This window comes from Rhea pennata, chromosome 13 (assembly GCF_028389875.1).
Source record: "Rhea pennata isolate bPtePen1 chromosome 13, bPtePen1.pri, whole genome shotgun sequence".
Taxonomy (NCBI): Eukaryota; Metazoa; Chordata; class Aves; order Rheiformes; family Rheidae; genus Rhea; species Rhea pennata.
In genome coordinates, this window is record NC_084675.1 from 7559074 (window position 1) to 7703252 (window position 144179).

A 144179-nucleotide genomic window follows, 5' to 3' on the forward strand; every position below is an offset into this window, starting at 1 on the left:
GAAGCTTGATTTTGGTGTGTCAAGGACAAGGGAACTCCTTTTGTGGAAAACTGAATTTAATATACACATGCAAAATGAATATATTCTATATGTAAAAATTAACAAAGCACCAGGGAGCTTAAAAAGTTGTCATTAGAATTAGAAGATGCTAGAGTACAACAAGTATACTGTTTTAAAGGTACTGACTTTCAGTTTTGGAAGTTAAATTTATAGTAGTAGAATAAGAATGTAAGGAAAAAGCAAATATGTAGTACTAGGTGGCAAAAAGGTCTTGAATATATATGAAATCAGAATTTGTTAATCACTAGAATCTGCAGGAGAAAGATAAGTAATTTAAATGTCAAAATATTCACTATAAAGATTTTTCTTCAATTTTATTTGTATTTTAGCATAGTTACATAAGTTTGTATCTTCACACACACACACACAAAAAATGACGAGAAGGCTCCAAAGAGAATGCATTTAATAAGAATGAGATGAATTCAAAAACAGATCTGTATCTATATGTAATCAAATGATTATTTAAGTGTTAGTTATCAAAGTTTAATTAGACAGCGCATAATAAAGTTGAGAATTTGAAAGATGTACACAGATCTTAAAATGCCCCTTCCATTAAGACTGACGCTTGGTAAGCCAGGCTTGACTGTACCGAGCACTTGGGGACCAGTTTTATTTTACCTTAAGCTGAACAGAGTCCCATGGCATATTTTTCTACAAAATATTTTCTTGTGCTTCTCTCTAATGCTTCCTTTAAAGGCTTACAAGCATTGATTGAAGAAAACCAGCTTGAATGTCTGCCCCCCATGCTCAACTCAATAATATTGTGTGAAACTCCTATATCAATATATTAGCTGATGCACAAATAGAAAAAATTCCTATATCTTAATTTTACTGTGCCATGTGTTAAACCTGATTTAAAGGGAAGAGCAATATTCTGCTTGCAAGTGTTGCAGTAAGTATACAAGTTTCAGGAAATTTTGATCAAAATAGGCAATGTTTTCTACTTCGCATAATTGCACTCTGTCTCTGAGACTGCTTATGCTGGTGGTGCTGCTGCTCCCGTGACATGAACGTACGACTTTATTCGTGTCATCATCATATCCATATGATATATTAAATCACAGAGCAGCTTCCATGTGCTCCCAAGAGATATGTTCGCTTTGGAGGTGGGGAAAGGATTCCACCACGGTCTCCAGAAAACCTTGTGAGTGCCTTTGAGTAGAAGCAGTTTGGATACCACCTCTGCTAAATCATACTTTCTTCGTTGTGATTTTTTTTTCTTTTCCTTTTTTGCCAGATAGATAATGCTAAACTCTTTGAGGCATCTTTTCAATTAAGAAGAGTTGCTTGGAAGATTGAGCTCTGTGTGGTATTGTGGAAGCAGCTGGAAATGACAAGAACCATTTCTTTATACAACAGAGCGGCAATGAACTTCTAGTAAAGTGTTTGTGAACAATAATGATTTTGTTTGCTCTAAAACTTTCAGTTCTTTCCATCCTAAATGTGACATTTAAAACCTATATCCTGTATGCCAATACCATCCTCCTTCTGTACCTGAGGATGGATTTTTTGTTTGTTTTTTATATATGCATTTTTTGCACTTTTCCATATATCTTTTGAGAAGTAGTTTGATCAGACTGCATCAAACTGTGTTTCAGTTCCTTTTTCTAGTCCTAAATTTGAATTTACCTATACCTGACTAGGTGTTTTCAGTGCCGTACAAAGATGGTAGTTCTTTTCTGTGACTTGTTCAGTATTTTGCATAAGATATTACACTTGTTTTGCAGTGATTATATAGTCTTTTATCCAAAATGACTTTATTGTAGAGGGCAGTCAGTCACTTATGCTTGTGGTCTTTCTTATTGAAGACCTATAAAGCCCATTTTTGAAAAGAAAGGGAGCAAGTTAACAGGTCTTTGCATTAACAGGTTAACAGTTAATTGAGTTAACAGTTAATTGAGTTAACAGGTCCTGGAATCTGTGGAGGTGAAGTTTCTAGTACTTGAAGTTTTTCCTAAAAAGTGTCGTGGTAAAGCCTTTGCATTGGCAGGATAGTCACATGGGCTATATGGTAAAGCAGATGAAAATGAACTCAGGATGTTGGTGAGAAGAGATTTTAGTACTGAAGCATTTGACAGATCAAGAAATATGGAAATGGAACAGCGTAGATAAACTTGATCAGGCTGAGGCTCTCATGACCTGGACTTTAGCAGGAGAGGAGGATGACTGGCTGGTGGACGTCAGATACTGTGGGGGGAAGCTCAGTGAAAGCCCTGGATGAAATAAGCCTAGCGGAGTGACAAAGGACAAAGTCGAACTGGAAGGTAGACACTGCTATAGGAACGCCTGTTATAAGATTAAGATGAGAAGAAACAGCTGAAAAATCTGTGAATTTTCAAGCCAGTGAGTTAGTAAAAAGTGAAATAACCAGCTTCCCCCCCCCCCCCCCAAATGATAGGAACAGGCATGGGTGGTGGGAGCGGAGGGTATGAAATGAGAAACTTTCAGGGCACCTGAATGAGAGATTTACCCTGGATATGGGAATTCTGAAATGTCTTTGGTAAAATCTCTCGCATCTACTAGTAAAGATACTCTTGAGAGCAGTCTTGGGCTCCCCTGACTGGTTCAGAACTGCAGGCTGGAAGCTTCTGCCGAGTCTTGAACGCGAGCGTGCGGAGCTGGCGGGGTCGCGGGCGCTCGGGCGCGAGCAGTGCGGCCTCCTCGGCTGGGCTCGCGCGTAGTTGGCTTTCTCCACCTCTCAGGCTGGGCCGTATCGGCTTTACCGCTTCTGAGTCCCCTGCTTTTAGGGCCGAGCCTCCGCCCAAGGAAACAAGGCCAAACGGCGGGGGCCCGCTGGGGTAGAGCGAGATGGAGATGCTCTGGAGGCGCTGCGTTGCCGTAGCCGTCAGAAGCGTGCCGAGGGCCTGGCGCAGAACCGCTGACTGCTTCGGGGCAGACCTGGAGCGCTCTTTTGGACATGAACAGTTTGGTTACTCAAAGTATTACGGACACTATTCCTATGATTATTTGGGGGATTCAAGCTTTTCAGAGATGTGTCGTACCTTAGCGTGTTTTCCTCTGAATGATATTATTATTTTGATAATTCATTTAGGATAGAAAATACCATCTAAATTTAATGATTACGTCCACAGTTGCATTTTTCTGATAGCATCAGCTGCCCTAGAGCAGTGGATACATTAGGTGACCCCACTGTTACATATATTTCAAAGGAGAGAGCATTTGTATGGACCTAAATAAAGAATGTATTTAGGATTTTGTCGTGGAAGGCAATCTCAGTTGTCAGTTACTCACAATAGCTTGTTTATGACAGTTTTCCTGGTGTTAATTATCGTCTCTACAGTAGTCCTGGGAGAGGGTACTGTGCTTTTTATCATTGCTGAGAGTGCTCGAAATAATTACGCTCAATGGAACAGTGTTTTGAAAGCAATCTTGATAGGCTTCGACCCTTGCATGTACGCTTCCGGGGGCATGCCAGTATTTCAGGATGTCTGTGATGCCCTAAGACTGGCTGAAATCTGATATTTATGTTAATGAAAGTATTCATGTACTCAAATTTGAAAGACTCCAAGTATTTTGCTGAATTGAAATGAGGGGGAGGGAGAGGGCAGACATCACATCTACAATGTCCATGCTATTCAGTGCACTAAAGTAATCTGCTTGTTAAAAAAAAAAAAAAAAAAAAAAAAAAAAAAACTTAAAAATTGCATGAAATATTTTGGCACATAAAATTGTGCAGGTGTCTTTAAAGACCTCTTTTTTTTTTTTTAAAAAAAAAAGCCACCTGTATCCTGTATGCAACACATAACTGACAATTGAAATAGATATTATGCAGTGTCTTTGGATGCAATTTATGTATGGATGGTAAAACAAGGACGTGTGTTTGATCACACACAATATTAGGAAAATGGGCAAAAGTTATGATATAGATGAGAGAATTTGAAAAATCTAAATTTAAGATGAACCTGCATCAGTTAAGTATTTATTAGGCAAATTAAGATCTAAATGTAATAATTTCTATTTTAAGACCTTTTAAGCAATCTTTCCTTAATGAAGCTATTTAAATTCCAATGTGAAAGCATCCCAAATGCCTCGGATTAAATGGAGGAAACAGAGCCAGTTCCCCTAAAATACAGGATTCCTGCCTTCTATTTTAGGGTATTAGTACTAAATTTCATTTTACATCTCATTCAATTTCTGCTAACATTAATGGAGGGAGATTTCCAGTGACTTCAGAGTCTGACCGGTGCTGAGGATTCCTCCAAATTCCAAGGTTTAGGTAAGACTTCCTAGAAAGAATCTCATAAAGAAACAATTCGTTAGTGGCAATTTGAAGGAGAATACTATTTTCTTTAATAAAATCAAGTAAGTGACAAACATGTTTGAAGGACAAAAAGTTATACCGGAGAAACTAACTTTTTCTGTTAAATTTCTGCATGTGTAATTTTTTTGTTGTTTTTTAATAGCTGATAGTGATCCCTGCAAACTGAAGTGAGGCATCTGCATTGTGCTCAGAAAAACTGCAATTTGATCTAATCGGGGCCTGGCCTAAGAATGTAATAAATTGTCAATGTTGGACTTTTGCATTCATTTACACTAATATAGAGTGTCTCATTTCTGAGAAGTAAATCACAGTGGCTTCAGTACTTTATTTTCCATCTTGTATGTAAGTAAACTGCAGGATCAACTGGAAGGTTGAATCAATCTGCTATTTATTACCTCGAAATGTGACACCCTATTTTAAGTGCCTTATTCCCTTATGATTTAGTCTGAGTAGTGCATTATGTTCAAACAATATAGAAACCAGCTTTACTGTTAGTGGATTTTTCACTTCAGACTTGATGGATTTACATTTGTAGAAAACTTTGAGTGCATTGATATGTTATTACATAAAATAGAGTTTGAAACGGAATGATATAGAGAGAACAAGGAAAATAATTTCAATCATTTTTTCCTGGCATTTAATAAGAATTAATAATTTCAGAGTTTTCTTTTCTAGGATTTTACTTAAATATGCTTTGAAAATATACTGTTTCATTTTTATTTTTTCTCTAGAACAGTTTGATATTTCTTAGGGGATTGCTTCTTAGTAAAGCTGTTTCTTCTTGCAGAGCGGAGGACGTTTCAATCACTTTTCCCTATCAGCTTTTGTATTTTAATGTAACTTTTCTCCTTTCTTTTAAGCAAGGACAAAACTTAAGTTTTTTTTTTTCTCTCTTTCTTTTCCATGCAGAGCACATGATGAGAATTAACACTTTCCTCTTTGTTCAATAGCATATTCTGGGCCAAACACCATACTGTAGCCTTGGCTTTTGTTACATATTTAAACTGAATTTTCATGTATTAACATACTGTTTAAGGTATGGATGACAGCAGACAGGTGACTTTTATTCTTGCATAAAATTCTTACAGATGTAGTTAAACAGAATAATATTAAGACGCATAGTAAAGAAAATGTTTCAGGAACATTGACTTCCTGGTCCCATTGCGTATGTCTTATTTGGGGTTAAAAGTAGGGGCTTCTATTCATTTTATGTCTTTCCTCTAATTTTCCACTTTTAAATTTTAGTTAAGTTCCGTCAGCTCAGCAATATTAACTCTTACTGACAACATATGTTTTACACTTTGAAAATATTTTTATTGAACTGATCAAATCAAAGACATCGAGATTGGCCCATGCAGATGCAAAATTAACTTTGCTGAAACAATGTTTTGTTATTTATCTTGACATCTAATTTAGAAGAGGTTTTTTATTTGACTTTTTCAAAGCTTATTTTAAAGGCATAGATATCCTGTACAGTCATGAATCTTTAAAAACTCTAAAACTTAAATCAATTAAATGTTATGAAACGCTAGTGAAACTTCGTCAATTTTTTTTTTTTTTTTTTACTTTTTTACTTTCTGCTACTTAAAAAAAAGTGAAAGAAATGGAAAGCAAGAGAACAAATGATATTTTATTTCCTTTGGTTATTTCCTTCAGTTATTCAGCAGTTGAGAGATACCTACTGTTTGGGAGTAGTGGATTTATTCTATAGATGACAACATGTGATTAAAATACTAGTATAGAGGATGAATGATGAGATAAATTATGCAATATTCAGACATAAAAAAAATCATAAAGATATCCTGAATGTTTACCTGGTACTTGAATCATTGCTTGCTTTGACTAGCACACAATTCTTTACCTCCCTGTTTTATTACACGCATACTGTATACTCAACAGTAAAGAGAGGGGAAAGCATATGGCCTCCTGTTTGAACTTGTGTAATTAATCCTTCCAAATACTATTTCCTTGGAAAGTTATTTTTAATTTTATTACAGTCTGTTCTTGTATTCTCCCACACAATCACTTGGGCAACATTTGTATTGATGAAAACGACATAAAGCAGCTCTTAACTAAAAGGAGACTGCTGTTTTACACAACATGTAAATGATTAAGTGATAGATTTTTATTACTGTTTGTGTGCAGAGTGCACTACAGCATTTGAGCATTAACCCTCTACCCCCTCCCTAAATGTATGCAGTCCTACAGGGTGTGTTTAGGATTGTTTGCTTTTAAATTCTTATGTCTTATTATTCAAAAAGCTTTTTTTAAAAGCTAACTATTTCTTTAGAGGAGTATTGATATTTCTGCATATATTGTGTGGGCTCTTGAAGTTTTGCAAAATAAATTCCTGCACTGAAGAACTGGCAAGAGAGACTAAATTCTGTTTATAGGTGTACTTGATGAAGGTGTATTTGGAAAGGTCGTAATGAAAGGTAGCCAGGTTGGTCCCATCCCAAAGCCTGTCAGTGGCTTGTATTTAAAAGCAAGAGCATTGTCTGTGTGTTCTTAAAGATTTCTTTGTGGCTTGCCTACTTACAGAATTCCAGATGTGTGCACTGAGCATGGCTTGCCATTTATTGGCGAGATACTGGATACTGCAACCTTTTGAGGCAATGTATGAATAAGTTACCAGCAAGGGAGTAGCAATGCAAATGAGATGGTGTGAAGATAATGACAGCAGCAAGAATTATGCTTTCGAGTTTACTAAAAATATTTTTCAGAAGTCTATGCCGCTTAAGTAAGGTGACTCCTTTGATTCTTAAAATGCATTAGAGAGCTTTCATAATCCTGATTCCAAAAGCCTACAAAGCATGCCATGATCACAAATGAATAGTTTGCTTCAAAATTCTTTGCAGATATTTTCAGAGATTGTCTTTATTTGCCATTCAAGATTAAGAAACCTTTTCCCAATGTAGTCTTTTAAAAAACAGAATTATTTTAAATTCCATGCTTTTGGCAAGTTTACAATAGGCTCTGTGCCTTTAAGATGCCACTGTACATTTGTTTTGTCTCTTCTCTCCTCATCCCTATCCACTTCTCACAAGATTAAGTACCTGGGGCTTTCTACTGCAATATTTACCTGAATGCTGTTCCTTACACAGGATATAATTGGGAGCGTAATTTCAGTTAAGAGCTCTACTAGCAAGAAATCAGACTGAGGAGAAACAGCAGACATAGAATGTGGTTTTATTCAAATAAACAAGGGGTGAAGGAGAGGTTTGAAAGATCTCTTAGCAACTTAATTCCTATTCGAGGATCGTAAGATCACATTTCCACAAGTGTGATCAAGGTCTGCCTCGTATGAATGTCTAGTTACTTTTTTTTTTCCCCCCATGAAACTGAAATTACTGCACTGCACAAGGAAGACAACACAGGTTTGATTTTACATAGGCACAGTTCTCAATAATTCAGGTGGACTATTAGGTCAGCAGCTCTGAAAATCGTGGTTAGATAGTGCCATGCCTGCAAATTCTGTTTTTTTTCTTAGAAGACATGCTTTTCAATTTTGTCATGTATGAATGCCCAGTTAAAATAGAGCACTTTGTGGTCATATGAACTTGTCCTTTTACTGAATACTAACGCTTTCTGTTGGCCTATACATGTGAAATGGAGCTGTCTGAAGGCCAGCTTTAAACTAAGATGGTTATTTAATATCACTTATCAAGACTAGTTAATATAGAAAGATTTAAATATTTCAAAGCAATATTCTGTTTATCTAGGATCGCTATCTAATTGTCATACTTAATGAAGGCCTTATGTACTTCAGCGTAATTCATCCAAAAGCACGCGATCTTGTCATGGCCTGTGCTCTAACCAGAAGCATATAGCTTGTGGGTTAATTTCTAGAATAATCAAGCTATGATAACTTTGGTACATTCCAAGCTGTCTAAAACGTTTTAATTTTCATTAGACATTATTTCTGTCCCTTTAAAATGAGATTCATTAGTTATAAATGACAGACACTTAATAGGGGTTTTGCTTGTTGAAGAGTAAGCTAGATCTTGTTGCTCCAAGTTAAATGATCGGAGGGTGAGGAAACGTTGCAGATCCTCTGAATGATCAATTGCTACATGTCCTAGAAGAGCAAAGCACTGCTAATTCTCTGTGCTGTTAAGTAAGTTTAAAAAGCTTAAATGTGGAATTTATTGCTGCAGGATTTTGAGGATGCTAAAAGTTTACAAAGATTCAAAAGGCCAATAGATAAACTCAGAGGAAGAAGAACGCTCCCTGCTCAGGGAGTGTTGGTGGAGTGAAACTGCTCTTGAAGATTACTGGAGTTTGGGGAATGTATCATTTTATGCTAAGAGACAACCTTCCCTGTGCATACGCTGCTGTTAACTGCTGGAGAAAGGGCCAGTCACCTTGCCCTTGGCGTGCCAAGTGCCCTTGGCATTTTGTATGTAGTGGCCAGAGTCTTTGCATGGAAGCAAGACAAAAAGGAAAAAAAAAAAAAAAAAAAAAAAAAAAAAAAAAAAAAAAAAAAAAAAAAAAAGATTCTTTAGCTTGTATAGGATTAGTGATTGGGGGTTATCTGCTTTTATTTGAGTGAAATAAGATATAGTAAATTAGAAAAGTGTTCTCTAGTGTTAGTAAGCCCATTGTTTTTGAAGTGCAGGTGAGTTAAATATTCCTCAGCTCTGAGGCCTGACCTCAAAACTGATTTAATAACTAACCATAGCTTTATTAAATTCCATCACAGTGATCTCTGCAGCCTGGTATGTCAGAAGCAAATTTTTCTTTAGTATCTGTCCTTCAGGGCAACTTTGTCAGTGCCCTCCAAGATGCTGCTTTTTCTTAAAGTCTTCCCCCCCGCCCCCGGATTCAGTTTAACTAGGAGCTAGTTTTCATGCTGCAAGAGTAAGAAAGATTATCTTTGTATATTGGTTGCCTTCTGCAGCTTATGATTTGTTACAGAAATTAGATGAAGGGTAATAAGTCTTTAGATTCAGATCTCGAGAAACTGTGTGCCCCATTCCTTACATTCATGAAGAAGTTTTTTATTTAACAGCAGGAGCGGAAGACAGCACTGCACAACTTTTCATGCATTCGCGTTTCATTTGTACACTCACAAGTCTGGTCTGCCTACAAAATAGATGATGAATCTGGCTGTAGTTACAAGCGGTGGGAGGCTTTACCTTCAGCAGGTGAGTCATTACAACACAGCATTCCTTTTTAATGCTGTTAGGCAAAATCTTTTTTGATGTTTTCTTATGATATATGGATTGTGCAAAATTTATGAAAGAGGCAATTACCTGGGTGGTACCTGTGAATCAGAGTGATATTTGAAAGCATGTTCATCTACTGGAGTAGTACTATTATTATTATTATGAGCACTCCCACCTGTAAGCCTTTAACATCTGGATAGAGGATGTTCTTTTACCCTTTAGTAGTTCTTTGCCCTTTCTGCTGGTGAATTTTCTCTTCCTAGCATAAGCTAGTGTTAGTAAAACACTGAATTCAACTGACTGTTGTAGTCTAAGACAGTTGGTGGATGAAATTTCTTGCCTCTTTATATATTCTTTAATATGCTTAGGTTGAAGCCAGCTGATTATAGGAAGCTGATGGATGCTCATCAGTGAGATATTTTAATAGCAAAACAGTTTTAGTGGCTTGTGAGCTTGTAAGGCATAAGGCTGTGTACTGAATGCAAAAACGTAATCCTATATTAAAACTTTCTGGAAAAAAAGATTCTTGAGGGGGTTTTGTTTGTTCATGTGTATGTTTTGTTAAATAGCCCTAAAACCTAATGCAGTTCTAAAGGAAGACTGCTTTTTGTAAATTGTGGGTTACACTCTACTATCCTGAAACGGTCCATCAGCCGTGTGATACAGAAACTTATTGTCAGTCAGGTCATAGCGCTTAACTTTAATGAAAAAGACTATCCATTTTTTGAAAAGCACAATGCATTTCTTGACATCGTAGGGTAAATTATAATAAATTTTAGCTCTAGTCTGCCGAGCACGAAGATTTGTATTATGAAGTAAAACATTCCAGTTAAAATAAGGTTTGCTCATAAATGATTCATTTGGCAGTTATTAAATCACCTTCTAACTCCCACCTGCCGTACGGAGTTTATCAGAGTGCTTTAATGGCATGGCAAACAGCTGGCTGTCTATTAGCCATTTAAAGTTGGAAAGCCACTGGCCAGTTTACTATGTTAGATTTGTTCTTTACAGGGAGTTATTTTACAAGCTGGATGGTGTTGGAAGGCATTTTGTTCTTAGTTTATGAATACTTTATTTCTGTGGTAAAGGAAGGATAAACGAGGTTTGCATACCAGGAAATGTTTTAGTACCACATAACTAGATGAAGTGGCAGTTAGATGGCCAAAGGCCACTTCAGAATTAGTGAGCCATTTGCTCTTGCTGTAAACGAAAACCGAATCTGCTTGCTCTTGCAAAGCTGAGAAAATTAGCTTTCTACCTGGGAGTTCTGGACGGGTTGGGAAGATGACCGTGAAGCGGTCGTACAAGAACAGCCTCATAACTACGCGTTTCTCCTCCCTTAGCCAGGTGCGTAGGCTAAATGCCGGTTCCGTTTAGCTCCAGTGGTGATCGTATGGCTAAACTCAGCTTAAGACTTCGGCTCTCAGTTGGATGATAACCGTATGCTTTTTATGTATAATGTCTTTTTTTATCATTGTGGGATCACCAGAAAGCTTGTCTGCATCCTCGTATAAACGTGGGACAAATCAGTTCACGTTGCCCCATGCTTGTAACTTCAGTGATACAGATGCTTATAATTTCATATTTAAGAAATGGCAATTTCTTGATGTAATTTGCAGTTGACTTCTACTGGTCTAGAATTCAGAATATACTGTAAATAAGAAATCTAGTCTATATATGAACTCAATTCATCAGACAGTGTCTGCAAATGTGACTGATTTGCATTGTTGGATTCTTGGGTTCAGACAGAGCCCTTGAAGAAATTGGTAGGGCTCTGCCGGGACATAGTGTTTTCTTTGGGTAGAACTAGTTTAAAAAGTAGCTTTGCAAAAGAACTGATAAAACAGATGCTCCATAATCTTAAAATAATAATGATAAGCTTAAAATAAAGTATGATAAATTTAAAGTATTGTAGAAATACATACATGTTTACATTCCAAATTCTGTAATATTGGTTACACAAGCACCCTGTCAAAACTACGTATTTGTATGTCAAAGATGTGGCTTTTCAACATGAAGTTTGCTAATAAATAGAACAAATACAATTAACAGTTGGGAATGGATGATTAGATACTGTCTTTTAAACATGATCCATTTCAGTTGCAATCCTTAGATAAGATGCACACTGATGTATCTGTGACTCGTCCGCTGATAAGGTGATGCCGAGAATTACGCTCAGAGGGCCTAGCCATGTCGCTTAAAGTCACTTGTTTTTAGCATAAGCTCTGCAGAAACAGAAGCAGAAGGACTCTTGCATAAGACTCAAAATGCTAAACATGGTATTTAGTTATATGTGAGGCTCATTCAGGGAAAATCTCAGGTGACAAGGAAAGATGCTTCAGAGCATTAATCCCAATATAGTAACACGCCATATAGTGACAAATATATCCAAGCTTAAGTAATTAAATCTTTTTTTTGAAGATGCACTATGATTAGGAGTAAGTGTCCTGAGAAGATTAAATTTTTTTTTCCATCACAAAGTACAATTCAGTAGGGATCATTCGAAAGATAGTATTTTCTTTTTGCTTCTTTGCCCCTGCCCTCCTCTTTTCTTATAAGATCCCTGGGGATTGCTTGAACACTTGGAGTGCTGTGAGTGTTTAAAAGGAAAGAAAGAAAAAAAAGTACCTCTACATTCTCTGATCTCTTAAACACAAGTTTAGCATCTTTCATTACTTGTATGCCTTACTACTGCTGATATTTAACCTTGTTATCTTATTTTCCTTTGAGTACCTTCTTTAGAATGGCAGTCTAAATACACCGTTGTTATTTAAAACAAAAATGTGTCCTGTACCTTAGCTCCAAAATCTTCACTTCAAAGAAATTATTGTATCGAATGCCTCTGTTTCACAAGTGAACTGATTTCATCAGTACTTATCTTGACTATTAAGACTAGTTTCATACTCATTACACGGTTTTGTTCCTTGGAATTCGTTTTGATTTACTCTGGCGTAAGTCAGGAGGATCAAGCCCGGGTCAGTGTCGGCGCCGCGGTGCCGCCCTGACTCTGGCTGTGTTCGTGCGTGTGCTCCAGGGCAGACTTGCTGCATCAGAGGTTTGGACTCTGCAACAACTTCTGCAAGCATCGGTGTTCGGTATTTTTAAATGCTTGTGTTCTCCCCAATCTTTAAAAGTAACAGGGAAATGGTAATATTTTAGCGCAAGCCATCCCCTTGTCCTCCAGACGGAAGTATAAATTTGACGCAGAGCTTGGTGGGCGGGTGTTCCCCTTTTCGGTGGTGTAACACGCATCCTGCCAGCTGCACCTCCTGACATCACTTCTTCGTGAGTGGGCGCCCGGCGGAGGGAGGACAGGCTATGTTTTGGGGGCTTTTGCGTGATGTAATAGGCTTTACGAAGGTACATAATCTTCTTGCTTTTTGGTTATTTCTATCATGATATGTGTGATTCTGCTATGCGATACAAGTCATATATAACACTTGCCATTATTCCTACCTGTTTGGCTATGTCAGTTCTAACACGATATTAAAATAGGGATGACCTGAGTATCTAAGGTTTTTTTCTAGACATCATGTATATGATGCTGGCTAAGGTATGACTAATAACCTTAGCTAATATGAATTAAATAATTAAATTCTACTTACTGTATTTTATGTCAAAATTGTAATTTTAGCATGTTGTTTCTGTAGCTTTCCCAGGAGACATGCTGCAGATATTTACCTTGAAATTTAGTTAGATGGTGCTAGAGTATACAACTGTGAGCTGCTGTATATATGTATCCAGCTCTTTACAGTATAGTTTTATTGTTTCTGTATTTGGAAAAAAAAAATCAGATGCACTGGGGGAAAGAAGTGTTGAGTGTTAAAAGGAAGTATATAAAAGACAGTACTGTAGTAAATACAGTTGAATGAGTTGATTTGTATTAGGAGAATGTATCACAGATGAAGACATTGATTTTTAAAGAATGGAATAGCAATGTGATTACAGCTATTCCATGCAAGAGATCAAGAACAGGCCTAGTTGAAGATCCATCACTGGATATAAGAAACAGTTTTTATTCAGTTTTAATAGCATGGAACCTAGATCATCAAAAAAGATCTTAGTCTAGACTAAAAGTAATGTATCGTCATGTTTTGAAACAGGTATGTGAGAGGACCTACTTTAAAAACCTACTGCAATTCTGATACATTAGTACTGGTTTTAAATGCATCCTTCTTTTTTTATTCTCTTCTTCCCCTAAGATCTCATGCCTCCTAGTTGTTTGCCATGCTGCAGTCCAATGGCAGAATTTATCCAAAATTATAGATGATAAATAATTTCTTAATGTGTGACAAAACAGGTACATGACTAGTGGTGAATGGAAAAAATAAAATGTTTAATTGAATTAGTGTAGGCATTGTGTCAATGATACAGCCCTTGTGATTAATGAAGATTAATTTCCTTCGCAATGAATATTTTAAATAAGGGTCTACTCTTGTCAAAGATGAAAAATATCAATGAATTTAGATTTAGTAGAGTAAAATACAGTCCGAGTAAATTACCTGGAAGTACAAGTTATCATTTGTTATTTGTGTATTTGCTGCTTTGGTTATGTTGTGTCTTTGAACGTTCTTCTGCATGGGCTGCTGAGAGCGTAGTTCTAGGTATGCAAGAAGAAATTAAGCTACTTCTCAAATTATTTCATTGTCGTCAAGCGAAATGATTGGTGAAATGGGAGGGTTTGCTAACCCAAATGTATACTGCTTGTCTGAAAACTATTCTTGCTTTTGGGAAGGCAGCCAACAGTGAGTTTCTATGCTGAAATGAGCTATTCTACCATTGTGGATTGATTTTGAAGTCTGTTATCAGTTAGGCTTAGAAAGGAGCCTTTCCCAGTTGTTGAGAAAGGAGCTTAAAAAAAAAAGAAAAAAGAAAAAGGTTCTATTTTATATATAACATAAACAGTACTAAACGGAAGATATTTGCATTCACGTATTTTGCTATGGAGGTTTTTGAATGCTTTTATCAAGTGTATTTATGACAAGTAACAAGTAGCAAAAGTTCATAAAGAAACTTTTTCTTATCTCTGTTCTTTTTATAATTTTAATGTCTCTTTCATGATGTCCTAGTGTAGTTTACCACGTAATTATATAATAACAATAATAATGTCCTCTGCGACGTTTTTACAAACCTTTTGGGTCAATGACACTAAAATTTAATTAAGAAAACCCAATAGAATATTGTACTGTTAGGTAGAAAATACCACCACTGCACATTTACTGCATTTAAATGTAATCTGTTTTATAACATTTTTGTAGATTGCTTTTTTAAGAGCCTATCACATTCCCCAAGGTGGTACGTAACATTTTTTTTAAAAAATGTTATCATTTACTACTATTAATGGATACCAAAGATTGTCTAACAAGATGACCCGCTTCTCATTCCTGCACAACAGTACTCTGTACAAATTTACAACAAAAAAACTTTCAATATATTACTGAGTTTTACTACATTGAAGAAATCATGAGCATGTTAAGAAGCTTAAAATTAAGGATCTGTATCTTGAAATCTTGTGTTTTTCACCTAAGAGTTTCTTAATCAAATATGAAACTAATGTCTACAGTTAACTAGCTGTAGAGTGGTAGTTGCTGAAGAGCCATCAAAGGAAAGCAGCTGCTGTATTAATTTTAACTTCTTGGGTTTGTGAAAGGTAATGAGGCAGTACCAGTTCTTTCCACTAGTTTCAGCAAGAATAACTAATTATTCGGTTCTGCATTAAGAATATTATTAAATCCATTGATCCTCTTAGCATTTCAATAATCTGGATAATCATTCTAAATTTAATCTTTCGTTTAATAAAGAGATGACTAGTCTTGCTATATAATATCAGCATACCAAATTTGCTCTTTGATTTACTGATGTAATGTGCAAAGGGAAATGGATGTTTATCTTATATAACTGAAAGGATTATTTTGCTGAAAAGAAACCATTCCTCTGGGAAAATAATTAGGACTTGCTGCTGGGTATCCGTAGGGTTCCTTCCCTTTTCTCTCATTCCCCTTTATACTGTTGAAAAAAAAATCTTTTGAAACTTGGAATGCAAAGAAACCAATTGGCAAAAAATAGCCACCCCTCTTATGTTATACATGACCGTGTGCAGAAATGAGGAAATGCTTCATCTTTCATAGTAAAATACTTCATGATTATGGACATGTTTTTTAAATGCTGCTAGTTACAGAAGTATTTTGAAGAAAATACTCAATACTTTGTTTTTAATGGATGAAATTTATTACTGCCATGTAAAATATGATCTTTTATCATTTTATTTTAAAAGGAATATCCATAATACCCCTACTATCTTTTATAGGTTACAGTTAGTCCAGTTTAAATTGATACAGTAATTAGAAATAACAAATAGATGAAACTTTACTCATAGCACTTTTCATTGGTGTCTTAAGATACCAGAAATTACTGATGTGTGGAAGTGGGTGGCAGAAACCTAACGAGGTCTAGAATATGGCATATTCTGTTGTCTTGGTTAATGTAGTGTTCTCTGGTTAAACATCCATAGATGAAATCATCCGATATGAATTAATGTATTTGACTGTTGTCCTGGCGACCCCAGGCATCCGATTGTGTGCATCAAACAATATATTCAGTCACAGGGTTAAAAATATACTGGGATTTCTAACCCTATTTTATTGCTTAACTGTAAGAAATACCATGATTAGCTCAGGGTTTCCCTTGAAGATTCAGCGCGGTGAAGTTTTTTTTTTTTTTTTTATTTTGGGGGGGGGGGGGGGGGGGGGGAAGTATCTTGAAAACAGTCTCCCACTTCTGCTGTGCAAAAGGCCCAGCACCAGGACAAAAGCAGTATTATGAGTCAAAGTATTGGGAAAATTGTATGAGAGTCAAGTTTATGCTGGTAAACATAATGTACCAAAGTGATAGGTGCTGGCCCAGATTTAGACTGCAGACCCCAGTCTACAGAAATGTGAAGGGTGTGCGGCAGCGTGGAGCAAGGGGGCAAGGTGAGAACCACGGTGTGGGTTGCTCTGGTAGAGGAGCTCCTCAGGACATCGAAACTATGCGTCAGCTTTCCAGTGGCATCATTCCTGAGGCATGATGGCTAGCTTACTTGGTGTAAATCTCACTTTTCGACTGTTTCCTTTGCTTCTCAGGCTGTGCTTGTCTCGTTTAAAGTATGTCTTTTTTATTAAACAGATAAAAAACTCAGATGAGATAATGGTTCATTTCATATGTAATTAGAAGAGGGATGAAATGCCTGTGCTTTTATCTTGAAAAAAGTTTGGCACATTTTGGTTTTGTAGCTCATCTGCAGATGCAACAAAATCCAGAGCTCAATTAAGCGTTCACATTACCTTATGGAGAAAAAAAAAAACACATGCCTTTTTCTCTGATGGGTTAACTAGAAATATATTTTGTTGTGCAAAATCTTTCAGCGTTCAAAGGAGACTTTTTTATTTTTTTAATCCAAAGCCAGGAGTATTTTTGTTGATATTGAAAATGCTATCCAAATTACAAAACGTGGCTCCAAAAATTTCAGTTTATTTCTAATTAAGTTGTGGGTGAAAGAGAGTAATACCATGAGAAGGTTTAGAAGGTGAGAAAAGTATGTTGACATTTTCTTAGAAGGAAGAAAAGAAAAAGTGAGAGTAAGTGAAGTTACATCAAAAAAGGCAAAAGTCCTTTCTGTACTAATTGTGTTTGGTTATTGAGAAGGAGATGGAATTTTGTGACTGTGACTTCCACTATTAGGTGAAAGGGAGCCAGAGATTTTTTCTTTTTAATAGAGACTCTCCTGTAAAGAAAGAGGGAAACAATAGCTGGCTGTCACAACAAGCTGATATATACCTTTGATCAGCCAAATGAATGTTGCAGGCATTTCTTATAGAAAGGAGATTGCTTATCGATCTATATCAAAATATGCATGCTAATCCCGGGCAGCAGAGAGTATTTTCAAGTGGAGTTAATAATCTGATTGCTGTCCTGTCTGGTGCAATTCACTGAACTCGGAGCTCTAATCAGTCTGGGGTCTTGCAGTCAAATGTATTTTGCTGTTTAAATTTGGATTTGTGACATTGATTGAGGAGTCCTTGTAAAGGTGTTGACAAATCAAATTGTTTGTTCCAGTAGTGTTTTGCTAGAGATCAAGTCCAAAGTAATAAGCAGTGAATTTGTTCATTACTAGAAGGGTGAAAGGAATGATAAAATTCACCTGCATCATTATCACAGACATAGTATCAATAAAAGGTATATTTTGAGTGAAGAAAATGTAGTAGTATTTGTGGGTGCAGGTGAGTGGTGAGAATTAAAATACAAAGCTATAATGCAAGTGTTATTAAATAATAGTTGGAAGGAAAATGATATATTTTTAAATCATAACAGCTTTACAAAGGAGGAGAAAGGATGAGGAAAAGGCCAATTTAAAAAAAAATTTTTGTTCTCATTTTAAATGGATTTAAAATACATAAGTGGACTATACTAACTTTCACAATGCAGGTGGTTGAATTCCTCACTTTAAAGTGAGGTCACTGTGGATATTCTCCATGCAAGTTGATTTTAGTTTAGTTTAAATACTATTCAAGTGAGATATGCACACCTGTGTGCATTCAGAAATTAGTTTACTCAGTATTTTTTGAAATAAGATGTTGGAACACTCAAGAACAACTTTGTCCTTTTTGCTAAATATTCAAGTGGAATTTCTGAAATAATGCACTATTCAGTTGATTTGTAGAGCATTAACTGTTCTTTGTTGTGATTTGATGATTGTCTAGAGTAGTTTTTCTTGAGGTCCTCGCAACTTGCACGCTCTGCTACAAACAGTATTCTTGTGGTTATTAGATTTTTCTATACTTTCTAAAACCTGATATCTTCCTGAAAGAAGAGAAACTTTAAATGTTTCATGCCTTCCCTGTGTATGTGGCAAATACTCTGATTCTTGTATTTGAGGTATGTGAATTGATGTTGCGTGTAGCTCTTCCACGTTGTTCTGCTTTGAGTTCCAAACCAGTGAATCTGGTCAGCATGACAGAATTGCTGATGCTGTATTGTGAACTTAAGTATCAGTCGTGAGTGCAGGACCAGCTTCACGTTTCCAATACTTGTTCCAACTACTAGTAATACCTTGTGCGTAGAAGTTCAGTTTGTGTAATATTGCAAAACACATCAGCCAAACGCTTTTCTGCTGGTGGTTGTGCACTATTGTGCATTCTCCCAAACGTCCTTTTTTCCCCAACCCAGAAATTTGGGCAGGACTGACAGTATTTGAAGTGACCAGATCTGGAGCCATCCAGAAACAGGGTTGAAGCAGTAATTCTCACTGTATTACTGGATTCTTGTCTGTCTGAAAAACCTATAAAAAAGACCACTTGCACATGTGTCGTTCAGCTCTCCATTGTGCGCGTGTCCTTGAGCCTCCTACGTTTGTTCTCTGGATTTCTTGTGTGGAGCGTGCCTGTGTCTTCATGCATTAGAATTAAAATGTAGGTTGTTTGACAGACTTACAGCTAATCAAGTATTTCATTCTAGTACAGTCCAGATTAAAAAAAAAGGGGGGGGGGGGAGAAGGGAGGTTCCCAACAGTGAAATAAAACATTTGTTTTCCTTGGTGAAATTGTTATTTTAACCAAAGGAAGAAAAAGATTAATTTTGGTGGGGGAAAAGATGTGTAAGCGTTTAAAATAGAAAGAATCGCTATTTAAATGCCTTGGTAAGTTTTGATCTTTTATACTAAGTAGCACATTGCTATAGAGATGTTAACTAAAGTAAGTTACTAAAACATTACTAAGCTTTACCGCTAATTTTTAAAATGTTGTTTTTCAATTGACTTTCAAAATTGTTTTCAAAACAATTTTGAATCTTTAATGTTTCACAGTGTTGGAACAAAACTAAATTCTAATTTTGGAGTTTTTTGAATAACCCTTTCACTTTACATATTCCCAATGCTGCTGTTTTGACAACTCTGCTATTGATTGGAGGGGAGGGGGATGTTCCATATAATATCATTGACTCTTCTAAAATTTTGGAATTGTTCAGATAGCATACCTTTTGGTAGACCTGGAAGTGTTGAGGTTTATTTATGTTCTGCATCAAAATAAATTCAAAATATTAAAACTAAACTTATGGTAATGTAAAGGATTAGTGCTTTGGAGATACGGGAAGCCAAACTCTGTTTGATTTACTATAGGAAAGGCTCTTATTACTGATTCAGATTGGGAAGGATTTAAGCCTAGGGTCTTGCTCACCTCTGGTCAGCTTCTTGGTGAGTCAATCTCTCTTTCTCTCTCTCCTATGAAACTCTTAGCTAGACATATTGTCAAAATATCTGCAAAATACTCCTGATGAAACAAATTAGTACATTTTGGCATCTCTTAATCAGAATTTTCACCCATTTTCACCCATAAATCTAATCAATGCCTCCTCTGATTTAATTCATGTTCGTTGTCTCTCTCTCTTCCACCACATGCCTCAGTAAAGAGCCTAGGTCTACAATCTCAATAATCTCCAACAACAGACTTGCTATAATCTCTCATTGGTATCAGATAGGGTGGTCAAATGGTTGACATGCAGCTGTAAAGGAGGGCTATATCATGTGCTGGCAGCAAGTTTGTGCTGGGGGAAGACTGCTCCTTTCTGCTTAAATCCAAGGCCAGGAAGTTGGGCATCCCAATCCCAGAGGCTTTCCAAGGTCTCAATGGCCTTCTCTCTAAAGACAATGTGCTGGAAATACTTTTTTTTATTAAAAAAAAAAAATGCTTCAAAGCAGGAGGTTATGACAGAAAATGGAGTGGCAAACTTCAAATTTCAAAGTACCTTTATTAGTTATATGTATTTTTGTATTTTCTAATTCTTCCCTTATTTGGGCTTTGAATCCTTTTAATATTTGGGCCTTCCTCCTACTTTGATTTTAGTGACTGCTCAAACATTATCAAACAATTTTGCTCTTTGCGTATGAATATATTCTCAGTTTGATAAACTGACCTTTTTCTTTTTTTTCTTCTTGATAGGATGAATTACATACCTATCAAATATATTTTGTGTCTAGGGCCCCCTTCTGTTTCAAAGGAAGGTAGTGAAATGCCTAAGACTGTGCAGTCTGGAAGCTCCCCCCCCCCCCCCCCCCCCCCCCCCCCCCCCCCCCCCCCCCCCCCCCCACCCCCCCCCCCCCCCCCCCCCCCCCCCGCTTGCAGTGGTAACTTTTCTTTTCCTTTTTAACTAAAATATTTCTCTTTTCTTGTGAGAAGGTCTCCCAGATTCACTGATGTGGATAATTCTGCTTTCTTTTTGTATCCTCAAGTAGTCCCTCTCTCTCTCCCACCCACATACCCCTTGGGTTTTCTGCAGGAGTTTTGTGTCTGAGAACCATGTCGCATCCCACACAGTCCTTTATGAAAAAGAAAAAATGTAAACTATATAACCCTTCCAGAACATGTTTCGAAACCACAGCAGCCATCTGGTTTTCCAGAAGGCCTGCTGTTCTTTTCATGTTTGGAGGAATAGTTTGATAACAAACTTGTCTAATAAATACAGAGCTGAAAGACAACAAATAAGTGTTCGCTGTCTCCTGACATTTTTGATGTTTTCCTAATTTATAACATTAAAAATGGTTAAAACAGATGGGATTTAATATATTCTCCTGTACAAACACATGGCTTAAGTTGTGTACAATATCAACGTGTTAGATTATGCATACTCTATCAGATTCCTCATCATCCATTTATCCTGAGTTTCTCTGCAAGAACAATGTTTAACTACTAATAAGCATGATTTTTTTGTAAAGGTAATTTGTTAACAGTCATAAACCAAGTTAAATTTGCACATAATACAGCATAATATTTAATGATCTGTGTAAACAATTGTTTTATTTTATGATTGAATTAAGCCATAGAAGATAACTTTGATAAACTGAGAAGCTTTTACTTGACCACGTTTTGTATTATCTGGACTTTAGGACCGCCTTCTTCACCCCGGCATTGTTCAAACTGATTAAATATCTAGCTGAAATTTGTCTTGAAATAAACAATAGTGTACTGATTTGAAAGTACCTGTCAGGAGCTGGGGAGGAGGGATATGTTAAAGGATGTAGCTGATTCAGTATTGATGGATTGATCTGGCACATATTCCGGATTAGCGTTCTCAACTTCAGCTCATTGAATGCATACATTTAATAATGGTTTACCAAATGTTGGAATGAGAAGAGTTGTCATTTATTTGGCTGAATGAAACCTGTTGTCAGAGATAAAGGGAAAAGAGTAGGTGTTATGAAATAAGATTCAAACAAATAACCCATCCACTCATTAAGCTAATAGCACATACCTATGTTGTTGTGGAAAGCTCCACTTGTATAATACTGTTACTCATAATGGTCCTAAACAAAGTTTGAGATCAGTAGTGGAACTCAAAAAAGTATGTCTCCCACAGCAATTTGTGTTAAGGCTGTGGGAGGCTCTCCCAATTTGAAAATGTCACCACATAGAAGCACGCTGTAGTTAATTCCATTGCTTTTATTCAGGAAAAAATCACTAAGTCTTGTATATATTCCCTTTTGAGTTTCTTTACCATTGCAGAACATCTTAAGCTGCTTCTTTGCCAAAGGAAATCTCTTAAATCTGAACTTTTCCATTGCTCTTCCCTCCTCCTCCATTTTTTGGGGGGCTTGCTCTCTAAGGTGCTGAAAATTCTGGCTCTTATCCAGCAAGACAGTTAAATAACCTGCTTAACTGCTTGTATGCCTAATTTTAATTAAGTACTGAGTAAGTTTGAGACCTGAGCAGTGAGCATCTTTCACGACTTAGTTTCAAATAAGGAGCTTTGTCTAGTCTAAATTAACAAATAATCTAGTCGGATTTTTCAGAAAGATGTGCTCTGGGTTGATTTTGCAAAAACTGGCAACATATAAAATCGCTGTTTATTCTACTTAAAATGAGGTTTTCAAACAATTTGCTATCTTCATTTTAGCAGTTTGACTCTTTTGTGTGCTAACAAAAAGAAACATGCAAATGAACTACCACTGTGCTTTGTAGCAAAATATCTTTCTGTGCAAACACTTGACTTTATAATATACTTTGCAGTTCGTTCCTGTAATTACACGTTAAAACTCCATTTTGCTTTGACTTAATTGTTGGATTGTGAGGCCATTTATACTTGCATTTCACCTTTCTCTAGTTTTCTGTCCATCTAAATATTGATTACTGTATTTTACATTAGCTTGCTTTGGTTTATGGTATAAGAAGTTTATATGTACATGCGTTTGTATGTGTGTGAGAATATATATATTTGTGTATATGTGTGTGTGTGTGTATAAATACTGCACTTCTAGTACCTTGAAACATCTTTCAGGACAGATGATCTTTTGTAGAGTACCTAGTGAGAATTTTTCCTAAATACAGCCTAAATTTTAAGGAACTTCTCTGCTTTCCAAAGTTATTCTCTGAAGGAGAATAGCTAGGACTACATTTGCTATGCGTTTCTCATCTATTTGTCTTTCTATGTGGAAGGCCTGAGTTAAAGAAAGGGCTTAAATGCGTGTAATAATCCCCAAGGACCTGCTTGGCGCTTTGTTGGACCAAAGTCCATCTGATGGACGTAATGTCACTATTCTGCTCGATTGCAGCTCGGTGGACTGAACTGAACCTGTGAAGGGAAAATGTCCCTCAGCCTGTGCCCATGCAAAATTCCAGTAAGGCTCGAAAGGAAGTTTTTTGTGAGCTGCCAGTTTTGCGATTTTAAATAACTATTTTGTTTCCTTGCTGTTATACTCTCTGAAAAAGACAAAGGCTTTTTGAAATATTGAAATTGTGGTTTCAGGTTGAAGCTGTGCGAGCTTTGAAATCTTGTGATTTGCTTTGGTTTGTAATCTTGCCTGTTGTAATGTTAAGTTTTATATGTTATACCACTGAACTTCATCTCTAGTCATATCAGGAAATCTAAATTAAGATTAAATTTTTGATTCTGGGTGTTTTGAAACAGCTTATACTTTCTTAGAATTTCATTTTAATTGGAGAGTTTTTATTTTCTTATAAGTATGTGTGTGTGTGTGAGCACACACGTGTGTGGTTTGGGGGGGGGGGTGTTTTGTTTTTGTTTTTCATTTCCTGTCAATTTGAAATACTGTCAATTGTGCAGCCCAATGTTTAAAGTTATGCTGTGGATAAAACCTTTTGTTTCCTACACTTGTACTTAATGTGACTATATTCCTGTTTGTGTGTTTTTGTGCTTTCTCACATTTCTGTGAGAAAATATGTGCAATTATCAAACCATAGCTAGCATATGTTGTTTCCTAAAAAACGTGATTTTGGTCTTTAAATAATGTTCCTAGTTTTCATAGTTTACATTGTTTCAATGTATGACTATTTCTCTCAAATACTACTTTTTAGCTGACTACAAAAATGTAACTGTTCTTGTATGTGCAACAACAAATCCATAAGCTATAGGCTGACTCAACTGAGGTTTACATTATGGACCACCAGGAAATGTAATTGTATGCTGTACACTTGATGAAAAGTGCAATATATATCCTCTCAGTAAGGGTTCTCTATTATAAAAGAGCTAGGTATTGCTTGGGTATTAACTATACTGTACTAAAACCTATAAACACCTTTTTACACATAGAGCGCACACTTCAATGCAACAATCAAATGCTTTTCTATAAATAACAAACTTATGGAAAAGGAGGCCTTTGATTGCTTTCCAAGAATTCATTGAAACCTTAGAGGGACTTTATTTGATTCCAGGAGTTGCATGCTTGTATCAATATCAGACGTCTCGTAATTATGAAGTAAGATTTCATTTTAGTATTTAAGTCTATATTACTTGCAAATGTGGGTGTACCGTGCTCTGCTATATTTCAAATATTTTCAGGTAATGCTGTGAATACTTTAACATAGCTACAGGCACAGTAGGCAGGTTTTTTGGAAAAAGTAGTATACCTGCCAAACACACAATTAGAAATAGTGTGCAGAATGAGTGGGTGGGATGGAGGGGCAAATTTCCTTTGGGGGTTGCTTGGAGTCACCTCTGTGCTGAGCTTTGGGTGAAGTGTCAGACTTTCTCTCTACAAATAATCACTGCTTAAAAAAAAAAAAAAAAAAAAAAAAAAAGTTTTGCTTTATGCTTGGAACAGGTGAAGACTAACTGCTAAATGCACATTTGGTTGAACGTTAGGTGGGGGCCGCGCATGACATCAATCATCTAATTTCTCTGTCAGTCCGTGCGTAAACAGCAGTTGTTTCGTCTGAAGGTGGGATTGAGTTATGTGTGGCCTAACTGCGTGGCAGATGGGACGTGGATGCTGCTATGTACGAACAGCATCGTCTAGCTATTAACATACATAGTACAGATGGTAATTTGTAACTTAGTACGTAAAGCTGAAGACGACGGCGGAGTAGTGTAATTCATGAAGAGCAGTTTGCTTGTCTTACAGTGCCTTATCTATCTACCTATAGAAGAAAGATGGCTTAGCAATGATATCTTTCTTTATGGGATTTCTTACTCAAACACTAAAACTGAACCAAAATGCTGTAATTATTGCTTTAAAGGAGGTGTGGAAATCTTCTCAGTAGTAAAATTTAAAGTATTTATTTGTCTGCAAGAGCTCACCTTTTTGACAGAGCATCTGTTTTTTCATGGAAAATGTCTTTTTGCTTAACTGTACATCTGGGAAGCTTGAGGCACAAGGAAGTTAGCTACTTGCACAAAAGGACAGTTGGACTTGGGTTAGGGACCTTCACCTCCGAGTCTTGGTGGTTTGCTCTGGTTAGTAAATCATATTGCTTGCTTCTACTTTTGTAAGGCATACAGTTAAGAAATTGATTATCCTTTTGTGTCCTTAACTCTGATTTTAATAAGGGTACCGCTGACTGGAAGAAGCAGTAGCTTTGCTAGCTGATTTTTGTTTTATGTGAACATACTAGTTTCCATGTACTCTTGCTTAAAAACGGGAAAACTTCAGCCTCCCAGTGGCTGGCTTGGTGGGTGAAGGAAGCATCAGCTCCTCTGCCTTTTCCCTGAGGAGTGACTTGGAGCACAATAGGTGGGATTTCTGTTTTCTGTGTTCTTTGAATTTCTCGGGTCCTTGCTGTATTGTCAATACTGGCATAGGCTTTTGGGGATCTGCAACTATATGAATGCCTGGAAATACGTAGTTTCCCAAACTGATTCAAGGTAGTAATTAGCTTCCTAACAGCTCCAATGAGCAGTCATTTTAAAGAGCTACCTCCCCAGGGGCACCAGATGTTGACAAAAATAGAATCAATTTATTTTCTTGTAAGAGTGATTTCATTTGCAAAGAGCTAACCACTTTTTTCTTTTGCTCACCAGTGCTTTGTTACAATTGGTACAGTAATCCATTCCTCAGGGAATTTTTTTCCTTAAGGTTTTTGTAGTTTCAAAACTTTGCCAGATGTATGACACTTTGGTTAAGATGTTTGATTAGATGCTTCATTTGCAGGGAGTACTACTGGCTTGTGGTGTGGCTTTGGCCAAGTCACTTTTTCTTTCTATCTCAGGTTTATACTTATAAAATTATGATAGTCTTTCCTTTCACTGTCTTTTCTTTTGCATAGTGAGATTGTAAACTCCGTAAGGGGTAATGATCTCTTACATTAACTGTTCTTGACCAGGACATTTAAATGTTCCCTCTACTTTTTTATTATAGGAAATCTTTTTAGAACCAAAGTTCTGCCCTCAGGTCCATGGACTTCCATGGAAAGATTTTCTTTCTATGGCCATGCAGGTAAGGACTTAAACCTGCAGGGTCTGGAACTTTTACTCTCAAGTTATTAGAGAGCAACCATATGGGTTATTTATAAAGGCTCAGATGAAAAAAAAACAGTTTTCTGTCAAGGGACTTGCATTCATAACCATGAGATTACCATAAGTGAAGTCTGAAAATACAATGCAAAACCAAAAATTACTACTCGATAGATACATGTCCAAAATCAGTCTTAATATCCCTGAACGAACATAAGGAGAGTGGAAAGAAATTATCTCTCAGATGTCTCACAGTCTTTGAAATGATAATAGTGTTTTTAATAAATGCAAGTGTTTTTCCAGCCCTGTTTCTTCCTTGATAACTGAGTGGAATCATGGATTTATAGACAAACGTGCACACACACGTATGCATGCCCACAGGTTAAACATGACAAAATTTTGTATGTACGTATTTGTGTTTTGTATTTGTTTCTCATAATGACAAAAAGAAATTAGTTTTTACACACTGCAATACTATTTGTTGTAAGCAGGTCAGGGAGGAGCTTGCTGATTATTTTTCAGTTTTATACTACTGTAAATATTTAATCGAGCTTTAAACATTAAAGGAGCGCTTGGGCTTTTCTTGTGCTCTTTTCCCAGTAGTGTTGTAGATCTTATTAAAAACATTCATTATGTCAGTAGGGTAGTTTTAAATGAATCAAGCTTAATACTCTGGTTCTTCACCTCTGGAGGCATGGGTTCAAAAGTCTGGCTCAGGTCACAAGTTAAATTAGCTTGGTAACCCTAGCATAGCCCCTTGTGGATGGACATACTGCTCCTTGCAATGCTCAAAAAAAAGTGTTGAGATTAATTCTAATGAGCACTGTCATCCTGTTACCTTTTACTCTATTGTCCACAGTAGTGTCCACTTGTCATCCTTGAAGTTTAAAAGCCTTCACAGGGAGGAGACTTTCTCTTTGCATGTTTGTACAGTGCTGAGTGCATGTGAGTTCTTGCCTATAGATTCTGCTGTAGTTTTATCCATTATAAATGGATATTATAAATGTTTTATCCATTTAAAGCTTTCTTTTTGTAAGTTAGCGTAAATGTGAATTAGTATTACAGATTCTTGATCTTAGTATCTAGTCATGAACTTGAGAAAAATATGGAGAAAACTTAGACACACCTGCAAAATTGTGCCAATAATAACAGACAAACTGAGAAGATTCATCTGCAGTTTTTTAAAATCTATTTTAAGTTCTTTATTTAATTGGTAGAAAGAGTAATTTTTTCCTTTTCCAAACATGCTCTTGAAAGAATGCAGAAGAAAGAATTACCTGGTGTCTATTTTGTACTAGCAAAATCACAACAGAATCTGGTAGTATTCACAACCAATAAATAATGCAAAAGCTGGCAGACTGTACAATCTTGCTTAACAATGAAAGACTTTAATGAAGGAACTTAAGATTCTATGTGCGTTCCCATTTTTGACATTGATTTGTCATTAAGAAATATATTAGTTAATTGATCTGGAACATTCATTAATATAGATGATAGATTCCATTTTTTGGTTTTATTTTGTATAACTTGCTTTATCTCAAGCTAAGCAATGCAGAAAAATCTAATTGTACAGAATATTTTCCGTGAATAAATTTGTGCTCTGAAAATAGAGTTGGTGATCTAGAGTGACAGGTGCATACCAGTTTACATTAGGGTTGCTACTAATGAGGTCAGATGTGGTTGACATCATCCATCTATAAAATGAATTCAACACTACTTGCTAACACATACCAGAACATATTCACAAGTATGTCCAGAATATTAATAACACTCAAATGCATAGAGGTATTTGGATGGGCCATTTCTTCTCACCCTTTCTGATATCTCACATAGGTTTAATCATACTGTTGCTTATCCATATAGTTTGCGCCCGCTGGAATTGCTTTGTGTTCTCCACATGGTTGGGAATCTTCAAAAATTCTTAGTTTGGGTGTGGGTTTTTTTTACAGTTGAAAGCACTTCTAGAGCTACTGCTTCCCCAGGGAGGATTTCTTTTTCTGTTCCTTCACTGAACTCCTCCTCTACTCTTCCTTCGAATAAATGATCATGCTGGATTCAGCATGGAAATCAAGGTGGGAGAAGCATTCTTACTTCAACCCCAGGCAGGTTGTGCTTGTCAGCCACATGATGGGGATGATGATATCTTTGTTGCTATTAACTGCTGTTCTTGGTAAGCAGAGCTAGTGCTAGTTTGAGTGCTATTTAAGAGCTGTGTCTTATCCATTCTCTATTATCCATATTCAGTGGCATGTTAAACACTTCATTCATTGTTTTATGGTTTTCTTAGTGTATAAATCTTCATTTAGTAGGAGGCTGCTTGAGGTATGGCCGATTATTCTACAGTAAGTCTCTTGGCAGTATTTCATATGTATATGTGTGTTTGTAAGGTGAGCATTCTGTAGAAAATATTCCTCCCTAAAACAAAATATTATATTAAAAAAGACAAAACCTGCAAATCCTACCAGGTTTCTTCTAGTGTCTACATATTGAACATTAGCTTGGTTAGAAACAACCCTTTATTTCCTGCTGTGCTTTAGCAACGAAGCACTATAACTGCAAATAACTTCTCTTAACCCATATCTTAGTGTCTCCAGGATACAGCCTTGAGTTTTGGACTGTGATCCCTCACAGGTGCTAAACCAAATATTCTGAACCATGTTCTAAGCAGTGGTAATAGGACTTCCTCACTATGGAGGATAGTCGTGCAATGTCAAAATTTGCAGATGTTTCATTGTATTTCATGACATCTGGGCCTAAAAAGCTCTCAAACTTTGTATTTCTTATTTTTCCTTATATCTCAAACTTCCTCAGATCTGGAGATGAACAAGTGTGTCTATTCAGATTCCTCGCTGTCAGCTAGGACATGGAAGGAGGAACACTCAGTAAGTCTAGGCTTCTTTCTGACATTCATCAGCTACAGTTATAGTAAGACTAGAAGCATGATATATTGTCTATAATGCATAATAACGTATCTACTTTGAAATTAATTTTGGCGCCATTAAGGCTGTTCATACATTTGGCATATGCATAAGTTCTTTCCTCAGTGAGTGCTTTTGATATTGCAAAGGTAGACAGGAAAAAAGGTTATAGAGAAATAAAAAAAAAAAAAGGCAGAGGAAGAAGCGGTCTGTCAAAACAATATAGCTGTTTAGCTGCTTATGGCAAAAATAAGCTTAATCTGTTGCATTTTCATTAATATACAAAGACGTAGAAATTTGTTTAATATTGACTAAGTAGATGTTACTGTATTTGTGTCAAAACTTGTTGCATTGTAATAGAGTTAGTAGAAACTATCACTTATACTTGGAAAGTGACCACATTTCCTAATTAAATAATTATTTTTCTATATCATGTACACAAACAGTATCCTACAGTTTTGGAATAAAATAGTTGTCAGATTTCAAGTAGATTTTTTTCAAAAAAAAAAAAGTACTAATGCCAAAATATGATTAAGCCTATATCTGAAATTTGTTTTGTCCTTAGCATCAAACTTGTAAAAATGTTGGTACTGCTTTTTAATTACTTACTATGTCCATTGTCTTTTATTCAAAGCAGTGATACGTATCTCTGCGAGGTACAAGTATAGTTTTATATCTTTCTTATTTTCAGGATAGAATTAGCTATTTTTAAGAACCAATGATGCCTAGGGAAAATACAGTATCTCCCCCATTCTCTCATCAGCTGTTATTGATGGTTCTAATTGGAGAATTATTTCTCTGGATTTATTTTATATCCGTGAGTAAAGCTGAGGTCATAAGCAACAATAAAACAATAAATTTCCAAAAAAAAAAAAAAAGAAAAGAAAAAAAAAGAAGAAGAAAAGAAAAAGACTATAGAAAAGAGGAAGCAACTCTGACCTGTGCAGCCAGCTTTGAGAAAGAACAGTAAAGGTCCATATCCTTGTCTGTGTAGGACTGATATCAGTCCAGGGTTGATGTTGCTAATGATCAAGACTACTAAAGAACACTGCGTGCACCTTAATGATAGACTTTTAGTTGTGCAGTATGTGAATAAAGAGACAGTATGGTAGAAAAGTCGGTCTGTATTCCCTAACCTGACTTCTATGGGTTTTCTGATGTGATTTTGTGTGTATGTGTGCGTTCCTTTTGACCAAAAAAAACCTATGACTATCTGAAAGGCATTTTATCTGCTTTTTGATAGTCAATATGATGCGTGTAGATAGATTGTTAAAATATTTGAAAAAAATAATAATCTATGAATTACATTGGAATTTATAAATTCTCCTCTCACTCCCAAGGTGTTTTTTGTTGCGTGTTGCCTGGAACATGCTATTTCTAGTCTGACCAGCAAAATGTCCTAGAGACTTTAAGTTTTTAATTATGAGTTAGAGGGGACACTACAAAGTACATATTTTAAATGTCAGGCCTACAAGCCAAGAAGAACAGTAATTAACTTCAGACAATCACCTGATACTGTCTGCTTCTGCATGTTTTGGAAAACAGCTATTCTTACTGAGTTTTCCAGTGAACACAATTTCACCTGTGTACAAATGCATTCCCTCGAAAAGGAGAATCTCGCAACCTACTTGATGCACAAATTATCAGGCTTTGGCCAGATGTGACATCTTTTGGCTTCTAGAACATGGGGACAGGATGTGAAAGAAGCTGAAACTTCAACTTCTTGTCTAGAGCCATGATGTGACTCAATTGGTGTGACTCAACAGCAAGAAGGAGGGAGGAAAAGGGCATGTTAAATATAAACTGCAGTTTTATGGAAGTATGTTTTATTTTTGCCTGAAACAGAAGATTGAAAGTGTTAAGAAACTACTTTTATGCATCACTAAAGAGCACTTTAATCATCCACTTGCAAAGGAAAATTCTGATATTGGTGGATAGATACCCAAACCAGTATTTTGTTTCTGTAAGATTTATGTGTCTTCAATTTGAATAAAATAATCAATATTTTATCTATCTATCTATATAACACATATATAAAAGCTGTTCAGGCAAGTGAATGAGATGGAGTAAATGTATAACCTTTCGGATGGCCTTTAAAGGAGCATGTGTATTTATTTATTTATTTATTCATGTGTATAGAGGACTTCTTGTTGTTGAAAAAAGTTCCCAGTAGGTTTTTAAGGTGTTAGGAAACACCTGTAAAGGCAGCCATTGCATAGTAAAAGCTATGGGTGACATTTCCCAACATCAAAAAGCTTTCATAAGGCAGATCTTTCATATCCTTCTGAAATGAAATAATTAAAATGCATCTCACTTCATTCTGTTACCATTTTATTTTAAATCAAAGAATGTCATATTGACACTTGATGATTTTTTTTTAATAATCTACCATATATAATGACCATGTTTAATTGCTCTAATTTAGAAAGGCGCTATCTGATTACATTTTTTGTTACATGCATGCAGGCAATTGTCTTGTGCAATCCACTGAATAGATTTGAGAATCTTCAATAACAAAATTACATTAATAGCATATGCTATTAAAGATGATTGATGGCAAAATTGGAAGCATACTGGTTTTACACCACACAAAAGCATACTGTGCTTTGAAGATGGTTCTGAGAGTGTCAACAACAGTACAGAAGAAAAACGGTGTAATACTGAAGTCCTACTTTAAAAGAAATAGGTTCAGTAATGATGTAGATCAAATTTTTTGCTTCACATAAATATTTCTTTTCTGATTTTTTTGTTATGTGTGAATATATACTTCAATATGTATTGTTTAAACCTGTTCAAAGACTTCCTTTACTTCACAGAAGAAGAACAAACGTATAGTCAGGTTTTCAGAGTGCTGTAATCGAGGATTTCCCAGATCTTTTAGCCAATGCATTTTGTTGATTGTACATGGACATAAAAATCCAAAGACAGAAGATGTTGGAAATCTCAATTCCAAATTACCTCTCAGTTAGTTTAACTCATCTTTTAACTGCATTTCCTCCTGGGAACATAAAGGAACATGAATTCAGTTAATCCACATGCAACATTCTGTGCTTTGCAAGTTTGGTTATGATTTTAGAAGAAATCAAAACTCTGCAGAAAAATGAATGAGGAAAATGGTGAGAAACAAATTTCTAATGCCCTAGTTGCTTTGAGAATAGCCTCTGTGTTTATTGGTAACATGGTTCTTATGTGAAGAGCTAAGATGCCAAGGTCTAATAGGCAAAATTTTAATACATGTATTAGTTCTGCAAAGATACGAGTATAAATTGTATCTATCCTACTGCAGTTTCACATTATACTTCTTTTTTAAAGTAGTTCCTTAAAAGTTCTCATAGGTTTCTTTGTCATTCTGTGATTTACAGTGCAAGTTTTTAAGGACATTTGATACCATCAATTCTCTAAACATTAGTATGTTTTCATTTGTATGCCTATCTAAAGTAATTTTTTGAAATGGAGGTGGATTATTTTGCCTTCTGTACCACCTTGCTTAGTAACAGTGTGTTCATACACACCACAATTTTGTGAATGAGTTTCTCTATAACCTCAGTTATTCTTATATTGTTCAGTCTTCAAGTCAACAAGTTATCGTGAAGTAGACTTGATCTGTCTTTTGTTGCTGTAAAATGAATTGTGTGTTGTACATGAATGTACTTGAATGTGTAAAGAGCGGGGAAAAAACTCATTTTAGAGAATAACAAAAATGCTCAAATATTTCATATAAAAATAGCTTAGCTTAGCTCTCATATAATACCTATGCTAGTGAAACATCCCTTTGCTAGTCACGCGTTGGTATCCGCATGAATGGTAGCAGTTATATAAAGCCAGTTTGAAAAAGAAGCATCAATCTGATACAATACTTGTGTGATAGTTTTTGAAGTTTTTATATTTTGATGCCCGCTACAAATATTTTGTGTTCACGATTACTGGAGGAAATACGTAGGGTTTCTATCTCTCACGCAACAGTTGTGGTAAGAGGGAATACAGGTTTTCAGTACGGCTAGCTCTTCAAAACGACCTCCCTGGTCCTCCTGGCAGGAGCGCATCGTCTGTCAGCCCTGCAGACACCCTTCCTGCCTGCCCACCTCTCGAGGTGTGGAGATTTGCAGGGCGCAGAAGTTGCCCAGTCCCCTTGGCGCTCTCCACTGCGGTGAAGTCCAGCCTCGGACCGCTTTCTGCTTCTGACTGCTTGAACCGCTCAGCGGCTCTCCAGATGCACACGGTTAGGCTCTCCAGGGCACGTAGCTCCCGCGCTCCCTTAGAACGTGCGTTGCGTGCCATAATGTAGTTTCAAAATCCAGACGTTTTGTTTCTTTACTACAACTTTCTTAGGTAAACAAATGCAGAAATTAGGTTTGCTGTGCTCACGTTGCTTTTTATATGATAATTCCCACAGCGTAATATTTCACATGAACTTTAAATCTGAAATGCAGTCACGGTAGTTTTTTTTGACAGCCTCAAGTTAATGCAATGTTGTGACAAACATCTGATTAAGAATGTAACTTTTCTTATATATAATGCGTAGCATTACACTATGTAAACAGACACACTATTTGGAAAATTGTTTAAACTAATAATTGATGGGGTGTTTTTTATTTTGGAGAATATTTCCAGAAGCACAAGTTTAAAGTGCACGCATATGTTGTCTCCGTGTTTGTGAGTATTTTTCTCTTCTGTTGCTTTGTTTTATTTCTTACATTTTTGGATGGTTGTCTGTGAACCATATTTTGTGTGTAACCGTTCAGAACGTTTATGAATATCATGGCTAGTTTATCAGAGGCCAAGCCAAAGCTGCCAGTGTTCTCTAGACTGCCCTTTGCCCAATTGCTTGCAAAATGAGTAAACGTTCCTCCTTCTCTCCATGTGATTTGGATTCTTTGGTTTTGTGCTTTGTTTTTTTTTTTTTCCCTCTCCTCTTACGTGACAGTATAATGAAAACAGTTTGGGGGGATTTGGTCGACATTGTAACATCGCTCATTGAATATTGTTAATATATCTTCGAGAGGATTTTCTGTCCATAGCAATTACTACTGAAAAATATTATTTTTGGTTTGATCAAAAATTTATTTAGTATTGTAAAAGATCGTTACTGGAAATATTAGACACAGAATCCTTCCAGCTTGCTTATACTGTTGTAGTTGTGCTTTTAATACCTCGTTAAAAGATTTTAAATATTTTGAAATGGAGGATTTTTCTTTTTCTGGCAGGCAGGTGGAGGGGTACTGCCTGCAGGACCCACTTTGCCAGCATGAAACCAGTCTCATAAATTTTTATTGAAATGAGCTCATTACTTTTAATTTTTACCGGCTCTTTGGTGATTGAAGGACCAGTTTTCAACTTTTGAAAAATAACCAATCAATTACTTAAATACATGCGTTATTTGGGGGCATATGTGTTCGCCTTTCCAAGGATGCTGTTGCACAAAAATGTTGTTGTTGACATTTGGGCTGTTGTCGGAATGCTGTTTCTGTGGCTAATGAGGAGCAGGAGCTCGTAGCTGTGTTTGGTGTCCCGACTGGCTCGCTGCTGCCTCCTCCAGCCTGCTTCCTGCAACCAGAAACCTTGCTCAGGCCGTTCTGAGCATCTCTTGTCTATAATTAGCATTTCGCTGAATGTAACTGCCTCAGTTATCAGCTTTGAGGAAATAGCCCTTCAGGTGGAAGTGTTCATTAAATGTGCAACTTTTCTCGTGGCTGCACGGTGTAAAGGGTTCTTTTCCAGTGATACGCTGAGAAAAGTACTTTTATAACAGTAACTCGCTGACAACATTTGAAGTGAAAATTGCCAGAGTTCTCGAATCTTTACACGTTTCCGTGACTGATCATCATTTCCTTAGAATTCCAGAGGCTTGTGTGAATCATGCCTACAGGGTACATATGTTAGATGTTAACGAGAAAATACTTCCCAGAAATCAAATGTAAGATTCTTAAGGAAAGCTTTTGATGTGTACCTACAAAGTTGAATGATTAGAGCCTTGTACAACAGAATGAAGAAATAATTCATTTGTGGGTGAAAGAAGTCAGAATGACATAAAAAGATGTTTGCTATGTGTCAAATAATATAATTTTTACGGCGTAAATGTAAATCTATTTTAGGTGCGGTAAGTGCTGTAGAAATGCTTAGACATGCTAATGTATAGAACTGATCCCTGATGATAGGTCTTTTCACTAATTTACACCGATACAGCTCTCGTATCCTTTTAAATGCAGTGTAGCATACTATATGTATGTAATGGTTACGCAACCAGAAGAGTCGCAATTTCAGGCATTCATCTGAACACATTAGTGAGATGAAGGACTAATTTTTACATTCAGTGCAGATGACTCACATCCTATTGTACGTATCATTGCGTTCCTCCCAGCTACAAGCACTCTTATAACCTCGTCAGCTGTAAATATTATTATAAATTTCTTTGTCACTATATTCTAGTCTCTTAATATTTTAATGGTTTGTCCTATGTTAATATTGGTCATAACTTTTTTGCAGTAGGATTCAGCATAAAGTCCTTCAAACTTTCAAGCAGACCACTGAAACTGAAACAAAAAAATCCCTAGTAAAGCATATGTTCATACATGTATGTGAAATTAGATTTTATTATACTACCAATTTGTGCATTATGTTAGACTTTAAAGTAGGCCTGGTCCTTACCCAGGGCTATATTGCTGCCCTTAATCATGCTATGTAGGACTTTTTTCCACAAGTGATCTAATTAAAATCAATACACAAAAGAATTTGCCTCATTAGTAAGAGTGACAGAATAGAGCACTACCTTGTTACTTCCAGCATAGGTATTTAGCAGATGTGCAAGATTTGACCCAACGCCGTGCTTACGGTGCATTCACCCTAAGTGTTACTACTAGATACGGTTAAACTGTTTTGTCACTGCTAACAATAAAAGAAGAAAATACAGTAGTAAGGACCTTGTGGTCACTTTAAAATGTACCTGTATGTTTTCAGGATCCTACCGAGTTTTTGTACAATGCACTGCTTGTTAGAGTGGTCTTGCATAAGTTTTGTGAAAACTTAAAAATATGCTAATACAAGGTGTTAAATACTAAGTGGATTTAAATATAGATGCAGTTGGAAACAGAAAGCAGAATTGTAATCTTGTTGAAATGACATGGTTGCTTAAGTTTTTCAGACTGCCTTTGGTTGTGTCGGTACTTGCCTATGGAGCTATCTTAGCCCAAATTTTGGAAGAATGCTCAGCATGCACTTAAAGTTCTGTCTTTTCAAGTGGCATTGAGAGAATCTGCAAGGCATTAAGAGATTTTTGCAGTTAGATTAATTGAAGGTTGGGGCTTAGTTTTTGATATATAAAAATAGGTAGCTGGTCAGGATATTTTTCCCTTTAACATGAATGATTAGGGAATCATATAAAGTTTTAATGGAAATCTATGACTTGGGAAAAGTGAGGCCTTCAGCTAGTCTGATTATTTTTCTTAACAGAAACACTGAAGTACTAATAATCAGGATGTATTTATCTAAAGACTGGAGTAAAACTACTATGATAATCTAATCTAGTACTCAATTTCAAATGTGTGTTTTTGATTGAGAACAGAAGAAGACTTTGTAGTAATTGTAGTCTGTGGATTGAATAGTCTCTTCTGCATTATTTTCAAAACATAGTGTTCTTATTCGTATGCATTTTAAAAAAAAAAAAATTATCTAAATCTTTTTTTTCCCACAAAGTTAATGCTGCTTTAAGAACCTCACATAGCTGAAGGATGTTCTGAATCTAGATATTCAATGTACTTGATCAGGTTATGATGTGCTGATGCCTTTTGTCCTTAAGTAGTGCTTTTAGAGTCAACCAGTTGCTTGCCAGTGAAAATATATGATGTTCTGGTTATTCTTGTTAAGGGTCCAAGATGAGTATCTTAGATGATGTCTATCTTCAGCATAGGGATTATGAATGGGTACAGAAGAGCCGGTTACAGCTGTATACTTGCTTTGTGTTCTTCATGTTTAAACCAACTCCAAAACTAGTTTTGAATCACTTCATTACCAAATTGTTTGCTTAAAAAAAAAGGGGGGGGGGGGAATAAATTCTGTAATCTTTTATCTTGGTTTTAACATTCTTGTGATGAGAAGCATCTGTATCCTGGTTGCTACTATGGATTGTTAAACTTGATTAGGTGTCATGGGCATAGTAATTGCTACTAAAATGTTGGATCAAATTTTAAGGCTGCTGGTAATATCTAGATTTTTAAAATTTCTCACCATGCTTAGCAGACTACTGAACTAAGTTAAGAACAGAGAATCCAATATTTATGTATATACAGAAAAAATAGTTTCAAATGGTCCTGATTTTCATTTCTTATAAATATTAATGCCTCGGGGTGTTTGTATATTACAGGATTATGTTACAATTAACAAAGTCATTTTTCTTTACCAGAAAATTCATAGTTTTGCTAAAACATTTTGTGAAAACCCTTTCCCCACTTTGTCTTCCTCCCTCCCTCTGCCCCCAACTTTTGCAAAATTATCTGACTAACCTCCTTGTTGCACAACTTCTTTGAATGTAGTAGAAATTTAGCTATGTGCCATATCGATTAGTTTATTTTACCACCAGAACTCAATTTAAAAATATTTCCACTGAAGATGAAAAATAGAAGTTACTTTTGTTAATTAAAAAAAAAACAGAACAAAATCCCTTAATCTATGGATAAGATAAAATTGTCAACTTTTATGAAAAGATATAAACCACTTGTCTTTAATATGAGGCAATATGGTATTAACAAGATACAGTAAAATTAATTTTATATTGTGTTGCCAGGCACTGCTATAATACAGTGTTTATGTAAGGGATAATAGCGCTTCCGGTGTGCAGTAATAAAGATCTGGAGTATGGCTTTCTCCAGTTAGGAGTTTACAGAATTTTGCTCTTTTGCCCGTAGTCTACATGAGACAGATACATGCGTCTTTATGGCCAAGCATGTTTCGCCTAAAATAAATGTTATGTTAGCGTGTCACCTTGTAGCACAGGAGGGTAGTGAAGGGCCTTTTCCAGTTACTACTTTTGCCATGCTCTTATTCTTAAGAATATTTAGTGAACAATTTTGTTTCTGCTTGGGTGAAACTTGGCAAATGTACTTTGTTCTAATGTACTGTTCTTCAGCACAGAAACTGAAAACCAAAAATCTTACTTCCTCGTTCCAGAATTTTTAATCAGGTCCAATAAATAGTTTTGAAAGCACTACTGAAAGACTTCTAAACAGATTTCTTCTGTTCCTAAACAAGCCAAAATACTCCTGTATTTACTCTTATTCTTTCCTTATGCATTTAGTAAAATAAGTTGTACTAGCTAAGAATGTCTTTGAGTGATTCATAAAGTTTGAAAACTGTTATCAGACTGATCCCTGTATCTATCATCTGGGAGAGCAACTATTTGTTTACTTATATTTTTAGACATTTTTATTATTATAGACATTAAGGAGAAAGTACATAATTGGCATTAAATCAGCGCATATCAGTATCTGAGTCACTGAAACAATGTCATGTTATACAGTCTGGCCTCTAGGCAGATTTTTGAATTTGATGTTAGCATCTATTTTTATTTCAAGACTTTGGCCTTCTATTAAATCTTCAAAGTTTGGCAGCATACCACTGGTAAATGTCCATAAATTCCCTATCAGCAATCATCCACTGCTGTAAGAGTAAATTCTTGTAAAATACTTAAACTGCCCAGCTAGTTGTAAGGTAGCAAGAGCCTCTGTAGAAGGAAGCTGTAACAGTCATTTTGGAAGATAGGGCTTGGACACTTGCCATTACCTGTTGAAGAACATCTGGGAATGGCCTTTGGAAGGGAGTAGTGTGGACTCACCTTATACAAAAAAACCCCTGTGTGTGCTATACTGAAATATGAATGTTTTTAATAGAATGAGTTTTGCAAAAATCTTTTTTCAAATGACTAAGGAGCAAGATGTCCTAGTGTTTGTGAATAAAACAATATGCTCTTTCATTATATCGTGCATAAGTTGTAAATACCAAAGAACTGTCTTGGGACTAATTTGATGATCTTTTCTACATTTTATTAGGTCTATTTGCTTAAATCCCTCTGTAAGCATGAGTAATGGTGTTGCAACTTCAAAGTCTAGTCTCTTCATCTTCGTATTTCAAGTCTGAAGTATGGGATCTTTCCTTCTCGCTGGGACTTGCGTCTTTGTGGTCTTTGAGAGCAGGGCTGCAGAGCTGCTAGCTTCTGTCCTAACGCTCTAAATCATGTAAAGCTCCATGTGGCGCAGAGGGAACTCTAGGTTATCTCAGCCTTTCTCCTTTGTGGTGGAAAGGGAAGGGAGAACGATTGATGGATTTCGATCTCACTTTTTTCAGGAAGATAAATATTTATTTTCCAGCTTCAACCATTCTGTGAGTCTGTGATATGGGTAATAGTCTGATTTCTTCCCTTCCAGGAGACTGGAACGTGAGATCAAATGACAGGGTTGACTGAATGACTTAAAAATCACCAAGGTATAATAAACTTTGTTAGGATTTACCATGAAGATTAGTTCATTAAGAAACAGTTCTACTGAAAATGCTATGTAGTGAGGTGTGGATGGTCTTCGTTATGCTTAATCAAAGTGTTCTTTCCTTCCTAAAAGTCTAAGACTCCCTATGCAAGCAGTGGAGGCTGCTCTTGCACGTTCAAAATCCACCACCATCCTTTTAGAGGGCTCGAAATCCTGTGCTGAGTGTATAAATGAAACGACTGTGATGGCTGGATGAAATATTAGAACTATCTGAAGAGTGAGATTTTCATTCTTAAAATCAGATTTAGCACTGGTTTCTACTTTTGACATGTTTCAATACCTGCTCTTTTAGGCTGCAATATGCAGAAAAGTATTACACTCCATCACTGTGTGCTTGAGTATCATTTTTATACATTTAGAACATTTTTGTGCCATTTGAGTTTTTCTTTTTTTTTTTACAACTAGAAGTAGAAGTTAAACCTGTTTTTAGATGTCAGAAATGAATATTTAGTCTTTAAATTATCTTTATTTTACAAATTATTCAGAGCTATGATAATACAAGCCATATGGTCTTAGTGTTTTGAAACTTCACCTTACAAATGCACTTCTGCTTGTTCTGTTTTTTTCATGTGTTTCCTAAACATGTGATTGCTTAGGATTATGATAGAGCAACTTAAAAGCTGTCTTCAGTTTCTATAGCTGCCACTGCTGTCAAGGGACTTTTAAAACACTCAGAAATTGTTGAGCTTATTTCAGTATTTGTATATCAACACTTGTCTGGGATTGGGATGCATCAAGAGAAAAAAACAGAAAGAAAGAAAAAAAATAGTGTTTTAGTGATTGTAAGTTTTGAACTCCTTAGTGACTGTAGAAAAAGTACCAGGCAGGGACACTTATATTTCACACCTTCTGTCAAGCATGTGCTTTGGAAAGCCACAAGATACTTGTGTGCATGATCACTGGGCTGAGAATGTAAGAAGAAAATAAATCTTAAATATATATTTTATTTTGCTCACAGATCATTTCAAAATTTTTTTTAATAGTGCAATTGTTGGTAATCTGATCAAAGCAGATTCAAAAATGTAAGGAGCTATAAGAAATATGTATATGCTTAAAGAGTCTGCAAAGTTGTTTAACTGAATAAATCCAACATTTCATTTCATTACATTTAACCAGCTGTTAGGCACAGTCAGGGTGCCAATATAAAATCAACATATGTAATTCTGGCCAAGTTGGGTTTTTTTCCCTCAAAGAGGATATTTGTGCCAACAGCATATGCTGCAAAAGGGCTAGAGTACAGTCCCATTACCACTGCAGGATACATAATTATGTGAATTTACCTAAATACGGAAAAATTGTAACAAATAGGGAAGACTTGGCAGATATTTTAGTTTTACATTTGGTATTTGGCATAATAGTGTCCTGTTTAATTCCCATTGCTGCTACTTAGTGTTTCCTTTAATTGTGGAGCACATGGCAGCTCTTGTTCTATTTAATTTTCTCAGAGCTGGTCTCACGTTTTGGCTTCGGGCACATAACATGAAAAAGCACATAAGTATAGATTATACTGCACTACACCCTGAGGGGAGAGTGTACAAAAATAGTTATTTCTGATGCATTAAAACCTTCTAACATATAGAAGCTGATCAGTGTTTTATAAAATAAAAACAAAACACGATTCATATGTACGCCTGCATTCAGAATAGTTCTAGTGTCCCGCATTGGCAAGGGGAAAGGAGGGAGGGAGAAGATCAGTTCTCAGCCTCGATTAGTAGCATTTGGACTGTTTGGCATCCTTTTGCATTCTGACTGGGGACTAATGTTGCTGCTTTTTCTCTAACAAAGCCACTATTGCTGCTTTTTACTGCATTTGAATTCATGTGTTTTACACTATTAAAGAAAATCCTTAAATGTCTTAAGATTTTCGTGGACCTGATCAGTGTAGGGTCAAGGATGTGGTTTAGATTAAGGAAGAAAATTAAATATGTAGATTAGTGCTACACTCAGTTAAAGCATGTGTGTTGTCTGTTATGAGCTGAAACTTTTGATTTAAAGAAGTACTATATAAATAAATCTATATAGAGAAATCTTGCATGTTGCATCTTTTTTTTTTTTTTTTTTTTTTACTTTTCCCAGTGATTGATACAGAAAAGGTTTTATGCCAATTCTTTGTCTCTTTTTCTAACTCTGTGCATTAGTTCCATGCAATCCTGGTAAAAACTTGTGCTGTAGCAGAGTTTTCACTTTCAGGGATGCAACACAGAAGACTTGATTCTCAGGTGTAGAGCTCTGCAGGCCCTCGTTGATAACATTACCATTATACTGGTGTAATAAGTAAAAGATTTGTTATAAAGTCATATTAAATTATTCAGAGGAAGTTCTTGCTTTGTACCTCTATAGAAACTTAGTGGAGAAGTTGTCCTGCGTTAACCTTACTATGGATGATGCTGCGATCCCCTAAGTAACCCCCTAATACAGGCTGGGAGTAATGAGAGGTTGATAGCTTGAAACAGTACCTTGCAAGCCTTCAAGTATTTGATTTTTGTAATTAAAAATTAAATATCTTGTTACAGTGCTAGCTACATTGATCATGGCACATTTAAAAAAAGATAACAGAAAGCTACAGAATTGAAAATGTGTTGTTATTTGTGAATTTCCTGTGTTAAACTGATCAGAACATTTATGCAATGGAAAGAGTTGAGAGACATCTGCAGTAGTCGCATGTATTAGACTTCTTTTACTCGCACCCGAGAAGGCCTACGGCAGGCTGTCGTGGCAGAGCATTGCGGTGCTGCTGAATTCAGCGCCCAGTGGGCCTGTCCTGTACAAAGCCTGGGCAGAACGAGTGTGAAATATGCACAATAATTGCGTAGTTATGACACCAGTTCCTCCAGCACCTCTTTGGGAAATTAACTGAAGAAATAGCAGGTTCAAAGACGTGTTAGCACTCCAGCAGCATATTTAATTGAAATATGAGGTGGAGGAAGGGTAATGGAGATGAAATGGAGCTCTCAGATAATCATTTGACACACAGGTAATTGAGCCGCTATCCAAAGCACCGGTGAGCTCTTGTAACGAAATGTGTTGGTTGCTGTGTGGGATATTTTACTCCACAAGGAAAGGGAGGGGGGGTTGTTTGTTTGCTTTTTTGTAGCTATTCAGAGTCTGTAGTCTCAAATTCATATGAGTAATTGGAAAATGAAAGGATTAAAAAAAATAGGAGAAATAATTCTCAATGTAATGCCGTACTTACTGGTAAATGGAAAGAATCTCGTATGGATTTCATCCTATCGATAGCCTAGCCTGAGTGTTACAATGTGTAAGTACTCACATTCACTCTGAGATGGCTTGTCAAGTGGAAGATCTTTTTTGTGTTAAGAAATTACCAGTCAAGTTCCATGTGTACTAACAGCAACTTAATCCAAAGGAGCCAAACTAATTTTTTATTCTTTGTTATATTTCTCTAAATAGCTTGTAAGCATATTTAGTGATTTTATTTGGAAAACGTCTGCATGTGCATCTCTTCAGCATGCAAGAATGGCTATCAGAAATATGGAAGTATATGCAACCTATGGAAAAAAACAGTCAACTTCATTAAGAAAGGTTATTGCACCTATAACAACTTCTCTCAGTGCTCATTGATTAGAGATTAAACATTATCCTTTGTGCTATTCAGATTGGGATTTTTAATTAGGATGTCATTATTACACAGATATACTAAATGCTAAATTGAGTTTTGAGACCTTTTGAAATAATGGCACTACTTCTGCAAAATGAAAATCATAATAGATTATTGACTTATGCTTGGCTTTTGGTCCAAGGGCACGTCCCCAATGTCAACATTTTCAATATTTTCAGTTTCATGCAAAGAAACACTCATAATTAGGCTTATATTAAAAGCTTGTGCCTATTGACTCATTTTTTATTAATGGCAATAGTATAGCATTGATTGTCCTTGAATTATAACAGCAAGCAATGATGTCTGTTGACGTGTAAGCACAACGTAATCGTTCTACTTGTTTAGTATATTTTATTTTATTTAAGAGTTCACTGATTACGTGAGTTGAGACAGTACATGTTGTGATGGCAGATATCCTACAACTGATAAAAGTAGAAAAGTGCAAGATGGGAAAAAATTGTATTATGAGTATCTTAACTAAAGATACGTAAACTACAGTCAATAGAATCGTATTTAGTAGAAAAAATACATATTAATAGATGTGGGTGACGGGATCGAGAGAACCAGAGGAGGATATTGGAAGACATAAGACAAAAAGGAGGGGAAAAGGTAGTTGAGAGCAGGTACTCTAAGAAACCCTGGGAGCCTGCTAATAAGTTATGAGAGATCCCAGTCCCCCCCCTTGCTGACGTACTAGAGGAAATAAGAATGTTATCACTACTAAACATAGCTAGGGTGACACTGCAGTGTTTCAAAACTTTCTTTGCAGAGATGTTTCAAACATAATCAAGAACTTGTTTTGAGAATGAAAGATCAAATTTTTCCTCTTGAAGTTAGTCTTCTATTAAATCTCTTTCAAACTTTGGTGAACAAATGTACATTCCTTGTCACACAATTACAAAGCCAAATGAAGAGATAGTGTTGACAAACTTGCGTGCTGAGTTTGGAAATACTTGGAACCTGGGTTCCCTACTAGGTTGCAGTGGTTGTTTGGTGTACTTTGAAGTTTCATGACAGGGCTCTCCAGCATCATCCTTGAAAAGGGACAAATGGTGCGTGGTGGGACATAGAAGACAGAGATGCATGTTGCCTAAACTTAACTTCTCTGTCTGTGCTTGTTCAAAGCTGTCTATTCTGACTTCCACAGCTTTTAACTGTGAAATCTTTGTCCCTCTCAGGGTATTCTTCCCCTGTCTCCAGAAGGCCTTCAAATTCAGTTTGCTAAGTATCCATTTGTCCTTTCTATTTAAACTATCCGGCGGCCTCCATTTTACACTCTGGGAATCCCTACAACCTGAATCTCTCCAGGAGAGATGAAACTTTTCTTCCTTTGAGAAAGCATGTTGCAGGAATGATAGGGGAGTTACTGCGTGTGCTTGCCTGGTTTGTACTTTTTCCCTATGATCGCTCCTAGAGACAGTGTACTGCGTGGTGGATGTCTGACCTGACCCAGCGCAAGTGTTCCCATGTAGATATATTTAACTTGTAGCTGTCAGACCTGGAAAAATAACCAGTGAAACCCTAAAAATCTTGAAACATTATGTAACACATGATATTATATATAATACCTAAAAGGTTCTTGTTGGCCTTTTTGCGTTGAAGCTGTTTTCTGTTGATGACAGCAAATAAGAAAAGTACGTCAAAATGGGTAAAAACAAATAAAAATTTATGGTTTGCTGTCAGCAGAGGGGAAATTACTGTATTCAAACCTGAAGGCATCAAATACCATTTTATAAGGTTGACTTCCTACATCAGAACAGATTTGGAAAATTATTCTCACATCTAGTGGAATTGTTGGTGGTTAAAATCCAAGTCATCTCAGACCCCGTGAACTGAGGTTGCAGAATGGTTTTACTGCTAAGTCCGTTAACTTACCCCTGTCAGTTTTATGGGTGGTAATGCTTCCTAGCAAACTGCTTGGTCAGAATCCTGAAGAATGGGTTTTTGTTTGCTACTACTATTCCATGCAGGATCACCATAAAATATGGCATCAGAAAAGTGCTAATAATTGATTCCACCTATACTTAGAAAGTAAACACAGTGAGGGAGACAAGAAGTAGGTTTTATCAACAGTTAGTAGTTAATTGCCTTCCCTCCCTCACCTTTATGTAAAATTTTAAAAGGGCTTCAAAAGATCTATTCAGACTTCTAGGGATGTAGAAATTGAGGTGAGGGGAGAAAATTACTTTTGTCAGTGTTACTATTAGTCATTGACAGAGACACAAACAATACAAATTTTACTAAGTATAACATCCAGTGAGATACCTAACAGCTCCTCTTAAAAAGTGATCTTCTTCTTCTTAAGAAGTGATAAGAACATGGGAGAACACTGATACTAATTACTTTTACTGTGCGAATTAGCTTTTTTCCCCTCCAATTCCACTGCAAATTTCTAGGTATTCCACCTTTTTTTCTTTTATTATTTTTGTCAGTGCTTAGGTGAGATTGTGTGTACTGTCAGTGTTTGACCTGGTCCAGAGCCAGGGAATATCCCTTCTATAACTAAAAATAGAACATAGTGCATTTAAAATGCATAGCAATGGTATCCTTCACGTGAAATGATGTGTGCCAGTCCTTTGCCAGTCAAAAAATACACCAGAACAAGAAGTAAAATCTGACTTGGAAACAAAACCAGAAAGAGCATTTTCATCCTGCCTGTCTTCTAGGGAAGCACTAGTCAAATTCATTTCTAACAGACATTTGAAGCTTGAATTCGCAGCCCATTGATTTCTGACATATAGTTGTCTAGAAAGTGAATTCAGATCTGTCGTCATTTGAAGGCTCATGTGGCAGTGGTTTGAAGATAATGTGAGAAAGTACATATTTCCTAATACTAGTATAGCTGCGTTCTATATTTATTTTAATTGGAGTATATTAAAGTAAAATGATGGTCTAGGAAAGAATGGAAAGTTTTCTGTTTTTTTTTTTTTTAAGCAATTAGCCAATAAGCATACGTTTTATGGGCAGTAATTTTTTTGTGTGTGTTGTCTACTCTGTGATTCAAGTAACATCAAATAGTTGACATGTATTTTAGAAATAGAAACATTTATGATAACTTATGATATTTGATATTTAATTTATGATAACTTATGATTATTATGATAATAAGCAAAGTAGGTGAGTGTTCTTGAATAATGCTGTTTCGTTTGTCAGGGATAGATTAAAACTTGCATTAGGCACAGGACTTTTAGGAGAGCTGCCTATTTACATATTCCTTTACAGTACATATTTCTTGTAGCTATTTAGACGCATTTTGTATGTTACTTATCCTGAAATAACTAAAAAAATATGCAACATTTTTTGCCTGTTTTTTTAAATGTGTCCCTACTTAGTAATGGGAGTTGATGTGACTTCATGAGACAAAAGTGGAAAAGATCCCAAAATACAAACCACAGAATCATAAACTAAAATGGGAGTATTGTGTACAGTGCTGTCGCTGTTTTCTTCGATGACTGGTAGTCATCTGGGAGAAAACTGTTGTCCTTATCGACTGTCATAATTTTGTCAGTGGGATATGTTTTATCTCCTTGGTAGATGCCTCTAACATAAGTGAAAGTATTTCATAGCAGCTGCATTTGCCTGAAATAAAAGTACGTAAAGCTGTCCATTTGAATTTATTCACTGACAAAGACATACATTACCTTTATCCAGATTAAATCCATCTTTTTTCAATAAATATACGGAATTATTTATGCATTTTATAAATATATAAGATTACACAATATGCCCATCAGCATATATCTATAAATATATACATATATTCCTCAAATTAGATGTTTGCCATGGTATTTTAATACCAACATCACCAAGGATTTAAGCAATGATCCTGTGTGCATTCTTATCTGTTACTTTTTTTGTCCTTGCATTATGCACGCATGAAATTACGAAACGGGAGAGCACTAAAAGCACAGCTGAGGCATTTTTGGCTGTATACTCAGAGGCCTCAAGGCACACAGCTAAGATATTACAACTTTTTTAGAAGGTTCTGAAGAGGAATCTCCTGTAGTATTGTACTGAGTGACAGACACCTCTTATTTTAAAGATATACACAAAAAAAAAGATTGAAAGTATCAAAATTCAAGGAATATTTGGGAAGAAGGCCTGACTAACAATAGAAATGAAGGGATGCAACAATTCTTCCCAGGCTGAGAAACCAATCGTGGATGAGTAGAATAAAAACTCCCCAAATAACAGCCTACATGGCTGCAAAACTTTCATGTCCTCTGTCAGCTGACGGTGAAGAGGGACGCAGCCAGTCCGGTGCCTGAAGTCGAGCCTTAGCAGCAGGTTCAGCAATGTAAGAAACCATTAACTGCTCCAAAACTAGTACGTGCGAAGATCAGACGTGCCAATTGGTTGATAACAGGTTAGAGGAGGTTGTGGTTAGGATGAAAGTGATGTTGGGTAAATATTCATGTTTATTTAGGACTGTTCATAAGTACTTACCTAAACCAATCCCCTTGTTTCAAATAACAAATTTATTTAAAAAAATAGGTGAATATTCATTTTTCTAGTTGGTGAACTTTGAATACGGAGGTGCAGTTTCATAAAGAATTATGAGACATTATCATTGTATGAAAAGGTTTTGTGGAAATGTTTCATTAATTCTTCTAAAGAAACCCTTTTCCTTAATTTTTTTTCATTAACTTCAGCATTTACTTGCAATTATGGTTGTTCAGTGAATACAATGGCAGAAATTAATAATTCATGGCTTTTGTCAAAGAACACAAAAAGGGATGTTTATCCTTTCAAATACAGATTTAAATGCACTATCTTCAGTTGAACAAGTGTGGAAGTATAAATGGTGAGGTCTGTTTATTTTACTTCTTGCAATGTTTTTTTTTCTTTACCACGTTGTTTGAATTTTATACATATGAATGCAAAGCCCAGGAATCAATGCGTTGCCCACCTATAAGTTTGGAGCATGTGAAAAAAAACTTCACATAGAGATTTTCTCACTCAATGTGCATGAAAGATTTCCTCAGCTCATACTGCTATCTCTAATTTCTTATTTTGATTTGAACTTTTGATTGCCAAGGGACAAAAATCCAAAAATGTATTTAGACATCTAGCCCCTGCCTATAGGTATGGCTTTTTTGTCCATTTTGTCTGCTTTTGCTGCCTTTCAACAGTTTTGTGCACACCTGTGCAGGGTAGTCTCCTCCCTTTCAGGGCTAGATTTCTCAAAATCAGCCTTAGGCGGAGTCTGTATGCACTCAGTGGGAGCTAGGAGTCAAAATACTCGTATGCCAGCTTCCCACGAGTTTGCATTCTTTAAAAGCAAGATGATAGACAAATTTTTCCAAGCTGCTGTTGATTTTATTTAGCCAATCTGACCAGCCTGAATGGGTCTAGCTCCAAAGGCACTGCCCTTCTCTACCGGATGCTTTTACTTCAGAAAACTATTTTGTGCATGTTTTTTTTTTTTTTTTCTTTTTTTTTTTTTTTTTTTTAACAAATGCAGTTATTTGTATAAAGTAATTTGAAGCCTACTTTGTGGAAAGGGTTTGCTATACTTTCAAAAGAATTAAGGCACAGTACTATAGGAACTATATATTTTATTTAATTCTAAAATATATAGCTGATTCTCACATTTTTTGTCAGAGTTAAGCTAAAAGATTAAATGTAATTCATAGGCAAAGAGCCTAGATTTGAAATTCTTGGGAAAATGCTTCTGTAAATCTCTTTGAGCTAAATTTAAAAAGTTTTTCTCAAATTTATTAGCTCTATGACTTAAAATTTTGAATGAAATTTAGTTGGAGGGAAAGAAAATCTGCGTCAGCTCTATTTTAGAGAATGTGAAGAAGGATATATCACAATTTGTTTTCCCCAGATCTTTGGTTATATGTACTCAATTTATGCTGAATTTTGAGATGCGTTTGATATCAATATAAAACCATGCATGTATAGAGAGTTACCTGCAGGACAGGACTCTTATTTGACATAAGCTTGCTTACTTAGGTGACAGTCTATGAAAAAAAAAAAAAAAAAAACATTATTTAAAAAAGTGAGAATGCAAACGTTGGAGAAGAGATAAATAAATGTTCAGGAAGTCCATTTTACTGAAACTAGTTTTAAGTACTCTGAACAGGAAACCATTTACCATGGACGTTAGATCTTTCTAATGACTGTCTAACTAGAAACAGGCTATCTTAATTCTCAGCCCGAAGCAAGCACAAATGGCTTTGCTTCCAGACTTCATTACAATATTTATTGCGATTTGGATGGAAGACTTTTGACACCGTAGTCATAAAAATTACAGGGGACCACTTATCTGTGTTTGATATGAGACAGAACGTAAACCTGAAAGTTCCAGTCTCCAGCAGGCTTTAACATTACTCTTTAATGGTTTTGAAGGCCAAAGACCTCTCCCATTCAAAAGCTAGTGGTGGTCCAGCAAATTTCCTTCAAATGTATGTCTCTTCTATTATTCTGAAGAAAACTAAATTGTGTTTTGCTCCTGTGGATAGCAAGAAACCTATTACTGAGTTTAAGCATAAATAAGCAAGCAGTGTTAGTGATACTGTTTGTAGTTCCAGTCCTAATGCATTTCTGTAATATTTGTTGCATATTTGTTATGCAATCCCATAAAATGTAGCTGAGTGTTATAACTTGTCCTAAAAAACAGGGTTACAAGTGTTCTTTCACCAGCTTTAAGAGATTCCTGGATTTGTGCTGTCTTTAGGTGTGCCCACACACCTTCTCTTGAAGGACTTGGGTATGGCGGAATCTGTTCCAAACAGTAAAAATGTTAATGATGTTCTGAGGATCACGTTAAATTTGACATCTTCCAGTCAAACTGTGTGAACTAATACAAGTTAGCATATGCAAATAGACTGAGGTGAAAAGAGAAGAATGACATTGCATTTTCTGGAAAATAGTAATTTCCAAATCTATCCTCTTTAGCAATTGTTACTGGAATACAATTTTTCACATTGTGCTCTCAGATTTAAAACTGAGCCCTTGTCGGCGATGAAGGGAAGCTGCTTCCATCCAGTGGGTTTGCAAAAGCATTTATGGGATGAGTTTCTTCTGGTCTCTTTCATAGACAAAAATCATCATCATCTTGGAGCTTGCTTTGCTCCCAGCAGGCAAATTGAATAGATTTGAACAGAACTGCAGAGATTCATCCTGTCGGCCTCACAGCTGTGGCATGTTTTCAAGGTGCCTGGGGTCGGCAGCCTGGAACCTCGCTTCGTGACTAATCAGTGCCTAATATGCAGCTTTTTGTAAAGTCAACATCTTTAAGGTACCTAATTCAGCGGAATTAAGTTTCTTTTCGTATCATTCTTTTTTATGCTGCTTAGATAAGTCTATGCTAGAAGTGTACAACAGTATTATCAAGGTCTGTTCTCCTGGGCATCTTGTAGATATGCAGTGAGAAACGTTCATTCTACACGACGCCAAGCCACGAGTTAATGTTCTGTTTTACAGATAGCATAATCGGAAGCAGTGTTACTTAATGTCACTGTACCTGGATTCTCAGAGAAACAGAAATTTAGTGTTGTCCTGGCATGAATTTTCCATCTTTGCACTTTAATGAGAACAGCCATGTGAGTGACAATACATATATACAATATCGTTCCCTAAAAGTTTTTTTTTGCTTTTTCTGGAATGTAGTGTAATGCATCTCCTGTCCTTAGTCTTCTAGTTCAAGAGGATGCACCCATCTTAGTTTAGATACGTCTGTATAGCTATATTTGTATGTTCTTTTGTATTAAAGCATGCAGTAGTAACAGTGTGGGGGCGAGGTGTTTTGGGAAGCATAGTATGTGTAGGATTTTCACTGTATCCTGTCAGATTGCTAATTTCCGAGGTTCTTGGAAATTTTTTCCCATTCTGCTGTTTTGAAGATTCTTATTGAGTTAAAGGTATCATTTACCAGGAACAAATGTTACTTTCAAAGATTTCATACACAATGTTTTAATTTTCTATATGTACTTCAAGATATGTGCTTCCTAATAACATTGTAGTCTCTTAAATACTTAAACTAATAGAATACTTAGACAAATATTTTAAAATTTTAAAAATTGCTGCTGCCATGGATCACAGAGTAAGCTAATGTAATGCTGGAACACGATATGGGACAGTTCTCAAGACAGTTTTAAGTTTCACTTCAAGTATTCTGTCTTTTTCTTTTTTTTCTTTTTTTTTCCCTTATTAGCTGCTACTTTGTTATAAGAGGAGAACTGTTTATAACAGTTTGCATGCCGTTTGGATCAGTTAAAGACATGGATGTTATTTTTCAAGACTACTTAGAATTTTCAAATTTTAGAAAAAATGAGAAGCACTTCCTTGTTTTCAAACATAAGAGTCCTAAGTGTTATCTGGGGAGTTGTTGTGGACTGGCCACTTGTTTATTACTGCCAGAATTTAGTTTTCTGTATTGAGTACTTTATTGTTTATCACTACAATATAGAAATTATTTGCATTACTCTGTTTTTTGCAGGTACAAAAATTAGTTTTCACCAATACCTTGTCTGCAGTTCCATTTGTACTATGAATTCTGATAGGATTTTGTGCAGGGAATAGTTTTGTTAAGCTTCCATGGGAATAATCTGAGTTACCTAAGCAGCTTTTCAAATTTGTAAATATATGCCAGATCTTATATGAAATATTGCATAAAGCAATACATTATTCTTATGATAAAGAACTGATCATTAGTGCAAAGGATGATTTTGTTGTTGTTAAAATTCAATTATATAAGAATTAGCATAGGCTTAAATTACTCATTTAATCCTATCTCGTGTTTTTATACCAACAAAGAATAGAGGTGGTATCTGCTCAATATCCCCCAGTTCATCAGTGTTCAAAACATTAAAAGTAGGAAGGCTACTCTAAGTCTGCTTGTCTTCTAGTTTAGGCTGTTCTAAAGGCTACTTTGATGCAATCAATATCATACTGTTTCTCAAAGCATGAACCAGTAATTCTGGTACTGTTTCTAAAAATCCCTGTTATCAGCAGCCCCCAAAGTAGTAAATCTTTAAGAAACTATAACATCAATAGAGAAAGCACAAACAAATGTTGTAAGTAGTAATGGATTTGCTTTCCTATTGTTTTCTTGTCTCAGACTTTCTTCTCTGTTACTTCATTTCTTTTAGTAAAGTGTTTGGAAGATATTGCTAATAGGAACATTAATGTAATGATAGTTTAACATGATTTAATCAGGTACTGTTGTCAAAACCAATTTTGGAGACATTCTATATGAAATCACCCAGACCCTTACAATTATTGTTCACATATAGTTCAGATTAATATTTTTTTGCTCTTCAGATGACCTAGTTTAACAGTGATTGCAAACTTGATTAAGAGCATATGTGATCAATTTCTAATTCAAGTCTGTACATCACCAGTAAATGTTCCATATGTACATAGAGTATATATTTATTTGCTTGTATTAATAGCTATTAAATGTGCTCTAAATAAAGAGTAGGCTGGGGCAGAACGTTGTGTCCACTGGCTTCCTGAAGCTGAAAGGATAATTCTAAATTTTGGTCCATATGAGATTAGTATTGCAAAGTCTGAAGTTGTCGGACTTGGCGCTTGTCCCACTGATCCATCCCTAGTTCGTCCAAACATGCCTCGTGCTGATCAGTAACGCAAGAAGCCCTTTTAGATCGTTGAACAATGGAAAGCAAATTATTTCATCCTTCATCTCTGAAAGGATGTTTAGTCAAATTCCCAAGTTAATTCTCGTTTGAAAAACCAACTAGCTGGGCAGTTGATGGTATGTAGACTAGGCTGAGCTTTTATTCCAGAAACATCTTTGGAAGCTCGTAATGCTTCATTTATACTTTGAATTTGATGTTTACGTGTCTCCAATGCACTGTTTTGCTGTTTCTATTTTTTTTTAAAGCTACCATTGATGCCTTAAACTTACTTCACAAGCATTTTATTTAATCACTAAGGCTGATTTTAACTTTTATTTTTATTATAAGGAGCTTTTATGTAGTGTTTTCTGTTAACAGATCTCAGACTGATTTACAAAGGAAAGTTTGTATTCTTTCTTCCACCTGGAGAAACTGAAGCAAAGGAGGAGGAAGTGGCATTGCAGGAATTTAGGAGTAGAGCTGAGTTCTAATTAATTCATGTAGTTAAATTAGGAACTTAAAAATACTGTAAGAAGTTTAATGAGGGGCAAGAAATGCTCTTTAAAGTGGGCATAAATAAGGTAGTTGTTTCAACTAAGTTAAACATGATTAAAATGATTCTGATAATCAGCAAAAATCAGTGCATGGCATCAGTTGCAGGCAAGCTCCAGAATTTCAGAGATTTAAATAGGAAATTTAAGTTAGTGTAATTTATAGTCTTATATAGTAGAAAATTATAGTAGAAAATTAGGTCACCCAACATCCAAAGTAGAGAATCCTTTTATTCAAAAATAGGCATTAATTTAACAATGCGGTTTTCTTGCAAGAAATCTGCTGCTTGGGCTTGATTAGGATTTTAAAACTGCTTTTTCACGTTGTTCTGTTTGGGACTGACCTATTCTTTCTTCTTTCCTTTTACATGACTTGGAGAAACGCTCAAGAATTTGTTACTAAAGAAATATTTTCATCACGTTAATCACCAATTAACGTTAACATTTTATAGCATTGGCCATATTTATTATTACAGTCAGCAACAGGACTATTATTTTTACTTGCTCTAAGATGCATTTTAGTTAATTGGTCAGTAGGATTAAAAACATTCTGATGTAGTGAATGCATTTAATGGCCTCACACCTCACTTCCCATAAAGCTGTATTTCTATTCCTGTTCTGTGTCCTTTTAGAGCACTTGCCCAGAAATTTACTGATGTAACCAATTAGACTACAAAAGAGGTGCGATTTCAGAAGCTGTTTGAGAACTGCTGGCCGCTTTCAGATCTACAGCAAAGGAAACTTGCTTACAATTTTAATTATTATTACCTTATTATGTCGTTTAAAAGTTTGCATTAAAATATAATTTAATTTGCAGTAATTTATTTCAAGATGAAAGTTTAAGTGGAGAGGCACATGGAGTTTTGTCTAGACTTTTTGAACAGGATTGAGTGTGACCCATGCTAACAGTTGTCTTAGACTAAAACAACAAGTAGAGAGAGGAAGACCTTTTGTAGCTGGAATAAGCCATCAGAGGAGACATGGGTGTTGGTGTTATTTCCAATGATCACTCTCATTTTTGTCCTTGATATCATTGGTTACCAGATTATCAACTGCTTAAAGGAATTTCTTAATGTCTTTTATGCTGAAATCTTCTAATACACCTTTCAGCTATACCAAACTTCTAAAAAGTACGATGTAATATCAGTATCATCATCCCTAGTTTCCGGGGTGAGTGGAAACTCCTCGTTTCCTGAAAGGGAAGGATTCTTCTTTTAGGACTTGAATATATGAGAGAGATTTTATCTTCCACTGATCCAGTTGCTTTCTTAGGTTTTAATGTTGAAGCCCCTTGAAGTACCTGTTGTGTTATAGACTAAGCATCGTAATAGTGTTTTGAGTAAGTGGCTAGATACGTGGTAGATAAATACTGAATCTTCTCTGTGCTTTTAATATATCACTGTTGAGATACACTTGTTGCAATGTGTGCTTTCTTTAGATACATTTATTGTTAAATTGTGTACTGTTCCATACAGATAAGATTTGAGTTAGACTTTTAGTAACGTATTTCCCTCTATACTCTGCTATGCTCACCTCTCATCTTATACATATGTTAACTTTGAAATAAGATATAAAACTTTTTCTTGACTAAAACAGGGAAACAATTCTAGGAAAAATGTTTGCTAAATACAATGCAGCAGAAGGAAAGGATTTATATTGGTGTTTTTCCCTGTTGCTTGCATTAAAAATAAAAACTTTGTATTAATTACACTTAAGCTGACTTCAGGATTATATCTCAGAAGAATTTTAAGGACCAACATAGAGAGAAGATCCTTTCTAATAGCCTGGGAAAGTAAAGTAAATGCAGGTGATTGAGTGATCGTATTTCACTAATTCATTTTAAACTGCTGAATAATATAGTATGAAGAAAATTATTTTCTGTAAAGAGAATTTTGAATGAAATATGAACATCCTATTGTTCATTAAAACAAATGAACCTGAGATGCTCTAAGTTACATAATCTACACCTTTTCACCTTTCTGCTTACTCATTAAAGGTCATTGATTCACAAGGGGACAAAATCAGTTGTTTTCATGCTGCAATAAGCTGTTTGTTTAATTTTGACTGACAAATCCAACACAAAATTTGTAAAGTTATACTAATAAAAGTAGGCCATAAAGAGTACCTCGCAACAAGATGTTCTAAAGGCTTCTGATTACTAAGCTCGCAGCTGTCTCTCCTGCTACGCCTGCATCAGCTCAGGCTGTCTGTGAAGCATTCTGGCAGGGCAAACAGTATCGGGGCCTCACCTTAGTTAAGTGGTGGATAGCTGACACCCTGTTAGCTTCTAGTCTTGTGTTCAGCAATATAAGAGTAAAACTGGAATTATAATGACTTTTCAGAGTTAGCTACAGGCAAAATTACCTGAATATTTATTTTGGATACAGTTACAGGTTGTTGATTGTTCCCACCCATCATGCTTCATCTTTGACTTGTGCTTCCCTGTGGCTGGTCTGTGTGTATTTTTATCATATGTTTTTCTTTTAAATCACATGAAATCTATACTGAAATTTTAATGAGGTAGAGTGGGGAACAAGTGTAATATCAGCAGGAATTTTAAAGTGCCTTTTTTTTTTTTTTATGGATGCAATTTTGGGAAGGCACTAGATGCATAACATCTTGCTAATGTGGGAGGACCTCCAGCTGTCTTTTCCTATGAGTAACTTGATTGTTAACATACACATCTTTTGGATGATCTTTCTTGTACTGCGGACATGAACAATCTCTAGGTATTCTTCAGATATGTCAGTTCTTTTTTTTTTTTTTTTTTTTCTCAACTACAATTCTGTCAAATCCAATAACATTTCGGTTTTTAATCAAACTGATGTGAATTCTGTATAGACAAAATTACCATTTAATGAACTGACACTGCATGTAGAGAGTTTCTTAGTCTCGAGTTCTGCAGTGTTGTACCAACAAGTTTCAAATAGTCATAAAAGCCAGGGAAATCTCTGGCTTTTTATTAAAATGGAAGAGAAATGGTTCTTAAATATTAAAAATCACATCCTACCATTCTTAAGTCAATAGGTTTACTATGTGCTGCGTTTCCCAGGCAAAAATTGTATGTTTGTCTAAAAATGAGTCTGAGATATTGTCTTTATCTTGAAGAAGAAACGTCATTTTGTACCTGTATTGTTTAACCCAGATGGTTTTATCCTTAGCATTTGCTACAGGCCAGTGTTGAGGCAGGATGTTTGAGCTAGGTAGGTCTCTGATCTGGATTAGCATTGCAATTTTTATATTTATTAATATTAATGAGGTATTTTCCTTCAACCAGTCTTCAAGTGCATTTCATCTGAAACCTCTGTTTGTCATACATAGTACTTTCCCCTTCAAATATTTCTCAAGTTTTGTATCATTTTAGCTTGTTCCTGTCCGTTGTCAGTCTTGGCTGTATCTAAGCCTGTGCTTGGAAGGTATTGATCAAAGTGTACATGCAGGAACTGAAACAAATGCTTTACTGCATTTTAATGCATCTATTACCCATCAAGATCACATTAATATACTACACCCTTCATAAACAAATTGTGGAGAGAAGTTTAATTTTGTAAATAAGAACACGTATTAGTATACCAGTAATTTAAAACCTGTGAATAAACTCATATACTCTTAAGCCATGTGTAATTGTATACCATTTCTGTATAATAAATTGTGGTAATATAGCTGAGTCTTCCAGAGAATTTTTCTCCAAGTTCAGTCATAAGCCAACTTTCTGACTCTTGAAAATGTGCCAAATTCAAAGAATAAATGTCACTTCTGATGTGATAGTTAAGGTCTGTCATGAAGCAGAAACCTGTAAGTAGTGATTCAGTTCCATGTTTTCTTTTCTTTTCATTCTCCAAACAGCCTCTGTTTCTAGTGGCAGATTTAATGGTATGATTTACAGCTCTAAAAGACCTTTATCAGGGCCAGAAAAATGACAAACAATAAATATATGGAGCATTATGTTAACAGCCACCACACAATACCTTGTCAGTTACAGCTTGATAGTGATACATTTTAATTTTGTCTTTCATAAAAAATCTTGGCATGTGTGCCTCATTTGAACACAGACTTGGAAGTCAAGTGTGTCATCCAACCATGCAGTTTATCACCCTCTATATTTTTTGTCCTTTTCACTTAATGTCATCTCTATGGCAACAGGCATCGCCCTGGTAATCATTTTCAAAACAGCTTATTTGTTTGAGGAGGGCTGACTGAAGTTCAAATATGTTTGGATTAGAGGACCAGGTTTAGTTTATGTTTCATAATAATTCTGAACAGTTTTCTGTAAGCAGTATCATGCTGGATGTGGAGATTAGAAGGCTTTCCTTGGCAATAGGATGAATGTTTTGGTGTGCTGTAGAAACTAATAGCAAGAACCACCATTTGAACTTCTTGTTGTCCCTAAGTGGATGTCCCTCTGAACAGACTAACACACTTTTATGGGCACTGAGACTGTTGGCAGTTAAAAAGCTGCTCCTTACTTGGAAAAGGAGCGTACTTTACACTGGAATTCTATATATATGGCCCCTGATCAGAAGTTTACAGAGAGCTACATACTGTTTGGACTATGTTACTTCGGAAATACGGTTGGGCTTGATTGTGTTGGTGTTAGGTATTTTGATTGATATGGGCCATATATCCAGCACATAACCAGAAGAGAAATAAATGAGCCACAATAATTCATATAATACTTACTGAACTTCCTAGGTTTTCTTCAAAGTGACAGGATTTTTACCAGACATGTTAGGATTGTACAAGGGATGCTGAGTTTGGTGGATCAGATGATAGGGGTGGGCTTGTGGCAAGGGAGATGCATGCGAGTCTGGGCTCCTGCTGGGAAGTGGAGGTTCCTCTGGTCCCATGGACATACAACCGGTGCAGATTATATTAGGAGCTGTACTGGAGAAGGGATTGTTGCGCTGCTGATGTTTAGGTTGAGTTCATAGGAGTCACCAGTGAGCCATCTACAGAAGACTTAACATATTTAAATTTTGTAAAAAATAGAATTACATAAATTGTTCCAAGCCATGGACTGATCCAATGTTAGGGTGAAAAAGACTTTATGCTTTTAATTATTCTTTTTTCTAAAAGCTTCCTACTTTAGATTGGAATCTAAGACAAGTTTAAGAACAGGTAAATAGGTCCTTACCTACAAAATTCTAATTGTTCCCCCCCCCATCTTCTTTTGCATATTACTATGAAATAAAGTTAATCGGGAAAATAAAGCTTTTTTTTTTTTTTTTTTTTTTTTTTTCCTACAGACAAGGTATTTTTGTTAACATAAGACTCTCAGCTTAGACTATGTCCCAAGCCTTGAACATAGGAACGTGCATGATTTTAGTTGAATTAAACAGCCCATGATTTATAGATGATTTATAGTATTTCTTTTTTGTTTCTGATGTATTGAACATTTCATTCACTTTAGGGTAAATTATACTCGCTTCCCTCTCAGGCTTCTGTTACTTGTTCTTCTCCATAATCTGCTTAGTTACCGATGTGATTTCTAGCCTGGCCCTGGACATGGTAATTTGTTTGCAAATTTCATTTGCATACCCCTTTGAATAAGGAAACTCCACCTTAAGCTCAGGGTGGCTTTGTTAGCTTTAAGGAAAATGGTGGTTTGCTCTATATTTAGGAGACTTAATTTATTGAAATTCTTTTCGCTTTCTCTATGCTCCTTTGCAGCCAAGTGGCGCTCACAGGGCAGTGCGGTGTGAGCAATGCTTGCCATCTGCAACCTAACACTGAAGTCTTGTAAAGTATCAGATGTGCGTAGTCATGGTTATGAGCACCTGAAGAAACCATTAATACTTCGAAATGTTATATTTAAAAAGTCCTAAGAAACCCCAAGCCAATCCCATTATTGATATTCCCAGGCATAAACAAAACAGCAAGAACAGCCCCTCCCCACACATGCATAATGTTCTGCAGAACAAAAGTTGGTTTTCAAAACTCATTAGAGATGCTGCTCCACAGTTCAGTGGAAGAGGTCTGTAATTCTCTTGCCAGTACTGAGTAGGTCACTGCTCACAAAAACAAGTTTCAATTTCTTAGCACCTGGTGAATGAAACTTGCCTTCAAACTATCTAATCCACGAATTCAGGAATACAACAGATGGAAGAAATTAGAGCAGCTTTCCACATCGTGTGGGTTGATGGCCGTCACTGCTAGGAGTTTGCTGTGGGGAGCTAGCGCAAGAAAGGGATTAGGTGGCAAATGGACTAGTGAAAGATATGATAAATGTAACCCCAAGGGAAAATCTCCTTTTTGGTATTTTGCCATTATGTTAAGTAGTGGAGTTTTACGGTTTTCTGTCCTTCACTGTAAACACATACACACGCGTGCACGTATATTCATACTTCTAAAGGAGGAGGAGGGGAAGTAGCAGTCATCTTTGCAATAATTCAGAGCATATGGTAAAAAAAAAATGTTTGTTATGGCTCATGGGCTTATGATGTTTAAATTAAAATAGATTTTCCTAAATAAAAATAGTCTTTATGACATATGGCTATTAAAATGGTACCATTCTGTTTCTCGGCATTGTTAAAAAGTAATGTTTTTTAAATGTTTTATACCACCTTGGCTTTTTGGCTGGTGTTCAACAGAACTGAAATTTGTCATTCAGAAATAAAAAAAAGCATATGTGATAGGGTATCTCTAGCCAATTATAGCCTCTCAGTCTCTCTATTCTGTGCATTCTTCTACTTTCTATATAATTTCTTAGAAGTTACTTTTAAAAATTTTTCTTTGCCGAAAAGTTTTAGCTCAATTCTTAAGTGAAATTAGTGAAGAACAGCCAGTTGTGAAATGATGACAGGGAGCATTCCTGATGATGTCAATTCTCGTTGAAATTGAACAGATTGTTTCCACAGCAAATATCTAATAAGCAGAAGTCCAGGTGCTTTCTCTCTTCCCACTCACCTCCCCTTTTTATTTCTAAGGTCAGTTTTACTTTCCCTAGAAATAGGAATTTTACCTTCATTAATTTGGAGAATTTCTAAGAATTTGATGAGCATGTTAAGCTTACTGTGTACTTTAGAAGAATACAGTAAACAGTTTTGTAAGATTTTTGTCCCCTTGTTAACAACAGTATGTGCAATAAAGGACAATAAATAATGACTGTAACCACTTTCAACATTCTCAGGGCCAAAATTTCAGATAAGTTTAATACCTGAAGTTCTCACTAGTTTTAACAAGTGTTGTATGTGCAAAACCTTTCTGTTAAACAGATGCAGCTTTTGAGTATTTGTGTTAATCCAGTTTATTAAGCTTGCTTTCTCTTTGTAAGCAGAATACTGAACATAAGGATAATTGATTTCTTAGCTTTATTTGAATAATGAGAAGATAATTCAAGTCTTGCATTTTATATTCATCATATACTTAGAAGAAACTTAATACTTTGCAGTTTTTACCTGGCTAACTGAAAAAAAAGGAGACTAGGCAGCAATAAAAAGATGGTATACTTTTAATATGTTGCATTTACGAAGCTGCAGTACAGCTAAGAACTCTGGCTAGAAGCTGTGGTGCTTGTGAAATGGTTTCTTATTAGAATAAGGTAGAAAATAAGAGTGGATGTCGGGATCTCAAAGCTGTCGCTAGTTCCCGTTCCCCTGACTAACTGAAGCACAGGCTCTCCTTTCCCGATGGAAACGTGTCAGTGCTGGGGCGCAGAAGCAATAGTTTGCAACGCACTCACCTCCCTGACGGGAAATGCACAAACCATACCGGGGCTTGCTTTTTTTGGTGCAATAGTCCCCGTGACACCTGAAAAATATTCAGGTGAATTAAAGCTTTGCATGAGGGGAGTTTTTGCTTTGTGCTCTCTCCCCGAAGGCCGTCTGCGTGCGAGCTAGGTGCTGCCGGACAAACCCCGGTAACTCTTGGCTGCTTTCTGTCTTTATTCAGACAGATGCAAGCTCTGATAGAGGGATAAACCGAGGCCAGTCAGCCAGACACAGCCTTGGGAAAGCCATCGCTCTTGGTCCGTCAAGTGAGGTATTACAGCTTCTCAGCCTCAGGTTTGGCAGGCATATTGGCCTATATAAAATCTAATGTTCATTCAAATGGATTTATAACAAATTTTTGCTCTGCTCCTGCCTTTCTGGTTCTTCAATGTGGGAAAGCATTTTAAGAGCTTAAAGCAAGTTGGTCTTCAAAGCTAATAATTATTAGCATGCTGCTCTAAGCGTTGCAACTACAGTTTGCTATAGACAGGTGAGGTTAAAGACTAATCCCAAATAACGCCCCCAGTAAATTTTCTCTGAATCTCTGATATGTTCTTGAAGTGTGAGCGCGAACAGATCTGCTCCTCAATTTTGCGAGTGCAGTTTGTCTAAGTACAAAACGATGCAGCAAAACCGTACCAGTAAAAAGGGAAGGGAGGATATCGCCATGCTGAAAGTGTAAACTGAGAATTTAATCGATGGCTAAATAGGAAGAGGTGAAACTCTCAGCGTATACTTCCATCTCTCTTTTCTCATGAGAAGTCACCGTCAAAGGCTTCTCAAGTACGTAACAGTGGCTGCGGCAGTGGCTACGCTCTCTAGAGAGAATAAAGCTTGTTGGAATCTCAGCAATTCTGTCTCTAAAAGAGACAGCTCTGGGCCGAAAATAAATAGTCTGGAATCTCTCTGAGAGGGAGCGAGACTGCTTCGTGAACTAAAAAAATGAGATGAGTATGTGATATAGCAAACAAGAGGAGGTGCAGGGTATATTCTTTTAAGTAATGACAAACATACCATAACCTAAAGAATGTTAACATGTTTTTAAAGCAGGTAATTTAAAAAAAAATAAAAAATAAAATAAAAAAGTTGTCAGTCACACCAAAATAAGGAAAACATGACTTTTTTTTATTTTTAAAAAGATTTTATGGTATGATTTTCATTTAAAAGCAGCAAACTATATTTTAAAGATTAATATCAATATGATTTTGTAGAGAAAATTGCACATAGCATAGGTTGTATTTTAGACTCTTAACAGTAGAATATTTTTAATTTCAACCTGCTGACTGCTGTGAGGGCTATTTGCCTACCCCATTGCAGTCTGCTGGAATTAAGCACAGCTCTTTAAATAATATGAATCTAAGGTCAAAATGTTCAAAAGGCTAATTATGGTTTTAATCACAATGAGCTTGAGCACTCATTCACGATGGCTTTCTGTTAATCATTTCTTTCCCTTAAAAGTAGCCTATCTTTCCATGAAGAAGTTAGTTCTGAAGTTAGTCAAAACAGTAGTTTTCTTTTCCTTCACTGGAAAAGGATGGCCAGCTTAAAGATGTGGTATGTACCATGGATCCTCCCAGGAAGGAAAACGTCATGTTAGCCCTAGTTTTGTTTACATAAATACTCTGGGAAAATCAGGGACGTTGGTCTGTTTTGACAGAAAGGATATAAAACATACTATTTTTTAAAAAAGTTTTGTAAATAAATAATCCTTTCCTTTCTCAATTAGGTCTTGTTTAAAATTTATTACTGATATAGGACATCTACAGTCTCTTTTCCAACATAAATTTTTGCTTCTTTCTAAGTCTTATAACATTATAACAGATATTCTACTTCAAAAAATGGATTTATTGGTAAAAATGTGTTGTGCATCTCGTTGCTTGCACTTTCAGTACTACTGGTAGGAAACTCTCTCAAATGAATAAAACAGAAATAACAAACAATAGCAAATTGTTCTATTAATCCCTTAAACCTCCAAAAGTATTAGGATTAAAAATTCAGTCAGGTGAAAAGGCTAATCAGACATTCCTGTTTCAACAGAAGCTTTTCTCTTTTCTTTTCTTTTCTTTTTTGCCAGACAAGCGTATAGTATTGCAAGTCTGAAGTTGATGGCAATGCAAAATCATTTTTCAAGTATTTGTATATCAAAGTCGATTTGCGTTTTTGGTGATGGATTACTTTAGGACTTCTTAATTAGTACTTATTTTTGTATTCTACAGCTAAGAGCATGTTATATAACTAAGGGACACCACTATAGAATAGATAGAAAGTATTTCTTAAAAAAAGAAAAAAACTATATTTGCCTGTTTGCTTTTGCAAAAAACATTTAGTATGTCTAGAGACTTTATGAATGAATTTGGTGAATAGTTAGCTTGCCAAGAGTTTTTTCCCATAGACTGTTATCTTTGTATATATGTTATAGCTATGTTTAGATCTTCTTGCATTTGATGTGTGTATAAGCTTTTGTGGGTGCGTGCATATTGGTAGTTTTGGCATTAAAAATTTTGCATACAGAATTTTTCATGGGAGAATCTGCAGGGTTTTCATTGTGTGCATGGACAGCAGCTGTTCTTTACGTATCTTAAAGGAAAATATAAATTTACATAGATGTAAACCATAGGAACAGATTTACGTTGATATCTTAATTCTTCTTGAAGTCGAAGCTGCTTTGCACAGATTCACTTCCTGCTGTGGATGTAACTGAGCGACTGAAAGGATTTACGTGGCGCTCCACCCCGATGCATGGGGTGCTGGCACGGGGAGGACAGCTGGTGAGAAAAGGGCGTAGCTAGGACTTCCTTGCTCTCAATCGTGGGAGCCTGCTGTAGTGGTACTTTGGTGGCTTCTCTACACTGGGAGGTAACCCAAATTTGTGGGCAAACAGGTGAACAAATAGCATCTTTGTGCAATTTATCCTTTTCTGTTGAGTCATGTCTAACTTTTCCTCATGTGTAGAGTGGACCTGGGAAGTTCTGGACTGATTTAGATGAAATAAAATCTTTAATTTTAAATAGAATCTCCTTGGTTCTATGTTCTCTCTCTCTCTCTCATGATAAAATCAAAGCTAAAGAGTACGTCATCTTTGGGAGCTGACAGGGGAAAAGACTAAGCATTCTCTCTATTTAATTGATTGTACTCCCCCTGGATTTTGCTCATCAGTAATATTTCTGAAATACTGTGCAAAGTTTTGGTTAGTCTTTAGGTTTAGTCTTATGACAATCCTGAACAATTGTAATTTGGCAGACTGCTTGAGAAAACACAAAGAATAAATTATTTCCATGGCATTTTTTTCCTTCCTTTTGCTTATTTCTGTCTATAAAATAAGGTCTACAAAGTTGCATCAGAATATCATTTCATAATGTAGTGTATTAGTTGTAATTTGCCTGTGTTTTCATGGTTTTCATTATTTAATTCACAGCAGTGAAACATCATTAACCTCAAGACTTCCTATCAGTACTTGGACTTGCGGAAGTTTCCATCATAAAAATATGATTGCTATTAATGGAAGTTTGGGATATCACACAAGTGATTTCTTTCACTGTCATTTGAGTATTTCGTATAAAACGTAGTAAACCAAAGCGTGTAGCAGTAGATGCGGTAACAGATCAGTATTTGGCCATCAAAGTTGTTCAGTATAGCAAGTTCCAGAACAGTATGCTTACGTTATATTGCTAATGTGTCTGTTGCAGCAAGTTCTTCAGGCAGCTGTTGAGAGTGAAAGAAAATTGCTCTTTGTTAGTGTATCCAGAGGATTTGTTTTAGCAGCCTCTGCCTCTGTGCAGCAGGAAGGATATAATAGGCATCGAATGCCTGTGCAGTGTAGAGTTCTGAGTAACCTAGTTTAGGTCTGGGGACCACGTACACGATACCACAGCAGTACGTTTCTAGTACCTAAGTTGGCTCAAGTATCTCTGCCCAGTATTGTCTTGTGCTAGGTACACAAAATCATCCTAAGGCAACGTACAGCTCCTCTAAATATTTGAATGGTTTATGAACGTGGGAATCTAGATCCCAATTTGGAAATTTTCTGATATGAAGAGGTCTTGCTTTGATTTGAAAGACTTCTGACATTTACTGAAATGTGCTTTGAAGTAAACAAATTGCTTTGCAAAGTTGATAAATTAAAATTCAGGTTAGAAGGTGAAATAGGAACTTCTCATTGTCCTCAGTGGAAAAAGAAGGGCAAAATATTTTCAAATCATTTTATTCTCTTCATCTTAGCCCTGTGCCAGAGGTACAAAAGGTTTTCAGTAGGATTCTTTCACCTCCAATTTTTTTCAGTGATGCCAAGTTTTACTAGCAGTGTAAAGAGCAGGGCTCTGTAATCATGGTATCACTGTCTATGGTGAAGTCCCCGGAGACTGCTAAGCATGGGCTGGATGGCTGCTTCCTGTTGCTTGTTTAGAGCATGCTTTGCAGTGACCATCCATCAAACTTGAGGTGCAGGGGTGGGGAAAAAAGAAAGAAAAAAAAAGAAAAAACTGTTCTAGCACTGAAATATCAATATCAATTCAGTGATATCAATATCACTGAAACAGCAATGATTGCCACTCAACTTCCAAAACATTTCCTCTTTTCTTGGGTTTATCCATATATATCACATATGTATGACACTTCATATGGAACAAATGAGTCCATATTGCTCCCACTTTATTTTTTCTTCATCCTTTTGTGTGTGTGTGAAAAATGAACTTTCAAGGGAAGTTAGTAGGTTCTGATTCAATTTTTCACTAAAATATGGGTACTCTCCAAAGTTATATGGACCCAGAGGCCTGTGGGAGTTGCAACACATACCAGCCAATATGGCAAACTCAAGAGGGATCAGATGCCTATTTGCGGAGGACTTTTACTCATCAGTGTGAAAAATACATTCCATGTGCATAGATTTGTCAATCAACTTTTTGTTCCATGGAGCAGTAATTTTCCCCCATAACATTTAGACTATCCAGCCTAAAGGAAATACTGCAGAATTAGATGTTCTACACAAAATGGTTTTCCCTGTCCTGGGCTTGCAGAATTGCTTGCCCAAATTGGAGATTTTGACACAGATTCTGTTGAAACGAATTTATGTGGCTCTGTTCACTTCAGCGGAAATTAGCTCAGAGACATCGGCTGAGGATCCTGCCCATAGACACCGTCATTGCTTCTGGAGTTACGCCACACCACACAGCACGGCAGCGGGCAGGTACGTTCTCCTGGCACGCATCGATTTGCTGAGCCATCAAAGCTGGTCTTTTTCAGAAGCGGCAAATGTTATGTTTCTTAAAGATGCTTTTCTTCAAATGCCTCGTGTCTGTTGGGGAGTTCTAGCGGGCCCTACGCAATGACGCATTCCTGCTGTTTAAGTGCACGTACAGAGAAAAGGATATAGAAAATATGGGACGAGGTTAGTATTTCATTTGGATATCTGTTGATACATAAACAATAATAAGGCCAGATAATTTTTTATATTAATCTTGTATAGCATTATCAAGAGTGGCAAAGAGCAGAACACATTTATTAGTCTAGATCCTTTGCACGTAGACATAATTAACCTTTTATATGCCTGCTTCCTTCCTGCGGGAGGGTGAGGAATATAGAGAAGTGAATTTAGGTTTTACAAAAATAAAGGGGGGAAAGAGGGAGAACAACTTTTTTATTAGTTTTTTTTTTAAATCACAGCTGTATAAAAAGGGAATCTTGTGTGGAGTGAAAGTCTACAATTATCTGAAAGCTCTCATATATTTATAAGTTCATTTTCTCTTTCTGTGCTTCTGCAGTCCGTTTGCAGTGAAAGATTAACTGTAATAATTTATTGGAAAGAGTATTTTGTTCTAAAAGGAAAGTTAGATTCTGCTACTAAGAAGAGCAGATGAGTGTTTAATAATCTTTCATTATGAATTAAAATTATACCTTGAGATAGAGTGTTCACTGCTTTTTAATTATGATTTCAATTTACATAAATTGTTGTCTCAATGCAGAAAACCTTGTCATGTTCAGATTACTGTCTGTGCCTTCTGAGTATATTGTTGACATGCGGAGTGGAGCACGCCTGATCCGCAAGCTGCAGTTTGCTTAGAAATACCTGTAATTAACATATTCAGGTTTCAGCAGTGCGTGTGTTACTGAAATCAAAGAAACAGATTTATGTTGCTTTTCAGATTATTCACTAGTTCATCCCCTTTTAACTGCAGATGTCTAAATTTCAGCTTTTTTGAAAAGCTGCAGAATAAAACCAGCTAAAATAAAACATACTAAGTCAGAGTGGGCCAAGTGTGGACACGTAACGCTGTCGATAGTTCCCGAGTCGGCAGTCTCAGCTTTCCTTCTGGTAAGCGTGGGGCTAACACGCTATTCCTTGCCCTGCTGCCCTGGAAGAAAGGAAAAGGCCAGGGACGCTGGAACTCCAAGTGCCCCAAGCACCAGGCTCTGCTTGATCTGAGAAGCTTCTGAAGGGCTCAGGTAGAAGGAGCACAGGTGTGCGTTTCTCTTCCTTGGCTAAAATTGTAACACTGAGGAGCCAGTCATGCTGACAAGCTCCTAACTTCCCCATGCAGAGAATCACTGTAACGTGTCTCACCTTGCTGTATAGAAACCAATAAGGATGTGGTTTATCTCTGTAGACAGGGAACACCTTATTGTATTTAATAGGAAATTTTAAAATAATGGTATTTCATCTGTGAATATAGTATTTAATTGTAACATAATTTCTCTTGTTTCCTATATTTCACTCATTTAAATATTTTAATAATTAGAACAATACAGTTTCTTTTTGAAATTTTTAAACTTCCAGCTAGAATGTAATGATCAGAATTGCTGTGAGAGCCTGCGCTTTTGGAAAATTAAAGCGTTCAGGATTAGGTATATGCAATGATTGAGTCCCTAGTAGACACTGGTGACTGCTGCATTTGCTCAAGCCTTTCTCATGTGCTCAAAATTAATACGAAAAATATATATAAAAAATATATATATAGGTCAGAAGCAAAAATGAAGTGTCTTTCTTAAAAAGCACAAGGTTACGTAGAAGGGACCAAGAGTTCTGAGTGAATTCGAGGACCACTGAAGAATGCTGACGAAAAACCTGAGTCAGGGAGCTGGTTCTGCCATTAAACATTTGTTCAGGTTTTGTGTGTCGTGCTGTCTAGGAAGAGTGGTTATCCTGGAACTTGTAAAGAAATTCTTTTATATCTTTATATATCTTTTATATATATATAAAAATGCTTAATTTTCTTGGAAATGGAGTGGGTTGCTGGGGGCTGGGCTGGCTCGAACCAGTAGTCTGAGGTTGTGTGTTGGCATATGATGGACCTATCCTGCTATGTACTCCCAGGACTATGCTGTGTCAGCCTCCTGGCTACTGTGGTCAGTGGTTTTGGCATCTCTGTTGCCATGCACAGTAATGTAAAGAATGCATCAGAGATTGCTGATGGGAATAGAGAAGCAGTCACGCTTCTCAGGTGCTGTAGGGAGAAGCATAGGAGTGTTTGTATGACCTTTCATCTGCTGTACTAGGCCTTTAGTAAAAAGGTGCAAATAATTCTTTCCAAAATGTTGTTTATTTCTATTTCCACTGCACCTTTTCATCTTAATCTGTGTTATTTCTCTATTATTTCATTTATATTCCTTTAAATTCCAGTACGATTCTGGAAGATTTGATGTATCAGCCAGTAAATGCTGTTCATGTTGTCGTAAAGCAGGATTTGAGCCATTAGCTTATTGTTTGGCAGCACAGTATATTGTTATTCATAGCAGCTTGTAGATGCAAAGAGTAAATTTCAGCTTTACTTGTTTGCTGGAAGTTGGTTCTTAAGGCTACGTGGTACTCAGGGCCTCAAGGCAATACCTTTTTAAGTTGGCTGACCTCTGAGAAGATGAGCGAGTGTGATCACTGTGAATTGCTTTTATCACTGTCAGTTTAATGAATGTAGATGAAACCTGCATCATTGATGCTGACATGGAGTCTCAAGAGAGATGAATCTAAGTCCATTTCAGATGACTACTCACAACTGCGCTGTGTCAAGACTCACTGCGTCTGAAAATCATTGTAGCAGCCCACAAGGCTTGCTGTTATACAAGGAAAGGTTGTCTAATTTGTGATAATGCAGAGACCACAATGGCAAGTTTTAGAGTGATGCAGATTTTCAGTGTGTGTATGTGTGTGTTTTTTTATTTAGTATCATGTTAGACCAAATCGCCAGCATGCCAGATACAGTCACCATTTACTCAGATGGATTTGCATATTGAGCACAGTGCAAATATCAAGGGATGAAAGAATTTCTAAAGGAACTTAAAGCAGAGTAAGTGTGGGACTGACAAACTCTAGTTACAGTGGTATTGAAAAACCTTGTATAAAGTAGTAGTAGTAGTGATGTGGTTTCTGTTGTCTAAAACAGCGGAAGAAATGGAAATTGTTGGCATTATTACTTTACTTAGATAAGGGGTAATTCAGGAAGAAAATTTGATGTTTATGTTTACCTGGCTTTGTAGCCTGGTCTGTTTGTTTAATAAATCCAGTATCAACTATAATTTATTTAAAAAATTAGGTATATGATTTGTTGGGATTTAATCAGACCAAATTGCACAAGAAAAGTTAGAGCCAATGGGTCAGATAGTGCTTTTAAACAATATTGTTTATTAATAAACTTGTTTCAAAACAAATGAATCTAATATACTGCAGTTGTTCTCTGACAAAGAAGGGAAAAAACAATATAAACTTACTGTAATTGTGAGAAAGTTCAAATGAGACAGACAGCTTGGTGGTGCCATCCTGGCAATTCTTTGTTTTATTCCTTCAATCCTAATGATAAGATCTGTCAGTAGTTTGTTTTGCATAGCAGTTAAACAAAATTCCTATTTAAACCAAAAATACAGCTCTCTGGTTCAGTGAGAGAAGGAGCAAGGTGTAATCAAAAAGGGAGTTTAGCTCCTTTTGATCTTCTCTTGAAATGCATCATAAAAAAAAATTTATATGCAATTGGTGTGTTCCATACAGAGTCCCCAGCTCCTTTACACAAAAGGTTTAAAATTTCCAGAGGATTGGTTTGAACTAAGCTATTGGAAATTCTTTAGTGGGATTACATGTGCTTGTTCAATTGGTAATAAATGTTTACTAAATTAGACAACATCTTGGGGCATGCAATTTTGGCCCAAGAGGTTCTTTCACTTGCTTTGGCTGGATTTGTGCATATCGGTGGCAACTGTGCACACGTTTCAGGTCGCAACTCTATGGGCACAACGGGATGCTCACATTTTGGAGGAGCAGATAGAGTTTCAAAGCATGTAAGAGCTAGGACAGGACACTGGCTAAAGCAAAGTAACAATGTTCTTACTGTTTGTTTCAAGTACACTTCTGAAAGAAATAATCTGTTGATATTAACAGGCTGAGGAATTTATAGTCAATCTCATAAAAAAAAAAAAAAATCAGTGGCAGGTTTGGGCCAGCATATGTTTTTCTGGACAGAAGGGATGGTCCCTGAATGATTAATATATCTGAGAATGGTGTGGAAGGAGAGGTCTTCACAATTTTTTTTTTTTTTTTAATATCAGGATCAAAAAAGAAAAAGTGGCAGAAAAAAGAAAAAGAGAATCAGAAGTTTCACAGACTCCAAGAGAAACCCCTGAGTACAAGCTGTAATTATCCTGACCAGCTTCACCTTTTCCGGATGCTTTTCAGGATGAGCTTTAGCTCATTAGTGTGTAAGGTATGCTGCCCAAAGAAAATTGGAGTTAGTTCGGAATCGCTATTGCCACAACGTTAACAAGCGGTTGCTTGGTAATGCTGTCGGAAGGCTGTATTTCCTGAAATGATTGACAGAACAGCCTCCTCCGTTCTTTACAAAATCCGATACTGGTGCTGGCTGTCAAGAAAGCGGAAACAGTTCGCAGTAGTGATGACCGCGTTTGCTACATTATATATAATACATGTAGAGGAACCAAAATGCATTATGATTCTACATGACTTTGCACGTACTTTGTTTGCTTTTATTTTGTACTATGCAAACAATTTTGCTTTTTCTAATGTTACAGTACATTTAGTTCAAATACAAATAGAGTTCCAAGGGAATTTTCTCTGTTTACAGATAAGGAATGCTTTGAAAAAGGAGAAAAGGATAAACACCACTTTTTTTCTTTTTAATTATTGGCTTTTTTGCAGGACTAAGCTCCAAATGTCATATGCCAAAAAGAGTAACAAATTTAAAGTACTGCCTTTTTCTGTGACTTTTGAGTTAGTTGTTTTTCCTTATGGTGACTTATTTGACAATTGTAGGAGTACTAGGCTATCGAGCAGCAGACTATAACTTCTTGCAGTACAATAGAAATGAGCTCTAGTGATTCAAATTGAAGATAATCATCTCAACATGAAATGAAAATTAGTAGTTCTTATATTAAAAATATGCATCGTATCAAAACGCTGACTCTTCTTTAGATGGATATCCTGCCTCAAAATAAGATGAATTTGTTCAGCAAGAAAGGACAAAACAATAAAGGAGGAAAATAAAAAAGCGGGGTCCATTATTAACATTTTCAAATGTTTCCAACTTGAACATCACTATTCTGAGTCCTCTCATCTTCATCAGCTTCAAGAGGACATCACTATATCCTTGCATTTGATGTATAATAATCCACATATCCTTAAAACCCACTATCAGCAACTTCCGATAGTAGTAGCTGTGCTGTTGTTTACCTTGATATTATTGTTGGTACAAGAAGAGTCCAGTGCATGGACTTTATTTCTTGCTTAGAGACAAATTTACAAAAGAGGACACTGCAGGTGGACTTTCGTTTTTACCTTGTTCTATAGCTGTTACTTATATTGTTTCCAGTCAATTCAAAACAAGTTTTGATGCTATCCATTTTTTTGCTTGATCATAGGCAGTCAGATAGGAAGATTATGCTATGTTTTTGGCATTATTTCATACCCTTTTTTAAAAATATAAGGAAAGTATTTAATCTGCTTGGTCAAAATGGTCAATATTGCTGTGACATCTGGTGTTTTCCATTCCAGGTGAACTGTGCTTCACCTTTTCTCTTCACTTTTGATCATCAGTGTATCAAAGAACACTATTCAGAATTCCAGAACTGATACAATATATTATTTGTATTTTTTGTAAAGCTGTGATGTGTTTCATAGAAATACTTCGGAAGGTGATAAGCTTGTTTATTTTATTTCACAAAGGTAACCTTTGTAACCTAGATTGTTTCTTGTATGCCATCCTAAACTAGGTTTGAACTGAAAAAGTCAAATATTAGAAAAATCTTATGCATTAGTGGTTTACTTACCAGGTTTTTTGTCTTTCTAAAATTCAGTTTCCCATCTAGTTCTTCAAGCTGACTTCTTGCAGGCTGAAAAAGTGCTTCCTCTGAGGGCTGGTATTATGTTGCTAATCGTGGCAGAGACCAAGTGACCTTTGTAATCTTGGTGCTAAGAATGCATCTACCTTAAGCGCTCACGTAATTCCAGTGACCTCATGTTATTTACTGACCTTAGGCATGTGACTGCATGGCTTTTCCTTGCAATAGAGGAGTCATAGTATATAATACCATGATGTTTTACAGCCTTCATAGTTTTTGGTTTGTTGTCTTTTTTTTTTTTTTTTTTTTTTTTTTTTTTTTTTGTACCTCATTCATATTTCTTTCTATACAGACAGCATGAAAAAGGAGGTCTAGCCAGGGTTTTACCAATAACCGTTGTTGGAGTGGTTCATTCTGCCTCCCATTCCTGTTAAGATTTGAGTGGCTCTTGCTCTCCAAGCTAAGCTTGACTAAATTTTATTTGACAGCCAATGCTTTTCCAAAATGTTGTTGGTGATGCACAGTATTTTGGATACTGTGAGAACTGAACCTAATTTTTTTAATGTTCTCTCCAAGAAAACTGAAGAGTAATTTTGGAAAAATGGTTTTCATACTTGTAGATCACAGTGTGTAGCTGAAAGAAACATGTATCTTAATTTCAAAAGAATCTAATTAATAAAACATTTTTAAAACTAAAATATAACTAATCAAAATAATTAGATGGAATGTACAATAGCAAAGTCTGGTTGTTCAGTGATACATATCAGCTGGAACATGAATAATTATGGTTTTCCTTAACCAAACTGGCAAAAAACAACTGCATTCATGTTTTATTAAAAGCCACTTTCATTGCACTGGCTGTTTGGTCTGAAAAGTAATTTACATTTCCATCTGCAAGTACTTACTTATAAAATTCTGCAGATAACTTCCAGTTGTCAGTAATTTTATACTAAAAACTTTCCTTGGTATATGCTGAAAGTTTATGTGTGGATTAAACATGTTTTAAGTATCAGTCTTTGTTAACTTACAAGATTGTAACACAATGTTTTTATGAGATTTGCTAAATTGTTTTCTGCCAACTTACTTTACTTTGGCACCCTCTATACACCTTTTTACAACTCTAGATTTCTTCACGTTTCTAGTGTACTGTTTATTTACGGTTCCAGCTAACGCCTAGGTTCCAGAAACCGGGTTAGGTACCTAAACACAAGTTCTAAATCAGAAATACAGGATGGCAAAGCAAATGAGAGCCCAATGCTACTCTAATACAAAACCAGACTTCCACATTACTCAGAACGGTACCCACACCCGGCTTCAGTGCAGTTCAGTTGCTGCAAGCAGCAGTATAACAAAAATGATAAAGTACAGACACAGATTACCGGAGGGGTCACAGAGCATCGCGCCCTGCAGATGTATGTCAAAGACTTTTTTGCTTTCTGTCTCCGTTCTTAGACGACTGTCCCGAGTAAGCCCTCCTGAGCCTGCCCACGATGAGGGTCTGGCACAGATGAATTTTCATCTCCTCTGCTGCTCGTAAAAGTTTGGGAATTCCCGTTATCCTTGGGATATGACATTATCGTGTCTGAATACAGTTTGGAGTTAGAACTTGGATCTTTAGGAAGCTTAGACTATTCTGACGGTGTTTGTAGTTGGGCAAGCTAACCATTTTGCAAAACCTTCATCAGGCACAGAGCACAAAGTACTGAGAGTCTTAACTGAAATCTGTTGCGAGTTGATTAGTCTGTGTGTCCAGGTGAAGTCTGTCTTACCTAGCTTCACCATTTCTGCTGTTTTCTGCTTATTGTTAAATGTTTATCTTTCATGTAACTCACTTATCCTAATTTGAGAGGGTATTTGAGAGCCTGGAGAGAAGAGAAGGAGAAGGTTCATTTTTTAAAGTTTGTGTCCAGGAGATGTTGCTCCTTTTGTTGTCCAGAGATATTTTGCTCAGGTAATGGTCCTGCTGAATAGACTCCAGACTAGGCCATTAAAGATAAATATTTTCAGGTATCTTATCTCTTAAGACAAAATTTTAACCCATTCAATTAGAAATGTCATCAGAGGTAGGGTTACTGAGACATGAATATTAGCATAACTATTTCAAAATAGTCTTATGCTTTTTGATATTTTTACATCGTTGTTGGAGGGTTTTAAACCCAGTAGCTTAGAACACAAGTGATTCTTATTTAGTGCAGGAGGATGGATTAGATGAATTTGTTGGAGGCTTTCCTAGCTCCCACTTTCTATTATCTTACAAAAATAATGCTAGAGGAGTAGAGAAAATAGGTTAACTGGAACCAGAATATGCAGGAATATAGGAGATATAGTGAACATAGATGATCTTTCTAGAGAAATAGAGTTGGCAATAAATATGAATAGAGTAGACATCTTTTGCCTGGTAGGATTATTTCTAGAGATACAGAAAAAGCTACAAATGGGGGAGAGACTGGACAAAACTTTGTAAACATAGAAAGCAAGAAACTGACGGTTCCTGTTATACATTAAAAAATATATGACGATATCACCATAAAAAAGGGAGATCCTGGTCTTTACAGGCTCTTGATGATGTACAATACCTTCATACAATGTGAGTATAATTTTAGCACTGTTTACTGTTTTCTGCAAAAAATCATTGCTCTTGTGGATACCTTAAATAATGAGCAGTTCTATAACCTAAGTAATGCCACTTAGAATTAATTTAAACAATTTAAATTGGTTACATTGGGAAACAGATAATGAAAAATGTGTGAAATTATTCCTAAAAATAAATTTTGAAATGAGGCACAAGAGCGAATGAGCAGAAGCCTATTGAGCCAGTTTCTGGTCAGCATTATCAGTTTGCTTATATCGCTGCTGCCCTGAAGTAGGAAAATATGTGAGATTTCAGGTAAAAGTTGGCACATAAGCATCCCTTAGCAGATAGAAGGTCTTTAGTATCTTAAAAAACTTGCCAGATCAATGTTCACTGTTCACAAATGCCACTGAAAGTAACTGTAATCTGATTATTAACCTGGCATACTTCTCCATGAAGTACTAACAGTGACGTTTGTGAATTTTACATAATGAGCCAGGTAACATGACCTAGAGAGATCTTTTTTTATTCAGATGTACAGAAATATCACTTTTTTTTTTTTTTTTTTTTTTTTTTTTTTTTTTTTTTTAAGACAAAGTGATAAGGCATTTGCAAGAGATGCAGATTCTCGTTGCAGAATGACAGAATGAGTTGGGGGAAGAAAGCTATCTCTTCACTCAAATTAGTTTGAAAATCCTGGTTTAACAGTTGCGGCTCTTCTTTCTGAAGCAGCTCTAAGGAATAACTTATAAAATACCTGTTTGTTTCTTTTTACAAATTTTAAATCCTGAAAGATAAGAATTTATTGTATGTACATGTACTCAGCAGTGAGAGCTTTAATTTGGATAAATATTCTGTGCATTATGATACTACAGATACTTGCTTCTAATACTACAGGAGGAAAAAACCCCTCCGTTTGTTCCTCATATTGCTGTCCTTTGTCAGTTATGGATGGATTTGTACCTCTGCTTTCACTGGAGAGTTTTTGCCTGTAGTAGAATCCTTGCAGTTTACAGCTATGCTTATGCAGGTATGTTGTGTAGGGAGGATGAATGATAGGAAAAATGCGTGACCTTACTCAGACAAGGTGCTTGCAATCCCACTGCTGAGCACAGTTCTGCCAGTTCGGTCTGCCTCTGCCTTATTCCTAAATTTGACAGGATTAAAGATTACAAAGATACTAGTTTAGTGAAAATTGTCAGGTTGGTGAATTAGCAGCCCCATATAGGGCAGACTGAACACTTCACCGTTTCTGAGAATACAGATCTCTTGGTCATTAATTGCACGTTTCCTGGCTAAGTCATCAGCATGTGTATAGCCCTTGGACAGGCAGAGAGCACACGCTGCCACTTGCCCAGACAGATGCGTAGAAGATTTGGGGAGGACACAGTGGTAGGGATGGGCACTACATTAGGGAAAGCAGTGAATACTAGATCATGGATTGATGCTGGAAATCGCAGGGAAGAGATCAGGAAATAGTTATTCAAATTCAGTCCATCTCCCTGTTTAAATAAAGTAAATAGTAACCTGTGAAAGCTATGAAGATAGCATATGACCAAGCAGAAGCCTGGTGATGGTTGAGGTGAGGCCATAGCCAGAAAAGGGGTACTTTGGTCGTATAAGGCTCTCAAGGCTCCCAGAATGCTCTCAATTTCTTTAATACAGCATGATCTTTGGATGCTGAGTCAGCTTTGCATGTCGCGGTGTCTATGTCAAGTCTGATATATTAGACCTCTGCTCTAAAGGAAATGATAAGAAATTCAGAGAAAACCACTGTTGAGTTTACTAATGGCTTATAAATAGTTGTTTCAGCTATTGTGACAACTCTTGTAAATTAGTTGCAGAGAAACATTAATTTGGGGAACAGTATACGGTTTTGGATAGCCTTTCTTTCTTTGGGTTAAAAGTCACCCATCCAAGGAAACAGTCTTTTGACTTAAGTGGCTACATATACAGAGAATGAATTTGCCTGTTAGGACTTTGGATATCAAAGGATATAGAATATCTCAAAGGATAAGAGATATAAAGATATATAATTTTACCTAATGAGAAAGCACAATTCTGAATAAGCAACTGAAGCAAAATACTTGTTTTGAGATGGGTACTATATGTCTGATTTTGATACTCTATCAAACTGCATTTTTTAGGATACAATAAAACTGTATTTTAGACATATGGTTTGCTGGTGAGCTGTTCGTTCATAGCATGAAACAGCTTATAAACTAGCTTTTCATTTTATTGCCTTAAATGAGCTGGGTCTCAAACTCTACAGATAATTAGATGATCGCTAGAAAAATATGTTGTTTCTTTTCTGAGTTTTTTTAGTCACTTTTAAGATGTGTAGTGTATATTCAGAAGTAAACATGTATCAATGTATAAGAGGCACAGCTGCACTTTGTAGGCATCATACAATAAAATAAAATCTTTAAGTGGCTTTGAACCAGTGTCCCTGTCTGTATTACTCCAGTCCATCATGGAACCAGCATTTCTTCCCCAGAAATAAGATAATTTTAGAACCGATTTTCACAATGAGAAAGCAAAAGTTACTTAGCACAGGTGTTCCTGTGGTTTTGATGGAAGGGAAGAATACATAGCCTTGAAAATTAAACTTCCACCTGCTCACAGTGCAACTTTGGGATACGAGGTAAGACAGAGTAAAGTTAAAGTTGTCTGGCTCGAGCTGCTTTAAAGGGTTTTTTTCTTGCACTGTTGGTACTCCTTTGTTCATGTAGGTATATATTATCCGTTTCTAGATTCACGCAAGGGGTGAACTTCTTTCCTACCCAAACCATGTATTATAAAAATAACTAAATAATTATTATTCATTATTAAAACTATTAGTACTATTACTAAGTAATAGTAAAGCTATAACTGATGAAAGAAAAGCTAATTACTATCATTATTAAAAGCTGATGAACTTTTAGAAAAGCTGTCCTACGGAATAAACTTCAGTGGAGACAGGGTTTCCTCACATAATTACAACTACATGCGTTTTAAAAGATATTTAAGCTGTAAGATTAATTCTTATATAAATTTTAATAAGAGAGCTGTTACCTCATTTATACTTTATTTAAACCTGGAGATGACAAGTACAGGTACATTTGCAGATGCATGTCATCTACATCAATGTGTTTTTGTATTCTGAAGCTATAGAAACGCATAATGTTAAAGACATGCATCAACTTTCTTCATGATCAAGAAAAAGAAAAAGCTGTCTTCCAGCATGTTATTTGCTCTAAGTACTGTACAATTTAGTAAGCATGTCTAAGAAATTATTAAAACTGACCCAGTGAATTCTACAGCATAAGCGTGTTACTTAAAATCCATGTATTTGCACGTAATTTCTGTAGAATGGACTTATTTTCCTATCTGCCTGCATCTATGGACGCATTGCTAATATACCACCTGTCTCTTGGAGACAAATTAGTACATACTTTACATTTGGTTTGAGATCATCAGTATTTTTAAAGATCAGTAATTGTGTGAGTTTATGGAACTTTTTTTTCTTTTTTCCTTTACAAAGTTGGTGACTTGCACCTACAAGGCAAGGATTTTCAAGCATGTGTTTCCCTTGGGCCTGAAGACACTAAGTAAATACAGTGGTTATCATAGTTTATTTTCCATTCTTGATATTAATGGCAATTGCACATACTTATTAAGGAGTTCAGTATAGCCTAAATTTAACTTTTTTAATTCAATTGTGAAAATTCAGTTGTCTTTCAAACAATAATATGCGAGTTGAGGTTTTTTATTTTGTTTTGTTTTTTTCCTCAAGGATATCAGATGGGGATGAGACTTGCACACTTGTGATTAGTATCACCCCAGGCTGTCATTTCCACAAACCCACTTGTATGACCTGTTGCATTAGAAGTGAATTCTGGCTACAGCTTAGCTCCAGTTTATTTCCAACTTGTGAAAAGCGGATTTTCTGATCTCTGCTAGATTGTGTGCTTTGTGCTGCAGCAGGATTACACATGTGCTGCTGTGAAATGTGAAATCAGAGCACAGCTAGCTAGACCTCCCCTGAGAAACACAGGCTATAAATTGTAAAACCTTTAAATGAAGGGCTAGAAGAAAAAGGCTTGCCTTAGGTTAGGGTTAATTGGTTTGGGTACAAAGAGTTTTATGTCCATAACTTACTGTCTGTCTATCTATCCTCTTCCTGATTTCTCTAATGTTGTTTTGCTTTGGGGCAAGTTTGTATTTGTTTTTCCTGACAATGATATGGTTGAAGTAGAACTATTCTTCAGCTGCTGTGGACTTGAACTTATTTACTCAATATTTATCAGATCTTTGCCTTGAATGTAGATTCAGGGGTTTTTTTAAAGTGTATTTTCTGATTTAAGTTTCTTCCTCTTTTCAACATTTTCTATTTCAAAGAGAAGTACTTCTTCCTTTCACTTTGACAAGTCACATTATTTAGTGAATTTGTTCCAAGGCTCAAGTAGTGCAAATCTTGCATTACTAAGAGAAGCCTTAGAATGGCATTAAATTGCCTGAAAAACAAGCAGTTCACCCGAATGTTGGTTAATGACAAATAATTTTTAGGGTCAGATCTGCTAGTAGTGTAAATTAGGACAGCTCTGCTTTTTTTCAGTGTGGTGATAACAATGAATTGACTTTAAAGTGTGGGTGGGTTATTTCTATCCATGAACCCAAGGAACCCAGAAGTGCTTTTCAAACCAAAGCATTTTACTTTGGTCTGGAATAAATAAATCAATAAATGGCCTTTTCCTCTACAACTTCAGTTGCCTTGGAAAAACTGTGGCCTCCAATAGGTCCACTCAAGCATCTCGAGAGATGCTCATAGCCTTTTATGTAAATTAGCAGGTTATTCCGCAACATTGAAATGAAATGGTGCCAAAAGTGGTCAGAAGATCTCTCCCAGTATTATAATGGCAGTCCAATAATTTGTTAGAAATGCATGAAAAATATGCCAACATTTGGCAAATATTATTGCTAGGGCAAAAATCAGGGAAGTTGTCATTGCATTTCATGCAGTGAGCTAGAACTACGCTATTATCACCCCTTGAAGAAAAAGTCTGTTTAATTTACATCAATTGAAGTTGGCCCAACATACTAAAATAAAGGCAGTCAAGACTAGACTTAGCTGGATAAGAAACCAGGAGAGTAGATGCATAAACTGTGGAAAGAAAATGGCCTCATGCTGTCTTGGAAGAGTAGGAGGTATTCCTGCATCTGCCATACAGGTTAAATGGCCATGTACATATTACCAGGTCAACTTACGTTCAAGACCATACTCAAAACCACACTTGATTGTTCCCATAGAGTACATGTTATAAAGAGAATTAGATACAAGTTTGGAGACTGACTTGAGTTTAAATACTTGGTCATACAGGCAGTTTGGATGTAGTTAGCCTGAGCTAGGTTGAATGGTGTACTCAAGCTTTCGGGGGTTTGGTTTGTTTTGTTGGGGAGGGATTTTTGGCATAACTAACACTCACGCTTTAGATATAATCAGAAGTGTCATGGAATTCTTGTATAATGCCAGACAAGTCACTTAATTAACGATCATTTATCACTTAGTTTAAGCATTCCTCATTTCATGAGTATGCAGCGTAAGATTTCACAGTGTAATTGAGTGCTGAATGTTCACAGCTATAGCTGCTACTGGAGCCTGCGGGCACATGAAGTGCTCTGTTCTTCAAAGCCCTTTGAAGGACTTGAGTCTTAGGGCTTCCAAAGTGGGCACTTGGAATTATTGAACACTTTTGACCGTTTCTTTCTCTTCTGCAGTTTCCATGCATTTGAAGCCATTGTTAGAAATATAAATGCACGAATGCTTGGGAAGGACTTGGAGAATGTAGTAGGGATGGTCATAGAAAAGCAATTGAGAAATTAGCAGCTCATTTGTCAAAGCAGGAACTACAGAGTATGCATTGAGGAAAACATCGATATATATGTTGAAGGAGATTAAAAAGAAGTATAGAATCTCATCTCATCTGGTGATTCTCTTGCACTACCTGCTGTGTGGAGTGAGGCAGGGGTCTGGTGTAATGAGCAAAACAAGAACACTGAAAACTTTAGAGACTGTAGATGTATCTTAGGTATTCAAGGTCTGTTTTCAGCCTACAAGGACAGTTCATCTACCCTGTGCATTGGTTCCCCATAGCCATTTCTGGTGGGGGCATCTTTCTGCTCACTTCCATCTGCCTTAGGATCAAACATAGCTCTGCTTGGGAAAGCCCCAAGCTTGGGAGAGATGAGTAGTTATGACTTCCCACCTGTTTGTGTGAAAGTCCATGGAAAAAATAAAGGCTGTCAGAATTACTCTGACAGTTGGCATCCTGACCCTGACTGCTGTACTGCCAGAATCCTACCTAAAATGAGGCGGCAATCAGGCTGCTGCTAGATCTCCTGGGCATACCCAATGCTTGATCTGCATCGATACCATAATCTGATGCTGCAAGGAAGCATGTGATCTGCTGAGATTTTTTTTTTTTTTTTTTTTTTTTTTTTTTTTTTTGCTATGGGCAGAAAGTAACGTGGCCTGCATAAGGATTAGCTCTGTTGGCACAATATATTGGAAAAATGCACTCAATTTTTTCACTTCGCAAATTTAGTTTTTATATGCAATTTGTCTTTAAAGATAACATGGCAGTTTGCCCACAGGAAAAGTGCAAATGAAATTATGAAAGGCATAGAAAACAGTTGTAAGAACAGCAGATACCCTGACTCCCTCTAAGTTGTTATTACTAAATACTGTAGTGTCTCTGTATTCTTTCATATTTCCTACAGCGTATTGGGTTTATAAATACTCCCACTATCTTTGATTGCAGTTAGATTGTTGTGTTGATTAGATGAATTTGGCAGGCGTACAGCAATAAGCAAAGTACAGCCGAGCAATAAAATGGACAACAACATTTAATTTAGAAGATTTTTTTTGACTAAAATCAGTAAATTAAATTTATGAAACATATGTGGGTTTTGCGGTGGATAATTTGAACCAGGTTGGGAATAGGAAATTTGGGGAAGAAAAAAACCTTTTCATTTTTCGCACATAACTTTACAAATTAAATTTATGTAGACAACAGATTTAGAAATATTTCTGTGAAAGAATTTAGTAATCTCAGATTAAAAGTAGGGAAACTGGGACATAAACTGAACCAGTAAATTTGCCTAATTGTCACTTGATGAATCTTGACCGTGAATACTAAGAGATTTGTACTTTCCTATTTGTTTTTAGCCTCATGTTGCGTGCCCAGTGCAAATTATATAAAGCAAGGTTATTATATTGTTAACTGCATATATAATGTTAATACTTAATGAGAGGAGCATTGTTATGATCTTTGCTATTAATAACTCTAAATTCTAAGGTTTATTTTAATTTTTATTGAGCATTTGATTTTAATTTTTATAGAGCTTTTGGGGAGTGACTTTACAATCCTTCGTACATTGAAGGGGCCAAATGATTATTTTGGTTTTATGATGATGTAGATCTAGTGATCTTCTGTTGAATCAGTCTTGGCTTTCCTGAAATTTTTGCACTGCATTTGTTACACAAGAATGAAGCTTTCCTGTGTTCAAATCTTCTGTCATCAAAATCATCAGACGTTTCATGTAAACTTCACTAAGATGAAAATTAGGTTTTATTTTGTATGTTAAAAGCTATAAATTCTTCATCTATTCATCCTATTTATGGGAATCTTTAGGGAATTTGTGCAATCTGGAAGGACGTTTGTCCATTTTACAGCTTGGTGAGTCTTTTGCTTGATCCTGGAAGGAATGTGTTCATACTCCTTTAGGTTGTGATTCTGTCTCCAGTACTAGAATCTCACAGTGAAAAAGGCTTTAATGCAGCAGTACCTATAAAGTGTTAAATATTTAGGGATAGTTCTTTTAATGTGTTATTGTTGTTCTGTATCAGCTTTCTGGCAAACCCTTAGTGAAGAGCTGGCATAGCCAACATGACAGAGAAACGCTATAACGTGAAGGGAATTCTGTGGAAGTAAAAAAGCACCTTTAATTTGTCATCAAATGGGTAGCAATCAGAGGGAGGGGACGGGACATACCAGTTGCTGGCCTTCCAGAGCCAATATCACTAATGTTCTGCAGATTGTTTAGAGATTTTTTTTCAGTGACATGCTGCTTCTGCATAGAGCAACCTCACAACTAAGGAAGTGGTGGGATAGTAGAGGACGTCCTCATTCTGTCTTGCGTCAGATGGAAATTGTTTGCTTCGTTTTTAGAATCTGAAAGAAACTTATGAAGGTCAAATTAAATTTTGAATAAAAGTAATTTTCCTTTAGGATTGTACTTTGTTTTCACATGTGTGAGGTGTTTTGCAAATAATTGCTGTAAAAATTAAAATGTGTGACCATTAAAGTAAATGGAAGTTGAAGAACATCAAACCTCAAACATCTCTACTGTATCCTGGTTTCATCTGAAGTCTGTCTGATTTAGTTATGTATTGTTCTGTGGTGACTGAAGTGGGAGCTTTCAGATCTGTAAATCTCTATAGCTCTTGGTAGAGACTTAGATTTCATCACATCCTTTGTGGTTTTGACATATGCATGATGCAAGGTAATGCATCAACCAGTTGGCTCTGTCTCATAAGATCTCCCATTTTGACAGCAGTAGGCTTGCACTGTGCAAGTTTCAACACCATGTGAAAGACCTGAAGAACTGGGGTTGTGATGGGATTTCAGGCTGTTCAGGGCACATAAATTCACTTCAAGGAAAAAAGAAAAAGTTACTGGAAATTTTACTCTCTAGAATTGCCAAGTATTTCTCTGGTGCTAACTTAGAAAGTCAGAGATGTGTGTTTCTTGGAGCCCAAGCCAAGGCCTGATAAAGTACATGGAAATGCTCCTGTTTGTTTAAGTGGACTTTGGATCAGAGCCTGAACAATCACCTGAGAAGCAATTACTACCTGGCTTTCTCTCTGTGTACTGAGAAGACTGCTGTTAAGATTGCAGTGTGTAGTGTGCTCAACTAGCTAGCTGGCTATTGATGGGATGCCAACCTGTGTTTAGGACCCACTGTTTCAAATCTTATGTTAAGTATAAATAAATATGAAACAATTTTGCCTTGTTTTTAGGAAATAGACAGTAGTTTCAGTATTTAAAATAGCATCTGATAGGTCCAGAGCTCTGTGAATTGCGTTACCATAAAAGTGATCATTAATTTCTTATCTGGTTCCTGATTGCTAAGACATTAATGTGCATATTCTTGAATCACTTTCGCAAACTTCACTTTATAAATCATAAGATTATCTTGATGAAAATGTTCCAACTAGCACTTCAGAAGAGCATCAGTTAGCTCATTTTCTATGAAACCTTAGATAACCTTTAATTCTTGCAGTCATGGAATAACACCTATTTCATAGATAGTTTCTCTAAAATGATTTTATTCTACATTTATTTTTTATTCTTTCAGTAAAGTATTCAATTCAGTAGAGCCAAATTATGCTGAAGACCAAGATCACTCCATGCCTGCAATTCTCAGTGTGTTCTCCCTTGAAGAATAAAAGTCCCTCAGACCCTTTGAACTTCCTGCATGTGAAGATACGAAGCTCTTTTCAGTGCTCACTTTAACTGTTCTGTACTTTCACTAAAATTTAATCATACATCTTTACATATTAGGGGATTCCCATGACAATTTAAAAGGCTAGATTAAAATACAATGACTCTGTACAAAATTTGATCGGAAGAAAATAATGAAAAGTAAAAAGTTAAGACAATCCCCCCCCCTTACCTAATTCAAAGAATCTGTCAAAGAGAATCTAGTTTAGCGCTTGGTAGTTTCTTCCTCCCCTGGTACTATATTTAGAGTCTGTTGTTAGGCAAAGTCCTTGCTCTGGCAAGTAGCCAGGTCAGAGTTTTGACGTAGAGTTTTTCATTATAATTTGCTTTTACTGAGAGGTTTATTAAAGAAAAAGATAGAGAAGATTAAAAACAAAAAGGTTATTTTCTCGTTAGCACATTACGTGCTGAATATTGAAATAAATTTTAAGCCAAAAGGAGTCACATACTGGATCCGACAAAGTGAGAAGACCTTTTAGATCCAAGTACTCTAAGTTTGCCTAAGCAAAACTAAAACAGAAATGTTCATCTCATTCTGTGCTAGTAGCACTGAGGAGGTCACAAAAGGCAGTATATGAAGACAGATTTTGATTTTTCTGTATTTCGATTTAAGCTTTTCAGGTCTTGATGTAGATTTATGATTAATCATTTTTTTTCAGTTGTTTCACTGCAAAAAGGCAGTTGTGTTAGATTCTAATATCTTTAGTAGCCCTGAGCAGTAGCAGCCCTGCTGAATGCATCTGACAGAACCGCACTGACCATAAGAGTGGAATCAATTACCAGTTTCTGAGTCGGAATGCTTAGATACTAGTAAATAAAATACTATGAAGTTTAATCCTTGATACATTTGCACTGCATCTACATGTGGGCTTAATATATGATTAGTGATCTTCAAGGAGTAGAAAGAAAAATGAGTAATACTAGTAATATACATAAATATTCTAGCTTTAGGATTGAACAGCTTCACTTCTACCCAGAATCTATTAGATTCAGTCTGCCTAGAAATGGCTCTCCTGAGTAATTATAAACTTTTAGAATACTTTTTTTTTTTAGAATACTTTTTAGAAAACTTAATTTATTCCTTTGTCTCATACTCCATTTTGATATTTCCACAGGAAACTTGTAGAAATTAGAGTATACGTATTTTCAAGGAGTTACAGATTTACATTAATAATCACAAAAACTAATTGCAATACAGAAAGAATAGGCACGTTCTTAAATTTCGTTGGAAGTCTAGCCTCCTGGTCCGTTTGCACCCCTCTCGTTGCGTTGCTATTGATCTGATATAATATCATTGTATTCTAGGTAATGTCAGGAATCGAATTTGCAAAGAATAGTAAGTTTAACTGGTGGACTACTAAGCTCTTTTAAGATTTCTGGCCATTCATGAGGGTAAAATGTATGTCTTCAAAGACTTAAATTGAAGAACATTTGCAACCAACTATTTTGCACATGTTCCCATGTGTTAGTACATTACTTGAAAGATGTGGTTCTCAAGAATTTGACTGAAGGCTTCTCACAGATGTTGAAAGGAGGTTTCCACTGACTTCCATGAAATCCACTGAGAACTATCCTAAAAATTCTACCTGAAATCCAACACAGTGTCAAGCTGTAATTGCACTCTTTTGTTTTCTAGAAATAGAGGTTTTAAATGAAATTATATCCCTTCCACTGAGAATATTGATAATATTTTCCAGAGAATGGAAAGTAAGAAATAAAATGGATTGATAAATGCTCTTAGGCCAGCCTTATGCACCTGTAATATTTGGTGCTGGGGGGATAATTATTTAATATTTAGGAACCATGCAAACAAATCACTTTTGACCTTTCTTGAAATCATCTGACTGATTTGCACTGATGTCATGATAACGTATTTCAAAGGCTGATGCTTGTCAAAAGTCCAAGGACAAATACCCTGCGACTTTACTACGTATTGCTAGAAGCCTTTTCAGTTGTTCCCATTGTGAACTGGGGAGTCTTCTGCTTCAGTTGTTTTTAACTGTTGATCTCCAAAGACTGTTGTTTGCATCTGTTTATTAAATTGCAAACTCAGCTGTGAAAATGTTTTTATGGTGTCATTTTATTACCGTCCCATTTAGAATTGGAGCTGAGCACAAACATGATAAATATTTTTCTTTGTGGAGGCACACATTGTTGGAGGGCCATTGAAATAACACGAAACTGGAATTGTTTGTTTACGAGATCAGATTCATTCATTACTTTGGTGAGGAGCTGTGAAATGTAAATCTCACATTCCTCTGGACAATAACAGCACCAGCTTGAACTCATTTAGAGGTGTGATATTGCATTCAAAAGACGGTTGTTAATTTTATTGACCAAATTTTGGAATTGAGGTAGAACTGATATTCAGGAATGCTTCTGAATTGCTTTTACTTCCAGGCTATTTTGCTTATCTCTGGGAAAGAAAAACAATTCAAACTTTATCTAAGAGTATTTCTGTTTTGAAAAAGATACAGATTTAGCATTATTATTTTTTAGTATTCTTCTGTTTTATGTTTTCCCATCTTCCTCATAAAGTGTATGTCTGTGCACGCACAGGAAGATATGGGATGGATATAATAATGTTCTCAAAAACAGTGTTCATTTTCTTTTGTAAGTTTGCACTCATGTATGTTTTAAGCTGCTGATCTTGAATTCTCTTATGAAGCTTTTGATTCTCTTATGAAGCCTTTTTTTACGAAGGCTTGGTATTGGTGTATGATTTTGTAAAGTAACAACTTAAGCCATCCAAAGTTACATTTTAAAACAGATTCCTAACTTAGCGATTGAAATATCAACAGTAGTTCTAGTTTAAGGAATGTTACAGAAGTCAGTAAGTTCTTCTGGCAAGAATATTTAAAGCCTAGCCTGATCTACAATATACTTGAACACGATTAAAAGTAACCAAAAATTAGAGATTGACTATGTTGAAAAATGTTACAGATTTCAGCTAAATTTGCTGGTGGTTTCAGTGACTGAATATGATGCACCATAAGGATATTCAGATATTCATCATTTTCTTAAAAAAAAAAAAAAAAAAAGCACCCAAAAACAGGTACCCAAAGACCCTAGTTAAGTGAAATAAGATCTGTAATACTATTTTGTTTTTTACTATATTTTGCCACTGTTAAGTATTTTACTTTAGGAAGAAAGAAAATAGACTTTTTTTGTCCCAAAGAAGAGCTGACTTACTGTATTTTATATAGGGAGCTCAAAAGATTCATTTTGTGACTGCTGGATTTCTTATGTTTTACTAGTGTGTGTGTGTGATATGCTGCTGTTTCAACGCGAGATTGATACTAGTGAAGTAAAATAAAAGAAAAACTGTCAACTGGTACTGCCTAAGTTGCTTGAGCGGTTTCAACTTATCAAGGGATTTGACACAGTGCTAACCTTGTACTCCAGATAACACACATATGGAAGAGAAGCATTAATAATCTAAATACTTGATTATTTAGAGTGAATGATTTCAAATAGGTCTATTTTTTGTTAGGAAATGTATATTTCCAGCTGTCTTTGGGGATCCTTATTGTTAACTTTTTGCTTTTCCTTGAGAAAGCAGAATTTGTTTTTACTAAAATCCTGGTGTGGAGAGGGGAAGAAAAGGGGAGAATGCGAGTTTAGAGTATTGCATAGTGTCATATAAAAATATCTGTTGATATTTTTTTGATGTTGAAAAAAACTGTCATGAAGACGTTTGATTGTTGATAAATTGTAAGAACCATCTGGGTACTATTTCAGGGATTCAGAGGCCTCTGTGTGGATGGTACAGATGCTTCTTTTGTTACTGGTGTGATCTTGTAAATAGTTAAAATATTTACCAAGGCACCTCTGAGCTGAAGCTATACCATTTTATTATTTATACCTTTTCAGAGGGACAAAAATGGAGGTGTCCACTAAATGTGATGGATTAGGCTTATAAACAGCCATTATTGCCATCAAACCTCACATGTCAGCTCCCCCTTTTGTGTCTGTGCATTTCTAAGCTAACCAGTGATCCATGCATAAGATAGAAGGTTAAGAATGTGCAGAGAGAAAGGGGGTTGACTCCAAGCAAGATGTATCTTCTGCTGATTAGAAATACAGCTGTAGAAAGGGGAAAGAAAAGAGTTTTTGCAACATGACACTCCCCTTTTCATTTCACACAACTCACTGTTTAGAACCTGCAAATCACTAACTAGCAGAGTCACTTTGCTGTTTCATGTAACTTAGTGCAGCTGCCTTTTGTTTTCCCAAGATAAAAATCAGGAAATGCAAAAAATTAAACAGGACCAGAAAAGAAGAGGAATAGTGGAGGGAATGAGAGGAAAAAGGTTGAGCAAGTGACTTCACAACTTGTTGACAGGGCGAAGTACCGTTTTGTTATAGTTAAGTATGCTTTAAGAGTAAGAAAAGCTAGCAGGGCTGATTCAGTATAATGCTTGTCAGTGTCTTAAAACTGGAAAAGTTATTCCTATCCTTCATGTCCATGCAAAAGAGAAACAACTTCCAAAAATACTAATATATCTTTAAAAAATATATTTCCCTTCCCCACGAAAATGTAGGGCTCATTTCACAGCTTTTCCAAATGTCCAACACCTTGTTGCTCAAATTTTTTTCTCCCCCCTTTGCTTGGTAAATTGTTTTTTTTTTTTAAAAAAAAAAAAAAAGGGATTTTTTATGTTAAAAGCTTAATAAATATAAAGCTTTCTTTTTCAAACTTCAGATGAACCTTGAAGACAGTGGATTGGTTAAGTTTTGACGTGACCCTGAAAAGTAATGTACCGTGTTCCAATTGTTTGCTCTGGGTTTTCAGGGTTTTGTGAAAATTTTGTTACTGAAAATTAACGTGGCAGTGTGTAAATGCTAAAAGGAGAGAACTGATTTTTAAAAATTTACATTTGATTTAGTCGATTCACTTAAGTGTAATGGTGACTTATTTAGATTTGTTTTTATGATACTACGCAGCCAATTTCTCCTTTGTCCGAACCAGAACGTGATTGTAACATACTGCTAGGTAATTCCTATGCACATCTGAAAACCACAGTTATATACTATTTTGGTGCTGCAACAAAAGTGGAATAAAATGGCTAGATGTTTGTCTTTTCTAATACATTGAGAATATCAAATTCAGTGCCACTGTTAGGGCAGCTGAAATCTTTAACAACGAATTAATCCAGCCTTCAGAAATAGGTGGTGAGGCTGGAAGCATCCCTTCAACCGTAAAATCACCTGGAGCCATATTTTATAACATTTTTATATATTATAACATGTTTTTGCTTTAATTTATAAATGCTAACAATAGCCAGTCTAACAGCAGGATGCATTAGTATGCTGGTGCACTGACCATCTTGTCTTTGTAAGTACTGTGATCTGAATCGCACAACCAGTGTGGCAAAGGTCCAGGTTTCAGTTGCCACTCCCACTGGGAAGAAAAAAACAAGCTTCTCTGCAATTTATGTCTGCGGTTGGTTCACTGTATACGTTGGAAAATCTTGTCAGCAGAGTGGCATTCAGCTTCATTTTGATCAAATGTAAGCTGTATCGGTGCCACCAAAAACATGTGAAAAATAAAAAAGGACTTTCTAAAACTTGTATTATCACAGCGGTGTGGCCATACAAATCTAGATAGCTTTTGCCTGCAATAATCCAGGTCTACTCTTTTGTATTGCTGTTACATAGCATCTCCCACAAGAGAAAAATAACAGTAAAATGACAAATGCCCCAATAAACTTGCATCTAAACTAAAGGAATATTCCCATCTGCAGCCTCACAGCTTATACAAAGTTCTGCAGACTTTGATTAAACTCACTGGAATTAGCACTTGGGAATGTGAAATGAAATTACTCAAAACAAAGTGTGTGGCAAGAATTTTACGTCCCGATTAGTTTTAATTAGTGCTTTTATTTTTCTGGGAGTTCTTAATAGTGTTTTCTGAGAGTGCTTGATAATATCATAGTTAAAATAGGCAAAGAAGGCAAATGATGTGTCTCTTTAATCAGATTTTAATATAGGGTACAGTTATATTGCAAAAATCACAGCTATGTTCTTTAATACTGTATTGCTAGTAAAGTGGTAACTTTATTCAGTCCTCATTCCTGTTCTGCAAAACATTTAAAGATATCCTTGAATACCTTTCAGAAGGCCTCAGTCTAGTGGTGAAATATCTGCAGGTTGCTCTGTGTGGATTGACTTCTGTTAAAACTGGTGATGGGATTTGGAAATTCTGTCAACACATATTTTTGCAGGATTGGGTCCTGAAGGGCTACTGGTTTTTAAACCTTATTAGTTTCAAAGAATGATGAGCTACATACATTTAGGTCCAATGTGTAATATTTTGTTCATTACCTTCTTCTAATTTTCAGACTGCTCAATTATAAATAAAAGAGAAAGTACAAAAAAAAATCTAGGAAAGCACATTGTACTAGTATTTTCATATTTTATTGTATTTTGTGAATAAAGTTTTCTGTCAGGCGAGAGGCATACATCTCTGCACTGATTTGTAGCTTGACTGTGAGTGCTTGGAAAATGTTGAAACAAATCCTTCACCATTGTCTCTTTATGGCCTACAGAGCGAACGTTGGGTTATTCAGTGTTTTAGACCTCCCATTAGCTGGGCAGAATCTGGAATTCTTGGTTATGATTCAGTGATCATACAGGCAAAGTGCATGTTTAACTAAAAAGAGAATTTTCTACATCTCTCAGCTCTGATGCTATTACTAATGCATTCCGAGAATATGAGGAGAGAAACGCAAGAGAGGTTTATATATATATATATATATATATTAAAAAAAAAAGCCCAAATCCCAGACTTTCTTATAATCCTGTAGGTACCGGTGACTAATATCTCATGCAGACAAAAGCTAGTTAAAACTGACTTGCGATAAGCATTCTTCTGCAATGACTCATCTTCCCCAGCAATAATGGAAACGTAGCCCCTGTTTATGAGATTGCTGAAGTGCAAATAGTAGTGTCCATGAGGCTGGGGTTAATTACAGGAAGGACTTGCATGGTAATTGCTAATAAACAACACTTGTGCTCCTTTGAATCTGCATTATCCTCTGAAGAGGAAGTTAGCTTCTGCAATTTGAATAGAAATTTGAGCGTTTGCTCAGGAGGTAGGCGCTGAGGGGGAGCAGTGAATAACAAAAATGGGCCGTAAAAGGGTAGGAGACTGACCACAGCTGACGTGTGCTCTTGTAAAACGTCGGATGCTGAACGGGTTGCTGAATTCCCACAGATCGTCACTGTCTCAGCATGTAATGTGGTATGACCAAAAAGGAACAAATGCCCGCGCCGCGAGCGCGGCCGAGGGCAGGCCGGCGCGGGGCGGCCGTGCCGCGGAGGGGCGGCCGGCGTGCTCGCCAGGGCTTCTGCTCCTGGGCGTGCAGAGAGGGCTGGTTTCAGCTTTCAAGGGTGTGCTCTGGGAGAGGTTAAAAATGGATTATGAACGCAAATAGACGGGAAATCGCAGCCATTAGTTTCGGAAATACTCTGCTAGCGTCGTTTTAAGTCGCAAAGAAAGCGGCTATGGAAGTATTTGGAAACTTATGTGATCACGGTATTTGTTTTACATAGGAAGCTAATTTCAATGAGTCCACCCCCCTTTTGTGCGTCCCCCTTCTTAAAAATTCCTGCCGCATCTCCCGTAAAACCTGCTCCTCTCTCAGAGATGCCTGCAGAGCTGTGTGCGGGGAGGCGCAGAGGGCCACCACGTCTTAGTCTGCGCTCTGTGCAAAACCACATAAGTATCTTTATCTTATCTATATTTGTTAAATCAATTAAAAGAACATATGGAAGTTAATCCATGGCTGACTTACTTTCTGTAGTGTGACACAGTATGAACACAAGGGATTTCTTGTTGGTGCACAAAATACAAAGTAGCTTCTTGGTAAATGTCAAAGGCCAGATTTGTGGCTGTGTGGAAAACAAGTTTCCATTCTCTTTGGTAAAATTATTCAACGTTTATTTTAGGTGGTTGATGATTTAAATTCCTTTTTTACCACAAGTATTACAGAAGTAAAACAAGAATGGCGTGCAGCCTTTTTGAGGAGCGTGGTTCAGCTGGCTTCGTGACAGAGCTGCCGGCGCTTGCTTGACTCTTCCATTGACCGAAAAAATGTAGATCCAGTTGGTCCAAAGTTAATCTGTCATAATTCCTGTTTCTGGTCAGTCTGTGTGCAAGTCGAACATTTACTTAAAATTGTGAAGAATCAGTTTGCTTTTGTTTAGGCTTAAATATACTAAGCATATTTTTTGTTTGGGCGAAATAATTATTTGCTTGAGTGGCCCCAAAAATCTGCAAGGAGCGGAGCTATCCCCCACAGGTGGGGGACCAGGGCGTTCTCTGGAAGCAGCAGGTTGAGGAGGCAGGGACAAGGTACGAGGAAAGACCGATGCTTGCTTTTTTTGTCAGCTTTGTGGGTGTAGTTTGTCATATCTCCTGTTTGCCTTAGAGGTATCCCAAAATGAAATGTCTTGTTTCGTCTAAAATAAAGCAATTAATATCAAATAATTTTTTGATCTAATTTCACTGAGAAAGCATCACCTGAGCCAATATTGCAGGGTGAGCTCAGTGCATCCTCTAGTTTCTGTATGGCCCGCCTGTTCATGTTAATGATAAAGTAGTAACGAGCAGACTTCTTTTGTATCGGTGTTACGCAATGCATGGTACCTCCACTGGTAGCAGACGGGATTGGCGAGTGTTTTGGGTCTGCCACAGTCCTAAATCCATGCGCAGGCAACGATGTTGCTACAAGCGGTAGCTGCCGGGCCGGGAGCGCCGCGGGGAGCCTCTGCCGTGCGGCAGCAAGGCAGCTGCTGCCTTAGCTGGCCGGCTCCTTCCAACAGGCTTTGAATTGTCAGATTTTTATTTATTTGCAATTGTTTGCCAAAGAGTAATACAAATAAATTACTGCTCCCCCTTCCCTTGAACTGTGAGGCATCACTCTTAGGCTGAGCACTAAGCACATGTGACACCCTTGATTACTTCAGACTTTGCAGCAATATGTGGTTTTTTAGAGTGACCATAGATTGGCCTGTAATACGTCAAATTTTGCCTTTCTAGGCCCTCAGGAAGTTTCAGGATGTTCTATCTAAATTCCTAGTAGAAACGATTTGTGAAGTTATGTTTACACCATTGCATAGAGCTGCAGAATTTTCTAAAAAGCAAAGAAGCAATATTTATTTTTATTTTAGCCTCCTTACAGTGGTTTATTTTTAATATTGTCTCAGAACCTTTTTTAAGGAAATCTAGTTTTTGATTAAATTTACATCAAAAGGACATTTTTCATGAATTAATTACAGTTTCATAGAAATAAAATGAACTGCAAGCAGTTCTGGAAAAGATGTGAGGGGACAACTGTTAGCGTCAGCATTAAGCCTGGAAAACCAGATCTTTTTAAAGCAATTTCTGTCATATTGAAATCTGATAGTGAAGCTATTGTTTATAACCTAATGCATGTGTCTTAGGCCTGCAGAACATGGCAGAAAGGCAGGCAGTTTTAATGGAGTTTGAGACACTGAAATATCTTGATTCACTGAAATAGGTATATAATCGTCTTGTTAACATGGTTTTATTTAAGATATCTGGAGAGTGGGCAGAAAAAGAAGGCTGATTAATAGAGACCTTGGAGGGGGAAAAAAAAGAAAGAAAAAAAAAGTAAAGAAGAATGAAGGTCAGTGGTCAGCAAATAATTACAAGGCCTTTTCTGGGCATCTTTAATTTTCACACCCAGACTTCCGTGTGAATCTGTGGGGTCTCCTTCTGCTGGGCTCTTTCCCTATGTTATCTGCTGTCTCCTTTCAGCTTGTCTTTGCCCCAGTCACATACTAGACTTTTCTCACGCAGCCAGGCCAAAACTCCAGGTGGCAGAATACTAGTTTCATATAAATTACACTGCAGTGAAACATTCACTATTTTTTTCCTAAATCACATTTGAAAAAAATCAGACTTTCTCAGAGCATAAATCTGGACAGAATCTGAATGTAAAATTGTTGTAAAGATTCTGCTCTGAGGATGCAAACCCCATTTTTTATCTCTTGCAAGTAGAGTGAATTATTTGGCACCTGAATAATGCAGCAGCAAGGTCAAAATTAACTCCTGTTTCACCAGAAAACTTGTTGCTAAGAAATATTCATATAGCATTTGACTGTCAAATAAATTGATTGGGGATCTGCTCTTTTATCTTAATAGTATATATGGGTTCTGAATTAACTGGAAAATACAGCTTAAGCTTAAAAATTTTCTAAAACACACAGCAGTTTAGTCTTTTACAGCTGCATTAATACATAAAATCATTTACCATTCCATTTATCCATACTCCATTGTTTTGGATTTTAATCTTCTCTAGATCTGCATGTTTATTGAGATCTGCTAGGTGAGATATCCAGATAATTTTAAAGGACTGTACAGAATGAAGCCACTGCAGAATATAGCACTTGGTTCAAATGCATGGAAATGAGTGGCAACAGTCCTGTTAGACCTGTAGACATGAGAAAAAATAGTTCCCACCAGTCCCATGGTGTTTTTGTCATTGATTTTAATTGGACAACATACCTGAGGCCTTTACCTGTTGTTTGGGAAGGCTAGAGGAACTACTTGGAAAGTAAGGAAATTCAAAGTGAATTCGAACTTTTTAGTTTATAATTTAAACACCGGTAAAATAAAAATTGCTAAAATAAAAATACAGCAGTAACTGCTGTTCAAAGTTAAACATTTATATTTAACCATTGCACTGTGCGCTCAAATATCCAGATGAGCACATAAGTGATGGATAAAACGTACACAGCTGCATCAGTGTTCGAGCTGCGAAATACTACGTGCGAGCATACGTATTCGCGCTTTGCTTGCTCTGTCTTCCAAGCATTTATTGACGTGCATCTGTCTTCGCTGTTGTCTAATCCCTTCGTAATTGTTCTGTCTCGCTCAGGTACTTTCACTTCTAAATTGCCTTTATCGATCACAGGCTTTTTATTTTCCTTACTTCCCATCATTTCCAAAGTTAATATTATTTTTTAAATAGGCATCTTCTTTCTCTCCTCTTTCTGCTAACTATTATCATTTCTGCTAACTATTATCATTCTTGCTAGTAGAATATGTGTAGCGGGGAAAAAGTTTGCAGGAATATTCTCTTTGCGTTATTTTTTACAGTGCAAGGAAAAACTTGTATCATATTAGGAGTTCTTGGTTTTCTAATTAGTCATAGACACTGATGGAAGAGTGATTTTACTTCACTGCATTTTCTGTTTTTGAGGATGCAGAATTTTAATTATCTTAAACTGTTTTTTTTTAAAGAAGGCAGAATCTAGTTTTAAGAATTCAGTCTCTAAAACTACAGTAATAACAATGGAGAATTACACCTTGTTTTGCCAAGACAATAGGACTCAAACACTGATATTTCATACGTAAAGTTTTCATTACAGGTATTTGATACTTATTAGTTTCCATAATTGTGAATGTAAAGATAGTTTGCTGTATATTTTATATAAATTATACACATGTATTTGTAAACTGTGTGTCTATGTGTACATATAGATACATATTCTTCTCTGTAAGAAAATTAAAATAGCAACTTTATTTTAAAGCCCATAATATATGTATATATACACATATATAATATATATATATGTAGAACATTCATTGAATATTTTGCCATTACATACAGAGGGATATATGTTAGTTTTCAGCCAATGTTACGTACAACATTAAGATTTTTATATTTAAATGCTGTTCATTGATTTGTATGTGCAAACTAGATGTAGATCAACTGTAATTGAAGTAACAGCTACTGGAAGAAAAGCATGAGACAGTCGTGTACAGAAAGAGAATAAAATTTAAAAGTATATTCTGCATCTGCATACAGTATGTAGAATCCAGTAGAGAATAAGATCTTACCCAGAGCTAATATTGCAAAGCTATTTCTTCTTTTAAATTCCAGTTTCAGCTTGCTGGAGACTATCCTGCACAAATAAGAAATAACTGTGCCTGAAAATCTTTCAAGTTACAGGAGAGTAACTTGTGTATATATTAGATTCAAAATCATTCAGAAAAAAACCCCATAATCCAATATTTAAAAATAGATTATTCATTATCAGTTAAATAAGCAATAAAAATGAATTCTAATGTCATGGAAAGCTATTAACCACCAATTTAGGAGCCCTTCTCAATTTTAGGGTGGGCCTGAGGCCTGGATGAAATATCCGTGCCTCGGTTTCCCTTTCTGGCACTTTGTCTTCGTGCTCTTTGAGCTGAAGAACGCTGCTTGCCCAGGCAGTGCCTCACGGCAGGGGATGCCAGTCCCTCTTGCTTATTTGCTGTAAGGCCAATAAAAACAATTAAATATACAGATGATCAGAAGGATCAAAAATAGCGGTCTAGTTTCGCGTACCGAGCCGTACGGAGCCGTTCGGCCCGCGGACGGGGTGCGCCAGGGGAGCCTCTGCGGTTCTGGGGCCCTGATGCTGATGGCTCTGGAAACCGAGCAGAGCGAAACGCCGTGCTTTGCGAGCGCGGTGCCAGCGTGCCACGCTTGGATAAAGCCTGAGACACGGGTCGCTCGGACAACCTACGTTTTGCATTATTTTCATATATGTATGATGATACTCTGTAACCAGATGATTAGGTTTGTGTTATGAGATTTTAAGAATTAGTGTATTTAAACCTAAAAAAAAAATACAATTTTCATTTATAATCTGGAGTGAAGTTCACATTAGCTATTTACTAATGCCTTAAAAAAAATGCCTGCGATTATTGGCAGGTCAGTGGTAATTCTTGAGGCCTCTGAGAGATGCAAGGTCACACCTAAACTATTTCTTACGAGTGGCTGTACTTTTTTTTTTTTTTTTTTTTTTTTTAACACTCTTTGCTATTCTGTGCAGTGTTATTTGCTTAGCCTTAGACTGGCTTGATCTTTCAGGTGCAGCTTTTCTGTGCATCTTGGAAAGAAACGGTTCCATCCGCACTTGGTTTCGTTGGCCTCTGTCTGAGCTGTTTAATGGGCAGCTAGTTTGTTTTATTTATCTGACAGGATTTCTTCATATTGTTACGGGTTATCAGCACTCTTGGCGATCATATTACAGCTTGTGCTAGGGTTTGACCCTCACTAAGGTTCACTTTAAATCAGATCCTTATCATTAATGCAGTGATAAATAGAGATGCTTTGGAAGCAGTATACAGATTATTTATTTAGTGCCTCTCTGTATCATGTTTTATACAGCCAGGGATCAATGTCAGACCTTTATGGATATAGCTTAGGTTGCATTCAGTAACTACAACCTAAAGCCCTTTAAATAATGTTAACTTAATAGCTGACACTTTTATGAAATAAGTCTGCAAGGGGTGGGGGGAGAGATGTAATATTGCTCTACAGTGAGGAAGATTTTAATTTTTAGTTTCATCCCAAACCTACAGGGATGTTTTTGGTTTAACAACTGCCTCAGAAGTCTCCACTTTAAAATAAATATAAAGGAGACAAATGCTTTTAAGAAAAAAATGGAGTGCCCTACCACAAGGGTGACCCTGGGTTATTGCTTTTGTAATGATACTTTTTGGGAACCTCTGAAGAATTTTGTGTTTTAAGGTTGCTCTTTCCTATGTTTCTAAGATTTGTTGGTCCTCTTATATCACGAGTGATTTTCTTTTCTCTTCAATAAATTTAGGCTGAATCAAAACATACTCGCCCGCTTTGAAAGTTACTTTATTTTTGCAATCTCATATTTCTCTCTAATACTTTTTTGGGAGTGTCTATCTTGCTATGCAAGGTGGTAGATTTGTGGTCTTTGTATATTTCCAGTCTTTGTAGTATTTGCTTTAGTTTTAAATTCTAATTTATCTTTATGTTAGCCAGGCAAATAACATGTAAACTTGAGACTGCAGACAAGTATTTCCATTACAATTATCAGAAGTCTGTTCACTAGGTAGCAAATAAATTTAACTGCTGCTAGGTTAATGAAGTAATGTACTTAAGTTTTTAGGGTGTAACAACATTTTTATAGAAGATTCTCTCAAGCAATGTCTTTAGGCATGTAAATAGAAGGAGGTGTCCGGAGGAAAATGTTAAGTACAAATTTATGTTTTGGCAAAAATAAGAGTTTTATGTTTGAAGACATATCATGAGTAAATTGGATTCAGTTTTGGGCATGATTACCAAAATCTCAAGAGTAGTTCTCATAAGATTTCCACTCATTTAATAGAAATTCTGAGTAGTCAATGCGGCCTTTTTTTTTTTTTTTTTTTTTCCTCCTTCCTATTTGGGATCAAAATTTATATGGATGGGTTTGGTTGTTAGATTCAGCTAGGCTTCTTTTCAGAGAAAAAACAAAATAGCAAAAGTTTTCAGAACGATTTTGAGGTTTGCAGCTGATATGTTTCCTCTTCCATATTGTATTTTAATGTAGAAATGTAGACTGTAATGTATTAAGCATTGGTGTTTTAGGAAGTTCAAGGAAAGCAGCTGTAGGAGTTTTGTTTCCTTTTTCTTCCATTTGTGGCTTTAGTTCAAACTGGGAAACATAAGGCTAAGATGAAGAAACAAACCTAAACCAGAATTTGAGTCCTTTACGGATTTCTGTTTATTTATTTATGTATGTATGTATTTTAGCTACAAAGCCTTCCACCGTATTAGCTGTAGCTACTTGCAAGCTTCTCTGAAAACCCAGGACCCCCTTTCATAGGTTGTTTCTGTAGCAAGTGTGAAATGTTCAGCCTAGCTGTTGCAAAGAGGAGTAGAGTATTCCGGGGAGCCAGCCCCAAACTGTCCTTCCGTGATGAAGGCAGATGATTCCGGCTGACCTCAGGGAACGTGATGGATCTGAGGCAGGGCTGAACTCCGCGAGAGACGCGTGGGGCAGCGAGGAGCTCCAGTGCCGTACACTGACCGCAGGATGGTTGTGGACTTGTGTACAAAATCAAAGTTTCGTTTAATTGAAAACTTGGAGATGTTTATTTTGACTGTACTGTTTCTCTTGTAATCCTGTGTTGCTGTAATAGCACTAAACAGCGCTATTGAATACTAAGAAGCCAATGGTCATTACAAAGTTATAGTCAGTTTTCTTTTCTTCTTGCATGGTAATCCTGCTACTTATTACTTTGTTTCTAGAGCTTTGGTTTCTGCTAATAGTTGTTAGCTATATAGGAATATTGCCTATATATATGCCATTAATATTGCAATTAATATAGCTTTAAATAGGATTGTATAGGAGAGGGATGCTTGCGAGTGTTCACTTTGACTTAACATGGAGCATTTGAAGTTGTGGCTGAAATAAGAGGATATTTCTTTAAAAAGATGTTTGTACTGCTTTAATAGATCAGTGTATTTTATTGTTTAATTGGAGATCTATTACTAGAGAATGATGTGTTTTATATAACAAGTTATGGTATTTATCTTGGAAAGAATGAAGTGATGCTTTTCAAAAGGATCCAAGGAAATGTAGAAGTATTTTACAATATACTTTTTACATGTTAAAATATTTCCTTTTGCTCACAATACTAGAATTGTTCAAGCATGTTTCTTCATAAATGAAAAACCAGCAGCTGGAATCATGCTGAACCATTTGAATACTCAGTTTTGATAATATACTGGATTCATGCTCAATAAGAGAACTGGAGGTACGTGATGGATATAAGTGACTTTTTTTTTTTTTTAACAAAATACATTTCTGCTAAGCAAAAGTGTTAATTCCACCCTGCTTTAAAGTTATTATTCTCAATCTTTTCATTTGTCTGGAAGTCATCCAAAAGAAACAGCTATCGTCTTGGTTAAGTTTGTTCTGATGCAGTAAACTGTATTACTGCTTGTTTGTGAACTTGCTTAATAGCTTACTTAGCTGGATTCCAAAAATACTATTGACATTACTGTTTAATTCGTTCCCCTATAACCTGAAATTTCAGAATCTCTTAAATTCTGCTTTTGTGAGGAGAGAAAGTATCTTTTATTAGATTGACTGATTCTGCTCAGGGAGGAGGGAGGCTTTTTTCCAACAAAAATAAATTTTCTTTAGAACTTGTGTTTTCAAAGTACTCCCTACCACTTCCCATCTATATTGGCCCATATAATAAAAGATATTAATTACCTCTCTGTGCCTCCTCTTGCTTACATCCTTGAATATTATTGTTAAACCAACACTGCAGCACCTATTTGTAGTCATCAGTGTTTTTATTTTAGCATGTCTCTTGGCTTCATAAGTCTCATCGTAATGCAGGGAATTATTTTGGTGCTTGGTAATCCAGATTTTAAATATTGTCTTGTGCAAATGTCACTTCCAGGTCATCATTATTGAAGCATATACCTATGCGACAGTACACGTGGCTGTCTCTGCTCCCGGCTTCTGCACACGCGGTAATGGCGTGTATGAAAGGGCTTTAGATGGATATTTAACTGTATTAACTGTAGTTGTTAGCATGTCATTTGGTCTTAATAGATCTTGACAAATGCTGAATTGAAGATAACTGAGTGCAACAGATGGATCATAAAGCAGTCTAAAGACCTAAACCCAGATTTCCTCAGCAAAGGCTGAGCTTGGGGTACAATAGGTTATTTCTATTACAGCTCGCTGCCAGACCAAAACTACTCTTTGCAAAACTACATTGTGCTACTTTTCCTAATGTATTTTGTTCACAGAGGCAAAAGGAATCAAATATTTTGTTTAAAGCAAGGTATTTTAAGACAAAGGAGAATGTATAAATCCAGGCAAGGGGCTTGTGAATATTTTGTTTCTGAATATATTTCTTGTGAGTATTTGAGGAATATGAGTTTGCACAAGGAGTTTATTATGGAAAATGATCCACAGTTTTCCCTGAAGATGACAAAATGAGAATCTAGTTGTGATGTGCTAGTTCAAGTCTTACACAGCAAAATAAGGGAGTGTCCTTAAGCTTTCTTATTGCAGATCAACAGGTATTATGAAACCGCTATAATATTAAGCCGTGGGAGATATAATCCCCATGTACCGCATGGGTCTGTCATTAATTTTAGGTGAAAGATGTATTGATGGACTTTAAACACCACTCTAAAGAGGAAGGTGTGTTTAAATCTGCATTCACGGGGGAAGGGCAAGAACTTCTGCTGAATGATGGTTACTGATATTCTCTCAGCATGGCAAGCGATTGCTGTAACTCACACACCCTTGTGAGAACCTTAATGTTCTCTGTTGGCATAGAGCTGAAATATCCTATAAATCTTCATTTAAAGGCAAATTTGTAAACAATAAAATGCAGAAGTAGAAACATATTAATTCATATTGACCATACTGTGTAGCATGTTATTTACAGTGCAGCGTTAAATGCTAAAACACTTCAGAAAATCGTCTTATAGCTCTTATGATTTGGTGGCTGGAACTAAGTGCGAGAAAATTGTGTTTAAATAGCACAGGGCTCTGACACAGGTGGACCTCAGGCCTCCAGGACTCTTCCTGAGCTCCAGGGAGATTCCTCCTGCTCGAAACCCGGCCCGTTGGTCCCTCACGGGCAGGAATTTTCTCGGGACTGTATGGGAGGGAAGCGCTCGGTTGCTACTTAAAGAGCTTTGGCTGTGGTCTCCAACAGTTTTGATAGGAACAATGATATAACCGAAGTAGGGGCCCGCGGCTTTTAAAACGTTCATAGCAATTATAGGTGTTGAAGTACATGTGGATACTTGTGGAGCTAGGAGGAGAGGAGATGGGCAGGGGCACCACAAGTCCTGCAAGCTGTTGGGAAACGGAGACGCGCCGTTTACTGGAAGCTCTGCTGAGGGTAGAAACCAGGTGAGGCAGTCTGCAGCTGATGAGCCGGCTCTAGCTTGATTAAAATCTTTTAATCTTTCTTGCTTCTGCTGACACTGTTATTTACTTGAAATGCCAGTACGAAAGGTCGGTGCTGATTAAAGGAACAGAAGCGAGCATGCGTGGAAGATGTTTGTTGATGCACCTGCAGGAGTTTGGAACACTTATCCACTATGCTAAATCCAAGCGTATTTGATTCATTATCCTCTGTCTGACCAGAGGCTTCAGAAGTGGGAGAAAGAAATGGACAAACCATCCTGCATCATGACAGTGACATAATCTCCATACGGAAAAAGGGAAAATCTTTCCTAAACCCTGAAAGCCAGTTAGATTCTGCCCTGATGCTCATCTGATGACCGATATTTTTACGTTCTTAGCCCTTAGCCTACACCACCTGAATTCTAAACACATCTTTTAGCCTTTACATTTCTCTTGGGCACTGGATCTTTTTTTTTAGCATCTCTGGTGCGTCATCTGTTTTCTATTCTCTAATGTCAACTCTTTTGGAAGAGAGAACTGTAAGTTCTGCTTCCCAAGGCAGCCGGGACTGCATCCTTGCTGTGACATTCTCATACAATCCACATATCCGCAGTATCTTAAGCCAAAGTGCCAACTATGGGCACACTGATTTCACTCTTCCTCATTCACTGTGAAAGCAGTTGCAATATATTTAGCAACCTTAGCAAAAGCATTTCTGGGAGCAACCACCTAATCACCAGCCCACTTAAGTGATTATAGAGGTGGTTACTTCTGAGTAGAAAATTGCTAAAATTTAGTGACTCATCATTTGGTAAATTTTACAAATTTCAGACCAAAACTTGAGTAAAAATGATGTCAAATAAAGAGAACAGGTCAAAATTTAATTTTGTATCTGAATTCTCTTTATGAAGAAAATATTTAAATCTGTAAAGACATACAGGGATTTTTAGGATGTCACAATCCTCACAGTGTTCAGTTTAGATTTTTTTTCTAGAAAATTTACACTTTCATTTAAATGCGACTGCTTTTAGAAATGTAAATTCTAAACACCTCCCATCTTTCTACCTTTACTGCCAATAGATTGCTAATAAACTTCTATCCTTATTGCTAAAAAAAAGGTTCAAGGAATCTCTGTCCAGCATTTCTATTCTGGTAGAAATAAGATTTTGTTTAATCTATGTTAAAACTCAGCAAGAAAAAGGTTTTTTAACTGTTTCATGAAACCAAAATTACAGAAAATGTTGCTGTTTTCAGCGGGCTGAAATGAGATCCTCATTTTGTGTGTACTTTCTCAGCTCCCTTATGCACTGGATTTGCAGGATAAGCATATTCAAGTCACTGTTCTAAATCAAGCAGAGTAATTGTTTGAAGGTATATCTTCAAAAGTATGCGATTACCCTAGATGCTTCTAGCTATTTGGGATTTTTTTTTTTTTTTTTTTTTTTTTTGGTATTTGCATTTGACTGGAAATGCCAGTGCATTCTGAGAAACTTCTCTTAATTAAAAGTTTGTCCCGTCTGAGCAGGCAAGAAATTATAGTTTTGCCTTTTTTCTTGAAAAAAAATAGTTTGCTCAAAGAAATTATTGAGCAATTAAAGCTGAAAGTAACATCTCATTTTAAAGAAACAAAATTTTCTGTTTCAGAATGGTTCATGATGAATTAATCCTCCTTGCTGCCCTGGGTGCTCATGTATACTGTGCAGAAAAGGTTAGGTGCATAATTTGGAGAGTTATTTCTGCCTTTTCAAGAATATTTAATTGACCTAGTCTGAAAACTGGTTAATTGTTCAGATGATCGGTTTGACTTGATATGTAAAATATGTTTGATACGTAAAATTGTCCTTTGTTGTCTCTTTTTAGAAGATTTTATATTCACATTGTCTTGGTAAGTTAAGATTAGCTTTTTATTTAACTAGAGAAGACATCTATCAGATATATAAATGTTAATAGATTTTTTTGCAAGAAAAATATTAAATAGGCTACTTTAATAGCAGCATAATGTTTGTTTGATGTTCCAAGATTTTATTTGTGATTTGCATTTCATATGTACATAATTATCAATCACTTTTTTATCGTCTTTAAAACAACCCTCAAATGCAACTGTGTTAAGTATATTTGCTTTTTTTTCCAAATAACCTCTTTTAATATTTTACATTCTTAATTCTTTCCATCCTTAAAGTTTTCTTGCATATTTTCTTGCCCTACAGTTTTTCTAAATGAAACCACCAATGAGATGGCTGGTAAGGAAGTGAGAAAATAAATGCTTAATGAATGAAGAAACCATTATACCAGTCAGGAAAGGGAAATTACAGTATATGCAATAGGACGATCATTACTTTTATAAATTTTATGAAATATTTAATGTCTCTTGATAGTTTATTAGTAATTAAGATTTTATTTTGATTGTCTTTCTGTTAACATGAGATGGCATTATGATTAATATTGTTTAAATCAGTGTTAAGTGAAAGAAAAATGATAGCGTATAAGTCTCTAGATAATATTTGTAGAGGCTTTAATGTTATATTCAACACAGTTTAGAAAAATTTCTTCATTAACTTGAAGGTGAATGTAAATTTACAGAATTAAAATGCATGTTGGTATTATATTTACATAAGCTATATATGAACACACATTCATATAGTTTCCTAGCTTTTAAAAAATATAATTCTGTAAATTAAGGCTAATTATGAAGTATGACAAAAAGCTAGAACTTCAGACTAAGTGGTAATCCAGTGAACCTAGATTTGTGTTTTAAAAAAAAAAAAAAGTAACAAATGAAATTGCTCCAAAAGGTATCTGTGAGACAAGTAGACAGATGTTTTATCATCACTGTAGCTGCGATAGTGTTTCACATTAGATATAATCTAGATGAGAAATGTCAAGGCAAGAGTCAGGCTAAGCAGGTGCTTACTCAGAGGATAAAGGATGTCAAGAAAATCAATCTCCCGCAGAGCTGGAAGAGACGGATTTAGAACTATTGCATCTTGTCATAATGATACATGACAGAAAGACACAGCCCCGTACGTAGAAAATAAAACAGAATCTCACCACCACCCAGAAAACTACGAAGAGCGTATTGACAGAAGCAGTATGAAACTGAGCCGACATCTACAGAGAAAATTGGTTCAATTCATTGCTTAAAGAACAATAAAAGAGATACTGTGCTCAGATTTAAGCAACGTAAGTTAAATTTATGACTGCCAAGACTTATTCTATGGTTTTTGGAAAGTCACTTAATGCTAAGATCTGCTAAAATGCCTTTTGTCCTCAAAAGATCTAACATCAGTTTCTTGATTTCCGTGTTTTAGTTCCCCAAGTGTAAAACAGGAGCAATAGCAATTTTCTGTCTTGAAGGCTTGTCACAAGCATGAATTCATCTTAGAGTGCTGGTATAACAAAAAAATGACAGGAAAACATCTATATAGTAAGATAAAAAAATGTTTAGCAGATTCTTAAAAAAAAAAAAAAAAGAAAGAAAGAAAAAGAAAGGAAAGTATCACAGACTGAAAGCCTTCTCAAAGGAAAGTGTGATCCCCTGAATCCATAACTTTGTTCCTAGACATATTTAATCATATTGTATCTGAGATAACCCGCCTGTCAGTCGCACTGATGAATGCTGTCTGATGTTCACCTTGAGAACTTCTCAGACATTGCTCACATGTTCCGTCCATGAATAACAAGGCATACAAATTACAAGCTTTTTCCAAGAGAAGCTCTGATTTTGATATTTTGCATTTTGTTGAAGGGTTTTTAAGAGATTCTTCCATAACTTTTGGGGGGACGCTGTCAACAAGTGTCCATTCTCGGATGAAATATTATGGAAAGGGCTGATTACTTACAGTATGTAAGGTACATATATATAAAAATCAGTGGGGTCGCTACCAGGAATATAGACTTTCACTATCAACTATGTAAAATCAATTTGAAGGCATTTGGAAAGCATTTTAAAGAGCAACTAGGCATCAATAAAATTTAATTAATTGGGTCTATAGATGCACATGTAAATTGAGTGTTAATTGTGCTAGCAATGCTTTTCCATTAAAAATTAAACTCATGATTAGTAACAGAGAAAAAACAAGCCAATCTTGTTCCATAAGCATTTTCATTTTCTTTAATTGTGTAGTTTAGGTAACAATCATAATTCTCCATTTGCTTTATTAAATGTTAGCATCACTACAGCGCAGGAAAGACTGACCAGTTGCCAGTTGTTTTTAAATTTCACAGAAGTGCCATTCAGAACTTTTGACGCAATTACTCATTTAAATTGCCTTATCCCTCATTTGAGCGAGAATGGGAAGGCTTTTTTCTTAGCATCAGACAGATATAACATATTAAGGGAACATATTAAAAGAAAAATAAGTTTGTGAACCATATTTTCATAGAGATTTAATTGTTATGTGGGTAATCTATTTATTTATTTATTTATAGATCTGTATATACAGATGAGAATTAGTATGAAAGTCAATGCAGTCCAGAACATAGGTATTTGAAGTTTCAGTTCGTTTCCTGCTTCTTCCGCAAATTTGGCTCTTGTAATTATGCTTTAAAAACAGAAACAAAAAAAAATCCAGAAAAGAATGTGTGCTACACTTTTGGGGGAAAAAAAAAAAGATAAATAAGTTAAGGAGTGATGAGTGTTAGCAGCTAGTGCTTATCAAATAGAAGTATGTCCACACAACCTGGACTCCAGCTCCTGCGGTGCAATTTTTTTAGAATAAGTACTCCTCGTGGAGTATTGTAGGTATCTCTGCAGTTCAGGATTTGGTTCTCAGGTGACTGTGAATTAGGAAATAGAGAGCCCAAGCCAGATCCAGTGAATGGTTTAAATATGCATTCTCCTGTCCCTTCCCTAGCGAAATGAAGATACCACTTCATTATCTCACTGTTGCAAAGATAAATGTGTTGAAAACCGCAAAGTGCAGCATAAGTAGGAAGCAATGGTGGTGTTGTCATTGAACATTATGTGGAGAATGATGACAAAAAGAAATATTGAAAAGAGAAGAAAATGAAAAGGATCAGAAAAATCATCTAAAACAATTCCCTATGAGGACTCTGAATTCAAACGTTAACTCATCCTTTCATTCACACAAGCTTTACTGGCAGAGTAAATGGAAAAGGTACTCTCAGCTGGCTTTGTCCCTCCCTATGAAGAATAACGCCAGGAAGAATTAGCTTGTGATCACGCATTTTTCATATTCATTCTTAACTCATGTATTTTATCTCAAGATTGGATCGTGGATGATCTTTGTTTAAGCTGATACTATTCTAAAAGGATTTGAAATCCAAATCAATTAAGACAGATGAAGTAGTGTCTCACTAGAATCTAAGCAGATTAACAGCCACCAGTCTGTCATAGGGTTCTAGGTTTGCAGAGGATCATACAAAAATGTTTATGTAGTAGTAAAAAGGGTCCGGTATAAAACACCCTGGATTACCATGATTGACTATTTTACAGATATTTCAAAATCAATCAAAACATGGAGAGAGTATTTTATAGTTTTAACAGTAAACTTTGAAGCTCCTCAGTATCTCTTGAACTCAGGATTTACTTCTATCTGTGTGGCAACCTCATTTCTCAGTAGCTTCTTGGACAGTTCTGAGTAGAATATCAGAAAACAGAAATTTGGAGAAGTGTCACAGTCTTCCTTCTGTGACTGTGTACGCCTTCTCGCAGTTCATATCAATGCGTGCTGGCAGCTGGGAAACTGGAGTATTCTATGCTTGCATGCTAAATTAGGCAAGTCTAGTTCAAACTCTTCATGGCCTCAGGGGAAAAAGCAAGAACACTTGGTTAGTGGCAAATTTTCAAAGGCAGGGATTTTTTTTTTTCTCTTGTTCCTGAAAAATCAGGAAAAAATAATATACTAGAAGTGATAAAGCCTTCAGTGCCTAGAACTCACTGTTTTAAAGATAAGTGTGCACTGAGATTGTTGATCAGCTTCTTTCACTTGATGTGAAACTTGAATTTTTGATAGGTGAATGAAAATGTCTTACCAACTGAAATTTGTGCTCCACCAGTTTGCTGTTCCTCCTTTACTCACGCAGTATTTAGGTACCCTTTCTTTTTTAAACTCAGCCTTCTGCTTCCGAAACACTTCATACTCGTTTTAAGTTCTTTGTGTTGCTTGTCCTTGGGTTGTGACTCACATGTTGGAGACGGTATTTAGTATCTGCAGCAACTTCAACAATAACATGAAGCAGTATAAGAGAGCAACATTCTGGTTCCAGGATTGCTTCATGACTAACTCGGAGTGGGCTGATTTGCTTGTCCCAACTAACAATGTCTTCAGACCAATGCAAAGGAAATGTGAGTGTACAAATTTTGTAGAGGATGTGGTCAAATTGTTGTTTTGAACCTAACCGTGTATTTATAACAGCCATAATGATGTATTTCTCTGAAATACATAGAGAACTGTAAATTCTTTGTTGTAATTGATTTTTTACTTTGAAACAAGACCAGAGCGGTTAATGTAGGCATAATTTTTATGAATTTCCTGTCGACAACATCCCTGGGGAATTGGTGCGTATGTAAGAAATGGCTTGTGCCTTTTCAATGTGGTTCAAAGGGCCTAAATTGCACTGAATTACTAAAAAGCAACAGAAAAGGCAGTATCAAGACTAAAATTACTTGAAATTCTGGCAGTTAGTCTCCATTGATCATTTGTCTGGTCCAGAAATGTCTTTCCTGCTGGGACAGGAAAGTGAAGACTCTTTCGTTGTATTTTACCTCACACCTAAACTAGAGCACAGATCCTGCTCATTTAATACCCCTGTTTTCCGTTAGATGAGCGGGGAGGTCAGGAGTAGCTTGTCTTTATTTTCCCTTCTTGCACTCGGTTGGAAGTAAGGAGAACAAAGTGCCTTTTGGAAGGAGGTAGTAGCTGCTTTTGTGTTAGGAGCAGGGAGAGCAAGGTACTGCAGAGACTACAGAGCAGGCTTAGGAATCCCGAGATCTGCCAAAGAATGCTGTTTTTAACTGTCCTCCACCTCGCATGTTAGATACTAAGTTTTCAAGCATGATAAAGCAGCTTAAGTCTCCTCCTAATCTTATAGGAGAAATGGAGTTATTTGCTGTTGCTGATATCTACAGTGGCTTCTGTCTGTCTGTCATGTGAGCCAGGTCTTAAATCTCTTTGTAAACTTCCATTAAATGTTTAGCCGTGGATTTGGGGATGTTTCAGACAAGCTTTGGTGAGAGCGCTAGCGTGTTTTGCATCACAGTAATTTGAAATGATAAACAAAATGGGAAATTTTCTCTGTTGGACATTTAGCTGATTTGATCTGGTAAGTTCCTGTTTTCACACACTGATCTTTTTATGAGTGCAAATGATCGTGCATTCAAATTGCGGACGCAGAGTTAAGCGTCGTCTTTGTTAACGTGAGCCTTGCACCCATCGTTGCTCAGTCGGAAAGGTTTGAGAGGTGGAGAAAGTCTGCAGGTGAGGCTCTGGGACTGGCTAAAGGGTGACAGAAAGATGACTGACTACGCTGCAACTCCTTCACACTGAACCACTTGTTCCTGTTGAAAGCTACAGAGAAAAAAAAACCAGTGGTATTGATTCTTACAGAGCTGTGGGCAAGCGGCAGCTTCTCTCTCTTGCAGGTTTCAGCTGCCGTTCAGGGTTGGTAAATGATGATATCTCTGGGCTACTGAATGTGCAAGAGATCTGCTCGCTTGTCCTCGGCCTGACGTTAGCCGGCTGAGCGGTTTTGTTCAAGCTGCTCGACTTCCTGGTTATTTTTGCTTTCTGTTGATTGTTGGGATGGGATTTGCTAAACTAGTAGTGACAAATGAATCTTCCAGTTCCTTTTCTGCAGTGGAATGTTGTCACTTTCAAACACTACTTTCAGGAGAAATTAAAATGCCTTTTTCTGAATTTGACTATCTCTTAAAATGCAAAAGTCAGTCCATAAGTTATATATATATATATATATATATATATATATATATATATATATATACACACACACACACACTTTTTTATATATACTATCATACTTATTTGTATCATAATAATAACTAAATCTAATGTAACATCAAAATAATGACTTCCTGTAGTTGTATCAGCAAACTCACTTTTCAAACATTATATTAGTTTTGACAAAATACTTGTGAAAAAAGAACAACAGAATGTAAATATTTATTGGAGGAATTTTGAAATTACTTTTTAAATTTTTAAAAAGATTTTCATTTCAATTTTTTATTACCATCTTGAGTTTTATAAATTTCACAAGAAGTGAAATTTATAGGTAAAAATAATGCATATTGTACATGAAGATGACCAATTATTTCACTCTGACAGACATAAAGGAGATTTTGATCTAGAAAAATAGATAAGGTGGTTGAATCAGTGCTTAGTAGATTTGCAAAATGGAATAAAGTTTACAAATTGTAATCTATTCATTGTCTATGACATCTCAATAGGATAGCATTATGACAGGCTAATATTCTGTAATACACTTTGTTGTATATCAAATGACATATTCAGATATAATGGCTTTCTGTACCAGAAATACTGTTTTCTACAATATACATTACTGCTATTAAGTTATATAACATAAAAGTAATGATAAATCTATAAAATGGAAGTATCCGTTACTGCTCCTGAAAGAGAACATTAACATCTGATTGATTATAAAACAGATATTTTTGAAAATGCATTTAATGGGAAATTAAAAATAATTATTTTTATTGGCCGTAGAATTCCTTATGGGAATTGAACACATTTCAATAAATTGAGTGTGAAATTTAAAACACGAGAAATTCAAAGAATTAAACCATCTGCTTTTGTAGCTGTCACAGGATGGAAAATTCATTTTGATATTAGATAAATAATAAATGTAAAGAAAAACTAACTATATGAGACAGTTGTTAAGGTAAGGCGCTTTTTAAACTTAAGCATGGTATTTCTTCAAAACATGAAGCAAAATCTCATTTTGTTAGCAAGTGAACATACGGTATGCAGGCACTCTTCTGAGTATCTTGCTATCCCAAAACATATGAGGCAAAGGTGGAGGAGGAGTTGAAAATGTTGAAGCAACTCTCCTGGAGTGACAAGAACCAAAGCTAGATGCAAGTATTTATTCTCAGCACAACGTCCTGTTACACCAGTGTGCTTCTAATTTATTTTTGCAAGCATTATTATTTTTATTTACTGCATAAATGACAAAATGCAGAAGGTATGTTTTGAGGAATGCATTCTCTGCCACCCTACTCAACTGACCCACACGCTGACTGGGTTTCACCAAGCATAACCATTTCTTAGATGTCTGCACCATGCTCGTGGTGGTCTGATGCTATCGTGCAGGTGATATCCCGTGCTGGCGATTCCTTTTGCCTGACTTAGATACAACTTAGTCTTGTAGTAAGTTTGGGTGGTGATGCGATAGAAAGTGAGAATGTTTTCACACTATCCTGGGACCTGGCATATCATCTGCAAAAGGATATATCAGAGCTCTCTGAAATCTAGGAAGATTACTAGAAATTAGAGGGAGGAAAAGTTTGTGATGTGTTCGTGTTTCCTCCTACTGCTCAGCTTGCGTCAAGTTTCAGGCCTTGAATGCCGTTTGGTTTGTCCCTGTGCTTTCTGTTTGTTAAACTTCACGCGCTTATCTAACTTCCTGATCTGCTGCGGGGATGTGATAACCTTAGTGTTTTCTTCATCCTGCCTCTGGTGCCTCTGCCATGATTAATGGGATAGACGGCTAAACTGGCCACCTCCAAAATTATGGAATGCGTTAATCAGACGGACAGATGACCTCAGGGAGCGCAGTGACCCTCGGGATCGGAGGTCAGGTTTGAACAATATGCCAAATACAAGGATGTTGTCGTTTCAGACGGAGAAAGGGTAAAGGGAGGAAGGGAACGCGGAAGTGACATACGCTGCGTTTTTGTTTCTTGCGGATTATATGTAGAAAAATCAACTTCTGTCATTAAATAGCAGGTAATGCATCTTCTTTGGGTTGCTGTATAAAGTCCAAGTTACAAGGGGAAGATTAGGAGTAATGTACAAGACGGAGAATATAAGATATAGCTTCTCATTTTGGTACTTGGAGGAAACAGCCATTTTTTGTGTCTTCAGTTTTTTTCTCCATATATATTAGAGTATATGTTCTTCTGTAAAATCCTTCAAAAATCTCTCCTTGATGGTACTCTAGAAAGCCAACGCAGTGTTGATACTAATAATACTGTTGAATAGCTGTTTCATGTATCCTGTATTTAACTGGAAACATGATACCAACTAGTATATTTAGTTTTACTATCAAATTGTTTTTTTTTTAATTGCTAAAGTAAAGTGATCTCTGCAAAGCTGTAATGCAGAGGAAAAAAGGTTGATTTCAACATGGTACAGCTGAGAAGAGAAACAGCTAAGACAAATTTGTGCTTCCATACACTCACTGGCCACATAACAAAACAGACTTTGTCATAATTTAAGACAACTCTAAATTACACTGGCTGAACAAGCTGGGAACCTGTCAGAGCATAGTATGATTTGTCCTGAATGTGGCCTGAGCTCTGCCCAGTCCTTTCTATCCCAGCCTTCAAATAGGTCTAGGAAATAATTAGCATAGAAATGCATTATGTCAAGGAGAATCGTCTGCCGCCCTTGATGGCGGTTTCTTAGTCACAGCTGTACCAAGCAGTTCAGTGTGGGACTGGAGTTTGAAACGCGTGTCCAGCCAACCAACCACCAAGTGCAGACCGTGCTGCACTGCCCATAAGGCGTCTAGTCAGCGGGACTTGTAATGGTGAACGTGGTCTACAGTAACTATATCTTGGTCCGGTTATTTAGTATTTATTTCTTTTACTCACATTAGTTTCCATCTGCACGGCTAGGCACTTCACAATAGTATAAAAAGCAACATAAAAACCCTTATCTCTAAATAAACTGAGTGTCAGAAGTGTTTTAGAAAATTACTCCTTTTATAACGCTACTGGTGTCACAGGTTTGATGGTCCAAAAGCATCAATAGGGCAAGTTTTTTGCAAAGAAGTAGTATCTTTTGCTGCAATTAACATATCTGCTTAGAGTAGTTCTCTGCTTTAATTTCCTTTAGAAGTTTGCTCCCATTTCAAAGTTGTTGTCAAAAGCTTCCCTGATGGGTTCTTTTCTTTTTCTTTTTTTTTTCTGTCCCTGGTTATGTATTGACTGGTTCAATTAAAAATAAATAAAAAAATAAAAAAAAATAATTAAAAAAAAAAAAACTTTCTCCCCAGAAGCCTAGCCTTGCCTTAGGAAATTCTACCAGGAGTGCCCGGATGCTGTGCTCCGCGCTGGTTGTATTGACATTAAAGGAGACAAAGCAGTGAGGAATAACTCATAATCCATCAACTGGCCTTTGTTACTCAGATGGAACTCTAACTTGGTAGTGGCAGTGTGATTGATTAAAGAATGTGAGTCAGAACAGAAACTAAAAAGGTTAAGACATGGTGGAAAGGTAATGCTATAGAAATTTTCATGTAATATTCAGCGTCAAGGAAAAAACAAAAACACAACCTTAGCTTTTCGGCAATCTTTCCTAAATATGCCTTCAGATCATTTTTGTTTTGTAGGTAATACCTGAAATATATTCTCCTGAAGGTGCTCAGCTGATCCCTGCGATGGGATGAGTGTTCCACTCTGAGGGTGTATGTGTTTATATCGGTGTCCGACACCTGCCCCCCAAAACAAACAAACAAACAAAAAAGATAAATCCTCTGTAACAATAATAAAAAAGAAAAGAAGTCATTTTGCATGAAAACATGTTTTAACTGTATTTGTAACACTCAGTAAATAAATTACAGGTTTTATATCATTCAGAAAGAGCTGCGAGTGATATATTCAGTTATTAACTTCACACGCTTGGAAGAATGAATTAAATACCAGTCCCTGTTGAAGGCTTCTGGATTATTCTGCCAGAATATAGCACTGAAAAGTTTTGGCAGCTCGATGCGAGTTGCGTGACGAGCAGGAGGATTTTGGTGGAAGCTACAGCAGATGAGTCTGTATGCTGACAGTTTACAGCATCTTATAAATTCCATAAAATGAAAATGAATTATGTATTATTGGGTTTACATAAGGTCACCAGATGAACTCTGACCCTTCTCTTTTCTCATTTGGCTCAATTATTAGGTGAAATGACAGATCTGATCTCTTTTCAAATTGTGTTAGAAGGGGCCTCTTTATTTTGCCCTCTAGCAGCAATTCTCTGACAGAACTAGGCAAGTGCATTAATTATGATTGATTTAGTGGGTCTATAAGGTGATTATTTCTCAAATTCTACTTCTGTGCCAAAACCTTTTGACCTCTCTCAGGCCACACAGCAAATGAAATCCATAAGAAGATTTAAGAGGGGACTGACCAGTGCTGCAGTTTCCTTCTGCTGTTTGCACTCAAAACACTTTGAGACACCCAAGCAAATCCAAAGGATTGAATTACCAGGACGTACTGTGGTTAAAGTGCTTAACAATTTGATATCTCTGTTTAAAAAAGTGGCATGAAATTGAAGACACGGAGGAAAAGTTCCTTTTTTGTGTGTGTGAAGTAGCAAGGAAGATTTTTCGCTGTGCAAGTCAGACACAAGGAAAAGGTCAGGATGCCTCGTATGAGCAGTCCTGCGCTTTTCGGCGTATACAAAGTCATGATGCTGATCACAGAGGATCACTGCTGTGATTTCCAGGTTAGAGGTTTGAGTTACAATGTGGCTGAAATGAACAGTCAGGACTTTGCTCGACTCGAAGGTATCACCCCACCGCCTGGGAGCAGAAATCTGTACTGATAAGAAGCGCAAATTGTGTAGCCCATCTGAAGAAGAGAAAGCTGATGAGCCAACATAAATATGAGTTCTTGCCTCTGTTGCCAAATATTAATTAGGAGCACTGTAAATTGGTTTGGGAGATTTTCATGTACTTTCTCGAGCGGGCTGTTGTCATTCAAGCAAGGCTTTAAGGAACACTGAGCTACACTCTTGAGAATCCAGCTAATTCACATGAGCTTTTCAGAGCTAATTTAAATTTTCCAAATTTAAAGCAAAAAAAAAAAAAAGGATCAAAATTGAACTAGAAGAGAATTTAGTGCAAATTTCAATGCTCCGCATGTGAGAAAACTTTACTGCAGTTCAAAATAACAAAATGAAACAATTTATTAGTACCAAATTCGGATAAGTTAAGTAACAATAGGTTATTTGCCATGTTTGGTGTTGTTCCAAAGATATCCCTAATTCAGTTTCATATTTTATTTTCTTTGATTTACTTAAAAATAATAAGATTAGAGTTGCAAATCTAAGTTGCCAGGCAGTGCATATAGGTTTCATAGATGGGTAATTAATAGGAAGGTTAACTTCTAAAAGTTCACTTTATGCTTGTTGTAGACTACTGTGAATAAGACTTCAACACCTCTATCTCCCTGAATGTAATGGAAGATAACTTTGAATTTTCAGACTTGTGATTACACCTGGCAAAAATAATTTTGCCAGAATTTCAGTTTACCAGAAGTATGCCATTCTGTTAAAATTCTTATGTTTCAACAGAATATTCATGATGCAAAGGATGAGGGGAGAAAATCTTACACTTTTTAAAGTGGAATACTTTGGGAATTGCCCGAGGATGTAGAAGGTCTGTGTTCATGTCTCTCCTCTGCTTGAGGTAGAGTGATCTGAGATTAAAATCTCTGCTTTGAATCGGGCAGGAAAGACCATGACCAGGAAGTGTCCCTGCTGTTTAGTGTAGGCATTCATGCACGTACAAGAAAAATGGGAACCGTGAACAATTCTAAAACACATACTTTGGGTATTCCAGTGTTTATTTGAGAAGACAGACAGAAGCAGGAACACAGGAATACCCAGGGTATGTGTTTTGGGCAGAGAAGTGGCTGCTGAACACTTGCTGGATTTTGTGGGGGATTCCTTCCTGCCTGAGTTAATCTCTTGGTGCAAATTTCTGTGCTGGAGCATGTGCAGAAGCAAGAAAAGCACAGCAGATGTCTTTGTGTTACGTGTGGGCTGCTCTCCCAGCTCCCCGCAGGAGATCCTAGCACAAATCCTGTCGTGTTGAGCGGCTTGGCTAGTTTATCGCTATGCTGTGGTCGTGGTCGTGGTAAAGGCATAACACCTGCGTTAGTGATTGCTTCTTCCTTCGTTCCTTCCTGATGTTACTGCTCGCATTCAGTTTAACTCGGACGTAACGTTACGTCTGCTCTCAAAGATTTGCTGGCAGGGGAACTCCAGCTACAATCTAATATTTCTAGCAATCAGACTTTGCCTTTGTATTAAAAATTAAATAGAAGTTATAATGTCAAAGATTTGACATTTGAGTGGTACAGCATGGCTAGTGAAAAGAAGCTGATAACTGAATTTATGCTAGAAAAATAAAGTAGTGTACCCTGGGCTGATGTTCAAAATATTGACTTACAGCCACATTGTACTTAGTAGCATTGTGTGGGGAGCCACAGAAATGTCTTAGCTATGTAGCTTACTGGTAGTTACTATTTTGTTAAAGAAAGTGAATCTCTACAGAATGAAACAGTGAGATGAAGTAGTAGGTCAGGTCAGTCATCTTGCTTCATTTTGAGCTCATTTATACACTCTGAAGTGTAGGATGCTTTGAAATGCGTATGTATTTCAAATGATTCTCAACTGCTCTTGAAGTTCATTGCTTTTCGAAAGGCAGAATATAGCTAGGAGAAATTTCCAACCCACCTTAAAAAAGCTGATCCGGAAAACAGCTGCTTCCTTTTTTCCTATTTACTAAAATCTTTGAATTGGTGAATGAACCAATATTTTGAAAGCTACATAATTTTGAGAATCTGGCCGAGGTTTCTTGAATTCTTAAGTGCTTATCTCAAAATTTTTTTGCATCATTTTGGGTCATGTAGCTTTGTGAGGAAAAAAATAAATGGGGAGAAGTAGAGTATAATAAAGAGGTTGTTCAAACATTCTGTGCTGCCATCAGAATCTTGCAAAAGATCATATTTATTTTTACTGGGGTAGGATATGAATATGTTTTTTTTCTAAATTATACAAAATCAAATCGAGGAGTACTCTGGTTATGGGGGGGATTTTTTGTTTGTTTGGGGGGGGTTGTTTTTGTTTTTTGAAGATGGTAATTAGTTCAGCTGCAGCTACTCTTCGCTGTGGATAGAACAGTGGCAATCAAACATGTAAGCTTGCTTATTGATCTCTCATTAAATAAATAAGAGGTCTCAGCCCTGAAGTTACCATCTTCACACATTTGTAAACAATACTGATGTTTTTCCTTCTTGATTTGTACCCTGTTCAGTTAAATGACAAATGTTCACAAATAACTCTATAGAAAGAAGATATTTAGTCAATTTTTAGACACTAGAGATCTCCCATGGGATATTTATGACTATCACGTTTCTTAAGACATAAAATAAAGGAGATGGAAAAATGGGGAAAGCTGTTGCTACATTAGAGGCAATAGATGTATAGCCATGGTGAAATTAAATGATGTTTCTAGATGTGGTATATTGTGAGGTTCACTGGAATTGTTAGAGAGAATATGATGCTGGGCTTACCAAACTTGTGATTTAGGAAATAATTTTTTTAATATTCTGAAAGTCCTTAAATGTAAAGATTTTACCAATGATTTCTACAAGGGTACAATGCATGTCTTTTTGCAGGTATGATGATAGTAATTTCAGGAAAATAAAGTACATACTTGTTTCCTGTTTTGACAGGTTCTTGATGCTCTGGTTGCTAGAGGTTATTCAGATGTATCAACTATATGATCGCTTCCCTTCTCTTTTCCTCCTCTTCATAGGATACTGTGAAAAAGAAGAGGGGGAAAATACTGATCTTTAGTCTTTTTTTTTTTTTTTTTTTTTTTTTTTTGAGTAATGATTTCCTGTGGTGGTGTGAAATTTTGCTCTGAACTGAATAATGAAATATTTGCTCATATTTCACATACTGATATCTCAGTTAACATTTTAAGGTATTCTTCAAAGTATCTACACAGGAAAAACAGCCCTCAGCTATCACATCTTGGGAGACCAGTGGTAGCACCATGTACCATCTTGCAGCTGTAACCAGCTGCTTGCGTGAGGCCAGCCTGTCTCCGGGTCAAGTCCTGATGAGCAGCATAAATTTTGAGATGGCACGTGGTCAGCTTCCTCTGCACCCAGTTGGCAAAAATGTGCGTGTTCAGTCTAGTAGCTGGACTTCCCTTTTTCCTCCTGCAACTTTATGTTCACGAGCCTTCTATACATAAATAGGCTCCATGTTTGATATATGGATGTGTGGTTACTAATGTGGGCTTTATGCGGTACTAAGTTGTCCAGGTAGACAGGCTGGAGAATTGTTTATATGGATTCTGCAAGACTCAATATTCCTTTCTGTCTCACCATGCTGATAAATCAGCTTAGGTTTCTTTTTAAGAAATAGATGTTAATAATTCTAGTGTCTGATTATGTCAGGCTAGGCCCCTAAAAGCCTCAGTTTTACAGTTTGTAGCTCCTCTGCAATGAAGCATTATTTATGACGATGAATACTGTTCATTTGTGAGCGACTTGATCGGTTTAGATCTGAGCTGAGGCCATTGGTCTCAGTACACCTATGAGCTGGAGCAAATGGGAAATGGCGTTGAAAGGCTCCGCTCTAATCCTTAAATTTCTTTGCTTTGTTGTTCAGAGATAACTTTCTGCTCAGAAAGCTCCCTTCACTTGGCTTGAATCTGAAAAGAAAATGTATTACGTTTTAATACTGACACAAACAAATGAGTTGGTTTTAGTTTCTGTCATCCACAAACCGCTATGTTTATAATACCACAAGTATATTAATGGACAGATTTAATGATATATATATTATTTCTGTCAGGGTCCTCTAAATTACTTTTGCTACCACCAGGCACAAAATGATGATGTATTTCAGTGAACGAAGGAAGGTAGGTTACGCTTCTAGTGCCCATAAATTCTTTGTTTTAAAAACATCAAGGCCTTTGATACAGTACAGTGCTTTTCAGATTTTCTAATAAAAATTAAGCAGTGGGGTGGGAGGAGGTTTCCGGAGGAGCCTCGCTGTCACGTTCCCTCGGTGCGCTTTCTGCCGATCTGGAGGTGGCATCGCCCGACCTCCTGCTTTGTTACAGTTTCTCGCCTCTGGCTGATGCCGGGACAGCTAACGCGTGCATCTCGAACATGTTAAATAGGAACATCGCTGTGTTTTGGGGCCAAAATCACCCTACTGTGATCGTGGAAAGCTCTGTGTGTGAAGTGGGGAGGAGAGGGGGCTCTTGAACATGCTTCTCTTCTTCAGATGCCTCTTATTTATGTTTGTTCTCCGTATTTTAGTGGATTCCCATTTTCACTTCTGATAGTTGGCTGGTCTCCTCCTGCTGCTGTTCTACTTTGTGTTTATTTCTGGAAGGGTTTGAGGAACGGGGGGATGATGGTAGAGGTAAGAAAGAGGTTCATTTGCATATTTATTATACCAGCTCTGTAAGAGCCTTGATCACTTCAGCATTTTGCCATTAGTTTGCAGCTCTATTTCCATCCAAAAGCTGGGACTGTTGTTAGAGATTGACAGTAATTTCAGAGCCTGTAAATCATGAGAAGAGGGGAAATGTTTTATCTACTTGTAGTTTCAACCTGAACGCCTATGCGAAAAGAATGTAATGCTGCTAAATCAAGCGTTCAGAAGTTAGGGAAAAGCAGCGTTACTCCTGCCTGTGCTACCTCTGCTTAATTGCTTGTGGGGGAAAGAGTCTGTGCTCATGACGCTAATGCATATAGCAAGAGAGCTAAATTAAGATTAAAGGGCAGCTTGGTAGCGCTCAACTATTTACTATAAGAAAACTGAATACTTGGTATTGCTAAAAACATATTTTAGTGCAGTTTTCAAATAGAACTTGTTTTTTAATTCTATCTCAAAAACATATTCACACCTTTTTTTTTCCACTCTCAGTTATTGTTAAGAGCAAGATTCAGACCTGTCCATAGCAAACATCTTTCCTTTTGGAGTCAACAGTAAGTAGATGAACCTAGTAGGCAGTTTATTTAGATGAAGATAAAACTAAAGATACTAATTATGGCAGAGCGGAGAAAACAGTTTACAGTCAATGAAAAAGGTGATTTCTGCTCCTTATTTCTCCAAAACTATCAACAGAAAAAAAATAATGTAATTATTTCTCAGCAGTAAATTCCTTTCTAATGAAGATTTGTGATATTTCATCTCTGATCTACTCAAAGGATGATCTACTCAAAGGTTTCTTTTGAAACCAAGAAAACCTTGGTTTCTTCCATTAGACCCTACTTCAAGTAGAAGAATTCCAACAGAAAACAGTCTCCTGCAAATAGGTTGCAAAATCTTTCTGTTTTGAGCTCTACCTCAAGTAGAGTAGAATCTAGTTTGTCGATACTTTTTAATTGTTCTCTTCAGAATTTTTTAATCTAGTCTTGAGAGCCTTTTGGGGAAGAGAGACACATCAGATGTTTTGGTATTTGTCTTGGTTGAACTTAATCACTACTGGGTGTATTTAGTTTTGATTGTGGGATGAGTAAGAAGGCACTGATTGCATTTTCAGCTTGATACATTTTTAACTTGTGAGGAAGATTGCTTGTGCTGTAATAAGTTGTACAGTGGAGTTGGGGTGTAGATAATTGCTCGCAAGTTTAAAGAGAAAAAGACTTTGACTCTATGCAGACAGGATAATGAAACTATTTAACTGAAAGGTTGCTGAACTATTCCCACCATGCTAACTGACTCTAGAGGGTAATTCACTTTACATTTTCAATAATTCCACATGGATCATATTTACTCTGTCCTGCAGCATTTTCCATTGTTAGGAAAGTAGGAATCTTAATAAAACAGGAAAAATATTGCAACAATGTAGTGTAAAAGTGTGCTTGGGAAAAGAATCCAAGCAGTTTTATATTCAACAGAGAACTACAAATCCAAAGCAAGATTCTGAGGAAAGGAGAAAGGAGGAAAAAAAAAAGAAAAAGAAAACAGATGTTCAAGTGTTCATTACCCAAGTCTTTGCAGGAAGTGATTGAATAGAATTACCTACAAAGAGAATGTGGCATTTTAACATTATACAATCATGTTCCTCATGGCAGGTGACATCTATCTCCTTGACGGAGACTATATCTCAAAAATACATTCACCGAGCTGTCTATAAATTCAAATAAACCCTGCAATTTAATTTTCAACATATCCATATGTTTAAGAATTGAGCTTTCAGCCGTTGAGTACAGTTTGTGTTGATACTGCTGTACCCACTGAAGGAGGAGGAAACAATGCGGTGCCACTGTAGCTATAGCCAGGTTTGGCAGGGGGCTGCAGGAAAGAATGGAGTCGTCCCAGTGCTCTGGGTCTAATTCAAGAATCAGTGAATAGAATTTCCCAGAAGTTCATCCTTTCTTGTTTGGTCAAACGCAACATTTTTCATGGTTTAGAGGAACTATGTCATTACTTAGTTAGAAACACAAAGAGCCAAATGTGTCATTGTGTACCATGGAAATGCAGCCAAGAATCTTTTAGGATAAAATAAAACCTTTAATTCCTTAAGAAAAATAATATAGTAGAATGCGTATTCATTTAACTTCTTAAGTATATATTTTCAGAATATCTGATCAGTTATATTATGTGCAAGAAAGAGAACACCTGAGACAGCTGCTGCAACAAAAGGAAAAATGCAGTAGTTATTTTTTGTTTTTTAAAAAGGCATTTCCAAAATAACTCTCATTCCTTTGTGTATGTCTGATTGTATTGTTGCTAATGAAAAATGATATCCTCTTATGAGCTATGTGAGAGCTGAAGAAATAACTAGAAATGCCAGACAAATAAGTAAAGAGTTTAACTCTGAGGATTCATTTGCTCTTCTGGAACGTGACTGACTCTGTAGCTTGGGACACGTGCAGCCTTGCACAGGCAGTAGCATCCATGAGAGCGCACTGGGATGCGCCATAAAATCTGGAGCAGTTTAAAGCGTTTGTAGATGCTCCTGACAGCAGTCACAAGCGGAGCTGCAGAACATTGGTTGGGGTATCAAATTCTCAGCAGTTTCATTCCGAGTTTTTGGTGCCACCAATTGCTCTATAGTGGTAAAGTGAAATTTTGCTTTCACGTATCTGAGACCAAAAGTGGTTAACTCCTGGAGACTCACCCTATATCCGGTCAGGGTCTACCCAGATCTTGGTGCTGGGTGGACATGTGAGTTCAGATCAGTTCACCTGTTTGCATGCTCCCAGAGACAGGTACTAACAGGCAGAGTTTCAGCAAGTGTACAACCACTTGTTTTTTCCTGTGAATAAAAAGGAAGCATCGCCCAGAGAGGTGAACCTGTATCGCTAGACTGGAACTGGGTTTGAAGTGTATGTTCGCACAGCAGCTTTTTTTATTGGGGTGATGCCTGTTGCTGCAGCTCAGCGCAATAACTGCTCGTGAATCGCTGGAGTGCAAACTGGAGTCTGAAAGCAGAACTCGGCCAGCCTTTTCAAGTCAGCGTGTGCTACGGTCTCTCTGCCCAGACTGGGAAGCATTCCTACTTCCTCGGTTTTACTGGTAAAGATCCTAGCATATAAAAGTTTTCAGAAATGTTATAGAGGACACTCCCACCCGTGGAAGTTTTCAACTTTTAAAAAAGCAAATATGTGAAAAATCAGCAATTTCTGGACTGAAACTGCCGGAATACTGTTTTTATTTACTCTTTCGAAATCACTACAGTTTTATAAACTCATTACAGATTTTAAACGAATGCTCTTATAAACAATATATCACCAAAGTTCCCCTGAAGTATGGAGTGTCCTCACCTTTTACTTACTGCATCTGAGATAGGCACATCATTTGTCTGCACATCCTAGCAGAAGGAAGCATGGATGGTTACCTTATCCAGGGGGCACAAAATGTAAAACGTGCCTAATGGAATGAAATACTTCACCCTAAGGAATATTCTTCCTGTGGAAAAGTCCTGCCTTTCTCCAACGCTAAGGAGTTTACTGCGAGAGTAAAGACCTAAAGACTCTTGGGTTATGGAGTAGGGGATCAATCTGAAATACCTCACACTTTATTCAGACAGTCTGGAAATGTCAGATTCTGTGAAACTCGACAGTCAAGGACCTAACCTATAACATAAATTGTTGCAAAAGTGTTACTGGTGCCATGTGCATATTTACCTTTCATGGAGCTGGCAAAGCGTTCCCTTACGTTTTGCCGGTGTTATTTAAGCTTTGTTGCTACATTCACACCTTTTTAACATTTTAAAGGTTACAGTTGGGATGCCACGTGCATTAGAGGAATATTTGTACGACACAGGGAACGTGGGAATAAAAGAGGTTGGCAGGAGGGCTCTGGGGAGGCAGGAAGCCTCGGTGCCGGTCAGCGCGGGCGGGAGGAGGTGTACGAGCTGGGGTAGCCGTTGCCCTTTGGCATTGGCCATGGGAGACCAGATCCGAACTCCGTTCTCCAGGGTCAGCTCTCTCCGTCAGAGAGAGCATCAGAATCTGCCGTCAGCCCGTTCGCAGTGATTTGTTACCTGGTAAATCAGCAGATGCTGTTTTAATGCCTAGGATCATAGTACACCAATTCTGTTCCTCAGCTGAAAGGTTTCTGGCCTGTCCAAAATACCCAAAGCTGGTCACTAGCAACTTTTTATTAAGACTATAATGATCTCTGCATGTAATAATTCTTACCTGATGGGTATATATTTAATCATTTTTATAAACAGGGGAGAGCTTTGTGTTGACTCTTGGAATATCTAACATATGTGATGAGACATGTAGATCTAACTAATAAATTATGAAAATATATATCAAGGTGACTTGATGCTGAGATGCATCTTTTCATATCTTTTCATATCTTCTTTACTCTACTATTGTGAGACCTTCAGATTTGGACCCTGGCCATTGGTATCTTTTTGTAATAATAGAACTATGCTGACTTATGCCAAGCATATGGCCCTTGAATTTGTGGAAGTTTCTGCATAAGATTTCCTTGGTTCACTCTTCAGTGATGTTGGATGGAAGGTTTTTGTTGTGAAACAGCCACAGAGGATATTTACCTCATTCAGATCTGATGCAGAACCTTCCTAGGTAGCTTTAAAAAAAGGTGATAAATTATTTTAGAAGTTAATAAACTGTAGTCCTTGAAAATAATCCTATAATATACAGTTATATTTTAATCAGACGTAATTTTTTCTTCTTTCAATTTTCATCAGCCAGAATCACCCCTACCTGTAGGAATTGTCTTTTGAAGTCTTTTGTTGTTGTTTGTTCTATTTTTCAAAAATATTTTAACTAAAAAACAAGAGTAAATGTTAAAAAATAAATATGCAGTTGTGTAGCTTTGAAAATTTATTGCACAGCTGGGGGCATTTAAAGAACTTAATTAACAAGCTCCAGACTTAACATTCTCTCTCTTTAAGGGGGAAAAAAAAATCAGTTAAGGTTTGTCCAATTAAATTTTAGGAGAGTTTGTTGATAAAAAAAAAAAAAAAAAAAGGGAGAGAGAGACTGTGATTGTGAGCTTACAGTTTAAAAAGAGAAGCTCCAGAATAATGAAAACTTGCAAGCTGATTAATTCAGTGGAAAGCTGTTTTGTGCATAGTTTCCACAAACTCATAAGCACTTGGGCATTTTTAGCCCAAATTTAATTATAGCCTTTGATAATCAGGCTTCGCTCAAAAGAAATCCCCTTCTTCCCATAATACTTGATGATGTAATGCTCTATTCTAACTCAGAACTCTTCCCCCAGCACCAAAAACAAGCCGTCTTCATGTCAGTGGAAAAAAAGGTGACCTCTCCTCTTGGAGTTTTACATTTCATGTTCTGCAAACTGATATAGATCATCCAAGGTGGGGAGGGTGGTGGTTTTTTTTTTTTTTTTTTAATTTGCTACTGGCTGATAAACAGCTAATAAAGGCTCTGTTCAAAGCCGTCTATTTCTTAGTGGGGGGGAAAGATGTTATTCTGACATCATGGCTCTGAATGAGCAGCCTGCGGTTCATACAGTACGCGCTCCCCTGGAATGACAAATTTTCTGCCTTTTTCTGGGGGGAATGTTCAGGCAAAGGGGAAAAAAATGCATAAGAGAAGCAAAGAAAATTCGTTTGTATAAGCTGGCCCCCCTACTGTGGAATTTTCAATTATATATATCTAATTATGGCTGTCAGTTGATGAATTGAGAAAAGACATTTTTTGTCCCCCCTCCTTTTTTTTGTCTCTTCGTCATCTCTTCTGTTAGAATGATTATAGCACACTTACACAACTAATTGCCTTACTGCTTATTAGTGATACAATTATGCAGGCCAGACTCCTTGTGTGAACAACCATCTGCAGAGAAAAAAAAAAGTGACACTATTCAAAACTATCCATAATTTAACCAGTGTTATTCCAATGCACTGAGCTCAGACAATTGTTGGGCCTTCATATTTCATACCCGCTCTGGAAAAGGAGGGTTGTGGGGTTTTTTTTCTTTTTTTTCCTCTCTCTTTCTCTCTTTTTCTCTGTGCACTGATTCACCTCTTTAGACCCACTGTGAATTGGAAAGAAAGAAAGAGAAAAAAGTGCTTCATATGTCAACAAAAAGGAGGGAAGTGAAGCATGGCTAATGCCCATTCCTCCTGTGGGCAATTTTTCTTCAAATTTTATACTAATAGGCATTTTTCTCTGCTTTAGAAACAGTTGAGAAAGTGCAGATGTCCTGACCACAGAAATCTGTGTATGTACATTCACTGGCTTTTAAATGGTTTTAAAGCAACTGATGTGCAACACAGAGCAGAGTAGAAAGTTTCCAGTACGTGTAATTGGCTCTTAGGAGAATGCGAAATGAATGTCTTTATTTCTCAGCTTCCAGAGCGGTAGGTGTAAGAAACCAAACAGGTGAAAACGCAGGAGTCAAAACAAAGCTTTGGGTGTTGCTGATTAAGCTAATGTGGAACATTTAAATGTATAAAAAGATACTATTTTTTAAAAGTAACTTGAAGATCATGTCAAAATGGCTGCTGTGGAGGGGAGTGGATTTATTTTTGTCATTTACTTTTTTTTTTTTTACAGTTGTGTTTCTCAAGTCTCTGAAATGTCAGAGAAGAATGTCAGAATGTGCAGTACTTTCAGAATAAGCAGGAAGAAAGCAAGCTGCTGTGGACCAGGGGTGCAGAGGCAGACAGCTTTTAACTCCTTTGACTTAGCAGAATTTAGTCTGACTATGCTGCAGAATGAGGAAGAATGGAGAGATTTGCAGTCAGCCGGTTCTCAAGACGCAATGAAGAAATGCACGGCTGCACAGCTCTTCTATTTTCAGACTTTTAGTAATACCAGCATGTGTGTCAAGGAGAAGCCATCAAATGGTTTGAAATGGGAAACTTTTCCATTCCCTCGTCATCTTTCTTCTTGCTTTTTAGAGCTCTTGGACTGTCATCCATAACAGCAAATATAGACTAAAGCATACATATTTATGCTTTTGCTGTACATCTAGAATTTTTGGGCTGGATGGGTGAATGTGCTTTGGCCTGAATTTGGACCTTTGGATCTCAGAGACATAGGATCTAGACTTCTTTATTAATACATTTACAGACTAGGAGTTAGAGCAGTTTTTCTTTCTGAAAATATCCTCTGTTATCTCCCTCAAAGAAAGGAGGTACTTTTTTTTTTTTGATAGTTGTTCATCCTGATTCATTCAAAGCAAGTGTAATGTCGTTTATCCGTTACAATTTTAACGCAGTGCCCTGTTCCTGTGAGCATGCCTGTTAGAACAAGAATGAGCTCTATTTGTCTTCAAATAGGATTCCTGCAGTTTTGTTCATGCAGTCTCTGAGGGGACTCTTTGAATTTCTGATTTAAATGCACATTCACATGAAATCCAGAGAAACATTTTGATTCAAAACTGAAAAGTCCAAATTCCTAATGTCTGATTTTTGGGAGGGGAGAGTTACAAATCCAACTTATAATTATTCTTGCCCTCAATTTCTGTACCTCTAGTTCTGTCAGCTATGAAGAGCAGGAAGAGAAGCCTTGCAAATTTTTATTTTACCTATGCTGCAGTTCCATGACCGGATCATTTCCACTTTTGAATGAAATTGTTCTATATTAGGGCACGTGCCTCAGTGGCATAGTGAAGGGTAGTGGTTTTGCAGTTTGTGGGGTGGTATCGGTTGTACGATTTCCTTCATCTTCAATGTCTCTGTAGATCTTGTCACGGTTGTTGTCGTTACTTACGTCTCAGTACAACAGTTCCTAAAAGTGCCAGTAAGAATCTGTCATCGGGAAAACTTGCATGATGTAAGCTATGTTCTTCAGGATATTCATTCACATTTTCCTTAATATCATCTGTGATACAAAAGCTGAATAACTCCATTTTTGTCTTACCTTTCTGTTCTTGAAAGTAAACTTAAGTTTTCTTCATTTTGAAATTAAACCCTGCATCAGTGAAATAATAGCGACATAGGAAATGGCCCAGTATCTCATGGAATACTTGTGTACCAAAATGTCTCATGTTTCTAAATGTAAAATGTCTGTTAATATTTTAGGCATCCAGATCTTCTAAGAAGCTTTACAGATTTGCTTCTTCCGTTAAGTATGAAAGACAAAACATCACTGAGCTGTCTCAGCTCTGTAATACTGTCGCACTGCTGCCATCAGTTAACATTTGTGATACTTGATGCTTCTCTCGAAGCACATGCTCTCGGTACTCTGCAGAAAGAAGTAGCTGAGAATCTAATTGTGTGGATTAAAAAAAAAAAAAAAAAAAAAAAAAAAGGAAAGAAAGAAAGGAAAAAAGAAAAAGAGAACGACCTTTCAACACCGTACAAAGAAAACTCTGGAAATGACATCACACACCCGAACAGGGGAGATCCCAAGGGGCAGACTGAGACTTTCTGATGTTACAGCCTACGTCACAGCTCCTGGAGGCTTCCCCAAGACATTTCAGTGGTTGAGGTGATAAATACTGCATTGAGAAACAAGAAGGGAAAAAAAAAAAAAGGAAAGAACTCCTAGGAGTAGTTAAAAATTCTATCATTCTATCATAATGCATGTGTATAAGGCAGCCAAAGTGTGCACAGGCAGTGTCAATGCTGGGTTATCCTTGGTTTGTGTGCCTGACTTACGCTTCAGTCTTGGGTTTGGGTTTTTTGTTGGGGGAGGAGAAGGGATTTCTATGCATATGTCTAGACTGTCTTAAAGCTAGCTAAGCACAGTAAGAGACAGCTTCACATGAGCCCACTTATCTGCTGAAAAAAATATTGCGGACTATTTTCTCTTATTACATAGTTTTGTACCTCCCTTTTAGTGACCTCTAGAAAAACATACAAAATATGCAAAGATTTAACAGATGCCAACCGTGGGGATGTAGTATTGTGCAAGAAATACTACTACAATGTTTCCATGGTTTTTGTGGAGGCTCACAGGCATTTGTTCCACAAATGGAGCGAAGGGGTGGCAAGGGCTGAAGGACACTACTGTTTCCCAGCAGAAGCTGACTTTTAACTTGCTCAGTATCTGTGCTACTAAAATATTTATTGGATTCTACTACTTAAAGGCTTTCAGGAAGCTATAGGAACTTACCTATTGCAGAGGAGACATGGTATAATAACAGAAAGAAAGAAAATCTAAAGAGATAGAACAAGTATGAAGTGCATATATATATGCCCTATATCATTTGAGACAGCTCAAGATCATCTGGTGCGTGTTTCCATATATTAAATGGTGGGTAGGACACACCCTCATAGTATGGGAATTGGGGGGGTGTTGTTTTGGGGGAATTTTTTGATCTAGGATATGAATTTTCAAAATCCTATAAAATTGTGATGAACACCTCTGAGCACCAAACTATGGAGTAGGCTGGGTGCCATACTTTCTGTCACAGTTTTTTCATGATAAATGCCAAAAGGTATTGGTTTTGTTGCTCATTAAACTGCAATATAATTCATAGTCTTAATTTTTCATAAAATGGATGCCGTGTTCCCTACCAAGCCCTAATATTAAGGTGGTGTGCTTCTTCTATGGCTTTTATCATCTTCAGAATGTCTATTCTTGGGTCTCTGATAAGTTCTATGATGCCTCATAAGGTTTTTATGTTTTGAAGGCATGCTGAGGATATGCATGGAATAAATAAATAAATTCTTGCAAATTATTTCATTTTAACATCTTTTAGAGGTTGCTGGAATATTTCCCTTGCAATCTGCTTTAGTGCACAGGAACTTTCATAGGAAATAGTGGATTGTAAGGTACCTCTGTTCTCTTCAGCTTCATCTAGTAAGTTGGGAATGTATATGAATAAACACAAAGTGATGTTTTATATGCTGTTTCTTCCTCCTCTTTTAGGTAATAAATTAATTATCTATAAACCATGCTTCACAGTCCTTCTAGTTCCTGGTCCATCTGGAACATCTGTGGGAGCATGCTGACTGCGGCATCTATTGCCAGGAGAAGTAGTGGTTGTCAGACATTTGAATTAGCTTATCTAGATCAAAATGCAGAATGCGTTCTTGATTATAAATAGATAGAACATCTTTTTTCTGATACGAGTAAGTATTCAAACAGGTGGGAAAAATATTCCTCTTCTGAGTCAGGGACAAATTTGAAATTTTAAGAAGCTGCAAATGCCTAATTTAAAAATTTTGCCTACTCAGTCAAAGTGCTATGATTTAACATCATAACTTTTAACCAGTTCACATTTTAAGATAAAAAATAATTTTAGCTTGGAAAACACAATGTATTTCTCCATATAGATGTTTAGTTCTTGCTTCCAAGTCCTGCTTCTACAGTTAAGTGATTTTCCTTGTACTTTGTTCTCTCTCAGTCTATGTGTGAACTTGCTTGTCTCTCAGTCACACTCTTAATTTTAGATCTCCTTAAACTGACCATACCACAATAGTTTATGTGAATGTGCTGATCTCAAGGAACCCTGTGTGCAAAACTGAGAGCTTTGCTGAGGTAATTTTAAATGAGGAATTGCACTGGGAGCCGGCCTGGCGAGCACGTAGACATTTACTAGCTGCTCTTCAGAACTTTTCCCCCTGGATTTTGTGATTCTGCTCTTGAGTTCCATACGCAGTTGTGCCAAGGGAAAATAGCTTTAGTTCTGCAATTTTCCCCATACTGCTTTGCTGCCCTACTATAGGAGACAGGTAAAATGGGAACGAGAACGTCTGTCTTGCCACTTTATTACCAAAAAGTACTGCCAGGGTTTATGATTTGGTCCTATATAGTATATTAAAATAATGAAAACTCAACTGCTGAACTGAACAGAAGACTCTATACTACTTCCTACTCAAATTTGCTAGGATGAAATCAAGTGAGAAAGCCTCAAATTCTCTCTTGTGAGAGGAGAACTTTCAGGTGTTTACAACACTTTATAGAAATGCTTCTTTAAAAAGTTTTCTAAATATGCATTTAGATGCTGCAGGTGATGTTTTGCATTTTTCTGAATTAGATTGTGGAAGAATTTTTATTAAACTTCTTGATTTTTTTTTTTTTTTTTTTTTTTTTTTTTTTTTTTTGCCTCTCTTGGCTTTGAAGAAGATTGAACGGTAGATTGGTTCACCAAAGGTGAGAACTTTGCACGCAACTCTTTCTTAAAAGGTTTTCAGAAGAATGATTCCCATAAGTAATGTCATAGTGACTGGGGGGGGTATGGAGTAAATAGCGTGTCTGGCAAGAGACTGAGTGTTAGAATTGGGGCAAGAAAATTCCAGGCATGAATCTGCTCACAAAAGAACTGAGTCTTACACTTCAGCAGCCTTTTTGTTATGAATTAAAAAAAAATAGAAAAAAAAAGTAGTTGCCGTAGACAAGCGACTCTCCCTCAGCGTGCTAGTAGAAGTCTGAAGCTCAAAGCACAGGCATGGGAAGCTGACTGCTTTACTTCAGCTGAGGAAACAAATTTACTGAGCTACTGGCAGCTTGTTTACATATTTCAATATCTGTGAATTCTTTTAATATTAGTTCATAGCAACATTTACTAAAATCTTTGCTACCATATTGTTTATCAATTTTCTTCGTAAGTGATTAACTGTTCTTCAGTTGTAATACTTGACATAACCTTTGAAAAAAATTGTATAATAGTGCTAGAATAAACATAGTCCAGAACTATCATGCATGAAAGAAGAGAATTCTGATATTTAGCTCTTCAAGACCTTACAAGAGGATAACAAGATCCAGCGGTTGGATCCTCATCTAAGCTGAAATAATAGACGAAGATTAGTAATAAGACACAGTTTTGATCAGTGAGATTAACTGTTAAAGCAAATTTAGCTGGTCACAGGGCGGGTGTGCTGTCACTGCTTGGTCGTGATACAGTTGGTCGTGATAGTTTGTTTCTGACTTTAAAAATGTATTAATGACCCTTTTGTAGGAAAAATCTTACCCAAAAGTAGTCAACGTGACAAGATTAGATATCTTGGGGGGAGGGGAGGGAGTGGTATGTTTGTGTGTATGCATAAATATATATATATATGTATATACATGTTTACATGCATCACACATTAGAACGTGGAAGAGGTGTTGCTATAATTAATTTTGAATAGTCGGACATGGCAGTTGGATTTCTTTTCCCCCTAGTTTTTCTGATTTTCATGTTGACCAGATCCAGGATCCAGTCTGGGGTCTGACATGATCATGCCAACGCCAGGAGCTTACAGAAGCTATACGCTGTCACCACTATTTAAGAAAAAAAAGAGAGAAAGAGAAAGAGGAGAGAGATCATGGTAAGTGAAATAACTTGCTTTGGTTGAGAAATCATTTACCCTGTCATTATTTTACACAACCAAATACAGTGCTGGCCGTAATCTGCTGCCTTTCAAGTAGGAATAAAATACATTACTTATGCAGTGAATGTTTTTAATGTAACAAAGAGAAGGAATAAAAATGCCTTACAACAGTTTTATTAAAAACAAATTCCCACAGTAAATACATATACACTCGGGTACCATGGTGAAACAGCCAAAGACATCACTGTTAAGTGCTATGGGAAGTACTTATAAATTACTTGAAATAAAAAACATTGTTGCCTGGACATCGGGGTTGAAATGCTGCAGTTTGTAATAAATTAACACAGAACTTCACTTCCCCTCCTCTAACAAAGCAGCCATTTGTCTGAATAACCCACATTCAGCTGTGAGTTATATTTTCACAACTGCAACTGCATTCATTTGCAAATCATTCTCCAGTTTTAATGCTCAAGTTTTAAATACCTTAAGAACTAATAAATAAAGCAAAGTAGAGCAAACAGTTGGCTTGTAGCCTAAAAACTGGCCTAATTTCTGGGGGGTTTTCTTTCTTCTTTTTCCCCTTTCACAGTAATTTTGTTCATGTCTGACGTTCCTTTAAGCTGTGTTTTGTTTTTAGAGTGAGTGTTTTTTCACAATATTTAAATTTAGTGAGAGCGTTTCATATTACCAGCAAAAGTGAGGACTATGGTTATCCAATTTTGAATATTAATAATGCTTTTAAAGGTTTCATTCCTTAACTAATCTTGGAGTTACTTTGAGCTTTTTTGTGTTGTAGCTGACTTATGTCTTGCAAGCAGGTTTTTATTTTTGTTGATCGTGGCGTTCAGGTAGAACTTTTGAGAGCGAAAGTCTCGTTTTACTACAATAATTTTGAATATAAATCAGAAAGATATTTTGTACAAGTACCTGTTGATTATAAAGGAAATGCAATACTTTACAGACATTTAAATAAGCTGCTCAAAGTATTATGAGAGAAACATTTATTTACAAAATTTGAGTTTTGAGGTTATTGTCGTGGCATATTTGTAGTCTGGTTTCTATAGCTGGAATCTTAGGCTTTGTTCCACTTTCTCATTTTGTTGTGAATAAATTACCTTGGGCATGCCTGGAATGGTCGGTAGTCATTCTCAGGAAGTGAAATTTAGGGAGAAAAGTTCCTTGCAGAGACTACTTTACTGTAGAATTAATCAAGTATTCATAAAAGATTTGAAATACTTATAAAATCTCTTTTCTCCTTTTGCAATCTGCATTGGAAAGTGTTGCTTAGTGTAAACACAGCATTCTAGGCTCAGTAACATAGAATTTTAATGCAAAACCTTGATTTAAAAAAATGCACAGTTTATAATGCCCTGCACTCATATTAGTATTGTATTCATTACTGCAGATAGTTGACCTCGAGGCTCTTAGTTTTTCTGAAACAGTTTCTTTTAACTGTAACTGTGCTTATTTGTAAAAGATTAAAACTGTTATTGAAGGAAAAGGATTCTGGTCCCAATTCTGCACTCTTTTTACCCACATGGTAAATGCATGCAAGTCAGCAGTACGCAAACCAAACACCTATGTGTTTAGAACATCGAAATAATCTCATCTCTCTGCAGATCGAAGCAGGTGGACTGCAGTGTCTTGTTTCACATAACGTTTGGGCTAGTTTGAGAGTGAGCTACCGCTGAAGGGGGTAGTTCTACACCCCTCTTCCCTCCCACCTCCATTTTATTTAGAGATAAATGTGTCTTTTGGCTGTTCCAGTGTAAAACTATTCTTTTTTCCCCATATACAGGAAATTATCTATATTGTGCTGTATATCTCCAGTTAAACTAGCTCGCTGTCACTATATCTGGTGGAAAAGAAAAAGTGGAAATGCAGCTGGGAAGGGAAGGGACTGCCACTTCTGAGAGCAGCTCCTGGTTAGATTGTGTTAAGCATGATGTGAAACTGTTCCTAGTGGGAAATGTTGTGGAGTTCCTGATGGGTTGAGAAAGTAAAATTCAACTCTGACACTGGGTTAAACCTGTGGTACTGTAACATGTCAGGCATTTCTGCGGTCTTTCAACTGAGGAAATTGAGGCTGCCACTCTTCAACTAATAGAATTTTATTACTATTATTATTTTAGGGAAGTTCTGCTTAACCATCCATCCTATGGCCTTAGCTCTGATCGGTGCCAATAAGAGTCAAAGCTCTCCTAGGCAGGCATGGATCTCTTTCTAAGGAAAATGAAGGCTCTGCAAGCCTCCTGCTTCTCGTGTTCCTCCACATAGTGCAAATCTCTTTACAAGGATCCTTTTGACCCAGAATGCAGTAACAATCTATAGCAAAATTTTTACACGTATACTACAGAGCCAAGCCTTGCTTGCCTAATCAAACCAAATAATTTGAACAGAATTACTGGAAAGAAATGAAGCAGGCCTTGTCTATGAAACCTGCAAAGACTTTTTCTATTGCGCTCTGTCAGTCACAGAAAGGATTAAAACCACTCGTGCAAACCTTTCATAAATTTTTAGGAATATAAAATGTAGAGTTATCAAATGACTATTATGTTTTCATTGCCCATATGAACATCTATAACAACCAAAACCTGCGTTCTTTTTACGTGAGAGAGATTTGTGGGAGGAGAAAAAGATTGGGGTTAAGATTAAGAGGTAATGATGCGACAGGCTTTAGCTAAGACAAAATCACTTCTCTAGTTAGCGGAGTAATTTCAGCAATACATCTTCTGTAATTTTTTTTAATCACTTAGTGATTACTTGTGTGGTGCTATTTGATTCATTGGCCATCAGTACCTGATTAAGATGCTATGCTTAGGCCATCATTACTTTTCAACAGGCCACCCATATGGTGTTAGTGTTGAGCCACTGCAAATCCCTCAGCTTAGCACTGTATATTCTGTTAAAGAAGACTATGTGCAATGCTGACATTAGCATATGTTGTGCTCTTATTCTGTTGACCTTTATCCATGGCATTACACTAACACTAGATTTTTGGAGTTGGTCCAGTAAGAAATTGGGTTGAAATTATGAAATTAGCCATCTGTCTGTTGAAAACTTTACCACTGACTGAGCTAGAAAGCTGAAACAGATGAGTACAAGGATGCAATGAAATGTAGTATCAGATATGAGGTGGACTTGGGTTTTCTGTAGGTTTTCATTTCTGTCAAGAGTGAATGGACTGTTTCTCCCTAAGTAAGTCTTGTATTGTGATTTCCTATGACAACATTTGCATTATTAATGAGCAATAGCTTCTTGAAATTTATTAGATATTAGTTTTTCTTCCTATGTATCATTCCTATTTCATATTCTGAATATCTCCCTCTTACAATTAAAAATAAATTCTTTTTGTAAACTTGATATTCCTGACATCCCTCTTTAAGATGAGTGAGTTTTTCCTTTTGCTCTCAAGGTTTCCGTGATTTTGATTCTAGAGATACCATGGGCAATATAAAATAATTTAAAACACTGTTGTAATAGCGATAATTAGTCATTCATGAGCTACAATTTCAAAGAGCTTGAATATTTTCCCTCTACTATTGCAAGATCTCTATTAAGAATAGGAACTACAGTAGTTTGGGCTATAAAGAGCCTAATGGAGCATTAAAAAAAAATCATTTACTAATTAACAAAATAGTGTTTGTTTATTTACAGTACATAAAATGTTTCCATCAGGAAACAGCCCACTAAGACTCAACAGCAAGCTTGCTGTGCTGACAGCAGAACATCTGCAGTTTAATTTAATACATTTACTAAATGAAGTGGGTAAATAAAGGGATGTTAAACAGCTACTTCCCAGCCTCTGATATTTTTACTTCTCTCCAGAGGTCAGAAGCACTGATGAATGATTCCCCTTTTTCCCATTTGCCCTGTTTATGGAGGGTTCCCCTGTACAAACACTGTTTCAAAGGGTGCCGCGTTGCAGTTGTGATTGATTAAATTACGTTGCTCATCATATCTCGCTTTATCTGCTCATCTGTCTTTTTACGTGTTCTGTATGTTACTGTCAGAGATTACTTTACTCAAAGTATTACTTTATGCCTTTAGAAACATATTTTGAGTGTGGTATATGTGCCCCAGTCGCAGCAAATGAAATAACTCGGATGAGGATTGTGAGTTTCTTTTGCTGAAATCAGAGATTTCAATAGGTCGACAATTCAATTCCAGCCAAAAACATTTTTTTTTCTTTCATAGAGCATCTTAATATTTTTTTCCGTAGTGATTATTATATATAAATTCAGATGTGTATTATCAGGTGTTTTTTTGATAGAATTTTCCTTTTCCAGTAAAGTGGATTAAAGGTATCCTCGACCCTTTTTGATGGTGGTTGTGATAGCTTTTGTAGGTCCTGGGTCCTTATCGTATTTCAGGATTTGTATAAGCAGATGATAAGCCCAGAAGAAGAAACAGTTTTGTGTTGAAATATACCTATAAGGGGATATTTTAACCAAAGACAGTATTTTAACCAAAGACAGTATTTTAACCAAAGATGACTTCAAAATATCCATCTTTGGCACATTATTTTTAACCCAAATCCAGTTTACCAGGTAGATCCCAGAAAAAGCTGTAACCATAATGGAGGCATTGAACTAAGTAGTGAAACTGCATAAGCCACTGCTGCCTCCATAAAAAAATAAAAATAAATAAATAAAAACCACACGCAAATTTATGGCTCGAAGCCTTGGATCATAGATTTACTCCACATCATATATGAGCTTGGGGACAAAGCAGAGAACAGAATTCAGTTTACTTCCTCTTCAGTCATATATCTGAACCTATCATGTCTCCTCTTATTATTAAGCCTTTAAGCCATTTTCATGAGAAGGGTTCAAACGTCCGTTTGTCTGAGGCTGGCCTCTTTCCTTTCTACCTGGTAACACGAGTCTTGGTAATTCATTCTAAAGATGATTAGATATAAACTTAGCCTGTTTTCCATATGGAATTGAATTCCATACCCACCAGTTTTAAAGATAAAATCGAGGAACTTCAATTAAACTTGTTAATGGATAGGGGAGTATTTGAAAAATTCGATGAACTCAGATGCTAACTTTTTTGTTTAGTGCATAGGCCACTGCTTGACTGCAATTTCTGAACTTGAAGAGTCTAGTTAGGGCAGGAGTCCTTGCCTAGGGTAGCAATACAACTGCCTTATGGCTAAATCATGATACTCTAATGTTGGTTCCACATTTTAATGGCTAGAGTCCATAACCATAAATGTTTATAAGTAGTAACTAGGAAAACTTTAGCAGCATACCTTAAATGGATGCTGAAAATACTACTGTTTAGATACTAGTGGGTAGTGTAAGAGCTTGCAATAGCCATGATAAAAGGTCAGTATGAACACAAAAAAAATGGATTATCTTGTAGTGAAAGAGTGAGTTAGCATGTTAACACTCCACTCCTCCCTCCATTGCTATTAAGCAAGGAATTTAAAAGGCTTGTGGAGTAGGTTCCTTTTCAATAGATGATGGGCAGGGTGAAAACAAAGTGGTTTTGGTCAACTAATAAAAACCTATCTCAGGTGTTGAAGTAATTAACAAGTATGAATTTTGTCAAAAAAGGTATAGGATCCTACCAGCAGCCTGTGGTTTTGAGTCATCCTCATGCCCATCTAGAAGTATGCATTTTTCACTTGTGAGATTGAGCTGAGAAGAGCAGATGGACAGCAACACCTTCACTGTCACTTCTTTGCGATTGCACGGAGGATTCACCTTTATATTTAGTATAGAAGAGTCTCGTGAACGGTTGTTTTTTGGGAGGTCACATGAGCATGGTCTGTTCTCTGGCTACCCCAGCCTTGCAGGCAGTTTGACCCCCTTCTGCGGAAGAGATGGGGGTGATTGGACTGTAGTTGCTAATCTCTATTTTGTCTTGTTTCAGACAGAACTTCCCAGTATATGAACTTCACTATGAATCAAGTACAGAAGGCTTAATAAGGGTAACTATTTTGTTTCTGGAGCAGCTGTTTGTCAGAGCCAAAATAAGTTATTTCTTAGCAAAAACTGACATTTACATATTAATACAGCAGAAACGATTTAGTTCAAACTCTGTTGTATGCACACACATACCGATATCAAAGATTCTCCCAAACATACATACGCATTCTTTTTTATTTTAAGGGAGTGCATAAAAGTTTTCTAACCGTGCTTTGAACTTATTCATAAGAATTTATGTGTCTACCTGGGGCAGATTTGAAATTGCTTTTTATAAAATATGTTGGATTAATAAAATGCTTTTTTGGATGCCTTTTTATTTTTCAGTGTTTTTATCAGCCCCAACTCTGGATTTCATAGAGCTTGGGGAATTTACAAAGGAGCCAACTAAGAGTAAACTTAAGTCACAGATATTATACATACAATAGTCTGTCTGCTGACGCCAAGCTTCACTTTCCTCCTCCACTAATAAAAGCCAGTAAGAGTTGTCTGATCTTTTGCATCAAAGACAGTGTTTATGAAGTGGCCTGTATCGTTATCTTAAAATATACATATAATTCCTGCATTAAAAGCTTGAGAAGAATTATGAAATCAACATTTCATCGTAAATTGTACACAGATTTGAGGACTGAAATAGTGTGTTTCATTCATGACTATAGAACCTTCAAAATAGGAGCACCCATGAAACAAGCACCCTTCTGATTAATGACATTTACTTACCAGGTGAGTTTTTTGTTTACTATTTTAAAACATTAGAAAATAATAATGATCCTGCATTCCATATTCATAGACTTGGGATATTAGATTCATATTTTAAGTGGGGTCCAGTTCTTTACATTAATAGCTTTCAGCTCAAAGTCCTCAGATTATCAGTAGAGCAAGTACGGAATGGACTACAGGACTGTTATTCCAACAGCATATTGAAACTTTTAGGGATCTCTTAGACACCTAGATGTGAGAGAGCTCTTGGCCAGCTGTGACTAGTCAATGTGGTTGACAATTCACTGTTACCATGAAGTTCTCAAGAGTGAGCCTTGGTCCAGGTGAATTGTCACAGTGGTAGCAATCTGCTCCTAGCCACTTGCTTTCTGCTCCCAGTTATAAACAGGAACCACATTAATGGTCCACTTTCATCATGGGACAGAGAGCATCAGCGAGTACCCATGCTGCCCGCCCTCTTTTAGACCTGGAGGGTCCCTAGGAGGAGAAGGGAGCTAGGAGTGGTCTGCGTTGGCAGAAACTCTCATATTTTGCCCAAGTTCTTCAAGATCTCGAAATGTTTGCTTTGCCAGAAGGGCATATCATACAGTGCAGGTCAAAACAAAATAGGAGAAGCTAATTTGCATTGGAGGAAAAAAAAAAAAACACTCCTGTTTTCCTTGTTGCAAAATATTGAATTGGGAAATTTGTTTCAAAATAAGGAACAGTTGGGAGCAGAGGGGATAAATCAAGGAAATGCATGTTGCCCCATGGAGTGTTGCAAAACAGCTAACTTGGGATATGTTTGCCAAACAATTTCTAGACTAGAGAGTTTTCAGATATCTGCATATATCGAAACAGTGCAGTGTGTAATCAGCTATTTCTGTTTCAATGTATGAATCATCTTAGGTCTGGAACAAATATCTCTACCAATTTCTTCTTTCTTTTGTTCAGCCACTATAAATACAGTATTTTTAATTAATTTCCAAGCAGAGGATAACTTTGCTTATTAGTATATATATATTTAGTATAAAAATCCACAAAATATTTTCAGTTAGCATGCATCTGGTATTCCAGTTTCATAGCTCATGCTATAGTTTACTTAAGTCTTAGTCATTTGCATCAATTAAATTGAATTGGAATATTTTTCTCCTCCTAGTTTAGTCCGTCATCTTCAGCTGTCAACAAGCATATGCCAGTCAGCAGTGCAGCTGTCAAAGCTGACATCAACAGCTATAGTTGTATTTTTCTGGTGTCTGTATCTGTCTTTCTCTGAGTATTTCTTAATGTTTGTCTTACTGCTAATAAAAAAAAACTTGCAAAGAATTAAGTTTCTACTTTCCCTGTCCTTAAGAGTCATTGGAAAATGGGATTTCACTGTGGAAGTCTAACTTCAGCAGCTATTTCTGTTCCTATCATCAAGGTCAAATCCTACAGAGTTTGAGTAGTGTTCTCAGTGGTATCAAGAAATCCTAGCTTCATTGAGGTTAATTAAAAAAAGAAAGTTTAATTAACATTTTTATATTCCTAGTATTTCAGTTAACCCTGGAGTTGCGATTATTTCTTATGAAAAGTATAAGTGGAGAGCATATTCATGGAAAAAAGCAGCTATGGAAATGTAGTAGTGTGTGGTGCTGAAATCAAGTCATGAGAATGTTATTGCTTAAAATATATCTAAGTGATGCTCTTTTGCTGAAACGGAAAACATTATCATTCACAGAAAAGTGTATGTATGCGTATAGATGTCTGCAATTGAAACAGATGAAACATTTCAAATCTAAAATGTTTCCGGTACAAATTAGGAAACAATATTAGAAGCAGCTCATTAATAGAGCTATTCAAAATAAAATAAAAACTTTCAGGGAAAATGAGAATGAATGGTGAATGATGTGCTCCCAATGAGGACTGGAAAGCTTGCAGTGTAAGTAATTATAGATGGTAAAAATACTTAAGCTACAATTGTTAAAAAAAAAAAAAAAAAAAAAAAAAAAACAATTGCCTAAGCCACTATACCACAAATTTCACGGGGAAACTTTGTGTCCGACTTTTCTTCCTGTTCACAGAGAGACAGTAAGTTGACACTTACCTCACAGGAGAGTTGTGAAGCTTCCTGGATGTGTAGGACGCACTTGGAGACCCGAAAGGCTCGCTCGCGGGACGGGCACGCGTCCTGCGGGCCGGCGGCGGGGTGATGCGAGGCTGTGTCGCGGGAGTATTTTTAAACTGAAGAGCTGCAAAAGCGAGTTGTGCCCGTGCGAACTCCGGCCCTAGCGATTACCTTATTGCCCACCAGAGAGACATGGTGCTAACGTCGAATTTTCTAAATTATCAGTTGCTGTAGAGAAGTGTTGGGACCTGCTTAAAAAAATGGATATTGGTGTGAAACAATTCGCATTATAGTTATTAATTAATCTCTGAGTCACTCTATGGCTTTATGCTAAAGATAGCTCACAGATAAGCAGCATAAAATAACAGCAACATCTGTGGGAGATGGACGCATTTTGCTCTGTGATTAGATCTATATCGTTGCTCAAAACAAAAACAAATTTGAAAGGATTTTTGTCACCAGGACTTGGGAATCAAGTTGCAGCTTGCACACAGTGTTTTCTCTAATGGCAGAGGTAGATCAGGTAGCTTTTTTACTTGTAGTGAGTTTGAGCTTTCTCTTAAAAGCGTGAAGGTAGTTCCTTAACGGTCGATTCGGATGTTCGCGCTAGCCCCAGTCTCAGAGTCGTCCGCCTGGGAGGAGCTGCGAGGCGTCAGCTGCCGCGCTCCTCGGCCTGCGAGCACTGTCTGCCGGCCCTACTCGCTCCTGAGAGCCTCTGCCTCTCCGACTGTAGTAGCAAAGTTCCCACAGCTTGCCTCGACAGTCTGTTGTAGTGTTAACTGTAACTTCCTTTTCATAGTTTTTTTTCCCTAATATCCATCCTAAATCTTCCTTATTGTATAATTTCCTTACTTTTCTCCTATTTCCCATCAAACTAACCATTTCCATTTCCCGTTATCACCATCTTCTTTTCAGGAAACTTTTGTAGTTTTGGAGGCTCTTAAGCTATCTCTGCCTATGTTATCTAAAGTGAAAGACTCCCAGCTCCTTCAATTTTTCCTCTTGATTTTTTTTTCAATGTCTAATTATTTCTGTTGATTTCCTCTGGACTGTGTCGAGTTGTTCCTTGTCGTTATTAAATTGTGATGCCCAAATCAGAACTCAGCTGAAGTCTTGCAAGGCCAACTAGATAACCTCATTTCTTTTATACATGACTTTTCTGTTTATATATTCAGGTAGGACTGTTAAGTTTACATAATAATAATAATAATATGATCTGCTTTGTTATTTCTGTGTTTCAAATTTTGATCAAGAAAAAATTATGGGGTGATTAAACAGGATTTTTTCTTATCTTCAGGTATGATTCCAGGTCTCATGCGCTGGCAGATCACTGTTTTATCCCTTTTGCTAGCAGGAAAATACCTGAGAGTCTGCCTCAGTTAGGGGAAAGCATTGATTGTTTCATTTGAGTCTAGCCATGAGTTGATTTCTCAAGAAACTCCTCTCAGATTTTTTGCGATGTCCTTTGTTTAATAAGAAGTAGCAGAAGACTACGGGCTTGCATTACCTAAAGAAGTGTTTTGCTCTCCCTGATAACCAGGTACTCCAGGCAGCCTGTGGAAAATGACTCAGTGGCATCTTTGGTTCCCAGCAGGAAAACTCTGTGAACTGCTCTTCAAAATAGTGTCAAGCCTGCAGCTCCAACAGGTATTTTTAGATTTGTCTTGAAGATATTCCAGCTTCCATACACTTCAGCTTCTTTGTCTGGAGTCACTAAAACTCCAGAAGTATCACTGAAATGGGGTATAATTGTGGTCTCATCCCTCCTCAATCCACCCACCAATCTCGACTGTTTTACAGGAGCCTCCTGCTGTGCTGCAGGGAGTATTTAGAGCTTTTTTTCTTTTTTTTCCTACAAGATATGTTGATCAGGGTGGGAATGCATAGGAACAGCCTGAATATAAAGACTATCTTGGAGGGAAAAGAAGTGCAAATGCCTTGTGAAACCTTTACTTTAGAACAATATAATTTATTATAGTGGAATACTTCAAGCCATGAATTTCATTGGAGGTATGTGACCTACGCTGCTTACCATTCTGGCACACTGAGTCTTCAGTCAGGATTTTTTGCCATTATAGAACGAATTATAAGACATTATAAGACTAATTAATAGAAGAGTAGAGGTTGGCTTTGTATCATTATAAAGGTGAGTGACTTGGTAAGAGATTGGAAAAAAAGTCGAGCAAGAAACACACAGATGTTCAAACACGAATTTACCAAAAGGGCAAGACAGAGGTGGAGCAAAGCTCCTTTCACTGCTCTATTTAGATCAGGATTGTGTCTGCACTAGAGTACGAGAACTTTTATTTGCAGAAGTAATCCCTTTGAACTTAGTAAGGCTGGTAACTGAAGTTTTGTTTACAGGCTGCATATAGCTTCACTAGCCAGCTGCTGTTTATCTGGTGCAATTTCAGGGTTTTTTTCTTTCAGCAACTGGTGGATGCTTTATAGACAGTACGATAAAGTGGGAAATATGTATGAAAAAAGGAAGAATTAATGAAGGGTTTGAGAAGTTAGAAAGGAGACTAAGATAGGAAGATTGTTGCTTTATTTTTACTTCTAAAGTGCAGCCTGAAGGATGGAATCAAATTGGAAACTTTTTCAACTGGTGCTGTATTTTCCCATTTAAATTACAACTTTTAATCGTCTATGGGTGTTGAAAGATGTGGCTCTGGCTGGCTCCTTGTTTCTAATCAATGAATAACCTACAAATACCACCAAGTCTGTCTTTAATCATGCGAGTGAGAAGCCTGTATGGTCACTCTAATGCATCTTACCAAAGAGCAGCCGGAATAAGATTCGTGCTTTGGCAAACTGATTTTTTCTTAACTGCTGGAATTATTGGCTTTTTGCAATACAAGTTTTTATGACTTCTAATATAAAACAGAAGATAAAAGGGAAACAACACAAAATAGTACATCAGTAGCAGATAATGTTAACCTGATAGTATATTCTATTGTACAGTTACAGGAAACATTTCAAACTAGTAGAAAAACCATTTCCATCAAGTTAAATTAATAGTTGAATAAAGCCATACTAAGAATCAGAAAAAAATATCAATTAGAAGTCACTACATTTAATATAGAGACTGAAAGAATGATAATGTGGATAAAGTTTTCAAAAGAATTTAAGGTATAGAAGCTAATCTTGTAATTTATATCAACTCTTGTGCAATTGAATAAGGTTTAATTACTTGTTGGAACAGTGTATAAAGACAGAGGGAGGAAGCACAAACATGAAGATAAGTCAGTAACCTAGAAGCATAAAAGGACAGCATGTATTTTTTCCAATATGGAAAATTTAATTAGATTTATCTTTTTAGATCTTTTAGGAACTAGAGTAATGCAATAAAAAGCTAGCAATACCAACTACAATGATGTTTTGCATAGATTGGAAGTAGCTTGATATACCTAAAAATGAACTTTTTTCTTAGTAAGTATTCCATAGAAACAAGATCACACAAAAACAGTAGAAAGCAAATATTTACTTGTGTTAAAAATCTTTCAGTTTTGCTTTCAATGAACAATTGAGTTATTTAGCTTATCTGGCACAAGT